The sequence below is a fragment of the Dasypus novemcinctus genome, chromosome 9 (assembly GCF_030445035.2).
Source record: "Dasypus novemcinctus isolate mDasNov1 chromosome 9, mDasNov1.1.hap2, whole genome shotgun sequence".
In the NCBI taxonomy this organism is placed as follows: Eukaryota; Metazoa; Chordata; class Mammalia; order Cingulata; family Dasypodidae; genus Dasypus; species Dasypus novemcinctus.
The window spans coordinates 94729783-94873961 of record NC_080681.1 but is presented as its reverse complement, the minus strand read 5'-3'; the positions used below and the strand labels follow the sequence as shown (position 1 = coordinate 94873961).

Here is a 144179-nt window from a genome sequence, read left to right as displayed (position 1 = left end):
TCCGTCTACCACATGGGAGGTCCGCGGTTCAAACCCCGGGCCTCCTTGACCCGTGTGGAGCTGGCCATGTGCAGTGCTGATGTGCGCAAGGAGTGCCCTGCCACGCAGGGGTGTCCCCCGCGTGGGGGAGCCCCACGCGCAAGGAGTGCGCCCGTGAGGAGAGCCACCCAGCGTGAAAAGAAAGAGCAGCCTGCCCAGGAATGGCGCCACCCACACTTCCCGTGCCGCTGACGACAACAGAAGCGGACAAAGAAACAAGACGCAGCAAAAAGACACAGAAAACAGACAACCAGGGGAGGGGAGGGGAATTAAATAAATAAAAATAAATCTTAAAAAAAAAAAAAGAATAACAGCTGAATTCTCATCAGAATCAATGGAGGCCAGAAGACAGTTGTATAACATTTCAAGTCCCAAAACAAAACAAACAAACAAAGCTGTCAACCAAGAACTCTGTATCTGGAAAAATTATTCTTCAAGATGAAGAAGCAGGGAAATGGATGTGGCTCAAGTGATTGGGCTCTCATCTACTATATGAGGGGGGTGTCCAAGGTTTGGTTCCCAGGGCCTCCTGGTGAAGGCAAAGTTGATCTGCACCACGGAGAGTTGGCCCATGCCACTAAATAACACAACAAGATGATGCAGCAAAAAAGACACAGAGGAGAGACAATGAGAGACACAACAAACCAGGGACCTGAGGTGGCTCAAGCAATCGAGTGCCTCTCTCCCACGTCAGAGGTCCCAGGACTGGTTCCCAGTGCCTCCTAAAGAGAAGGCAAGAAGAGAAGACAAGCAGACACAGAAGAATGCACAGCAAATGGACACAGACAGGAGACAGCAAGCTCAAGTGGGGGAAAAAGGAATAAATAAAATAAAATCTTTAAAAAAAAAGAATGAAAAAGCAATTAAAACATTTCCAGATAAACAAAAGCTAAGGTAGTCCATTACCAGTAGACCTTTCCTACAAGAAATACTAAGAAGAGTCCTTCGGGTTGAAATAAAAGGATAATAGAGAGTAACTTGAAGCCATAAGAAGAAATAAATTACATTAGTCAAGGTAACTACATAGATAAATATAAAAGCCAGTATTATTATAATTTTAGGATACAACTTCTTTTTGTTCAATATGGTTTAAAACGCAAATACATAAAATAATTAAAAATCTATGTTAATGGATTCATAATATAATCTGAGACAATAACATCATAAAGGGAGAGGGATGGAGATGAATAGAAGCAGAACATTTATACGTTATTGAAACAGTCGATAGTAGTCAAACTGGATTGTTACAAGTTTAAGATGTTAACTATAATTAACAAGATAATCATTAAGAAAACAACTAAGAAATAAACAGATATTTCTACCTAATATGAATGAACACTCACTAAAGAAGACACACACAGAGGAGAGAACCTTGTCATTTTTGATCCTGCCATGTGACAAAAAGGAGAAGGCTCAAACAGCTAAAACCCCAGGGAGAGATGGACTGTTAGCCTGACAGCTTACAGCTGACCTTGGGAAGAGAGCCGAGATTGATATAGGAAGTCCTGAGAGACGAGCTCTATGCCAGCCTGCAGCTGAGATAAGGAAGAAGCTGGGCCCACGGACCCTCGAAAGGAAGCCGAAGCCCAGAGGGAAGGCTGAAGCCCCAGGGATCACCCACCGTCTTGCTTCAGCATGTGGCAGCTGACTTTGGTAAGAAAGTATCTCCCATGATACCTTGAGTTGGACTCTCCAAAGCCCTGGAACTATAATCTTTTCCCCAAAATAAATACTTTTTATAAAAGCCAACAGATTTCTGGTACTTTGCATAAGCACCCCTTTGGCAAACTAACACAGTCCCTAAACTATTCCTTTCAACCACAATCCCATTTATAAACCAACTGTGTTACTTATATTCACTATAATGTGCTACCGTCAACTTTATCCATTTCCACACTTGTATAGTGAAGCTGATTAAAAATTTTACATACATTAAGCATCAGTACCCCTTCTTGGTCCTCTACCTATCTCCTAGTAACTTATACTCTATGTTTTAACTCCATGTGTTTATTCTTCATATTTAGTTCATATTAGTGAGGCTACACAATATTTGTCCTTTTATGTCTGGCTTATTTCACTCAGCATAATGTCCTCGAGGTTCATCCATGTTATCACATGTCCCAATTTCATTTCTTCTTACAGCAGCATAGTAGTCCATCATATATATATACACAATATTTTGTTTATCCATTCATCAGTTGATGGACACTTGGGTTATTTCTATCTTTTGGCAATTGTGAATAATGCTGCTATGAACATCAGTGTGTAAATGTCTGTTCATGTCACTGTTTTCAGTTCTTCTGGATATATTCCTAGCAGAGGGATTGATGGATCATATAGTAGTTCTATATTTAGATTCCTGAGAAGCCACCAAACTGTCTACCACAGAGGCTGCACCATTCTGCATTCCCACCAACAGTGAGGGAGTGTTCCTATTTCTCCACATCCTCTCCAGCACTTTTTGTTTTCTGTTTTTTTAATAAAATGGCTATAGAAGTTTGATTTGGTTATGAATTCCAAAAATAGTTATTAGATTATGTTTGTAATCTGGTCTGTACCTGGGCATGATTAAGTTATGATTAGGGCTTTGATTGGGCCACATCATTAGGGCAGTGAGTCCCCACCCCTTGGGGGGTAGGACTCAGATAAAAGGCATGGCAGAGGACAGAGTTGAAGGTTTTTGATGTTGGAGTTTGAGGCTGAAGTCTTAAGCTGGAGCCCCAGGAAGTAAGCATGCATAGGAAAGAAAAGCAAGTCCCGGGAAGAAAGGACCTGAGCCAGAAGAAGAATACAGAGGAATAGAGATGGCTCCTTAGACACAGCAGAAATCCCAGGGAGAGAGACAGAGCCATTCACCTATCAGGTGACCTCATGGAGAGAGGCAAAATCTAGAGAGGCTCATAGTCTAGAGTTGGTCTTGTGGAGAAAACAGAGGCACTGTGCCCAGAGGAACCTAGGAAGCCTGAGCACAAACATACATTGGCAGCCTTCTTGCTCCTACATGTGGAAATAGACTTTGGTGAGGGAAGTAACTTATGCTTTATGGCCTGGTAACTGTAAGCTCCTATCCCAAATAAATACAGATTTCTGGTATTTTGCATCAGCACCCCTTTGGCTGACTAATACAATGGCCATTCTATGAGGCATGAGATAATATCTCATTGTAGTTTTTATTTGCATTTCCCTAAAAGCTAGTGATGTTGAACATTTTTTTCACATCCTTTTTTGCCATTTATATTCCCTCCTTGGAGAAATGTCTATTTAAGTCCTTTGTCCATTTTTTAATTGAATTGTGTGGCAGTTTGGTATTTTTATGAATTCCAAAAATAGATACTGGATTTTGTTTGTAAACTGATCTGTTCCTCTAGGCGTTTGAGATTGTATCAGAGTTTTCACTTTTACTTTATTAAATCAAGATTATGACTTTAACTTGGTCACATTATTAGGGTGACTCAGTTTGAGTCCCTGCCACCCCACACAAGTTTGTGGGCTATATAAACGGATGCTCCATCAAAGACAGGGAAGAAAATACAAGGAGAAGGAGAACACAGAGAGTTTACTTTTGATGCTAGAGGCCTGGGGAGATTGCTGAGCCATTCACCTGATAGTTTACAGCTGACCTTGTGGAGAGAGCAGAGTAGCTAAGCCTGGAAAGAGACAAGCCCTGGGAAGAGAGATGAGCCTTATGCCAGACTACAGCTGAGATCAGAAGGAGCTGGGACTGTGGAGCCTTAAGAGAAAGAGAAAGGCTGAACCCTCACAGAAACCAGCAGCCATCTTACTCCAACACGTGGTGACAGACTTTGGTGAGGGATGTAACTTACTCTTTATGGTCTTGTGACTGTAAGCTTCTACCTCAAATAAATACCATTTATAAAAGCCAACAGATTTCTGGTATTGTGCATCATCACCCCTTTGGCTCACTAATACAGATTACTTGCCCTTTTATTATTGAGTTGTATGATCTCTTTATATAGCATGGAAATCAAACCCTTATGGGATATGAGATTTCCGTATTTTTCTCCCATTGAGTGGGCTGCCTTTTCACCTTCTTGACAAAATCCTTTGAATCATGAAAGTATTTAAGTTTGAGGAAGTTCCATTTATCCATTTTTTCTTTCATTCTCATGCTTTTGGTGTAGGGTTTAAGAAACCACCACCTACCACCAAGTCTTGAAGGTGTATTCCTGTATTTTCTTCTAGAAGTTTTATGGTTCGAGCTTTTTTTTTTTTTTAAGATTTATTTATTTGACTTACTTTCCCCCACTCCCCTCCTCCTGCCCTGCTATTTTTGGTGTCTGTGTTGTCTTCTCATTTTCTCTCCTCTAGGATTCACCGGGATTTGATCCTGGAGACCTCTGATGTGGAGAGAGGTTCCCTGTCAATTGCGCCACCTCAGTTCCTGGTTTCTGCTGTACTTCACCTTGACTGTCCCCTTGTCTCTCTCTTTTTTAAATTTATTTTTTCTTCTTTATTTTTTTTTAACTGTTACATTAAAAAAATATGAGGTCCTCATATACCACCCACCCCACCCACCCCACCCCTCCCACATCGACAACCTCTTCCATCATCGCGGCACATCCACGGCACCTGGCAAATACATTCTGGAGCACCGCTGCACCACTTGGACAGTAGTCCACATTGTAGTCCATACTCTCCCCCAGTCCACCCAGTGGGCCATGACAGAACACACAACGTCCAGCATCTGTCCCTGCAGCACCACCAGGACAACTCCAAATCCTGAAAATGCCCCCACACCATAGCACTTCTGTCTCCCTACCATCAGCAACCACTGTGGCCACCCTCTCTACATCACTATTACAACTTCTTCCCTTACTAATCACAATATTTCCCCTGCAGAACACCAGTAAGTCCACTCTAATCCATACCCTATTCCTCCATCCTGTGGACCCTGGGATGGTTATGTCTTATAGCTGCAAGCAGGAGAATTGCATCCATCATCCATGTGGAATCTAAGGCCCCTCTTGATGTAGAGGGAGACTGGACATAACCCTTGTCTCTCTTTTTGTTGCATCTTCATCTTGCTGTGTGACTCACTTGCACAGGGCACTAGCTCATCATGTGGGTACTCATGCAGGCACTCTTGCAGGCACTGGCTAACCATGTGGGCACACTTTCTCTTCTTCTTTTTTACCAGGAGGCCCCAGGGATCAAACCCAGGTCCTCCCATATGGTAAGCAGAAGCTCTATCACTTGAGCCACATTTCCTTCCCTGGTTCTAGCTTTTATATTTAGGTCTTTGATCTATTTTGAGTTCATTCTTCTATAAGGTGGGAGATAGGGGTCCTCTTTCTTTCTTTTGGATATGGATATCCAGTCCTCCCATTATCATTTTTTGAATAGACTGTTCTGTCCCAGCTGGATGGACTTGAAAGTCTTGTCAAAAATCACTTGACCATAGATGTGAAGGTCTGTTTTTGAACCATCAGTTTGGTTGCATTGGTCTATATGTCTAACTTCATGCCAGTACCATGCTATTTTTACCACTGTAGTTAGGTTATTTGATTTAAAGTCTGGAAGGGAGAGTCCTCCAACTGTATTCTTCCTTTTTAAGATGTTTCTGGCTATTTGGGGGCCCTTACCTTTCCAAATAAATCTGATCATTGTGTTTTCCATTTCTTGAAAAAAGGCAGTTGGAATTTTTATCAGGATTGCTTTGACTTTGTATACCAATTTGGGTAGAAGTGACATCTTAACAATATTTAATCTTCCAACCCGTGAACATGGAATGTTCTTCCATTTATTTAGGTCTTCTTTGATCTCTTTTAGCAATGAATTGTAGTTTTCTGAATACAAGTGCTTTATGTCCTTGGTTAAGTTTATTCCTAAATATTTCATTCTTTTATTCACTATGATAAATGGATTCTTTTCCGACTTCCTCCTCACATTGCTCATTACTAGTATATAGAAACACTGCTGATTTTTGCATATTAATCTTGTATCCTACCACTCTGTTGAACTCATTTATTAGCTCCATTAACTTTGTTGTGATTTTTCAGGGCTTTCTAGGTATAGGATCATAAAAGTTTTACTCCTTCCTTTCTAATTTGGATGGCTTTTATTTATTTTTCTTGACTGATTGGTCTAGCTAGAACCTCCAGCACTGTATTGAACAACAGTGCTGACAGTGGGGGACCTTGTCTTGTCCCCTATCTCAATAGGAAAGCTTTCAGTCTTTCACAATTGAGTAAATGTTAGTTGTGGGTTTTTCATATATGTCCTTTATCATGTTGAGAACATTTCCTTCAAATCCTATTTTTTGGAATACTCTTTATTAAGAAAGGATGCTGTATTTTTCAAATACCTTTTCTGTGTCAATCAAAATGATCATTTGATTTTTCTTCTTTGATTTGTTAGCGAGTTATATTATGCTCATTGATTTTCTTGTGTTGAACTATCCTTCTGTGCCTGGTATAAAACCCACTTGATCATGATTAATAATTCTCCTCCCCCAAATGGCTCCCTTGTATTGTTTGCTTGTTGTTTTCCTCATTGTCTGCTCATTGTTTTTGTTTTTGTTTTCGCTCATTGTCTTCTCATTGTCTGCTCATTTGTTTCTTCTTTAGGAGCCACTGGAAACCAAACCCAGGAACTCTCATGTGGGAGGCAGGTGCCCAACTACTCAAGCCACATCCACTCCCTGCTCGTTTTTTGTTTTGGCTCGCTGTCTGCTCATTGTTTGCTAGTTGTCTTCCTCGTTGTTTTTGTTCATTGTCTGCTCATTGTTTTTTCTCATTGTCTGTTCACCATTGTGGGTTTTTGCTGGTATTCTGCTTATTGTCTTTTGGGGGCTTTTTTTGCTCAGTTGTCTTCTTGTTGTTTGTTTGTCTTCTTTAGGAGGTACTGGGAACTGAACTAGGACTTCCCATGTAGGAGGTGGGCGCCCAACTGCCTGAGCCACATCCACTCCCAAATAATTCTTTTTTTTTATCCCCCCTCCCCCTTTGCAGCTTTTTTTTTTTGCTCGTTGTCTACTTCTGGGGCCATTTGCTGTGCATTCTTCTGTCTGTATTTATTTTTATTTATTCCCCCCTCTTGCAGCTTGCTTGCTGCTGCTCTCTGTGTCCATTCGCTTTGCATTCTTCTGCATTTTTGCTTGTCTCCCTTTTTTGTTGCATCGCCTTGCTGAGTTGGCTCTCCGTGGCACTTGTAGGCCAGTGGCACTCCGCAGCACCCAGGCCAGTGGCTCTCCTCAGTGGATGGGCAAGCCTGCCTTCACAAGGAGGCCCTGGGACATGAACCCAGGGCCTCCTATATCGTAGACAGGAGCCCAACTGATTGAGCCACAGCTGCTTCCCCCAAATAATTCTTTTAATGTGTTGTTGGATTTGATTAGTGAGTATTTTGTTGAGGATTTTTGCATCTATATTCATTAGGGAAATGGGTCTGTAATTTTTTGCAATGTCTTTATCTGGCTTTGGTAAAGGGTGATACTGGCCTCATAAAATGAGTTGGTAGCATTCCTTCCTGTTCAATTTTTTGGAAGAGTTTGAGTAAGGTTGGTATTAAATCTTTTTTGAATGCTTGGTAGAATTCACCTGTGGAGCCATCTGGTCCAGGGCTTTTAATTTTGGGGAGTTGTTTGATGACTGTTTCAATCTTTTTACTTGTGATTTGTTTGCTGAGGTCTTTTTCTTTTAGGTTCAGTGTAGGTGGTTCATATGTTCCTAGGAATCTTTCCATTTCCACTACATTGTCTACTTTGTTGGCTACAGTTGTTTATAGTATCTGCTTATAGTGTCTTTTATTTCTCTGGGGTCAGTAGTAATGCCCCTGTTTCCATTTCTGATTTTATTTATTTGCATCTTCTCTTTTTTTCTTTGTCAGTCTAGCTAAGGGATTGTCAATGTTGTTGATCTTCTCAAAGAACCAACTTTTGGTTTTGTTAATTGTCTCCACTGTTGTTGTTTTTTAAAGATTTATTTTTTATTTATTTATTTTCCCCTTCCCCTCTTCCTGCCCTGATGCTTTTGCTGTCTGTGTTGTCTTCTCTTCTCATTTTCTCTCCTCTAGGATTCATCAGGATTCGATCCAGGAGACCCTTGATGGGGAGAGAGTTTCCCTGTCAATTGTGCCACCTCATTTTCTGGTTTCTGTTGCACTTCACCTTGACTGTCCCTTTGTCTCTCTTTTGATGTGTCGTCATCTTGCTGCGTGACTCACTCACTTGAGCACTGGCTCGCTGTACAGTCAAGCTTTCTCTTCTTCTTTTTCACCAGGAGGCCCCAGAGATTGAACCCAGTTCCTCTGATATGGTAGGCAGAAGCTCTATTACTTGAGCCACATCCACTTCCCTCTCCATTGTTTGTTTGTTTTTTATGTCAATTTCATTTATTTCTGCTCTGATCTTTGTTATTTCATTCCTTCTGCTTGCTTTGGGAATAACTTACTGATCTTTTTCTAATTACTCTAGCCAAATAGTAGATCATTGATTTTAGCTCTTTCTTCTCTTTAAAGTAAGCATTGAAGGCCATAAATTTCCCTCTCAGCACTGCCTAGTCCCTGTAGGCCAAAAGGGACTACAATTGCCTGGGAGGCTGGTGAAGGTCCCTCAGCGTCCCCCCTGCCAGAGGCAGGGCTGGTGCCCAGGCTAGGGAAGCAAACCGAGCTGGGTGGAAAGAAGCTGGTCCCTACCATCACTGATTTTCAATCAGCCCTACTTCCCCTCATGTGGGAGTGAGTCAAAATGGAGGCTACTGGCCTTTTTCCGACTTGGACAGGTTCAAACTTTAGCTGTTCTTAGGATTGGACTTTAGTCAGCCAAATTTGCTAATTAGTAGCTGAACTCAGTGTTTGACTGTCTCTTCCTCCCATGTTTTTGGGAAATGGAGCTTCCCTCTCCAGCCAGGGAATATCTCCCAAGGCAGCTTGCATGACCAACAGGGAATGGGCACTGGCCTCTGGGCATGGAGTGCTCTACTCACGAGCTCCTCCTTCCTTCTTCCAAGGATGTTGCAGGATGCTCTTCTGGTCACCTGGGACCCCCAAACAGGTAATTTAGATAGCTCTGCCTGATTACTAACTGCACTATAGGACGAACTGACTCTTGGAGCATCCTACCCTGCTGCCATCTTTTACTGATGTTTGACAAATGTGCCAAATCTTTTTAATAAATGGTGCTGGGAAGCTGGATATCCACCATCAAAAGAATGCAGTTGGAGGCCACTGCAGTAACAGGCGACGGGGTAGCAATGGTCATAGCAATGGGGTGCAGCCAGAGGAGAAAGCTGTTTAGAAGGCTGAATCCACAGGGCTTGGTGACAGCACCAGAGGCAGTGGGTGGCGTCAACCAGGTGTCCCCATGTCAGTCTTGCTCTGAGTTTCTCCATCTCCTCCTCCCCACTCCACCCCTTTACTGTCCTCTGTACCACTGGGCAGCCCCTCTGCACTCTCCTTTGAGCTGCCACCACATCATTTATGGCTTCACATCTAGCCCCTACTTCTCAGGGTGCTTCTTGTGCAATGCTGGGCTCCCAGCTACAGTAAGCAGCCAGTGCTGGGGTTGATTCTTGCAACTGCAAAAGTAATTCAATTCAATTTAGGGTAGGGGTTCTTAACTAGGCGTCGGGTGAGCTTGAATTGAAATTTTTTTAAAATTATTCTTGTGGGGATGTTTTGATGTAGGTGTGATTTATTAAATCATACACAGTATACAGTAGACTTAATAAGGGGTCCGTGGAACAAAAAAGGTTAAGAGCCCTTGTTCTAGGGTGAGTGGAGATAGCTGTTCCTAAACAATGGAACTCTCATTTTCATGAAACTGAAGAGGGTTTTAGCCATTCCATAGGGCAACACAATTCAATTCAGCCACAACCACACTGGCTGCTCTGCGCTGTGCCCCAAGCTGGAGTGAAGTCCCTGTTCCTGAGCAGCAACCACCTAACAGGGGAGACAGGGGAACAGTCATTTCAGAAGGCAGAACGAAAGCTCTGCTCTGACAGAGGGATCAGCAAAGGGCTGGAAGGGCAGAGGAAGGCGGAGGCAGGATCCGGGGTGGGCGACATGTGAATGGAATCCTGGGTCCTCAGAACAGGAAGAAACTGAAGTAGGGAAGGCTTCCCAGAGAAAGAAGCATCTCGACAAGGGCTTTCCCCAGTCACCTGACAACTCTGTGGCCCTGGGCATGTTACTTAGCCTTTCTCAGGCTGTTTCTCATCTACAAGATGGGGTCCACAATCCTAAGAGTGTGGTAGATTTGAGATGATGATGCATACAGAACATAGCACAAGGCCTAGCACAAAGGAAGTACTCAATAAATGTCAATTGTTTTTTATTGCTTTTAACTGTTATTACAACATTCAAAAGCACTAAAAAGAAATACTTTTCCAAGTTATAATAGTAACTTCTTTAATGTAGAAATTTTGAAAATATAAAAGTAGAAAGAACAAAAACCACACAAACCCACATGCCAGATACAACCACTGGTAATATGTGTAAGATGTCCTACACACATCTATCTTTCTATCTATCTATCTTCTATCTATCTATCTATCTATCTATCTATCTATCTATCATCTATCTATCTTTTTAAAATTTGGTACCTATTCAATCATGGCTCCCACTGCACTTTGATATTATTTCCATGACGTAGAGTAACTAAATTCCCAGATGTCCAATGTCTTCATCTATATATATATATTTGGCTTTCCCCCCCATTATTAGGGAAATTGTGGGTTTACAGAAGAGTCATGCATAAAATACAGGAATCCCATATACCACCCCACCACCAACACCCTGTATTGGTATGGGACATTTGTTACAATTGATGATAGCGCATTTTTATAATTGTACTATTAACTAAAAATCCATGGTTTAACTTAGGGTTCACTGTTTGAGTAGTGTAGAGGGGGAGGGGGAATAAATAAATAAATAAATCCTTAAAAAATTCATTTTGTGTTGCAAATGAGAGATACCAATGGATGAAAGGACAGAGGAATGTGAGGTGGGAAAATGGGACCTCTCAAAGTGAAGTTTACTCATTGCCAAATCTCGGAGTGTAACCAATTTTGGTAAATTCTTTGTGACTAATGCAGAACCCCAGAAACAGTTTGTTTAAACACACAGCAAGGAGCTGCCTCTGACAAGCAGAGACACAGGCTCTGTCAGGCTTGCTTCCTCCCCCAGGTGGTAAACACACAGCGGAAGGCACATGTAGGTAGAGGACCCAACGACTTTACCCTCCCTGTGGCCCAGCTCTTGCCCCTCATCTTATGGGCATCCATGAGGTTCATGACAAGGTCAAGGTCCCCATGCACGGGCTGGTCCTCAGCCAGCTGTGGCTCCACTTTGTACAACCAGACGACCAAGCCCTGCAAAACATCCATGAACTGACCGGAAAACAGCAAGGCTTCCTCCAATTTGTGCTGCCTGAGAAAAACACATAAACCCCAGCACGTTTAGGGAGCCCTTATGAAAGGCCCAGGTAAAGCAGAACATTGCCTGAACTCTACGTAGGGAGGGATCTTCATGTTGGAAAAGTTATAAATACCTTACGAGTAACTAAGAGAGGTGCCCATTCACTTGATCTCAAACCACTCTCGAGTAGATTAAGTGTAGTGTCAGGTCAGGGTCAGAGCCCTTCTGGAATCTTACAGTCCAATGGCTATACACATAGACACACCCAAACCAGGTCTGCACTGGTTACTTTAGATGGCTGCTGCAGTTGAGAGAGATGACTGAGAGCACAGTTGAGAGCAACAGCTGGCTCTGGAGTTGGGCGCATAGTAGTTCTTAGAGAGCTCCATGCCAGCTGCATGACTGTGATGCTTTGAACTGTGTGTACCCCAGGAAGATGTGTTCTTAAATTTAATCTATTCCTGTGGGTGTGGACCAGTGTAACCAGGATCTTTTGATGAGACGACTTCAGTTAAGGTGTGACCCACTTCAATCGGGATGGGTCTTAATCCTCTTACTGGGGTCTGTTATAAGTGGAATGAAATCCAGACAGAGAAAAAAAGATGCAGAAGCAAGAAGTTGAAATCACTGAAACTCGGAAGAGAAGGGGGAGCCCAGCAGATGCCACCATGTGTCTTGCCAAGTGATAGAGCAGCCATGGGCCATCGGCAGGTGGTCTTCAGGAAGAAACCATTGCCTTGACGATGCCTGGATTTGGACATTTTTCCAGTCTCAAAACTGTGAGTGGATAAATTCCCATCTTTAACCCAACCCATTTCAAGGTATTTACTTTTAGCAGCCTAGGAAACAAAAACAATACTTAACCTCTCTCAACCTCTGACTCATTCACGTAAAATGGGATCACAGTTGTAGTGCCAACCCACAGAGCTGTGCTGACAGTATTACAGCTGCCCCTCACTCTCCTCCGGGCAGAGGCTGTGGCACTCTGACCACTACAGGGCAGGCTCAGTGCACGCCCTGCACAAATACCTGTTGTCCAAAGGAAGAGTCTGTCCTGACGCAGGCGTGGATGCCATGGCCTGGAGTTCAAGGACCTCCATCCCTACTACTCGCTGGCCATGAAACTCTCCGGTTTTTGTTTTGTTTTGTTTTTAGGAGGTACTGGGGATCAAACCCAGGACCTCATACATGGGAAGCAGGCATTCAACCAGTTGAGCTATATCCACTCCCTGTGGAACTCTCTGAAGTTCACTTCCTCTTCTGTAAAACAGGCATACCCAGCAACTGCCTCGCTTGGTATTTTTAAGAAAAATAGCAGCAGCAACAACAATATAGCTACTCCTTATTGAGAACTTCCTCCGTGTTATGAGCTTTGCATTAATCTTCACAATATGGGAAGTGGACTTGGCCCAGTGGTTAGGGCGTCCACCTACCACATGGGAGGTCCAAGGTTCAAACCCCGGGCCTCCTTGACCCGTGTGGAGCTGGCCCATACGCAGTGCTGATGCGCGCAAGGAGTGCCGTGCCACGCAGGGGTGTCCCCCGTGTAGGGGAGCCCCACATGCAAGGAGTGTGCCCCATAAGGAGAGCTGCCCAGCGCAAAAAAAGTGCAGACTGCCCAAGAATGGCGCCGCACACATGGAGAGCTGGTGCAGCAAGATGACACAACAAAACGAGACACAGATTCCGGGTGCCGCTAACAAGAATACAAGCGGGCACAGAATAACACAGAGCAAATGGACACAGAGAGCAGACAACTGCGGGAGGGGAGGGGAGGGGGAGGGGGGAGGGGGGAGGGGGAGGGGGAGGGGGAGGGGAGGGGGCGGGGCTGGCAGGGAAGGGGAGAAAAATTTTTTAAAAATAATAAATAAATCTTTTTTTAAAATCCTCACAATATTCCTATGAGGGAGATACTGTCCCCATTTTACAAACCACTTGGTAATAATAAGCTTGCTCAGGAAATGACAACTGTATCCTTTTTTTTTTTATCCCCCCCCCCTTTGTGGCTATTTGCATGCTGTCTGCTCTCTGTGTCCATTCACTGTGCATTCTTCTGTGTCTGTATTTATTTATTTTATTTATTTTTTATTTCCACTCCCCCCTTGCAGCTTGCTTGCTGTCTGCTCTCAGTGTCCATTCATTGTGTGCTCTGTGTTTTTGCTTGTCTTCCTTTTTTTGTTGCGTCACCTTGCTGAGTCAGTGTTCCGCGGTGTCTGCGGCTCGGGCGGCGCTCTGCGGCATCTGTGGGCTGGGTGGCTCTCCGCAGGCGTGCAGGCGAGCCTGCCTTCACAAGGATGCCCCAGGACGGGGACCCAGGGCCTCCCATATGGTAGACCGGAGCCCAGCTGATTGAGCCACAGCCGCTTCCCAACTGTATACTTTTTGAATGAGATTCCAGCTCAAGCATTTGCACCCTGGGTGACTTTTGGGGAGTGAGGCATACGGAGTATGGGGTTGTGGGGACCTATGGTGCTTACTCTCTGGGTCCAGAGCCCCAGTCAAGGTCGTGATCTTAACAGCACCTACCTCGCCCTCCCCAGGTGCTGAAGATAACCCAAGACCAAGCCTGGGGTCAGAGTTGCTGGAAAGTTGGAGTCCTGGGCTCTGGCCCCAGTTCTGCCCTTGATCTGCTCTGCTCCCTAGGTTGATCACTGTTACCCTCTGGTAAAGTGAGAAATAGGGCCGGATCCCTAGCTCGCCAAGATCTCTTGCCACAGAGTGAGGCTAAGGGAAGTTCAGGAAACCTGCAGTGTCTGAATTTCTGGCTTCTCTCTGCCCCCTGGTGGACACCAGCAGCCTAGCACCCAGAGAGAGAGCGGGTGGAGGGAGGGTCTCCCAGGGACTAGGAGACTCAATCTGTGACCTCTGCTAACGCAACCATCCCTCTGAGCCCCAGCACCTGCTGTCTGTTAAATAGTATAATAATGATACCTATCTTTCTAGCTTGTTGTGAAGCTGCAAGGAGATCATACCTGTGACGTGCTTGGACACAGGTAGGTACAGGGTGGCCAGTCAACAGAAGCCAGGTCCTCCCACTGGGATGGTGAGGTCTGCCATCAGTCCGATGGCTATGCAAATGCACACACCCTGATGATTTGTAACGACGACAGGCTTATGAGATAAGTTTGTTATTGGAAACTAACATCGCTTGCATAAGTTGTAAATGGAATTCTGGTCCCCATGATAACCACCTCTGGGTAAATAAATTCACCAGCCTTACGTATTTTATTAATTTTTTTCCCCCCAAAACCCAAGTTAAAAAACATGTTTGATTGTTTTGTTGGTTCTCTTTCCTTGATTTCTAAACTTTTCTTTATTATTTTTTCCTTCTATTTTTAGGAGTTTGTTTTATTGTACTGTTTTCACTGCCTTGAATTGAATGTTTGACTTTTTTTTAACAGTTTTACTAAGGTATAATTAAATTTTTATTTTTATTTTTAAATTAAAATTTTAATTAAAAATTAGATTATATAAATGTTACATTAAAAATATAGGGGATTCCTCCTCCCACACTGTCCCACATTAACAACCTTCACCAGGGTGGTAAATTTGCTAAAACTGGTGACCACATATCAAAGCATTGCTACTAACCAAGGACTATAGTTTACATTATAGTTTACACTCTGTCCCACACAATTCTTTAGGTTATGACAAAATAAATAATGGGCTGCACCTGTCATTGCAATGTCATGCAGGACAATTCCAATGTCCTGAAAATGCCTCCATATTACACCTATTCTTCCCTCTCCCTTCCTCAGAACCTCTGGTGACCACTGCCTTTATATCAATGATGAAAGTTCTTCCATTGTCAGAATAACAGTAAGTCTATAGTAGAATACCAGTAAGTCTACTCTAGTCCATTGTTCATTCTCCAATCCTGAGGATTTGGGGATGGTGATGCCCACTCTGTTTCTCATTGAAAGGGGCCTAGGTTGCATGGGGCAGATGGCTGGATCTGTCTTGCTTGCAGTTGCAGACACTCTCTGTTCCTTGGGATGGGCATTGTCCATCATCTCCTTGTTAGTTGTCCTGTGTCAGTTCAATGAACAGGAAAGTAGATGTTCCAACTCTGCTAAGATTCAGGAGTCAACTGGCACATGAATGGACCAAAGATTTAAGTCTCTGGGACATATGTTTAACAGGTATAGTTCTAACTATAGGTTCAAATTAAAGGAGCAGAAGAGTCATGTGTAGGGAAACTATAAATGAGTCTAAGTCTGTTACACTGGGGAGCATAAATTCCAGAGTAAGGCCCACTGACAAGGTGCTGAATTCCTAAGCTTGTCTGTCTTGTTTATAGTGTCTGGATATCTCTCAGACCCTCAGGAGCTCCCGTTTGAGGCACTTTTTACTGTGGCAATCAATGAGAACCTGCTGAGACATGCATAAGCGTAACCTCTGGAATGAGCTCTGGACTCACTTTAAAATCTCTTAGACATAAAAACTTATTTGTATTTAATATTTCCCCCTTTAGTTAAAGGTCTTTTTTCCAGATTCATTGCTAACTGGTGCTTGGTAATAGTCCCTTGGTGTCAGGAAGGCTCATCCCTGGGAGTCATGTTACCCACAGGGGGAAGGTAGTGCATTTATATGCTGAGTTTGGCTTGAGAGAGGTAACTCGTAGGCAATATATAATACTAGACTAAGTTTCAATTTCACAAGAAAAGCTTTATAAGTACAATCATCAATATCAAGGGTCTAGCATAATGGTCTGTCTTCCTTCACTAAACACTGCCCATGTACTCGGGGGGATTCTTGCCATTCTATTATAGAATGCAGCAGGACTCCCCAGGATGGGAATTCAATCCTCTTTTGGTTATTGTGTGGGTCTCCACTCACTAAGACTATGCCCTATGAACACCTGAACATATTCTTATGCCTTAGAGACATGCCCCAGCTTCCCCCGCCATTACTGACACCCCACACAGTGATCCTTCCCTGCCACAGTTGTGACCCTTCTGTGATCCAAAACAAAGTCAACAAAATAACCAAGTAAAATTAATAAGAAAATGAAATAATAATAGTTTAAAAAATAACAAATAAAACATGAAAAGAATTTTTAAAAATTGAAATAATGTTTAAAAATTTTAGACATTGAGTCTTTCATCACTCTAAAAACTGTTGTCTTATATGTACAGTAATAATTTCTTCCATATGTTCCCCCAGTGTCTTATTTTTTCCATTTTTATCTTCAAAGAAGCTTTAGGTTACAGAAAAGTCACATAGAAAATATAGGGGATTTCCAAATATCCCACACCCCCCTTTTATTCCACTCTCCCCTAAGGTATGATTTACATACCATAAAATTCACCTGTTTCAAGTGTACAATACAATGATTATTTGGTGGCTGGTTTACTTAGTGTAATGTTTTTGAGGTTCATCCATGGTTTTTCTTATATCAGTGCCTCTTTTTTTTTTAATTGCCAAATAGTATTCCATTGTATAGATATATCACATTTTGTTTATTAATTCATCAGTTGATGGATATTTGTATTGTTTCTACTTTTTGGCTATTATAAAAATGTTGCTATGAACATTCACTTACAAATCTTTCTGTGAATGTATATTTTCATTTTTCTTAGGGGCTTATTTATTTTTAGACATGCTTTGTTTCCTGATAAAATATATTTAAAGGTATAAATTTGTCTCTAAGTACAACTTTAGCTGTGTTCCACAAACTTTGATATGTAGTTTTGTCATTATTATTCAGAGCTAAATATTTCTTAAATTTCTTTATTACCAAAAATTTTTTACCAAAAATTTTAAACAATATGATTGTTTCCAAACTTAAATTATTTTTTTTAAGATTTATTTATTTATTTATTTCTCTCCCCCTCCTCCCCCAGTTGTCTGTTCTCTGTGTCTATTTGCTGCGTGTTCTTCTTTGTCCGCTTCCATTGTTATCAGTGGCACAGCAATCTGTGTTTCTTTTGTTGTGTCATCTTGTTGTCAGCTCTCCGTGTGTGTGGCGCCATTCCTGGGCAGGCTGCACTTTCTTTCACGCTGGGCGACTCTCCTTACGGGGTGCACTCTTTGTGCGTGGGGCTCCCCTATGCGGGGGACACCCCTGCGTGGCATGGCACTCCTTGCGTGCATCAGCACTGCGCTTGGGCAGCTGCACACGGGTCAAGGAGGCCCGGGGTTTGAACCACGGACCTCCCATGTGGTAGACGGACGCCCTAACCATTGGGCCAAGTCCGCTTCCTTTAAATTTTTTTTAAACCATCATTTTATTGTTATAATTTTAAATTTTCCTGAATCATGGTTGGAGAAAACTTCCTGTACAATATTAACCTTTAGAATTTGTTAAGCCTTTCTTTAAGACCTTAAAACATATGTTCTATTTTTGTAAGTGTGTTCCTTGGGAATTGCTTAAAATAAAAAATGTCTCTAGAACAGGGGTTCTTAACCTTTTTTGTTCCAAGGACCCCTTTGCCAGCCAGGTGAAAACCACAGACCCCTTCTCAGAATGTAGTGGCTGATAGTTTTATGACACTCACCTAGCATCGGGTCTAACAACTACTGTAATTTTGAAGTATGGGTGAGCATAAGTGATTTTTCTATATATGCAACAACTGTAATGTGATATGAAATGAATACTATTGTAATTTTTTGCATGCATTCATAAGTAAAGGAAATGCTAGATTTCAGCTCGAGGTCAGAGAAAATAAAGATAGTAAGTTGATTTTTCTCAATTCAAGCTCACTGCACCCCTGAAATCTTTCCATGGCCCCCTTGGGGTCATGGACCCCTGGTTAAGAACTGCTCTGGAAAATTCTAAGCTAAACACAGTGTGAAACCTTGTTCTTCCACATACTCCTCACACAAGTCCCGCCAAGATCCTCTGAAAAGTTTCATCCTGCAAAGGCTCAGGACCACCCTCTCCCACTCTGCCCTCCCTGGCTTCTCAGTGTATCTGCTCACAGCCAATGACCTGCTTGACAAATCCTCTGTACCTTGCAAAATCCCAGGACTGCTGGAGGCCCACAGACTCCTCTCTTTCCAGCTTGCTTGCTGGACCTCATCAAGACCGCCCATTCACTGGACCCTCCAAATTCTCCCTGTCCATCGGACCTCTTCTGCCGTCATTTTCCTCTGAAACAGCTTAAATTTCATGTTCCATTATTTTAATCACTTTCTTGCAAACATCCCGAACTCCTTTACCCTTCCTTACCCCCTCAGCACCTACTTTTCAAAATGTCAAATTCTAGACAAACTAAAGTAGCCTTCTCTTTTGTACCTGCCTCCGTGCTGGTAAGTATCACTGAAGAACATTGGGCATTTGAGTGCCACTATAAATTCACACTCACCGACCTCAAAGCTGACAAACAATTCTGTGTTTTCTTGTTTGAATACACCATCCTCAGACTTCTAACTTCCCTTCTACCTTTCTCACCCTTAGCAGATGACTAATGCTCTACTTATCAGAGAAAATAGAAGGAATCATGCAGCTGCTCTAGCTTCCCCCTTCCCTCCTGCCCAAGGACACTCCCTCCTCCTGGCTCAGAATTCCCTCCCTGCCATCCTCTCAGGAGCTTTGCACTATTTATTGGAGGGAAGAGAGATCGTGTGGTGGAAGCAGGAGTTAGGCGGCAGTTCCTGAGGTGCTGGTTTTAAAATGCAAATCGGGTTATGTTTCTCCCCAAGAGGAACTCTGAAGATTAAAAAAAAAAAAAAAAAAATCCTTGACAAGGTCTTCAACAATAGAAATAACATTTAAGTATATTGAAATACGTTCAACCTCAGTCATAATAAGAGAATGCGAATTAAATTACACTGAGCTAAAAATTTTACCTGTCAAAAGAGCAAAAATCCAAAAGTTAGACAGCATAATCTAATGGTACAACCTCTATGGAAGCCAATTTGGCAATATCTAGCCAAATTTTTAAAAAAGCATTTACACTTTGACCCAGCAATCTCTTTTCTGAGAACTTAAGATATATCTCTGCACTAAGAAATTATATATTTACAAGGATGGCTTCAAAATATCTAAGTGGGGAAACGGACTTTGGCCCAGTGGTTAGGGCGTCCGTCTACCATATGGGAGGTCCGCGGTTCAAACCCCAGGCCTCCTTGACCCGTGTGGAACTGGCCATGCGCAGCGCTGATGCGCGCAAGGAGTGCCCTGCCACACAAGGGTGTCCCCCGCGTGGGGGAGCCCCACGCGCAAGGAGTGCGCCCGTGAGGAGAGCCGCCCAGCGTGAAAAGAAAGTGCAGCCTGCCCAGGAATGGCGCCGCCCACACTTCCCGCGCCGCTGACGACAACAGAAGCGGACAAAGAAACAAGACGCAGCAAATAGACACAGAGAACAGACAACCAGGGGCGGGGGGGGAAATTAAGTAAATAAATAAATCTTTTAAAAAAAAAAAAAATCTAAGTGGATGTTAGAATAAGAATGTGTATATATAGTAATAATATATACTTTAAAAGATATTCATTTTTATTCTCTAACTTATCTAAACTATATATTATATGGTTGCTTAACAAGTGATACAATTTGTAGGTGCTGATCTATTCATAAAAGTATTCTCTTGATTTCCAAATCATGAGTTGGGTTTTAGAAATTGTCAGCATATTGTTTGTACAAGGCAGTTGTCACTATTAAGTGATACCATTGTCTGAGTGTGATTTGACATCATACTCTTTCAATGTCTTCTGCATTAAGTTAATAGTCATTAGGTGACTTGTACACTAAATAAGTTGAGAATTGTTCTTAAAAGCAGTTTGATATCGTTCATGGTGCTGAAACTTCCCTCAGTTTCTGCTTAACTAACAACAATTATGTTCAAAGTTTTTCTAAACACTTTAATATGTGAGGTTTTTTGTATGTATACTATTTCTATTATAAACCAAATTATGAATCATTAATTGGAATATCATATTTAATTAGTTGGCTTAATTTTATTTTATTCATCCTTTTCATCTTCAATACATAAAACTTTGCGTCATTTGTCCAAGTTTCAGGATTCAATAATAAATTGGAAGAATTAAAAAGGTCATTATATGTTTCACTTCTGTTATCAAATAATCTTATTTTTCATCAAATTTATTAGACAATTTTTTTTCAGATTTAATACTCCCTGATATTCTCTGTTTTCTCCTCCAGATCCATTATTTCTTCCTCTCCCCCCACTTTATTTTTCAGAAAACCAACTCCTATGGACTGCAGAAACTGGATTTCCCTGCCTTCTGGCTTCTGATTGGGTTGTTTTTGTTTTTTTTTCTCTCTCTTTAGTTTATTTTTTTAATTTTTAATTTTGAAATACTTTAAAACTTATAGGACAGTTACAAATATAAAACAACCCCAAACAGAGAACTCTCTACATTCTCTCCCTGATACACAGATCCACCAACTTTATCATTTTGCCACATTTGTCATATCATTTTATGTATCTATCTATAAATATAGATATCTGTCTATCAATTTATCAATTCATTTTCTGAACTCTTGAGTGTAGGTTGTACACATCATGCTCCTTGAACGCTTAATACTGCCATGTATATTTCCTAAGAAAAAGGATATTCACTTAGGTATCCACCTTAAGTGCAGTTCTCAAGTTTAAAAAAATTAATATTGTTATAAAATTTACAGACTACATTCCAATTTTTCATATGTCCCAATAATGTATGTACCTATAAGCCTTTTCTCTTCCCTTGTTAGATCCCATCCAGGATCATGTATTGCATTTAATTGTCATCGTTTCTTTTTTTTTTTTTTTTTAAAGATTTATTTATTTAATTTCCCCCTCTCCCCTGGTTGTCTGTTCTTGGTGTCTATTTGCTGCGTCTTGTTTCTTTGTCCGCTTCTGTTGTCGTCAGCGGCACGGGAAGTGTGGGCGGCGCCATTCCTGGGCAGGCTGCTCTTTCTTTTCACGCTGGGCGGCTTTCCTCACGGGCGCACTCCTTGCGTGTGGGGCTCCCCCACGCGGGGGACACCCTTGCGTGGCACGGCACTCCTTGCGCGCATCAGCACTGCGCATGGGCCAGCTCCACACGGGTCAAGGAGGCCCGGGGTTTGAACCGCGGACCTCCCATATGGTAGACGGACGCCCTAACCACTGGGCCAAAGTCCGTTTCCCTGTCATCGTTTCTTTAGTTGCCCTTTTTTTTTTTAATTGTGGGAACATGTATGCAACATAAACTTCCCCATCTCCACCACTCCCAAGAATACGACTCAGTGGCATTAATCACATTCACAAGGTTGTGCTACCTCACCACTTTCTATTAGTCAAACTTTCCCAGTACCCGAACAGAAACCCTATACCCATTATGCATTAAATACCCGTTTATTTGGCCCTCATCACTGGTAGCCTATATTTTAATTTCTCTCTCTATGAGCTTGCATATTCTCTGGTATTTTCTTGGTAGTTACCATAAGGCTTAAATTTAACATCCTAAATATGTAATTATCTTGTTTGCTTTGATACCACCTTATCTTCACTAGTCCACACAAACTATGTTCCTCTGCTCCTCCATTCTCCCACCTTTATGTAGTTTTTTTCACAACTACATGTTTATACATTATGAGTCCAAAACTGCTGATTTATCCTTACACTTTATGAATTTTAGTAAGTAAAAAAATGGAATTACAAACCCAAAACGCAATAATGCTGGCATTTTGTTTACCTATGCCATTATCCTTACTGGAGATATTTATTTCTTCTTGGGGCTTTGGTCTATTCTGGGTTTTTTTGTTTGTTTTTTCATCTTTTTATTATCTTTTTTTAAAAAGATACATAGGTCACACAAAATGTTACATTAAAAAATATAAGAGGGGAGAACCAGTAAGATAGCAGTGGAGAAAGGAGCTTCTAGAGTCAGCTCCTGCTACAGGGCAGTTAGCAAACACCCAGAGCTCTCTGGAGCTAGCTGAAGCACCTGTTTAGGGGCTCGAGAACAGAAGAGCAAACTGCAATGTCCTTGAGGGAGTGGAAGGAAGAGACTGCCCATCTGCAGAGAAGACTCGTAAGTAGAGCGCTCCACACCACGGAGGCCGGTGCCCATCCTCCACTGGAGGCACAAGCAGCCTCAGGAGCTGTTCCGCTTCTGGAATTGAAAGCTCCACTTCCCCAAAACAAGAGAGGAAGAGACGGTTGGGCACCAATTTCAGCTATGATGAGGAAATTCAGTGGGCTGCGTATAATCCTGAGAACAGCTAAGGTTTGAGCCTCTCCAAGTCAGAAAGAGGCTGGGAGCCGCCATCTTAACTCCGCACCTGGCACGAGGGGAAGCAGGGAGTAATGAAAATCCCAGTGCTGATGGGGACTGGCTTCTTCCCTTCCAGATCATATTTCAGGTCTAGCCTAGGCCCCAGTGCCACCTCCAGCAGGGAGGAAGCTGCGGGGACCTGCGCCAGCCTCGCCGGGAAATTACGGGCCAAGCCACAGAGGCTGGGGACTATCCTACTCTGGCGGCATGAGCCACCCCAGGGGCTATTCTGTGGCTGGAGTTGGAGGCTCCATTTCCCAGAAACAGGGGAGAAGGAGTGGGTTGGCTGCCAATTTCAGCTACTGATTGGTAGACTTGGCTGGCTAAGATATAACACTGGTAAAAGATGGGCCAGTAGCCACCATTCTGACTCCACCCCCAGCCTGAGGGGAAGACGGGCTGACTGAACCTCTCAGTTCAGCAGGAACCAGGTTCTTTCACGCAGATCTGCCTGCAGCCTGCCTAGGCTTCAGACCCACCTTTGGTGGGGACCAGCCTGAGGAGCCCTGCACTAGCCTCTACAGGTAACTGTAGGTAACTTTGGCTGGAATAGACTGAAAATAAGAGGTCTACGAGGGCATCTGCGGTCTCTTGAACCTGCACTGCATAGATGGCTGCCCACTCCTGCAGCTGCATCCCCACCCCAGGCAGGGGAGAAAGGGATGTGAAGCTTCATCAGTCTCTCTGGGCAACTACAGTCTAGGCCTGCATGTGGATTATTCCACATAGCTGTGACTCTGTCCCTACCCCTGCCAAAGGAGAAAGTTGGAAGAATCTCCATTGGTCCCTGGCACAATGAGGGCAGCTTGAGCCTCCACGGCTTACAGCATCAACTACATGCTTGGCTCCTGCTGCACAACCAGCAAGGGAGAAAGGATAGGAAGCCCTAAACTAAAGAGAAAAACTACAGCCAGAATAAATACTCTAGTGAGCCAGATGCCAAGACACCAACAAAAAATTACAATCCACACCAAGAAACAGGAAGCTATGGCCCATTCAAAGGAACAAGCTAAGCCTCCAGATGACATAAAGGAGTTGAGACAACTAATCATAGATGTTCAAACAAGTCTCCTTAATAAATTCAATGAGATGGCTAAAGAGATTAAGGATATTAAGAAGACATTGGGGGAAGTGGACTTGGCCCAATGGATAGGGCGTCTGCCTACCACATGGGAGGTCTGCGGTTCAAACCCCGGGCCTCCTTGACCCATGTGGAGCTGGCCCATGCACAGGGCTGATATGCACAAGGAGTGCCGTGCCACACAGGGGTGTCGCCAGCGTAGGGAAGCCCCACGTGCAAGGAGCACGCCCCATAAGGAGAGATGCTCTGCACGAAAGAAAGTACAGACTGCCCAAGAATGGCACCACACACACAGAGAGCTGACACAACAAGATGACACAACAAAAAGAAACACAAATTCCTGGTTCCACTGATAAGGATAGAGTGGTCACAAAAGAACACACAGCAAATGGACATAGAAAGCAGACAACTGGGGGGAGGAGGGGAAGGGGAGAGAAATAAATAAATCTTTAAAAAAAAAATCAGGTGAGCACAAAGAATTTGAAAGCATACATAGAAAAATAGCAGATCTTATGGGAATGAAAGGTGCAATCAATGAAATTTAAAAAACATTGTAATCATATAATAGCAGATTTGAGGAGGCAGAAGAAAGGATTGGTGAGCTTGAAGAATGGCCTGTGAAAGAGAACATACAAAAGAACAGATGAAGAAAAGAATGGAAAAAATTGAATTGTTTGTGGGGGAGGGGATTTTCAGTTCCCTTTCTGTCACCAGCACTCAGGAACTGGACCCCACAGTGTCCTGCTGCAAGAGTGGGGGGTGGGCACTGGTAGCCACTGCATGGAAAGAGCAATTTGTAGTTCTTTACCTTAATTTATTAGACTTTTCCTCCTGCTCTTCCCAGGATGCTGTATGGTGTTCTTCTGGCCTCTGGAGTTTCAAAATAGTTGTTTCAGACAGTTTCTGCCTGTTTCATAGTTGTTTTGGTGGAAGGACTGAATCCTAGAGCTTCCTACTCTACCATCTTTCCTGGAAGTTACCTGGACATTTTCTTTTACCTGTGTTACAGTTCACTAATTCTCAGCTGTTAAGCCCATCCTTGAGTCCTTACTTTTAGTTATTGTATCTTACATTTCTATATTTTCCTTTTGGTTCTTTTTTATAGTCTCCAGTTCTCTGGTGAAATTCAAACTTGCCTTTTATCTCTTTGAATGTAGCAAGTTATTTAGAGGTCTGTGTCTATCTACTCCAAAATCTGAAGCCTCTGAGGATCTGTTTTTATTGTCAATTGTTTCTACTGGTTTTGTTTGTTCATGTCAACATGTATCCTCATGTTCTTGTGTGTGTGTGTGTGTTTGGGTCTCTCTACTGGGCACTGTATCTGCAAAATACATGTGAGGCCTGGGATGATGCTATCTTCCTCCAGGGAGTAAGTCCAGAGAGCACTTACTTTTTTTTTTAATGTAATCAAATTCAAAATGTTTATTGATATAGTTTTAGATTCCCTGTTGCAAATAGCCTTTAGGAAACCAATGATAGTTGAGTTTTGGTACCATGTCAAAGAGAAATAGCCACAGTTGTCCATAAAGACCATTAAAATGCTCCTCCTTTTTCTAGCTGTATGCCTATACAAGATCAGCTTTTTAAATATGCTTCAACGAAAACAACACACTGTAACAGATTTATGTTTTTAATTTTTTAATTTTTAAAAAAATACTTAGATTACATAAATGCTACATAAAAAATATAGGGATTCCCATATGCTCCTCTCCCCATACCTCCCACATTTTCCCACATAAACAACATCCTTCATTAGTGTGCTACATTCATGGCAATTGATAAACACATTTTGGGGCATTGCCACTGAGCATGGATTACAGTTTACATTGTAGTTTACACTCTCTCCCACACAATTCTGTAGGTTATGGGAAGATATATAATGGCCATTGCAATGTTATTCAGGACAATTCCCTAGTCCTGAAAATGCCGCCGTATTATACCTGTTTTTCCCTCTCCTTGCCCTCAGAACCTCCAGTGGCTACTGCCTCCACATCAATGTTGTAATTTCTTCCATCACTAGAATCACAATAAGTCTATAGTAGAATACCAGTAAGTCCACACTAGTTCATGGTTCATACCCCAATCCTGAGGATTCTGGGATGATGATGTCCACTCCATCTTTAATTGAGAGGGGGCTTTGATCCCATACAGCTGATGGATGGGACTCTCTTGCTTGCAGTTGTAGATTCTCTCATTTCCTTGGAATGGGTTGATTGTCCATCCTCACTCCCTTGTTAGTTGTCCTGGGTGAGTCCAATGAACTGGACAGTAGATGCTGCAACTCCACTGAGGCTCAGGGTCCAGCTGGCATATAGACAGCCCAAAGATTTAAGTCTCTTGGACATATACCTACCAACTCCAGCACCAACTAAAAGGTTCAAAATGAAGGGACAGATGAACCATGTGTAGGGAAGCCATAACTGAGTCCAACTCTGTTACTCTCAGGAACACAAACACCATAGTAGGGCCACTGGCAAGGCACCAAACTCTGGAGCTATCTGCCCTAACCATAGGACCTGGGTGTCTCCAGAGACCTCCGGAGCCCCACTATTTTGGGTAGTATCTACTTGGCAGTCTATGAGATTCTGCTGAGATGTGCATAGCCATTACCTCTGGGGTGACCTCCTGACTCACTTTGAAGTCTCTTAGCCATATAAACTCATTTGTTTTTACCTTCTCCTCCTTTCATTCAAGGTCTTTTTCCAGTTGCATTGCTAGTTGGTGCTTAGTAGTAATCCCTCAGTGCCAGGGAGTTTCATCCACAGGAGTCATGTCCCACAATGGGGTGAAAAGCACTTACTTTTTTTCTACCAAGCACCTGGAGTGACTTGCAATCAGGGATCACCTTAATACAATTTCAAGGATAGAAATGATATGAAGCTGAGATGCACTCTTTTTGAGAATCTAATTCCCATTCATTCTTACATACTCCCAGAGTATAGACTTTCAGGGTCCCAACCCAAAGTGAGGGAGATTCACTAAGAAACACTCCTTTCTGGTCCCTGACTCCAAACCCTGTCCTGCAAATTTATGAAACATACCACTCAGCCTCTAAGCTATCTCCTCAGGAACTGCCCTCAGATCAAAAGCAGCTCTAAACATCAGGTCCACTGCTTTGAGCCTCTACATTCTCCAGGCCTTGGCCAACTTGATAATTCTTCACTAATTCATCAGCATTCTAATGCCTTTGTGATAGCTATCAATTACTTAAGACAACAAACCTTTATTATCTTACACAGTTACTGAGGGTCAGGATCTAAGAGTGGCTTAGCTGGGTGGTCCTGACTCAGAGTGTCTCATGTGGTTGTAGCCCTGTCAGCAGGGGCTGCACTCATCTGAAGTCTGAAGGCTTGGCTGGGACTGGAAGATCAGCTTCCGAAGAGATTCATGCCCGCCTGGCACAGTGCTGGCTGTTGATAAGAGCCCTCAGTTCCTCACTTTGTGGATCTTCCTGCTTGTGTGTCCTTGTAACATGGTAACTGGCTTCTTCCAAAGCCAGGATCCAGGAAAGAGAGTAAGGAGGAGCCCACCAGGCTTTTAAGGACCAAGTTGCACTCCATCACTTTCACTTTATCCTATTCATCAGAAGCGAGTCGTGAAGTCCAGCTCACACTGAGAATTAAGCTCCACCTCTTAAGGGAGGTATGTTAAGCCAGCACAGCTGTGAGGTAGGCTGATTTTTCAGATATTTTGTCTAAATTTTCTAGTTGTCCTCAGGAAGAAGATTGACCAGCCCCTCATTACCTAAAGGAGATGTCTATACATTAGTTTCTTATTCCAGAATCATAAATTCTTTGTTTATTTTGTACTGATTCTTGTACACTATCAAAAACATTCCAGGCTCTTCAGATGTTGACACAGTGTCGAAAGATATGCAGACTGCAGCTCATTATTCTTATTTCTCCTTCTCTCCTCCCAGAAACAAAAGATTCGTATCTAAGGTATTTAGAAGAAACATGAAGAATTATCCAACATTTCTTGTCTTTTAGTTTTGGTGTTTGTTTTAAATGATTTATTATTAATCTTTAATTTATAAATATCAAAATACTGCACTCATCCCACTTAACAAGAAAAAAAATGAACAAAAAAACTTCAGTAAACACTAAACTAGTTACAAGCAATCCAACTCAGAAATTTGAGGAAAATGATAAACAGGTGAAACTTCTGAAATAAAGACTTCTTTATAAAGTACAGTCATACTGCTCATCCTAGCCTAGGCTGAAGTCCTAGATAGTACCACCATAGTGAGTTTCTCAGATGCCTGTATGACAGGAGGCCCATTGAATAAGTTCTGACATCCTATAACCATGGCTTAAATTAAAGAGTTTATAATAGAATTCATATTTTTAATTAAGTTTATCAATTGTTACTGTTGCAGTGATACTATTTGACAACCACTATGTATTTCAATATTGCAACAACTGATACAGCTGTGCCCTTGATAATTTTTGTTGCATTATCAGCCTTGACTACATAAGGCTATTCATTGCAGTATTGTTTGGGAACAACTCAAGTGTCCATTAATAAGGAAGGGGCTGGTTAAATAAACTATGGTACATTCTCATAATGAAAAACTATGCAGTTGAAAATAAGAACAAGAAAGCTCTCTATGGACTGATATAAGCTACAAAATACATTGTTAAGTGAAAATAACAAGAGGCAGACACTAGCATACTATCTTTGAGTAAAAGGGGGGTGGAATAATAACATATTCATATTTGCTTGCATTTGTTTACATGAAAAGGACACATAAGAAACCAATAAAATTGATTACTTATAAGGAATGGATGAGATGGACAATGGAAAAAAGGTAGAGATAGCAGGGAGAGTTCTGTATCATTCTATATATGGTTTCTTAAATGATGCAAATATATTACAATACTTAGCCAAACATTAAATAGAATTTTTAAATGTGTTGAATTAATGAATGCCCTATGTAACCTTAAGTAAGTTATTTTCCCTCAGCCCAACCTCAGCTTCCCCCAACGGACTGGAACACCACCAAGGGCCTCTCTCTCACTGGCTTCCCTACTTTCTGGCCCAGCCCTGACAGAAGATTGGAAGGGATCTGACTCATTTCAGGTGCCTCCCTCCTCTTAGCGGATGCTTCCGGTCCCAAAGTCATGGCTGTCAGCAGGTCCAGGGCTGCCGTGGGGCCACTGAGCCAGAGGGACTCCTCCCCACCTGTCCTGCAGCTCCAAGGGGGAGCATGAGAACCAGCTGTGAAGTGGCCAGCTGCGCTCAGCGTTCTACCCAGAGGCCACGTCTATATGCTCTGTTCAAGTCTGAGTCTGTGGTGGGAGCCCCCTCACATCCCACGCCCCTCTGAACAAGACTGCAACTCCTCACTGCCCTCCGATGACAGAAACCTCTGTCGCCGCTGTAGGCACTGGGCTCCTGTCTAATGGCTACTCTGGGCCATGACTTCCGTATATGATCTCTTTCATCCTTGCAGTAGTCCAGATTGGCAGATAAGGAAACTGAGTCCTGGGGAGGGATTCAGGTATAGAGGGAAGCAGAGACCTTTCAATGAACCTCCCAGGGAGGCAGGACCCCTGGGCCTGAGCAGAGCTGGGTGTGGTCAGAACACAGGAGCAGAAAGGCTCAGGGTCACAGAGGCTGCGGAGGGGGCTGGGGTCCCCGGCAGCCGGGCTAGGGGCTCTCGGAGATGGAGCATTTGTGGGTCTGGTTGGCTCACTGAGTGGAGGTGCCTGAGAGCCCGAAGGATGGGGGAGGAGGTGTGAAGCTGTTGGAAGAGTCCAGGGGAGAGATGGTGAGGCCTGATCTAGGGCATGGAGGGGATGAGAGAGGAACGAGCATCAGCAGGGCTTGGAGACTTGACACGGAGGTTAAGGAGAGGGAGAAGTCAAAGTTTAAAGGGATAGATGATGATGATGATGAGCGTTTCTTGAGCTCTTGCTACGTGTGTGGCTCAGTGGCACGTGTTTCACGTTTGCCATTCCATTTAGTCCTTACAGCATCCTGATGAGGTTCATTATTATCCCCCATTTAAAAGTTGGGGGTGGCGGACTTGGCCCAGTAGTTGGGGCGTCCGTCTGCCAAATGGGGGGTCCGCGGTTCAAACCCCGGGCCTCCTTGACCCGTGTGGAGCTGGCCCATGCGCAGTGCTGATGCGCGCGAGGAGTGCCGTGCCACGCAGGGGTGTCCCCCGTGTAGCGGAGCCCCACGCGCAAGGAGTGCGCCCCGTAAGGTGAGCCGCCCAGCACGAAAGAAAGTGCAGCCTGCCCAGGAATGGCGCTGCACACACGGAGAGCTGACACAGCAAGATGACGCAACAAAAAGAAACACAGATTCCCGTGCCGCTGACAACAGAAGCGGACAAAGAATACGCAGCAAATAGACACAGAGAACAGACAACTGGGGTGGGGGCGGAAGGGGAGAGAAATAAATAAATAAATATTTTTAAAATATTTTAAAAATTAAAAAGAAAAAAAAAGTTGGGAACTGGGGTAAGAGTTGTGAGTCTTTTCAGAGGTCACCAAGTGAGTCCCCAAGTCCCAGGGACTATCTCCCTCTGGGTGCGTGGCTGCAGGTGTCCACCAGGGGGCAGAGAGAAGCCAGAAATTCAGGCACTCTGGGTTCTCTTGAACTTCCCTTAGCCTCTCTTTGTGGCTCGAGATATTGGTGATCAAGGGGTTTGATCCCTATTTCTCACTTTACCAGAGGGCCACTGCCATGCCTGGGGTCAGAATGTGAACCCTACAAGTCCCCACAACTCCATCCTCCCCATTCCCTAAAGTCATACAGTTTGGTATTTCACTAAAAAGGGATAGAGTTACCATTTCCTGAGCAAGGCTCATTATTTCCAAGTTATTTGTAAAGTGGGGACAGTGCCTCCATCAAAAGAATATAGTGAGGATTAATGCAAAGCCCTTAACACATAAGAAGTGCTAAATAAGGAGTAGCTATATTTTTCTGCTGCTGTTTTTCTTATTAATACCAAGCGAGGCCGTTGCCCGTTATGCCTGTTTTACAGAAGAGGAAGTGAGCTTCAGAGAGTTGCACAGCCAGCGAGCGGTGGGGATGGAGGGCCTTGGATTCCAGAACATGACGCCCACGCCAGCCTCAGGACGGACTCTTCCTTTGGACGATTATTTTATTCTTTTAATGGACAAGTAGTTGTGCAGGGAGTGCTCCGAGCCTGACCCTGTGTGGTCACAGGATGCCTTATTACCTGAATAAGGGCAGCAGAACAATCTGGTCCACTGAGACAGGCCAAGCAGGCCTGGAACCTGTGGGTTCCCAGGTCTGGGCGCTGAGCAGTGAGTCCTGGGTGCAGATGTGCAGGTCTGAGTGGTGCAGGTTCGGTGTCACCTCTGCCTGACCAGGACTTGCTTCTCTTTCATAAAGAATCACATCTCGGTGGTCGGCGTACCCCCTGGACAGCACCTGCCTCCAGGGCAGCCTTGGGAGTGCCCGCAGGGATGGGAGCCCCCTCATCAGGGAGCTACTCTAGTGCAGAGGGCTTTGCCTGGGAAGAAGCTCCCAACAGTGCCTCTGGAGGCCCCTTCCTGAGTCCTGGCTGCCATAAGGTTGTTTTGGGCCGATGTGAAGGGACCACCTCTGAATGGCTCTTTTCTCCAGCCTGGGGCATATCCCGGTCAAGGGGGCAGGGTTTGGCCAGAGGATCAGGGGCCCTGGGCCATGGTTTTGAGATTATGCTGACAGGCATTGCTCCTGCCTAAGAGAGCACAGGTTGGGTCTGTATAAGTGCAGTGGGGGTTGAAGTCCAGCTCCAAGGCCCTGCTCCACTTGGCACCGCTGGGGCACTGAGAAGGCTGCATCCACCTAGAAGGAAGAGTTCTTTTTCTGAATCATCGTAGGCACCATACAGGCTGATGGTGGCCCTGATAACAGTGATCGCTAGAGCAGAGAGTTGGGGTAAGGCTTGATGCTGGCACCCAGACCAGTCCCTGTGTGAACGAAAGAGCTGTAGCTCACTGGTCTCTTGTCCAGATCTGTGTTCCTAGGGTCCTGCTCAGGAGGGGGGGGGGGGGGATATAGAAGGAATTGATCATAAGCTGGGCCCTCAGGAGCTCTGGGAGCTTCTAGTGCTCTGCTGAAGGTATGTTCACCGAGACCTACCCCACACCCTTGGAGTCCCGGAGTCTTTCCTTTTCAATCTCCCAGACCCCAGTCTAGATTTACTCTCCCAAGTGCCTGCCATTGCTGTAAAAATTTCCTTGCAGTGCCATTTCTTGTTTATCATAGGCGCACATCTGTCCAGTCAGCACCTCTGACAAACCATCACGATGGGATGAACTTCCTGGCAGGGGGGTCCCAGGCCCTCGAGCTGGGAAGCTTCCTCCCTGGACACAGGATGCCCTGGACACCATGGGGAAGGGTGGCATGATCAGAAGTTCAAGAAGCCCATCAGAGCCCCCGGGTGGAACTCCATCTAGAGTCCATGCAGCATCTAGGAGGCCCAGTGCAGCCAGGAAGGAGACCCAGGCTGTGCATAGGGGTCTCTCTGCTGCCTCCTGAGGCCGTGTGAGGACCCGACCTGGCCTGGCCTGGAGGTCAGATTCCTCAGCCGAGGAGCTTTAGAGACAGGGAGACGTGGCCAGCCGTGGCGGGAGGTCTCCTTTGTTTCAGGTATTTTCTCAACAGTGGAGCTGGGCTGCCTGCCAGGTGCCTGGGTGCGGCTCTGGCCTCCCGCCGCAGAAGCAACTTTGCCGCCAAACCCTTTACCTGGCCCAGCAGCTCCTTCCCGCGCTTCCTCTGCCAGGCCCGGTAACGTGAGAGGCAGGACCTGTGGGGCAATCAGAGCGGGCCGGGCTACCACCCACCCAACCAGCTCCTCAGCGCTCTGACAGGACCCTGAGCCCAGACAGGAGACGGCACTGACTCAGTGCTCCCCACGGTGCTTTGCATTTAAAACTGCATTCATCCAGGAGAATGGGCTAAAAAGTACAAAAATATTATGCTTTGCTCAACAAAATATGATAAAACTGTAATGCTAGGAATGGACTCTGTCTACGTTTGAAGCCCAGCTCCATTACTTACTAGGCATATGACCATGGGCAAGTTCCTTAACCTCTCTGTGCCTCAGTTTTTCCATCTGAAAAATGGGGACAATAGATGTATCCACCTTTTAGGACTGTGGAGAGGATTTAATGGGTTAGTATATGTAAAGCTGTCAGGACAAAGTCTGGGGCATTGTAAGAGCTAAATGTTTACTGTGGTCATGATGGTGACATCCAGAAGGATTGTTAGTCAAGACTCTTGGTTGCACAGAACAGAAACCTCCTTGGCAAGCTTAAGCAAAAGGGGGGATTTAATGCAAGCCTTCAGAGGGATCACACGGAACTCAAAGGCAGGGGAAGGCCAAGCCTCAAGAGGAAACCAGGATCATAAAAGCCATTGAGAGGGAAACGGACTTTGGCCCGTGGTTAGGGCGTCCGTCTACCACATGGGAGGCCCGCGGTTCAAGCCCCGGGCCTCCTTGACCCGTGTGGAGCTGGCCATGCGCAGTGCTGATGCGCGCAAGGAGTGCCGCGCCACGCAAGGTGTCCCCCGCGTAGGGGAGCCCCACGCGCAAGGAGTGCACCCATAAGGAGAGCCGCCCAGCGCGAAGGAGGGAGCAGCCTGCCCAGGAATGGCGCCGCCCACACTTCCCGTGCCGCTGCCGACAACAGAAGTGGACAAAGAAACAAGAAACAAGACGCAGCAAAAAGACACAGAAAACAGACAACCGGGGGAGGGGAGGGGAAATAAATAAATAAAAATAAATCTTTAAAAAAAAAAAAAAAAAAAAAAGCCATTGAGCAACCAAGCAGCATCTCTCACTTTCTGGACCTCAGCATCTCCTACTCATTTTTTGTCCACCCCCTACATTCTTGTCCATTTACTTCCTCCCCTGCTCTGAACATATAGATAATTATGACCAGCACTAAGTCCTCAGGTCAGGTGACAAGTGGAAATGGACTGGTATTCCTGAATCCCAATAGCAAAATCATGGCAGAGAGAACCCATTGGCCAGTTTGGGTTATGTGTTAAGAACCCATCACCTGTGGCTTAGCGAAATGTCAAGGACCCAGCCCTGTGGGTGATCTAGTGCCCAGAGAGAACAGGACACTGAGCTGGGCAGTCATCCCCAAGACGATCTATGCCAATGCAGCTCTGGAGTGGGAGTCACGCAACTTGTGTGCTAGTCCTGTGCTAGTCCTGTGTTGCCGAAAGAAATCCCTTTGTCCTCTTCTGTTCACTCACTGCTTTCAGCAGTTTTTTATCATAGCACTTAGGTTGTATTATATTTGTTTATGTAACTGTCTTCGCCACTAACCTGTGAATTTCTTCATTCTTCCAATATAATAGTCATCTACTGAGCACCAGCCACATGTTAGGAACACAGAGCTGAATTCAACACAATTCTTGCTGCCCATCCAGAGGCTTGGTCCAGCTTGGTGTGTAGTCATGTGAAAAGGGTCAGCACCACTACCGGTCAGTTCCTTTCAAGTTCAGGTACTGGGGACTTTCTTTTCCATACCATCATCACTGAATGCCAAGATCACACATTTTGTTCTACAAGGCTTACAAGGGTCCTGAGGGGAGTAGGTATAGCTCAGTGGTTGAATGCCTGCTTCCCATGTGTGAGGTCCCAAGTTCAATCCCTGGTACCTCCTAGAAACAAAAAAAACAAAACAATAACAAAAAACACAGCAACAACAAGGGTTGACTTCACAACCCAACTATTCTCCATTTTGAAGAATTGCAAGTAGCTTTGTAGTAGCTGGTGGGAAATTAGACTGAGAAAGTAAGCAAGGAAAAACCCACAGAAAGCCCTGCATGCTATCTAAGGAGCTTAGACTTTATCCTGAAAATAATGGGGAGTCAGTAAAAACTTTTAATTGAGAGAGACAGAGAAGATACAATGAGAAAGACAATGGATTGGAGGTGGCAGAACCAGAGGCAGAGACCAATTATGAGGCTGTTTTAACAGGCTAGATGAGAGATGATGTGGCCTGAAGGGAGTGGCAGTTGGGAAAAATGGGTTCAAGTAATGTTAAGTAGTTAGGATACTGTGGTAGGCTGAATAATGGTACCCCACGGATGTCCACATCCTCATCCTTGAACCTGTGCATATCATCTTATATGGCAAAAGAGACTTTGCAGGTGTGATTAAATTGAGACTCTTGAGATGGAGATTGTTTTGGATTATCCAGGTGGGCCTGATATAATCACAAGGCTCCTTATAAGAGGGAGGCAGGAGATTAGCATGAATAGGAGGAAAGCAATGCAATAGAGAAAGAAGATTGGAGTGATGTGGCCACAAGCCAAAGGATGCAGATGGCTTCTAGAAGCTGAAAGAGACAAGAAATGGATTCTCCTCTGGAGCTCTGGGAGGAACCAGCCCTGACAACACCTTGATTTTAGTCCCTTAATACTTAGTTTTGACTTCTGACTTCTAGAAATATGAGAATAAATTTGAGTTGTTTTAAGCCATAAATTTATGGTAGTTTGTTACAGCAGGAATAGGAAGCTAATATAGCCAGTTAAAACCTGGTGACCAGGTAGATACCATAGAAGGAAAGGAAAGGGTCAAGATGATGGCCAGGATTTTGGCTTGGATGAAGGGGGTCGGTAGAGACTATTATAATAAGGATTGGGAATAGTGAAGAGGGGTAGTTTGGGGAATGATGGGAGGACAGTGTGTTCAGACTTGGACATATTGAGCTTGAAGTTCCCATGGGACACTCAAAATATCTAGGAGGAATGTCTGGAACATGATGGCGCTTGGGAGCCATCTATGTGCAGGTTCCAGTCTGCAAGTTGTTGAGTGATGCTCATGACCAGGGACATGAGTCTCCCTTTCTAGCTCATACTCCATGATGCGGGGTCACGCTCTCCTAAATGCAGCTGTTGAATGCTTAAGTCCCATTCCTAGCATCCTCCACATAGTAGTCTTTGGACTGGGTGATGGACCTATTCTAGATGGTAGAAACCAAACTGAATCTTCCAGGCCAGTACCCAGTTTATCATCTCTGGAGTTACAGGGAGCCTCCCATCTGCCAGTGCCTTGCAGGGCAGCCCACAAGCCAAAGTAGATCTATTTTGCCAAGTTGCTCCTGAGTGAGCTCTATTTGCTCCTGAAGGGCCTCCCTTTCCCATTGGTCCATTTGAAGATTGCTTTGAGTGTACAAGCTAATAGAATTCAAGTGACAAAAATGTCAGTGAAGATTCCCATGGGGCAAGCTGAATATTCAAACACTAGTGACAAAGTGTATAGGGTAAATATCACATATGAAAAAAAAAAGCCTGCTCATCCTGCAAAACAGGTGGGAGCTAAGAGGGGAGGAGGGCCAGGAACACTGACTTCTACCTATAGGCTGAGCACAGGAAGAGAAAGTGGAACCCTGACATACTCACCTTTGTATCCTCAATGCTCAAACACAGTAGAAACTCAAAGAATGTTTGATGAATGAACTAATCTATATTTTATCTTCTGTGGAATATAAAAAGGAAAGAAAAATAATGTGTGCCAATGAAACAAACCACAAAAAAAAAAAAAAAACACACACACAGAAAATAGATACATGTTTATTATCCGAATAACTAACTTAAGTATGTAAATGTGAAACCGGATTCTACTCAAAAAGAGATTAAAATTTAAACAATATGGAAAGTTAGCAAAACAATTGCCTTAGCAGAAAATAAAATAAATGCAAATGTAGTCACCTTAACATTATAGGCCCTTAAAACTTGAAAAAATGTTTTCAAAAGGCATCAAAACCCTAAATTGGTGAGGTTGCAGAAAACAAGACACCATCAGCCACAAATGAGAGCATCACACCCTGTAGTGGGTGACCTTAGGTTGAATAAAAAAAAGTCCAGGGAAGCAGATTTGGCTCAACTGATAGAGCATCTGCCTATCACATGGGAGGTCCAGGGTTCAAACCCAGGGCCTCTTGACCCATGTGGTGAGCTGGCCCACGCACAGTGCTGATGTGTGCAAGGAATGCTGTGCCACACAGGGGTGTCCCCCACATAGGGGAGCCCCACGTGCAAGGAGTGCACCCCATAAGGAGAGTTGCCCAGTGTGAAAAAAGTGCAGCCTGCCCAGGATTGGTGGGCGCTGCACACATGGAGAGCTGACACAGCAAGATGACACAACAAAAAGAGACAGATTCCCTATGCCGCTGACAAGAATACAAGCAGACATAAAACATGCAGCGAATGGATACAGACAGCAGACAACTGGGGGAAGGGAAAAGAAATAAATAAAAAATAAATCTTTAAAAAAAAAAAGTCCACTTAAGCAAGAATCAGGGTGTTTTATAAGAAAACGGAGGTATCTCAGGGAACAAAGGAAACAGAACTGGGCCTCAGGATGGTCCAGAAGCCAGAACGGGGGAGTTGACAGGAACCTCTCTCTCTTCCTTGCCTGGGCTTCCCTCCCACTTCCTCTTCATGTTTCTTTCTCTGCAGAACGGTTTTCTCTCATCTGAGGTTTATCTATTTATACAACAAAAATTGCTATAGGCCCAAACACAGCTGTTATAGTTCAAGGTGCCCAGCGAAGACTGAATTGTGATTTGAAATTCCAGGGCGAGAGTATAATTGGCCCAGCTGGGGTCTGGTCCTCCATGGGTCTAAGAAGCTAGGACCACATGGGGAGTCACATCACACAAACCCGGTTGCCATGACCTAATCCTGTGGGGAGGGCTGTTCTCAGGGAGTGTATGGAGTACCATCCTATCTGCATGGTAATGGTAGCAGGGAATTCCAGGTAGAGAATTCTAGAAGTCATGCTCATGTTGCATGACCTGTCATCTCCCTCCACCCCCCACCACCATAGCTGACTGGGTCAGAAGTTGGAACCTGACCCAAACTGCCAAATGAGCCTCTTTCCCTGGGAATTTGACTAACTAGACATGTTCACCTCTAAGGGTATCTCTGAAGCATTTTTTAGTAGTAGTATCTTTCATCTCTATGTAAATTAGTGAACATGATTAGATAAACTGGGAAAGAGGTCTCCCAAGGCTAACATTAACCCACCTAGAACTTATGAGCTCCAGGCCTGAGTTCCAGCCAGATGTCCAGCTAAATATTTTCCTGCTTCCACATTCCATATCCTTAGGCCTTATTTTCCATCTAGCAACCATATCTTTTAACAAAAAAAGCACATCATATTCTTCCCCTCTTAAAACTTTTTCAACTCCTTCCTGTTACATTTAGAATAAAATCCAAAACCTTGCTTAGGCCTATCAGGTCCTACCTGAACTAGCCTAGCTACTTCTCCAACTCTTTCACAAGTCTCTGCCTTATTCACTTTGTCATAACCATGCTGTCCTTCCTTCAAGTCCTCAAATATACCGAGTTCATTCCCACCTTGGGGCCTTTGCACTTGCTGTTCCCACTGCCCAGATTTTTGCATGGTTGACTCCACATCATTCTGGATTCAGATGTCATTTCCTCAGAGAGGTTCTGCCTGACCACCCCATCTAAAGTAGTAATCCCACCGGCCCACCGCTGCCACATGTACTAGTGGCTCTCTACTCTGTTTTTTGCCCTTTTCTTCATAACACTTAACACTTGCTAAAAGTCTGTTTACTTTTATACTTTCTTCCTCTCCCTGTTGGAATGTAAGTTCCATTTGAGCAGAGACCTAGTGTATCTCACTCCTTAATATTTTTCCAGCAGCAGAACTGAGGCAGTCACACAGTGAGCACAAAAGCCTCTAGAAGGAATGCCTGAGCAACGCTGACAAAGTTCTACCGCCAGGCAGAGGAGCACAGCACACGAGTGAAAGCCTTGGAGCCAGACCACCTGGGCTCACCAGCCCCTCTACTTCCTCCTACCTGCGTAAACTTGGAGTTATGTGACTTCTCTGGGCTTCAGTCTCCCCATATGCAAAATGGAGAGGATAACAGTACCCATCCCATGATATTATTATGAGGCTTATATATGAGTTTACACTTGCAAAAGGCTTTTTACAAAAGGCTTGCCAGAGTAAGCACTCAACATGGTTTTGGTTTTGTTCTTACTCATTATTAATCACGAGTCTATTCATTTTTAAATTTTTAATATTCATCTTTCATTGTTCTGCCCTCAGTATCTTTTACCTTATTTTCATATCTTTATCATTCCTCTGAGTCACCATCTGAAGTTTATTTCCTTTATTAAATTGACCTAGTATATTCAACCTGGTATTTGTTGCTTTCATGGCAGCTTTCATAGCGGCCACATTTTAAATCTCCTTCTAATTCTTTCTCATCTGAGATTATTCCATTTGCAGAAGAGCTTGTTCTAATTTAATTATGTACCATCATTTGGAATCCTTTTGAATTATCAATTAGGTATCACCTATGTTTTCTTCTGTTCCTTTCTCTTTCTGAGAAAGGCATCTCTAAATCTTCAGAAAAATGATAAATCTTCTCTTCAATTTCAAAGTAATTCTTACTTATCCTTACAGAGGGGAGTCTACACCTCGAGTGATCAACCATTCCAGGTTGCACAGGACTAAGGGATGTTCCAGAACAAGGGACTTTCAGTGCTAAAACCAGAAAAGTGTCAAAGTGGGAACTAGTTGGTCACTCTAATTCTCCAGTAGACTTAGGGTCAAGGAGGAGTCCTAGAAGCACAGATGCTCCCTCAAATCTTTTCACAAAAGAAAACCATATTGGACTTACCCCGCTCAGCTAACATGGAGTTGAAGAAGGTCAACCACCACACCATGGAGCCTAGAGTGTCTACAACTGAAAGCAGGAGGAGTGCATCCAGTATCCATGTGGAATCTAAGCCCCCACTTGACATAGATGTGCAATGGACACAACCAGTCCAATGTCCACAGAGAAAATGTGGCATGGGTGTGGGAAGGGTGGCCATGGTGGCTGCTGGGTGCAGGGAATAGGAGAAAGAGATGAGACGGGGAGGCGTTTTCGGGACGTGAAGTTGTCCTGGATGGTGCTTCACGGTCAATTACGGGACATTGTAGATTCCCCCAGGGCCCACTGGATGGAACGTGGGAGAGTGTGGGCTATGATGTGGACCATTGACTATGGGGTGCAGTGATGCTCAGAGATGTACTTACCAGGTGCAATGGATGTGTCATGATGATGAGAGAGAGTGTTGCTGTGGGGGGAGTGGGGGGTGGGGGCGGTGGGGTTGAATGGGACCTCATATTTTTTGAATGTAATATTTTAAAAAATAAAAAAAATAAAAAAATAAAAAACAAAAGAAGAAAACCATTTTCTAGTAGTCAGAACTACTGATCCTTTCCAAATAACATCAAACATGTCAAAGTCTCTCTGAAATAAAGTGGAAAAACGTCCTTCAACCCCAGTCCTCCTTCTAGCAACCACCCTCTTTCCTTTCATAACTTAAGAGTAGAGCGCAATAACTGTCACTTCTTTCTCTCCCATTCATTCCTCAAACCACTGAAATGTGACTTCCATTTTTTACCCCTCAATTGAATCTTCTCTTACCACAGTTACCACTGATTTCCTCATGACTAAAATCCAATGGATCTTCTCATTCTTTATTGTACACAGCCTCTCTATACATTCTCCATTGCTGGTTACTCCAGTCTTAAAGCTCTTTCTACTCAGCTTCCATGACCCTGGCCTTCTGGTGTCTCCTTCCCTCTGTCTCACTACTCCTCAGCTCCTGATATGCAAGCTCCACTTCTACAAATGTCATCTTTCCTTAAGGCTCTGTTCTAGACCTTTTCTCTTAACACTACACCCTCTGCCTGGGTGACTTCATCTTCCACAGCTTCAAATACCATTTATTTGAAATGATGGTTTAGAGATCCCTCTCTGAGCTCAACCTGAATTTCCTGTTCCTTACCTGTACTTTCCATTAGGATTCTTCGCAGACACCTCAATTTCAAAAAGTTCCAAACTGCATTCATCCTGCATTCCCAGCCCAAACCTTCTCTTCCTCCAGTGTTCTCCATCTTGGCCAAAGGAGCTACCATCCCATAAACAAACACGCAAACAAAACATATGTTTATGTAAAAACTTAAAAAGACAAAAGAAAACAAAGGAACTACCATCCAATCAACTACTCAATTCAGAAACTTGAGCCTCATTCTTGACCCCCTTCTTCTCCATCACTACCAACATTTAATCAGTCATCAAGCTCTGTAAATTCTACCTGCTAAATATTTCCCCTGTCCTGCCTCCAGGTTGTTCCTAGCCATTCCATTCTCTGCATTGCACCAGTGATCTCTCCAGTAAAACATCTGAAGTTGTAATCACAGAATGGACGGTGAAATCCTTTAATGGTTTACAGAGCCCTATATAACCTGGTTCCTTGCAGACTCCTCTAGCCTTGTCTCCTGCCACTCCCCTAACCTGGCTCATTCCCATTAATCTTGTTTTCTTAGACGCCATTCCTTGGGAAGCCTTGCCAGACTGCTCTGGACTGTGTCAGGTACTGTGGCAATTTGACATTATTTTATGAATTAAAAAAAAAAACACACACACAAAAAAAACCCAAAGGTTGTTTTTAAACTAATCTATTCCTGTGGGTGTGATATCATTTGATTGTATTAAATTCAGTAGAGTGGCCTCTAATTAGTCTAAGATCACCATTGGGCTTTTGATTGGACTAAGTCAGTGGGGCATGATTCCTGTTGAGTCTCAGCCCTCTTGCTGGGTCTGATAAAAACGAAGACACACAGAGAGACACATACACAGAGAAAAAGGAACCCACCGTATTTGATCCAGCCATGTGAGAGGACTAGAGGATCAATTAAGCATGAAGCCCCCAAGCATGAAGCTCCATGAAGCCCATGGAGCAGCTCAAGAAGAAACAAGTCCTATGCCTGATAGCAGACATCTCAGCTCTGGGAGCTGGGCTCCAAGAGATGGTAGATTCTGGAGGGGAAGGCAGAGTCTTCAGCATAGATTGACAGCCTTCTTTGCCACGTGGCAGCTGACTTTGGTGAGAAAGCACCTATGATGGTGCCTCAGTTTCCTTTCACAGCCTTGGAATTGCAAGATTTTACCCCAAATAAATCCCCTTCATAAAAGCCAACCCTTATCTAGTACTTTGCATCAGCAGCCCTTTGGCAAACAAATAGGTATCATCGTGTGTGTTCCCATACACCTCTATTATAGCACTTATTACATATATTGAATTAGCCTGAAACACTTGAACTCTGGAGACAGGAATTGTTTTGTCCACTGATAGACCTCTAGCACCTAGAAAAGTGATAGCCTGTTGAAAAAATTAACAGCTACCCCTAATTACAAAGTTCTTACCTATTAGATTAGGCTTCCAAAGCCCTCAAGTTGCCTTCAGGTTAGTCAAATTCAAGTTATTAGGTATATAATGAAAAAGAAAGCTACTTTGGTGGAGTACTCATTCAAAATAGCTAGGAGAAGTAGCAAGATACAGTAGAGAGTACTAGTCCTGAGTCAGGAAGCCAGGGTTCCAGCTGCAGGTCTGCAGTTTGTGCTGCTATGGGTGACCCATTTAACCTTCCTGGGCCGCAATTTCTCCATCTGCCAAATAAAGTAGCTAATATAAATAGGTGATTTTCAAAGTGTGTTCCACAGAGGAGATCAAATCAGAGGGACCAGAGGACTGTGAGCCCCACCCAGACCCCAAGCTTCTTTGCTTTTATCTATATTACATATTGGAGTTCATGTACTATTTTATTTGAGGGGAGGGCCCCACAGCTAAAACAAGTTTGAAACATCTCAACTAGTTGATCACTAAATTTTCTCCACCCTTTACATTCTGATATTTAAAACCATTCTTGAGGATCAACATTAAGAAGGTAGTTTCTGCAAAGTGCAACTCAGTGCTTGAGCACCTACTACATATGTACGAAGTTTTTCATAGTTCAATTCCCAGTATCTTCTTAAAAAACAAAAAAAAAAGTAGTTTCTGAACAGCAAAAATGTGTCTACTATGTGACAGCCATTGTTACTTAAGCTCTCTGAATGTTTGCTATTTATAAAATGGGGAAAATAACATACCTTGAATGCTTGTTTAAAGAATCATCATAAAGTATGCATGTGTTTAACATGCAATGCCTGATGCATAGCCAAGAGTAGTCAAGCTTACACTTAAGACATGAAGACTTGCCTTTTCAATAATCAGGCTCAGTACCTACTGGATGCCCACTATCTGTTCCATAAAATCTTAAAATAGGATTCACGTCTTGGCAGATTTACTGTCCAAAGGAGCCAGGATACAGCTGCAGGTGATACAAGTGGTATGGCAGAGTAATGAGGTTAAAAAAAAAAAAAAAAAGTATATATATATGTTGGAAAAGAACAGGGATTTGAAACTACCTACCTGGTTTCAAATCCCAGCTTGCCCTTGGGAAAATTACTTAACTGCTTTACTTGGTTTACTCAACTGTCAAATAGAGCTAATAATAACAATGACGATACTACCTCAAAGGGCTACTGCGAGGATTAAATGAGTTAATAGACCTAAGTACTTAGAACAGTACCTGGTACAAAGTGCTATATAAGTATTTTCTAATATTAACATTATTATGTATAAACTGCTGAGGAACACACAGGAAGAAGCTTTCTCCAAGATGGGATATCAGATCTGGACCTTGAAGGATGTGTAGGATTTCACTAGGTGAAAAGTAGGGTAAAGTGCATTTCAGGCAAAGAAAACAATTGGAGCAAATGAGCTGACACCTGAAAGAAATTATATGCATTTCTAACAACAAGAATAAAAACTAATAACTGAAGTTTAGTTGGGTGGTAGATGAAGTGTACAGCACCATTTTTACCCATTAGCACATAATAATTTTACTGTTTGAGACCAAATGATCAGCTAACTCATCTGTGGTCCACCTAGTCAGTTTTAAGTCAGATCTTGCCAAGATAACTTTAAAGAACTGACACAATTCCATAAACCAACATTTTAGTTACCACTAACAATTTTTCCTCAATGAAACATATAAAAGCAATTTATACTTGTTTACCAGGCACTGAGTGCCAAATGATCCTTCCTGTAAAGGAGGTAACAACTCCATTTTATGTAAGAGGAAAGTCAAGCTGCCTAAGCAATCTTCCCAGGACCGCCTAGCTAGTTTACCTTTCAGATAGGAAAGTATTCAGCTGCAGGTACAAATAGAGTGAGGAAAGCCGCCCAGCGTGAAAAGAAAGAGCAGCCTGCCCAGGAATGGCGCCGCCCACACTTCCCGTGCCGCTGACGACAACAGAAGCGGACAAAGAAACAAGACGCAGCAAATAGACACCAAGAACAGACAACCAGGGGAGGGGGGGGAATTAAATAAATAAATAAATCTTTAAAAAAAAAAAAAGAAAAGAAGTCTGGAGGTTAGATAGCCATTAGTTCAGTTATTCAATAGTGCCACCAAAAAACGTCTTCTATCTTCGCTCCCTGCCATCCTTAAGAGTGTTAGCCACTGGCCTTCATGCTGTCTCATGTTCCCTATGATGCTTTTATATTTTACTCTTAAAGTCCCACCAGTCAAGACTTTGTCAAGCTTTATTTTGCAAAAATATTTCAGAGGCCAATGCATACAACTAATTTCACAGGTAGGGAAATGGAAAGGTTTGCCCCTAGCAAACTAACAGAAGTGATTAAACAAGCCTGGACTAGCACCCAGGTCTTGATTCCAATTCAATACTTTTTTGACACCAATTTAGTGGAGACTGCAAGTTGTCCCCCAAAGTCTACTATCCCATTCTTTCTTAGCATATGGTTTGACTACATATCTCAGCCTCCTTGCAGGTCGTTGCAGCTGTATGACTAAATTCTTACCAATGAAAAGTGTGGAGAAGTATGCGTTCCACTGCAAGGTCCAGGCCTTTAGGCAACGAGTGTGCTGCTTCTGTGTTCTTTCCTCCCTTCTCATTGGATGGAATGAGGGATGACCCAGCTTCAACCATGCAGAGGATGACAGTGCCCCAGAGGATGGAGATGAAACATGATACAAGCAACCTGTGTCCCTGAATGACCGCTTGGAGAAGAGCTGCCCCATTGACCTGGCCTGCTCGCTTCAGAAATGTTAAATCACCTCAGAGACATTAGACGAGAAAGAAATTTTTGCGCTTTTACCCTAATGCAACCAGGCAGCCTCCTTTGTACATACTCAGAATAGCTTTACAAATGAGAAGTTAGCCATTTTTTAGAAAACAGTCCTAACTGCCTGTATTAGGGTTCTCCAGAGAAACAGTACTGACAGGAAACTTCATACATATGCAAATACTGAGATTATAGGAATTGGCTCACATGACGTTTGGGTTTGGCAAGTCTGAATTCTGTGGGGAAGGCCACAAGTTGGGAACTCTGATGATAGATTCAATGAATTATCCAGAAGCTGGCTAGCTGAAGTAGAAAAAGAAATTCTCTGATGAGATCATCAGTTCTCCCTTTAAGTCCTTCAACTGTTGGGATGAGACTTCTCTCATTGGTGAAGGCCATCTCTTTTGTTGATTGTAGATGTAATCAGTCATGAATACAATCAACTGACTGAAGATTTAAATCCACAAAATACCCTCACAATAACAACTGGGCCAGTGCTTCCTGAATCAAACAATGGATACCAGAACCTAGCCAAGTTGACACAGGAACTTAACCATCACATTGCCCAAGTAAGCAATAATCAAATAATGAAATCCCATCTTATGGCTACTTCTCCAAGATTACAACTTGGTTAAAGAGTATTTAATGGGCTCCCAAGCTCACACCGGTGCTTGCTTGCACGCACATGCGCAATCCTGCCTTCTCTTTCATGCCTGGATTCTGTATCACACAATCACTGCCCTGGCTTCTTCATCCCATTTTCATGAGGCCCTATGCACCTTATTAACATTTCTGAAAGATTAGAAGTCATTAATAAAGGGCTGAAATTGAATCAGATTTTTAAAAGCCAGGAGTTTGTGTTACTTGCGAAAATAGCTGATCTTAAAATAGGTTAGAATTTTATTCAATCATCATCCTATTATATTTCAAACTCCACATGTAAGGATTATTGAAAGTCTTTAAAACTTATACCAGTTTTTTGTTTTTAAATCTTTTTAGAATAAAACAGCCAATTCTTTACAAAACTCTTAAAAGTTTAAATTATTTCATGTAACTTTTAAAGTTTTATTGGTTTTCTAATTACAAAAGTAAAATAAATTATTCCAAAAGTAAACTGCAAAAATCAGTACTTAAGTCAAAAGTAAGTTTCCAGAAATCTCCACTGTGCCAAGCAACCAGCAAGTCTGGCTTCTAGTCTCCCAACTATTCTTCTCATACATATACTGTGTTTTCCTTTCTTTTTCCCTTTGGAAATATATCTTGTCTCTTCAGAATAGTATCTAAATTCTTTCATTTACATACAAAAGAAACAAGTTTAGCAGATAGGCTATAAAGAGATTACCAATTAGCAGTAAACTGTAGGGATATTTAGTGATCTTTGCCACTTTGGCCAGGCTGTCCCCAACTAGCTATAGAAAGTTGTTGGAAAATAGCTTTAGTTAAAATAAAGGTAATAACCCAAATTTAAAACACCATACCAAAAAAAAAAAAAAAAAAGAGGATTTAATGATTGACATAGATTACTCACATAGAAACCCTCTAAGATTTTTTTTAAAGGAGGTACTGGAGCACGAACCAGGGACCTTGCACATGGAAAGCAGGCACTCAACCACTTGAGTTATATCCGCACCCCCCCCCACCTCCCCACCTCCAGCTTTTATTCATTCATTCAACAGATATTTATTTCTAGGTACTAGAGAGACAGATTACTTCATATCATAAAAGCCTCCTAGTGTTTGGTTATTTATTATTTTTCCAACGTTGTGTTAAGGAAAAAATTCCTCTGTAGAATATGGAACTGACACTAAGAATAGTTACTGAGAGTTAACAAAAGTATCAAACCATATACCTCCTCTATAGATGAGCTGTTCTCTTAGCCCTCAAATTTAAGCAAAATATTTTAAAGGTATTTTCAGGTCTCTTTCCAGAGTCAGGGTATTTCCTTCCCACTTGATATTCACTGACAGAGGAAGATAAACCTAACAGCTTACTGAGTGTTGAAATTAATTACCAAAGCCATTTCAATAGTACAGTTGGTGTGACGGACTAGAGACTACGGGTACCTGGATTGAAGAGCTATGCCTGTCAGAGAATTAGCCAAGGCCAGATGGTACAAAATAACATTCCAAAGCTGGTCTCCATGGCCCTCCCCAGCTCTCCAGTGAGATCTGATATGAGATTTAGTAGTCAAGTAAGACAGTAGACCTGCCACAACTTACAGTGACTATGGAACTGCCCTATTTTGAGTCAGTTTCCCCGTCAGTACATAAATGAGATAAGGATCCTTCCAGCTCTACATTTATGACCACTAGGCAGAACTTCCCTTCTGTGTCCTCAACAGCAATGTTATTTGGAGGGCAGCAGAGGGGAAATCTCAGGACAATGCCTTAGACCAGGGAACCAAGCAGACTTAGAGTGTTCTGCCCTCCCCAGGATCTCTGCTGCTGGTGAAGGAATCCCATCATGCTGAATTTGAAGTTTTTAAGAATGGGGCAGTGGGCACAATCACAATGCCTTAAACTTAGTAGGTTCATCATGAATATGAGGCACTTTGATTTTTTTTTTTTTTTTTTTTGGTAAAGAATTCCTCATTTCCAATTACCATGGAGATAGCAATGAGTTCAATGAGAAGTTGCTGCTGCAGGTATTTCAGATGGAAGGATTAAAGGCTTTTAGAGGTAGGATTATTCAAACTAGTTTTTCCTGCTCGTCCATTGAAACTTTAAGCTTTAAAACATATTTAGCAACTTGAGTGAAGAGCACTTCAGAGAGACTTAACGTTCCTCCCCAAAAATTAGCCAGTAATTTTATAGGACAGTGTTACCAGCCAGAGCTCCAAAATCTGACCTCACCTCAATTCCAGCTCTGCCACTTACTAGCAGTTCCCCGACTAGTTAACAGGGATAGAAACAATGTCTTCCTACCAGGCCTGCGTGAGAAGATAATAATGCATATAAAGCGCTTAGCACTGCTCAGCTTACAAAAAGTACTTATCTCCAGTCCCAGCGGGGAGAGATGACTTCCCACTTAGTTTGAACTTAATAAACTGATTTGGAAAACTATGCCATGTTTAATGTACGGAGTAGATAAAATAATACTCTATTTGACTACAGAATCTATTCTTGAGATTCAAATCAGTTAAAGATGGGTGAGGCTCAGGAATTCAGCAGTTTAAAAAGGTCAGGCAATTTATTTACTTTACCCTCTTTTCTATAGACTTGTAAGCGTAGGTAACAATATATTTATCAGGAACTGCTTTATAAGGTCCAGCAGAAATGATCCTTCTTCCATGGTCCTTTCCTCTACCCTCCAAACTTAAATTCTATATAACTTTTACAGTCTTTGATACTTACTTACCTGGATTGGTTGTTCATATATACACACAACATTTACAATCTCCCTGAAGGCAAGAACCACATCTCATCCACCTCTGTGAATGATTTCACCTCTAGCCTAGTCCGGAGTCACACATAAAGCAGATTCTGAACAAATAAAAATATATTTAACACTGTTGGCAGCTCAGGTCACTTCAGAAAGAGGGCTTCAACTGGATATAACTTAATCAAATCTCTAATAAAATATGCTTTCCAGGTATCTTCTAGGAATATAACAGGTGCTTAACAAACACCCCCTAAATAAATGAATAGATAGCATGATAATATGAAGAATGTCAGGGAAGCAGATGTGGCTCAAGTGACTGGGCTCCCATCTACCATATAGGAGGTCCAGGGTTCGAGTCCCGGGGCCTCCTGGCGAAGGCAAGCTAGCCCACATGGAGTGCTGACCCGCGAAGCATGCTGGCCCGTGCAGGAGTGCTGGCCTGCAGAGAGAGCTGGCACAGCAAGACGATGCAACAGAAAGAGACAAAGAGGAGAGACAGTAAGAGACACAGTAGACCAGGGATCTGAGGTGGTGCAAGAGACTGAGTCTCTCTCTCCCATTCCAGAAGGTCCCAGGATCAGTTCCTGGTGCCACCTAAAGAGAAGACAAGCAAACATGGAAGAACACGGTGAATGGACAAAGAAAGCAGACAGCAAGTACAAAATGATGGGGGGGAGGCGGAACATAAATATTTTTTAAAAAAAGGTCAAATTTGAGAAAAGGCTATCATGTTGATAACAGACCACATTGTTGTGTATGAACTAGATATGGAAATATGTATATTTTTAAGAATCAAAGAAACTCTTGTAAATTTTTTATTTAACTTTCAATAAAAATATAGATTCCAAACCAGTAATCATCAGACAGGAATAGCTCAACAAATTTTCAGTTTTATTCTTCAAGTCCCATATTCACAGCCACCTCAGTCTGATTCCCTAATTCTCTGTGGAAATATCAAGTGCTGGTTTGATTCATTTGATCACCTCAAGGGGCCATTCCTTTCCTGCCACTCAATGGAATCCAGAACTCATGATGCCATCTACAAAACTGTCTGGAAATTAGACATTTTCAGCCAGAGTCAGAGACATAAAACTTCTTTCAAGGGATGCAGTGAATCCTTGTATTTAACACAGAAAAGATCCTCAAGTGTAAAAAAGTACAATCTGTGCCTCTTTTAAAATAGAACCTTTAAGGTTAAAAGGAAAAAAAAACCAGCCCCTTCCTGAAAAGCATCGTCACCAGACACATTAGCTACATGCAGAGCTGAGAAGGCCTGCTGTTTCCATGACACACAACATGAGATTTTAAAACCAGACCATCTGAATGAAAGAAAATGGGAGGAGTTTACTGCACGGCACTCCTCAGCCCAAACTGGGACACAGACATATCCCTTCCTCCTGTCTCTTAAATGTTGGATTTCAGCTCTTGATCATTCTGCCCTGGGGATCCCTTTTCTTTAAGCTCTTTGTCAGGCTCTGGAGAAATACCCTGACTTTCTATGGTGGTGAAAGCATCTGAGTCCAATTTTCTTCTTTTCTTCAGTTGGTGCAAGTGGGATTTGGATTTTATATGTGCTGATAAGAAAAAAACAAAAGAAAACAAAAAATTTCATTAGGATTTTCAAGATTAATCCTAGAAGCAAATAAAATTAACTATACAATCTTTTCCTTTAACAGTAACAGGATCAACACATGTACAAGTATAGCTGCTACCATTTTTAAGAGAAGAATAATTTATAGGAACAGCTAGCTAGCAAATTAACTAGAGTGATCTAACTTGTACTGAGTGTCTGTCATTAATCCCACGACAATCTTGCACAACAGTACTAGTCTGCTCATTTTACACATGGGGAACTGAGGTCAAAGAGGTCTTATATTTTGTCCAAAGCTGCGCAACAGGTAAGTTTAAGCTCTTCTCTTTACCAGTGGCTCCAAAAAGAGACCCTGCCTTCCCAAATCAAGGCTCTACAGTAAAAGGGTCTCCTGACAGATGCATTTCAACTTGCAAGTCTAAAAAATTACAAATTCAGATTCTCATCTGTATTGAAGAAATGTGTTAGAGGACTATGGATGTCCTGTCCTGCCTGCAGCATTCCCCCTACAGAGATGTGAGGAACAGAGCTGCCTTCCCCAACTTCTTCCCTGCTCTCAAGTTGTCCTTCCTGATCTGACAGCCCCATGCCTGAGTTAGATAAATCGCCTAAATGACTAACTCACAAGGCTCACATGCGCGAAGCACACAATGCTCCAAAAAGATAACAAGGAACATTCTTCTCTGCCGATCTTTCTGATGGTCCACAGGGGGAATAAAACTGAAAGGCTTCTGATGTCTGATATCAGTTTCTAACCTCTTAACCCCTAAGACAGCTCCCACCTTCGGACTAACTCATAGTCTCATTTTTATTATCCTGTTCTTTTTCAATGAACATTTGGGAACACCTATGAGATTATGCTCTCTTTTATACAAATTAAAAACAGATCATTTTTAAAAGTTTAGAAGCAAGAATAAGTAAGGAAGAGTTTAGAAATCAAAGGAAAGTTTACTTGAGAAAAAAGTCAGCTTTGTTCTCCAGCTAGAGCCTTAGGCAAAAAAACAGCCTTTGGACCAGCTCTCCATGGCAGCAGGAGATGGGAACAAGGACTTGACAGATGGCACTATAGAAGGGCTTACACAAACTAAGCTCACAAAGGCTCACAAATGTTACTTCTCTAAGGCTATCCCTGAAGGACATTCTACAAATCGAACCACTAAATTTCCTTTAGAAAAAAAAAACAACCAGACACTCTCCTTCTCTTTCCCTTTCATCATTATAAGCCAATGACAATTGAGGTTTCTTCTGCTGCTTGGGCAATCACAGCCATTCCCAGTTTCTGACAAAGGAGTTCATTTTGCCAGTTACCAGTTAACAGAACTAATCATTCTATTGGTTGGGGTGGGGAAAAAAATCTACTTCTATGATGATCCCATGCAATGCAAATACTCTAAACAGAAGGATTCCAGATGCTGAGTAAACTGTAAGTCTCACTATGCCTAAAAGGAGTAAGCCTTAAATGTGTTTCTAAGTAAGTTGTAAATTCAAGGCTTGGGGACTAAGGCTGTTTGGGCTTTGACTAGATAACTGTGGTGGTTTGAAGCTGTCTGTACCCCATAAAAACATGTTCTTAAATCTAATCCATTCCTTTAGGTGTGAACCCATTGTAATTAGAATCCTTTGATGAGGATACTTCCGCTATGGTGCGTCCCACCTCAGTAAGAATGGGTCTTAATCCTGTTACTGGAATTCTTTATAGGAGAATGAAATTTAGAGAGAGAGAAAGTCACAGGAAGCAGGCAGAAGCTGAAATTAAAGGAACCAGAAGAAAAGGGAGAGACAAGGAGATGTCACCATGTGCCTCATCATATGACAGAGGAGCCAAGGATTGCCGGCAGCCAGCCCCAGAATGCAGTTTTCAGAAAGAAAGCACTGCCTTGATGACATCTTCACTGGGACTTTTTCCCAGCCTCAAACCGTAAATGAATACATTCCCATTATTTAAGCCGACCTATTTCATGGTATTTGCCTAAGCAGTCTAGGAAACCAAACCAATGGCTAAAGAAATCCAAATAGGGCAGAGGCAGATCCAGGCTCTAAAATGAGGGAGATGGAGCCTGAGATCCAGGCTGATCCCCTTGATTGGCAGGGGAGTATCTTGCAAAGAAGCTACTACCCTTTGCCTTTTTATACATGTCTGACAGTCTTGCTTTCCTATAGCTTCCCATAACATCTTTTCATTGCAGTTTTGCAACCACCACTATTTCAACATAGTATTGCCAAAATTACTTTTAAAGAATGTACTCAGGGGGAGTAACTGCACTTCATACTCCTCCCACTTATGCTTCTGCTTCTTCTGTCTCTTAGATGAGTTGTCTGGCTTCCCTTACAATTCTACCTCACCCCCACTGAAAGGCAAGAAACTCCTACAGGGTAGGACCCTCATCTATTTCAGCTGAAACTAGTAGGCATAAGGTCTTCCTCTGAAAGTCATAATACTGAGATAGCTCCCCAATTTGGGAATGCCTCCATGGAATTTGAGCACAGGCTTTTAGAAGAATCCCACCATTCCTTTGCAAATAAGGAGACTTCATCATTCAATTTACCAAAGATCTTCAGTTTCACGAAGTCAACATGACTTCACCCTTACAGATTTCTCTGGGCCCTTCAGATTCTACCTGCCCATTCACGGTCCCCAATGATGATTCGATCACAGAAGTCACACATGTGATAACTTCTCTTGTTCTCGGCTTCATTGTACAACATCGTTATTGGGGTGGCTGCAGGCTTATGGCCCTGAAAGAACAAGGAGGGAAAAGAATTTGATTCAAAGAGATTTGGGTATCATTCTCTGATATTAAGAGGAGTAGGATTTTCCCAAGACTCCTTTTTCTCATCCCAAAGAACAGTTGGGCTGTGAACAGATTTCATCAACAACCTTTCTAAATGTGAAAGCAGAAACACAACCTCCAGGAATGTAAAAGCAGCCAGCCCTTCTGCTTTATTTCATGGAAAAGGCTGGGTTCCCTGACACAACAACAAAGGTGCCAGCTAAGGAAAGCTTTCTGAAAACCAGACAATAGACTGTACAATAATCTATTAATAATCACCTGGATGAAACATTGGATGATTTCAAGAGCAGGTTTGAGAACAGACTCCTCCCACTTTGAGACATCAGATACCTCTAAGCCATACACCAGGGGAACACTGGGACCAGGTCCTAATGATGACAAAGAAATGCTGTGAGTGGTCAGCCTCCAAGGCCCTATCTATCCTGCTCCTAGGACACTAAAATCATCAAGGGAAACATCCAGGGTCAAGGGAACAAACATTCTAATCATGCTATTAATTCTAACCACACAGCTAAATACAATCCAAGAAAGATCTAAAGCAGTCACTGTTCTGTAGCCAGTAAGTCTGGCTGTATAATCCAGAGACTCAGGTATAGGATCTTCCAGATCGGTCAGGAATACTGAATAGAGTAACAGCTCTAGTGGCCACTACGTACTTTGTGGTGGTAGTGTTCACAGCTTTCTTTAGGAGCAGATATTAGACTCAGGTTTGAATGTCCCTTCAGCAGTGTGGCATTCATGGAATTCCTTGATACCATACTGATAATCATGTGCTAGGAAAAGTTCAGTGTCAGCAAATGAACCGCTGAATCCAAGAATTAGAAAGGAGCCTTGGAATTAATCTAGAGGAGTACTTTCTTTTGAAAAACTCATCAAGGAGTATTCAAGAAACAGCTTCTGGTGAATACTTCTGAATGGAGATGAGACTGGAGGTAGCAAAGAGGCTACAGGCCTTTCACCCATCTGAACACCACCACATTATAAGAATTTAGTCTCTGCTGGTAACTTCCCCTGTCTAGGGACACACTAAATTGCCTTCCACAGCCAGGTTAAGTTAGTTGCCTAAAGGCAACGAGCATTGCCCCATGGACAAAAATATCAAAGGGCTCAGGATGCACCAACGGCTGGCAGGTGCTGGCCTTTTGATTGTGCTAACCACAAATAAGATTCTTCATAAACTGGACTGGGCTGCACCTGCCACCACACGGAAAGGTGAGACCGGGAGGGTGCAGGCAGCATCCACAGCACACCTGGCCTTGGCTAAGCTCTGCACCTGTTTCCAGGCCACTCTACATTTTCCTTTCTCCTCCAAGTCCTTTGTTGGGCTTCTGTGCTCTGTCTAAGCACCTTTCAACAAGTTCTCGGCTCCCAGCTGCTGTTTCTGGCTTGGGTCCAAGCTGGGGTGGAGAATTCCCTCTGGATTCTTGCCAGAACAATATCCCAGCAGACCAGCCTTGGCCAATCACATGCAGCTTCTGATTTTTACAGGGCAGCTGTGCCTTTCACTCTAGCACTAGGGCTGTGCCGGCATACACACAAATGTGGAACAGGCACATGATGTGCTGTGCCATCAAGCCCTCCTGTCTCAGAGATGGGGGAGTTATTGTGGCTTTACCAAAGGAGTTAAGTTCCAAAACATTACAAAAAATGTCTTTTGTTACAGACTAATTATCAGCCTTGGGGAGAAAAAGAAGTTGCATAAGAAATTTGTAGTACTGAACTTCAATTTCAGCTGACACCAAAACTTCTCCTATCTAATGAGACATACAGGGGAAGCAGGTTAAGTAGAAGAAAGTCTCTTGGCACCAGAACCACACTGGAGAGTTTTAGCAGAGAGGGAGAGCTAGGAGACAGAACTTGAGCAATCCAGTGGTCAACAACATGGGTCAAGATATATATGTTCAGAGGCATCAGGGAGCAGGAGTGGAGGCCTCAGTGTCCTTATCTGTAACTGAAAACAGTAGTCTAATGAAAAAGTAAAGATGGGACAGATTCAGAAGCATATTTAAAAAGGACCCACAGAGTAAAACTGGAGTTCCACTTATGCTTAAATTAATCATTTAGCTTATAATTATATAACTTTTCACTGGAGGCCCAATACGAATGCTATCTATCTAGCTAAAGTCAGGAAGGAAACAAGAATGTTACAAAGTAAACTGTGGATTTTGGAGTCAGGCCTGCCTAAGGCAGTCACCTCACTGGAAAGACCTGAGACATTACAAGAAAATATCCCTGGACAATAATTTATGCAGTAAACCTTCCCCCAGGTCAGGTCCCAAATCTTAGAGCAGGTCCAGAAACTACAGTTCATTTTCAGGGTGAACTGAGGACATCTATATTCCTATTAAAAACAAACCTAAGGAATAAGGAAAAATATGAGACTTACTACTCAAGAAACGGTTTTTAACCCATCGATTTTGCTTCCGGGCATATCTCTTAGTCACTTGCTTCAGAACCTCAATACCTGAAAGATAAAGTAGATTTAAAAACATCTACCTAAGTATTTCTTACCTTGCCCAAAGGCAGTCCCTCTCAGCCCAGCAGAAGAAGAAATCAGCCTAAAGCAGCACACTGTTGGATTTCGTAGACAAAAATCTCAATTCCGAATGGAAAGCCATTTGGGACTCTCCTAGCCTCAGCCCTTTTACAGACCATACCAGAGGGTATTCTGCCACCCAAGGATGTCCAAGGCTAAAGTTAGATGCAAGAATTCACACCTTTCTTTAGGAGCTGGTTACTAGTCTCTGGTGTGCATTTTCCTTCGGTGGTCAGATACTCATGAAATTCCTTGAAGCCAATTGACTGGAAGATACCACGTTGATATTCCTGGCTGGGAAAAGGAAAGCATCAACAGATGAGCTTTGCATCTGAGAGCTGAAAGGGGCCTTGGAGATGAACTAGTTGAGCAATTTCATTTTATAGATGAGGAAACTGAGATCCTAAGCAGTTACTGCCTCTCTGAAATCCTCGCCTCTACACCCACATCAGCTCCCAGGTTACTTTCCTTGAAAATTAGTTCCCAGGAATGTCTGATAGATTAGAAAATTACAAATGTAACAAGTAAAACAACAGGCCTTATCAATGCCAAGGACAAAAGCTAATAAACAAGTAGATCCAAAGCCAGTATTATGTCTATGGTCTTTTTTTAAAATTTTTATTTAACATGTTGATTTTATTGATCTTTTCAAAGAACCAGCTGTTTCTCTTCTTGATATTTTTAATTCTCTTATTTCATTTATCTCCTCTCTAATCTTCTGCTCACTTTGGTTTTAATTTGCTCTTTTTCTACATTTGTAAGGTTAGGTATCTGATTTTAGATCCCTTTTTTTTTTCAAAGGAAGTACTGGGGATAGAACCCAGGACCTCGTACATGGGAAGCAGGCGCTCAGCCACTGAGCTACACCCACTCCCCAATCTAAAAATATCAGCTTAAAATATCAGCAAGGGATGGATTAGGTAAGTCAAAGCAAGAGGCAAACCCTCACCTATTTTCGGCAACTTTCTTCTGATTATAGCGTCTGTGAAAATCTCTCAGCTCCTCCAAGAGCCCAGCGGCAAGCATGTCATCCACCCTCTTATCCAAGCGCTCATCTAGAACTTGAATCAAATTAGCCCATCAACCAGCAAGCATGTTCTTGGTGCCTACTATACATTCACATGGTGAATGGACAGGCTGCCACAAAGAAGGGAATTTGTTCAAATGGGGGAAAGGACGCAGATCCCACAAATTATAATAATTTATATTGAATTTGGTCACACCTAAGACTTGGCAACTCAAAAAAAGCAACAACAAAAAAAACCCAACCAACCAGAATGAAGCATATGCCTTGTTCTTATGTAAAAAGAAAGCATACATTTACAGTATTTTATGAACAAGAAATATTTTCTTTTTTATATGAAATTTATATCCATGCTTTTTATGGGTTTTTGTTGTTGTTGTTGTTGTTGTTGTATTGTTTTGTTTTAGTTAGGCCAGTAAGAAGAATTTATTTAGAAAATGAGGAAAAGAATAGTGCTTGCTGAGAAATGGCACAGAAAGATGGAAATACACACCAAGATTTGGTGCAGGCCCCTCTAGGCAGAGAGAGCTATCAACTGTTTTTGATAGGCACCTCAGGGCCCCTGGTTTACCCTTTTTACACCTTTCATTTTATTTGTTAATCTCTCAGATGACACTTCAGAGAGGAAAGAATTTTAACCCAAAGCCATCCTAGGTATATCTTGAACTACTGAGCCAGACAAAGAAACGAAGAGTGAAAGGTTCCTAACTTTTCAGGTGTAGTGGACAAACACAACTTTATAATCAATCAGATATCATTGTTTGATGCTTAATTTTTATTTACAAATATTTCACTATTTTAAAATTACCTCTTTTATAAACTTATAACTGAGATTAAATTAACAATTTTTCATCTCTTCAGTCATGCTCTTCTACACTTCTGCCATTGCTATTTTTCAGCCTGCAGTGATAGTAATCTTTTTTCCTACTTCCCTAAAGTTTGCATTTATTGAGAGCTCACCATGTGTTCTAAGCATTTTGTATGTCTTAATTCATCCAATCCTCAATGAAGCTATAAGATGTGTACTACTATTATTATTTCCACTTTATAGAAGAGGAAATTGGGGCACAGAGAGTTAAATTAACTTGTCTTACACTTCACATAACTAGAAGATGATGGAGTAAGAATTTGCACAGACTGTCTGGCTCAAAGCCCACACTCTTTAATTGCTACACTATACTGCTTGTCCACATAATGGCCTCATCCTTCCAGAACTAGTTCATAGGTGGTCATCATTCCTAGTCTGTGTCTCCACTGCACTCTGACTGTATCCCTAGCCCAGCACTTATCACACTCTTATCTCCTTGTTTGTTTGTTGATCCTTCACCCCAGACTGTGAGCTCCTTAAGCGCAGGTACTGCCTTTTATTCATATCTGAAACCCAAGTACCAAACAGAATACTTAGCACTTCACTGAATGCTCACTGAATATTTGGATGAATAAGTTACTCCTGTCTCAGTGCATTATTATACTTTATTTTTATTTATTTATTTTTTTAAAGATTTTTATTTATTTAATTTCCCCCCCTCCCCTGGTTGTCTGTTCTTGGTGTCTATTTGCTGCGTCTTGTTTCTTTGTCCGCTTCTGTTGTCGTCAGCGGCACGGGAAGTGTGGGCGGCGCCATTCCTGGGCAGGCTGCTCTTTCTTTTTCACGCTGGGCGGCTTTCCTCACGGGCGCACTCCTTGCGTGTGGAGCTCCCCCACGCGGGGGACGCCGTTGCATGGCACGGCACTCCTTGCGTGCATCAGCACTGCACATGGCCAGCTCCACACGGGTCAAGGAGGCCCGGGGTTTGAACCGTGGACCTCCCATATGGTAGACGGATGCCCTAACCACTGGGCCAAAGTCCGTTTCCCTACATTATTATACTTTAACAACAAAAATATCACCAATCCAGCTAGTTAACCATCATACTCATTTTTTAGGCCTACTGCTTCTAGTATAATCCATGATCCAGCCTCTTGCCATCCCAGAGGCTCAGACTTCCTTTGACACAAGTCTTCACTCTCTTTCTCCTTTGGACCTTTCCTGGAAGACAGTCTCTTTCCCATTTCACAGAACCCATTCCACTCCTGGTACCTCATCCTAGTGCAGGGCTGCCCTTCTGCCCTTTCTAGACAAGTTCCAGGGATGGCACTGTATCTTATTAAGTCAATAAATAATGATAATAAAATTAAAGCTAACTTAGTGTTATTATGAGTCACACATTATTCTTAGCATTAAATATATATATATAAATAAACTTAATTACTATAAGCTCTACCACTAGATGGACTCCAGGACATCAGAGGGTTTTTACCTGCCTGGTCAGCATAAAGCCAGAGGATGCAGGGGTTAGGGAACTTCAGAGGGCCTCCAAGGTGACTACCACCTTCCTCTGCATGTTGACGATGAAGAAATTCACTATGAGAGATTCCCGTTTCTTCAAATACTTGCAAGCTCCTAAGTCATTTTAAAAAGAGAACATATCCATAAAACCATTAAGAAATATTCGTTCTTAAGTGATACAAGGAAAAAGCTATTTATCTAGAAAGCCTCATTTTCCCATTCTCATTGCATAAGTCCTTGAAGACATGAAAGTAAGACATAAAGTAAGAAATATTATTCTTCTAAACATACATAAGTTTTTGTGAAATTAAGTTCAGAAACAACAGTTTTTAAAAAATATACACAAATAGAATCGGACTCAACTCACTTTCAAGTAAACAGTAAAAGAGCTTGTTTGGTACACTTTATTAGAAGCCAACAAGTCTAGTCTTGCTGGAGTGTCTTTCCCACAGTACAAAAGCATGTTGTATATCCAGCTCATCAACTTTCTTTTTAAATATGTCTAAAATTAATGAAGAATGTTCCTGGCTAATTCAGTATTCTACTAGCACAAAGATCAATGAAGAAATAATTCACATGCTTACTCTTAAACCACCATCTACCTTGGTCTGTACCTAGTATGCTATGCAGCACCAGGTAATTTAACTCCCAAATCTCTATACTCTACCACTCTGGGTGATTGCAGCAACTTATCAGCTTGAAAGTGATCTTTTCCTTCCTGACCCAATTCCACTTCCACACAAGAGTACAGACCCTTTGTTCTTCTGTATCAGTGATCAAACAGGACCTATGTTAAAAAAAAAAATGTAGTAATATATATCTCACTTCTCTGGAGCTTCCAACCAAAAGGAAGATAAAAAATGTCTTCCAATCTTCTCTAAAGGAGAGACCCCTGAGCTGTTGCTGGGGGACCTATAATTTTTTTTTTTTTTATGAGGTACCAGGGCCAGGGATTGAATCCTGAACCTCATATGTGGGAAGCCAGCACTCTATCATTGAGTTACATCAACTCCCCTGAGTTGATTTTTTCATTTGTTTGCTTGTTGTTTGTTTTTGTTTTTTCAGGAGGCACTGGGAACTGAACCCAGAACTTTCCATGTCAGAAGCAGGTGCTCAACTGCTTGAGCCACATCCACTTCCCGAACCTACAGACTCTTACTAAGACAATTCTCAAACCTACTACTAGAATAGAAGTAGCAAAATGAGGAAGGGTGATAAGGAAGAAATGATTAAAGGACAGAATAACAGAGACTAAGTTCCAAAGCTATGTCATGAAACAATATAAAAATGAATGTTCATCATAATGTTTGAGTTTACAAAAATTTGTTTAAAAAGGTTTTTATCAAAATGTTTAAGATAAAATGTTTAGATACTTGAAAATTATACAATTCACTTCTCCAGAAAATGCACTGTCACTGAGGTGATACTGCCTACAAGGGAATGAAAATACCTAGATATTATAATAGTTTTGTGGCCCTCCAAAGCACAACCCTACTGGAAAGAAAATATTATTCCTTAGTATTCCATTTCATGGGAAGAAGGAACACAATTAGGAAACAAACTTTCTAAAAAGGCTGCCTGGAGGGCAGTACTTTATGAAAAAGGAGTAAAAAGCACTGATCAAGAAAACTTGGGGAAGCGGACTTGGCCCAGTGGTTAGGGCGTCCACCTACTACATGGGAGGTCCGTGGTTCAAACCCCAGGCCTCCTTGACCCGTGTGGAGCTGGCCCATGTGCAGTGCTGATGCGCGCAAGGAGTGCCCTGCCACACAGGGGTGCCCGCTGCATAGGGGAGACCCCCACACAAGGAGTGCGCCCTGTAAGGAGAGCCGCCCAGCGCGAAAGAAAGTTCAGACTGGCCAGGAATGATACCACACACACGGAGAGCTGACACACAAGATGACACAACAAAAAGAAAATACAGATTCCCATGCTGCTGACAACAACAAGGGGACAAAGTAGAACACACAGCAAAGTGACACAGAGAACAGACAACTGGGGCGGCAGCAGGGTGGGGCGGGGAGAAATAAATAAATAAATCTTTGGGGAAAAAAAAAGAAAACTTGTTTGAGGGGGATACTTCATAACCCCTATCAATACCAAATGTTTCTAAAATATTTTATCCATATAACCATATATATTGGGTCCTTCATTAGGTCCTTAATATGCCAGATGTGATAAACGAATCTAACACATGAGGCTGCAATTTCAAACAATCTAAAGGAACATCACCTTACGAATTCATCACCTCTCTTACCTACAACTAAGTTTCCACGTGCAAAGGTGAACAGATCTATGAAATAGTTTGTAAAAGCCACCTTCTACTGGCAAAGTTGCTGGGGCAGAATTCAGCATTGAACAATGAGTTATGAAACCTAAATGGCCATGTAAATGTAGTACATATCAGAAAAATGTATATGAACACTGTACACAAGCAAAATCAAACAGAAAATGAAGCAAGATTACATAGACCCTAGGGAAAGACTATATTGTATTAGGTATTTTTAAATGAAACAACAAAATAAGGTGCAACTATTTATTGAAGGAGTTGGACTGAGGCAATAACTCTGGTCCTCCCATCTGCTGAGCTGGAACAAGTCAATCTTTACTAGCTACTGTTACCAAACTTCTACGCCACTTAGACAAACTGAAAACTCATTTCCTCCCAATTCTAAAGGGATATGGGGTAAGCAGGTCCAGGCTTTCTTACCTGGCCACTTTACGTTTGTCATGTGGGTGCAGTTTGGCAGCCATTTCTGGGTCCACCTGGCTTAGGCGTTTGTGAAGTACATGACTATCCTCCTTTTCAAGTTCTAGTTTCCGGTCAATCACTTTCGCGGTACCTGTTTCCTGGGGCTATTAAATGAAGGTTTAGAAGTACATTTAATTCAACAATTCAACAAACATTAATTGAGACAGTATATGTACTAGGCACTTTGCTCAGTGTTATCAGAAAATCTTGCCACATAGGGAGACACAGGTCATAAACAGAGGATTACAATACACTGTAGTAAGTTCGGTGAGGCCATAGCAAGCAAAGAGGAAGAGGACTTACTGCCTAGAGGAAGACTCAGGTACCCTGCTTTCTGGTCAGAAGTACAAACAGGAACCTGGGTTACCACATTTTACTTAACATATCCAGGAATCTAGTCTCAGCAAGGATGACCAAAGAGTGGACCAGAATGAACATCACACTATAAAGGTTGCAAAGTTCCACACAATGCAATAACACCTCTGTAAGAAAGATTGGTGTGGAACATCTCCCTGATATACAGATTCTGCTGCCAGCCAGGAAATGCTGAGTCAGACTAGTATACTGTTAACTGGCATGGAGATGCTAATTAATTCACAGAAGAGCATTTTTCCTTACAGAGTCCTGACCCTTAGGCCAGCCTGGAGGAGCACACTTCACATATAGAGGTGACATCTGCTTCAGAATATTAATCAGGAAAACTATACTTGCTAAGTATAAGAAATAAACAAGAGTCAACCTTCTTCACACTAAAATTTGCTGGCAAGAAAGGTGAACCCATTTCCCCAGTAGGTAATAAGTGAACTAAACATACCTTGGTATCAACGAGAACTTTCCAGAGCAGAGACTCAATGTAATAATTGGTTCCTCCCACGACAATAGGAATTTTGTCTCGGGCAAATATATCTTCAATGTGAACATTAAGAAAAATATCACAATGTTTTACATCAAGAGATTCTGACGTACTTGGGAAAGAGTATTAGAAGAAACCACATGTCTATAGGGCAGAAGAGAAAAGGAGGAAACCAAGATGACAGGATACCAGTCCTTACTATTTCCCATGACCTCTCAGAATCATTTCTAATCAGTTCTGGAGAGACCTGCATAAACCAGAGAAAAATGCACAATGGTAATTCCTTCCAGTTCTATAACATCCTAGGTCTTGTTGCCACAATTCAAAGTTTTATTGATATTCCAAATCAATAAATTGAGTACAGTCCAAGGACTTTCATGGAATCAAGTGTCAACTGCACAGGATGCCACCAAAGTGATATCCATTGTGAGGCTTTGCCTCACAAACTCTCCTCTTATGTCATGGTTCTTAGATTCAGTCTCCACCATTATGTGGCAAGTACATATTTTAGCCACTTGAGACCTCACCAGACAAACTATGAAGCAAAGGCTCTAGAGACAGACTTCAGTTACCAGCTCTTGGGCCAGATATGCAACCTGTCTGAGCTTCAATATTCTCTCCTATAAAATCTTCATGAGTTCTTGTGAGCATTACACGTGACAATGCAAATAAATCTGCTACCACAATGCCTGGGAAATAGTAAACATTCCACTTACTTTAGCCACTATTGTATTTATATCCCTGATAGTTCGAATTCTTCTCTTTTGAATCGTTGTTGAACAGATAATTATCTGCTTTAAGACAAGCTTTCCTTCTGAGGATAACTTATGAAAAGACTTTCAGTACTCAGATAAAGATTCGTTTACAAGCTTCCTCCTCTTACCAGCCAATCTGTGGGCATAGGGATAACCACCTCTCTTCTCCAGAAGCCTACTAATTTAAGGAGGTTGGGATGTGGCAACAAGAAAGATATTATCAAGCAAGGATCATAAAGAAGAAACATTGTTTGTCTGTTTTTAATTTAAAAAGAGAAAGAAAAATTCTCTAGTCCCTCTTTAAGTATTACAGAATAAAACAAAACTTCAAATGTGTAATATGATTAACAAGAGGAAAGGGAGCAAGTAAAAGAAAAGACAATTGGTGAGGTACCAGAAGGGGAGCAAGTAGGGGAGAAAAGGGAGAGATATGAGATATTGGGTAGTATAATGCTTTGGCTAATGTGTCAACTCTGCCCAGTAATTGCACCCAGTTGTTTGGTCAAGCAAGCACTGGGCTAATACACGGACATTTATGGACTTTAGTCACTAGTGAGTTTACTGCATAGATAGCTGATTATAACTACATCAACCAGGGAGATTGATGCCAGCAATGAGTGAGGCTTTATCCAATCAGTTGAATGCCTTAAAAGGGAAAGTGATTTCAGCATTCAGAGAGAATTTCCCAGCTCATCTTTGGACAGCCAATGGAAACTCATCAAGGACCTTCACTGGACTTTCATCAGAGCCCCTGGTTTGCAGCCTCCCTGCAGAACCAGGACTTGTGCATCCCCACTGTCATGTGAGAGAATCTTATAAATCTCATACTATTTACAGATATCTCTTGTTGATTCTGTTTCCCAAAAGAACCCTGATTAATACAGATGGGAAAAGGTTTAACTTGTTTGCCCAAAGCCATGAAACTGACTTCTCTCAGGGCCTTAGTACGTAGTACCTTCATCTGTCAAATCAAGAAGATTGACTGGTACTTCTTCAGGTACTTTCAGTACTGGCATTCTGATTCTACACTCTTCTCTAACTTCACAAACCTCCAAGCCTATAACTGATCTGATTAAGTCATCCCCACATTGTTGCTGCCCGCTAAAACCCTTAATTAGCTCTCCACTTTATCAATTCTACAGCAACAATTTATATTTGGTGATATATTTTAATTTGCCAAGAGCTTTCACATATATCATTCATCTGATACTACAGTCTTGTAAAACAAGTAGAGTAGGAATTATCATCTGCATTTTAATCTCTGCCATTTAATAGGGGAAAAAAATACCATCTCATTATTTTGATTTGCATGTCCCTGATTAACAGTAAGGGTAAACCTTTTCCCATGTTTACCATCATTTTATTTCTTCTTCTCTGAATTACTGCTCATGCCCTTTAAGTAGCTTTCTTACTAATTCCTAAGAGTTCTTCAAATATAAGAATATTAACCAGTTGCCCTTCATATGTTACAAGTATTTTTTCCCCTGGTTTGTACTCTGGCTTTTAATTTTCTTCATAGTGGACTATTTTCCTTCCTTTTTTAAAATTATAAAATACAAAAGAATATATGTAGCAAATGTAAGTTAGGAAGCCTATAATAAATACTCAAAAACCCAATGAAATAATCAGAATATTCTGATTGAAGCCTCCTGTGCATTCCTTCCCATTTCAATCTCCTACTTCCCCTTTCAAAGGGAATCACTACCCTGAATTCTGCCCTGATTTTTATCATTCCCCTGCTTTTCTTATATCATTATAATATATATGTACCTGAAAATAATAAATTGGTTTAGCTTTTTTTTTTGAGGTGCTGGTGCCAGGGATTGAACCCAGGTCCTTGTATGTGGGAAGCTGGTATTCAACCACTAAGCCATATCAGCTCCATTTTTTTGTTTGTTTTTTGTTTTTAGGAGGCACCAGGAATGGAACCCGGGATCTTCCATATGGTAAGCAGGCTTTCAACTGCTTGCACCACATCCACTCCCAGTTTTGCTAATTTTTCAATCTTTATAATAATTGTTATCAACATATATGTATCTTTCTATATTCTTCTCACCCATAATATTGTTTCTAATATTCTACCATATTGATTGATACATGTAGCTGCAATTTATTCATTTCCACTGCTGTAAAGTACTTAACTATATAAGAAATTGTATACATTTTCCTGTAAGTGGGAATTTGGATGTTTATATATTTTTGCTATTAAGAGCAAATGTTGTCATGAACAAGAAATACTACCTATCTCCAAGCATAGCTCTGGAGTATACATCTAGGTGTTCTTGTTGATATCCATTCTCACCAATATAAACTCTTAATTTTACAGATTCAAATATATTTTCTTATATTTTTTAAAAATTACATTTACAAAGCCCTTCCTTACTCTGAAGATCATGTAACTATTCAATCAAGTGTATATTCTCCCATTTGTTTTAAAATTAAAACATTAAATTTCTTCCAATTTAATTTAAATTAAATTTCATTTAAAAAATATGTATTTAACTCTAAAATCCACCTGGAATTTATTATTGTGTCATATATATTATTATGTCATATATAACGAGAAACTGATTTTATTTTCTTCCAAAATCATTAACTGTCCCAGGAACAATTATTAACTACTTTCATCATTTCACCATTTTTTGAAATGCCACCTTGATCATAAGCTAAATATACACATACATTTAAGTTTGTATCTGGGCTTTCTGTTCTGTGCCATAAATTTAATAGGACATAGAGTTCCATGATATTTTAATTATGACTTTTCAACAGATTTTAATATCTAGCAGTGCAAATGCTACTCAAATTATTTTCTCTGAAAAATGTCTTAGCCTCACCCAGAGACTTTTTTTTCAGCAGTTCTTCCCTACCCAGCAATCCCTTTGAAATTCTAATTACAAATCCATCATATTTATAAGTTCATCTGGCACCCCCAATTAAAGGGTAGGAAACTGAAGCTAAAGGGGGTTAATTAAATGCTTTACCCAATAAAATTCACATAGTAAAAAGCAGCAGCCCTAGGACTAGATCACAGATCTGATTCCTAAATTAATGATTCCACTAAACCAGTGCTTCCAAAATTTTACTGTGCATAATGAATAACCTGGGACTCTTGTAAGAATGCAGATTCTGATTCAGTAGGTCTGGTATGGGGCCCAAGATTTAGCATTTCTAACAAGCTATGAGGGGCTATATTACTGAAGTCTAAGGACCACCCTTTAAGTAGCAAGGCACTGTAGTTTTCAAGCTATATAGTTCTGACGGGGATGCTATCTCTGGTAATTAGGATTCGCGTGCCCCTGCTTACAGGAAATTATCACTAGAAAGAAAAAACTTCTTTCTTGGCTTGAGCTGCCTTGAACCCACCCAAGCCTAGTTGCTCACTTTCCTAAGGATATGAGAGCAGTTGCCTTGTTCCTGAAGTCCACCACCGTGTAATCTGTCACAAGAGGATCCACAAAGCTGATCATGTGGTGCTGGCAGAGTCTCTGTTCTTGTGCAGAAACCTTGTTGGTGATTATGTCTAGGCCTTCATAGACCTAGAGAAAAGAAAATTAATATGAGAAAGTCATCTGCCTCCATAAAATGCCAACTTGCGGTAAAAATGGTGATCTGTTCCTCCCTCCACCCATACAGGTGACTGACCCAAAGCACCAAGGTAGATGTGTTCTAACACAGTTGCTGACAGTACTATCAGATCCACAAGACCCAAGAAGACAGGAAGCAGAAGAAAACAGAATATTGGCTTTCTTATCAAACAGTGGCTATTAATTCTGACTTAAAAGATAAGTAGGGTACATAAATCCATAAGAACTAATTCTGCAAGATTAAAAGAAGTTCCTTAGGCTTGAACTTTAAGCATTTAAAAATGGGCAGGCTGCTTTATTCTTATCACAATGCTCCAGCAAGGTAACATTTTGCACTGCTACTTCAAAATGCTTAGATATTTCTCAGATTTAAAGAGCTCTAAAAGGCTTTTAGGGGAGCAGGTGTAGCTCAGTGGTTGAGTGCCTGCTTCATATGTATGAGGTCCCAGATTCAATGCCCTGTACCTCCAAATAAATAAATAGATTTTATAATTTGTATAAGATTGGCTCCATTTGTGGAGAAGTGGCCTACCTGCAAAAATATACATAAAATACACAAATATATACTTTGAAGCCAGAACTTCTCTCCTAATACTATTGTACTTTGATGGAAACACTGTGATCTATCCAAATTACTGCTTTGAGGGCCAGCACACACAGTCTAAATATTCATATGCAATATCCAGTTCTATAAGCTCTTGATTCAACTGCCAATTCAACTAAAAAGTTCAAGTGTACTCTTTCTAAATGCAGGGTCTCTAATGGAGTGCACATCTAAAAATACTAGTTTGAAAATAGGGATGAATGCTTTTAGATCAAATGTTCTCACTGATTCTACAGAAAGCACTGACAAATAATAAGTTCCATAGAGCCCACAAAGATGTTAAAAGCATTTTTATCTCATGCTTCCCTTTACTTATATGAGTGTCAAATAAGTACAGTGCAGTATAATGGTTAAGAGGAAGGACCCTGGCGCCAAGCTGCCTCAAATCACTTCCTAGCTCTGCCACTTATCTCGACTTGGGAGTAGTTACTTAACCTCTCTTTGCCTCAATTTCTCATCAGTAAAATGGGGAAATAATAATCTCTCTCATAGGGTTGCTGTGAAGATTAAATGAGTTAATACATGTAAAGCAGTTAGTTTTTTTGCCTAGCACATTGTGTTATCTAACCACAACACAAGCAGAAAAGGAAGTTATTTTAGGGTCACTATTCATCACTCTAAAGTCCCTGGGCTCTTAGCTACTGAGGTTATTTACCCAGCAAGGATAAAACTATCTTTAAGCAAAATGAAATTGTTAAAAAGTAAAACACTGCACAGAAAAAAACAGTAATATAAGTAGAAAACAGGAAAAGAACCAGCCCCGCCTTTAACTCATTTAACCTGTGCCTGACAGTTGACTTGCTTTAGTATACCCGAATACTGATGGAATCTTTTTTCTTAAGATTTATTTATTTATTTGTTTGTTTGTTTTATTCCCCACCCCCACCCCAGTTGTCTGTTCTCTGTGTCTATTTGCTGCATGTTCTTCTTTGTCCACTTCTGTTGTTGTCAGCAGCCCAGGAACCTGTATTTTCTTTTTGTTGCATCATCTTGGTGTCAGCTCTCCATGTGTGCGGCTCCATTCCTGGGCAGGCTTAACTTTCTTTCGCGCTGGGCAGCTCTCCTTACGGGGCGCACTCCTAGCACATGGGGCTCCCCTACACGGGGGACACCCCTGCGTGGCATGGCACTCCTTGTGCACATCAGGACTGCGCATGGGCCAGCTCCACACGGGTCAAGGAGGCCCCGGGTTTGAACCGCAGACCTCCCATGTGGTAGACGGACGTCCTAACCACTGGGCCAAGTCCGCTTCCCCTGATGGAATCTTAAATCACTGTTTTTTTTCTGTGTACTGTAAATAAGACTTCCTTCTGCCAATATACAATGCTGTAGGGTATTCCACATACTGGTGTCTTCTACTGTGCAAATTAAGAAAACTAGAGAAGGGAAAGGCTGATAATTACATATTTTTTTTCTCTCCCTCTTTTCCCACAGCCTTTAGTTGGCTCTGCTTTAACCTTAGAACTCCGAATGACCCAATATTAAAGAATTTACATAGAAACAACTTGATTTTATCAGGCAAGGATTTTGAACTCTAAAAAGAAGATTCTCATTTTCAACTGGGATTAATGTAAAGAAAATGTTACATTAATGTTAAGAAAATGCATAGCTATAAATGTACAACAATTTTTTTTAAAGCCAAAATTTAAACATCTCTATCAGCATGTTCTACCAGAGACCAAAGAAGGCTATATAAACTTTTATCCTGTTAACTGCCTTTAGGTGTATCTTCTAGCTACCCCTAAAATAGAAGAGTTAAAACACACACACACACACACAGAAATCAAACAGGAGGTAACCCCAGAACTATTCTCACTTTATTAAAGTGACCTATTGTCAGAGTATTATGGTACATACGAATTTCAACAAATACTTGAAGAGTGTTAGTGGTTTATTAAAAAAAGCATAACTCTTATTCATAAACTAAAAACTGTATGTAACTCATAACAGTACTAAATCTTGGTTATCAGTGTAAATTCTCATATTTGAGTGATTCTTTAACCTTTTATACCATTAAATTAAAACAAACTGGGCATTAAGATATGGGTGAATATTGACTAGATATTCGATGATAGAAGAATTATTGTTAATTTTTATGTGTAAAGTGTGTAAAACATAAAGGTATGTTTTTTTAAAAAAAGAATTCTTAATATTTGAGGTATATACTGAAGTACATACAAACGAAAGTTTATGATGACTGGGATTGACCAAGTGCTCATAACTATTGAAATAAGGTGATAAATATATGGGAGTTCAACTGATTATCTGCTCTATTTTTTAATATGTTGCAGGTTCTCCATAACAAAAGTCTTTAAAAAGATTTAGATGATAGCTTTTAGGCACAATGAGAAACCAATGAATATTAGCTGTGAAATAAATTTTAAAAATTAAGAGGGCTGGGAAGCAGATTTGGCTCAACTGATAGAGCGTCTGCCTACCACATGGGAGGTCCAGGGTTCGATCCCCAGGGCCTCCTGACCCATGTGGTGAGCTGGCCCACGCACAGTGCTGATGCGCACAAGGAGTGCCGTGCCACGCAGGGGTGTCCCCCATGTAGGGGAGCCCGACGCGAAAGGAATATGACCTGTAAGGAGAGCTGCCCTGCGCAAAAAAAGTGCAGGCTGCCCGGGAGTAGTGCCACATACACACACAGAGCTGATGCAGCAAGATGACACAACAAAAAAGAGACGAAGATTCCCAGTGCCACTGACATGAACACAAGCGGACACAGAAGAACACACAGCTAATGGACACAGAAAGCAGACAACTGGAGAGAAATAAACAAAAATAAATAAATCCTTAGAACAAAAAAAATTAAGAGGGCTGGTAATATTCTTTTCATTGAACAAGTGGTGGCTACATGGGTATTTTCACTTTTTTGATACTGAGCTGTACAGATATGAATTGTGCTTCTGATGTATGTACACTCGTCAAGTCATTAAAAAAAAATTATATCCCACAGCTAAAAGGCAAAAAACACAGCAACATTTTATAATTTATACTAAGGATAAATACTTAATCCTAAAAAGCAATAAATTTTATAAATGTCTTATTTGGTCCAGGTTTAGTTGACAATCATGTTGCAAATGCCACAATCAGACTTATAATTTTATTGGCTGCTTAGAAAACATCATTCCACTAGACGAAGTTAGGTTTGTAGCTCAATGCCTTATATTTCTCCTATTTTCCAGCCTCATTTATAATTTCGGTGCAACTCTACCTATAGAGTCTGGCACAGAACAGTCAGCCCTGAGTGCTGAGAACAGAGCTGGAAGGATCTGTGCCGTCTTTGAAAGACAACAGGCCACCCTGTTCCATTTCCCATTCTCACAGAGAATACCTGCAATATGCATACATAGAAATGATTTTGAATAAAATGCTTCTCTCTGTACAAATGAGATTTTGAGAATACTAAAAGAACTCTATCCTCTTTATAAAGCCTGATGACTGAGATAGTCTTTGAAAAATTATAGGTTTAACCCGACTTAGCCAATTATCTAACAAAATGGACTTATTTAAAAAAAAAAACAAAACATTTATGGAAAGCCTTATATGTGCCAAGTCCTCTGCAAGACATCACAGTCATTAAAATTAAGAAAGGATTCCTGTCCTTAAGGAGTTCAGGCTGGGAGGAGATACAGGAACAAATAAATGTAATATAAGGAGACAAGTGATATAAACGTTTATGAATACTGAAAGCCACTGATTATTCACTTTGGATAGATCATATGGTATATGAATATAACTCAATAAAACTGCTTAATAAATAAATAATTGTGCAAGAATAGCCTGAAATTGCAGCTATGTATAGCAGGGGAAGCAGAAAGATCAAGAGATCAAGACTTTTCTTGTTAATTTTTATATATTATTATTGAAATAATGAAAATGCTCTAACAATGATTGAGGTGATGATTGCACAACTATGTGATTATACCAAATACCACTGACTATATGCTTTGGATGAACTGTATGCTTTATTAATATGTATCAATAAAACTGATTTGTTAAATTATGAGAGGTATTAAAGTTTGTGCAATCTTCTTAAATATCATAATCATTAAGCATTTAATGTTCTAAACATTGAACTGGGTACTAAAGGGAAATGTACCTTTGCCTCACCTCTGTTAAGGGTTTATTTCCAGAATGAAAATATTGGGGGTAAAGACCACAAAGCTGAAATAATCTGAACTCCTGAAATCAAAAGAGCTGAAATGCCCAAAGGAACTGGTAAAGACAAGGGAAATCTGCCACAGGCATCTAAAGAAACCCAGCAAAATCTAGAGCAGTGCTTCACAACTGGAAGTAATTCTGCCCACCAGGGGGCATTTGGCAATGGAAAATGTCTGGAAACATTTTTAACCAAAATGGAGGGGAATGATGGGGGCTGCTACTGGCATCTGGATATAGAAAGGCCAAGGGTGCTGCCATCCTACATTCCCCACCCCAAGAATAAAGTATTTTCCAGTCCCATAATGTCAATAGTCTCGAGGTTGAGAAACCTGGATCTAAGGAATTTCACCTTGGGAAGCAAATTTGGCTCAACGGATAGAGCGTCCACCTACCACATGGGAGGTCCAGGGTTCAAACCCAGGGCCTCCTGACCCGTGTGATGAGCTGGCCCACAAACAGTGCTGATGCGCACAAGGAGTGCCCTGCCACGCAGCGTTGTCCCCTGCATAGGGGAGACCCACGTGCAAGGAGTGCGCCCCGAAAGGAGAGCCGCCCAGCGGGAAAAAAGTGTAGCTGCCCCGGAATAGCACTGCACACACAGAGAGCTGATGCAGCAAGATGACGCAACAAAAAGAGACACAGATTCCTGGTGCCACTGACAAGAATATAAGCAGACACAGAAGAACACACAGTGAATGGACACAGAGAGCAGACAACTGGGGGGGAGGGGAGGGGGGAGGGGAGGGGGAAGGGGGGCAGGGAAGGGGAGAGAAATAAATGAAAAAGAAATCTTAAAAAAAAAAAAAAAAAAAGGAATTTCACCTTGGGGAAACCCCCCAAAATCTTTAGGTGAACAGCAAGGATCCAGCTCATTAAAGGGTCCAGCCCTTTGTTCCTAATGTGTGTGCTAATCAGAAAGTCCTAGGCACTCTGCAGGCCTCAGAGCTCTGTGGTGTGCTGCATACCAGTTGGCTGCAATGCTCCAGTTCAACACAGTAATCTACCAGCAAGAGGAAAATTTGGCCCCTAGCTCAGGTTCCTCACCCCAACTTACCTTCCTCCTCTCTACTTCATTTCCTTCCTAATCCAAATTACAACCTGAGGTCCTCCAATCTCTTTCTTGCCTCCTTGGATTACATTCGCCCTAAAAACCTCAACCTAGAAAAGCGGATTTGGCTCAATTGATAGAGCGTCCATCCACCTACCACATGGGAGGTCCAGGGTTCAAACCCTGGACCTCCTGAACTGTGTGGTGAGCTGGCCCACACGCAGTGCTGATGTGCACAAGGAGTGCCATGCCATGCAGGGGTGTCCCCCGCATTGGGGAGACCCACATGAAAGGAGTGTGTCCCGCAAAGAGAGCCACCCCATGTGAAAAAAAGCGCAGCCTGCCCGGGAGTGGTGCCACACACACGGCAAGCTGATGCAGCAAGACGACACAACAAAAAAGAGACACAGATTCCCAGTGATGCTGACAAGAATACAAGCAGACACAGAAGAACACACAGCGAATGGACACAGAGAGCAGACAACAGCAGCGGTGGGGGGGCGGGGAGGGGAGAGAGAGAAATAAATAAATCTTTAATTTAAAAAAAAAAAACAAAACCTCAACCTTAGATTAATATAACCACCCACCTTCTCTTACGGCCGCCTTCCACTGCTCCACAGATATCATACTCACTGAGACCACTAATTAACTGGACTGCCAGATACAACCCTTTTCTATTTGAGCTCTTAGAGCAAGTAATGGAAAAAGCAACAATCTAATACTATTGAGCACTCTCTCCTTCATAAACCCCTCTCCTTGAGGCTTCAATGGTACCATTCTGTCTTGGTTTTCTTCCTCTCTCACTGACCCTTCCTCAGACTCCTTTACTGAGGCCACGCACCAATCTATTAGCAGTGTCTGCCAAGGGAACAATATTGAGAAATGGCAGTCTCTATGCCAGCCACCTGTCATTTCTGTACTATAAACTTTCTCTGGGTGACAAATACAGCTTCTACATCCATTTTTGTAACTCTCAAAATCCATATCTGCAGTCTACTTCACTCTCCTGGGTGCCAGACCTGAACATTCAACTACCTATTAGACAGCTGCATCATCACTGAGAGGCAGTATAGTGAAGGAGTTAACAGGAAGAACTCTGGAACTAGATTGCCAGGATTTAAATCCTGGTCACACCACCACTTACTAGCTATATAACCTTGGGCAAGTTATTTAACTTTTCTGTGCTTCAAACTCCTCATTTATAAAGTGGAGATAATCTTAAATCCAACCTCAAAGGTTTATTGTATTAAATGATTAATACACACAAAGCATGTGTAATAGGCTTGCCATATAGGAAGCAATCAATAAATGTAAGCTATCAATCATCATCATCATCACCATCAACCCAAACAGACATCTGAAAAGTGACATGACCAAAACTGAACTGATTATCTTCACAGGCACACCTGAGTGAACCATCTACATTATCAAACCAAAAACCTTGAAGTGGCCCTGATGCCATTCTCCCTCTCTCCTCCTTCTCACCTTTCCAATCTGTCCCAAGTTCTGTCCATACTAGTTAACTAAAATGATCTCAAAGCTCATTGCCTTCCCCCCATTTCCCACTACCATTATATCAATTGAAGTCCTCATAATTTCTCAATTAGAATATTCCAACAGGTTCCTCACTGATCTTCCTTCAGTGTTTAACACCTACAATTTATTTTCACACTGTAACCAGTGATCTTTCTAAAACTAAAATCTGATTTCATCTAGCCCCAAACTCATTAGTATTACTTCCCCATGAAAGCCCCCTCCCCCACTCATTCCCCATCCATGCTTGACCTCTGTGCTTCCATAGCACCCTGTACTTACCTCTATCACAGCACTTACTGTACGTCTTTAAGATAGTCTATCTTCCACAACTGAGTATGAGTTCTGAGGAAAGAAACTGTGTATTTTATCTCTAGCTCTAGCAGCTAATACATGAAAAACAGTCAATGAATACTCTCTAAATGGGGTACAGACTCTGTGCTAAGGGTTTTATATCATCTGAAATTATTTTGCCCTCCTTTTACCAATGATGAAACCAAAACTCAGATTCATTAGATGACCTGCCCAAAGTCACACAGTTAGTTTGAACCAGAGGCTAACTTTGAATCCATGTCTTCTGACTGTACTACCTGTGTTCTTTTCCAATTACACAGCTAATCCCTATTCTGTACAAATCAGCTTTGTGATCATGGGAAGTCATTTTCAATCCTGGTACCTCAAGTTCCTCATACCTAACATCCCTTCCAGTTCTAACAGGCTAAGCTTCAAAAAAAGAAAATTTTACATAGGAGGGTAGAAAAACAGTTTTTTTTCTTTTAGGAGGTACTGGGGACTGAACCTGGGGCTTCATATATGGGAAGTAGGCACTCAACCACTGAGCAACACCAGCTCCCGAGAAGAAATTACTTTTTAAAGTATGCATTGGCACTCACCCGATAATTTATTTTCCTTTAATCAAAATTCAACTGAAGAGGGAAGGAGATTTGGCTCAATAGATAGAGCATCTGCCTACCACATGGGAAGTCCAAGATTCAAACCCAGGGCCTCCTGACCCATGTGGAGCTGGCCCACGTGCAGTGCTGATGCACACAAGGAGTGTCGTACCACACAGGGATGCCCCCGTGTAGGGGAGCCCCACGCACAAGGAGTGCGCCTGCAAGAAGAGCTGCCCCACGCTACAAAAGTGCAGCCTGCCCAGGAGTGGGGCCGCACACATGGAGAGCTGACGCAGCAAGGTGACGCAACAAAAAGATAGATTCCTGGTGCCGCTGACAAGAATACAAGCAGACATAGAAGAACACACAGCGAATGGACACAGTGAGCAGACAACTGGGGGGGAAGGGGAGAGAAATAAATTAAAAAAAAAATCTTAAAAAAAAAATTCAACTGATGGGAAAGCAGATGTGGCTAAAGCAGTTGGGCACCTGCCTCCCACATGGGAGGTCCCAGGTTCAGTTTCCAGTGCCTCCTAACGAACACAAGCAGACAATGAGCAGAGACAATGAGCAGACAGACAAATGAGTCATCTTGGGGGGGGCGGGAATTTAACTGAAGAGGAGTGGGTATGGTTCACATGGGAGGTCCCATGTTTGGTTTCTGGTGCCTCCTAAAAAAAAAAACACACAACAGGAAGCAAAACAAAAAAAACACAAACGAAAAAAACAACTCAGGGGAGCCGAAGCTGGTGCTCAGTGGTTGAGCACCAGCTTTCCACATATGAGGTCCTGGGTTCAATCCCCAGCCTCCAGTACTTCAAAAAAAAAATTTGACTGATGAGATACGAAAACATAGAAAAATGATCAGACTTGGCTAACTTGTCTCAATAAAAGGATGTCTTTTTTTCTTTCTTAACTTACACTTTACTAGGTTAGAAAGAATGAATTGGCTGTACCCAGCAACATCATGGCTGGCAATTACTCCTTTTATCTTTGTTCATCAGAAATTCAACTGTACACATGCTAAATAAATTGGACAGATTAAGATGCTCTGAAAGTAGAAGAACCTGTATCTGACCTGTTCAGTCAGTCTGGTGAAAGGAGTGGTTTGGAATTTACAGTGCAGATCATGGCTTTTATTCTTCCTTGGCTATTTCTAAGGAATAAAGGATTGTACATATAAGGCCAGGCTTCTCAAATTGAGAGGTCCATAATGGATATATGATGCATTCTTTGGGAGCATCAAATCTTAACAAGTGGTTTAAAAAGGGGAAAACAGTGCTTGCTTCGGCAGCACACATACTAAAACTGGAACGATACAGAGAAGATTAGCATGGCACCTGTGCAAGGATGATACGCAAATTTGTGAAGTGTTCCATATTTAAAAAAAAAAAAAGGTGAAAACATTTTTACATTTAAATATAGACAGATTAGGAAAGAGAATGCAAAATTGGCACATACTTTCAAATTAAAACATGAAAACTTTGCAATGCAGAGTCTTTGCAGTAGCTGCTTGGAAGCCCGCCTGCAAACAATGAAGCATCCATCCAGTCCAATCCCTGGAATTTTACACTTGAGAATTCTGAGGATGACAGAGCTCCATGGCCATATAATTAATTGGCTGGTAGTAAAGATAGGACTAAAGCCTGGATGCTTTGCCTATAACTCAAGCGGTTTCTGCTGCCTCTTAGCCATAGAATTTTTATTCCCATTTGACTCTGGTCTGTTTGCTTGCTTGAAGTACTGGATTCCTACTGAGATTAAATTAAATTCCAGAAGCTCAGGAGAAGACAGCTACCAAACCCTGAATTCCTTCAAGGTTCTAAAGTTTAAACCTGATAGAAAGCAAGAAACATACACACAGACAATGTTGTAACTATAATGTTGGGATAGAAATAAAAGGGCTTGTTTAAGAGAGAAAATAAAGTTAAGAATAAAGTTTCCATTTTGTGGTCATCTTTACAGACTCAAGATTGGTCTACCATTGATGTGATAGAGTGTGATACCTGAGGTACTCTATCATTGCAGGTGGATGTCCAAGTTAGGAAGAGGCAGTATAGAGTAACAGAGCCGGACTGCCTGGGTGCACATTCTGCCTCTACTACCCGCTATAATCTTCATTTTGCAAGTTATCTAAATTATCTAATTCTTCTTTGCCTCAGTTTCCTCAACTGTAAAATGAAGATAATAATAGCACCTATACCCTTCATTGGATTATTCTGAAGATTAGAGTTAATATATGGAAAGTATCTGGAATAATGCCAAGCAGATGATAAGTACTTTTATAAGTGCCTGACATTATCTATATTTAATTGTACTGGTTAAACAAGACTTTCCTTAGTTCTTTTAGTTGAGACCCCTGGCAAAAGTTTGAAAGGAGAAAATCAGAAAATACCAGAGCTGAAAGAGGTTTTAGACACAACAAGAGACCATACAGGGAAGCAGACGTGGCTCAACTGATAAAGCGTCTACCTATCCTATGGAGGGTCTAGAGATCGATACCCAGGGCCTCCTTGACCCGTGTGGAGCTGGCCCATGCGCAGTGCTGCTGTACGCAAGGAGTGCTGTGCCACGCAGGGATGCCCCCGCGTAGTGGTGCGCCCCACTAGGAGAGCTGCCCCATATGAAAAAAGCGCAGCCTACCCAAGAGTGGCACCGCACACACAGAGAGCTGATGCAGCAAGATAACACAGCAAAAAAGAGATGCAGTTTCCCAGTGCCGCCTGATAATGCAAGCGGACGCAGAAGAACACACAGCAAATGGACACAGAGAGCAGACAACGGGGCAGGGGGAAGGGGAGAGAAATAAATTAAAATCTTAAAAAAAAAAATAAAGAGAGACCATATAGTCCACAAAGCCTAAAATATTTACTATCTGGCCCTTCACAAAAAGTTTTCTGACCTCTGATCTAATCCAATCAGCTTCTCCTGCCCAATATATCCAAAGAAGAAACTAAGACCCATAGAGGGACAGCAACTTGCCCAAAGTTATACCACAGTGAGTGAGTTGCAAAGCTAAGACTAAAACCTCAGGTTTTCCCAGTGAATAAAACTTTCCACCAGGCTAATCAGTCTAAATGAGAACCCTGAACTAAAGATTGACTATAGATTAAGAGAGAACACCAGCAATTTAAGAGTTCAGCAAATCATCTACTTCTAACTGGTAGATATTTACTGAATATTCTAAGCCTAGGTATTAGGGATTTTTAAAAACAAATCAATTTTAGTAATATATATTAATAAAGCATACAATCTACCCAAACATTAGTGATACTTAACACTCTCCAGGTAATTCTAAAGTGCAGCCGGGGGTTGAGAACCACTGTTACAAAGTATTGTGCTAGACAGTGATATGTCAACCAAAAAATAAAAAGAGGGAGAGAGAGAGCACAAACCAAAGGTGCTAAGTAAGCCTGGACAACGCAGGACCCCGTATTAAATCTGTAATTACCTACATGTAAGTAGAGGGGCCTCCAAGGGAAAAGCACAGGGGAGCAGGGATGACAAGAAGGCCCTAGATATAGCACCATTTATATCAGAGAGTTAATTACATTTTTTATTCCAATTTTTAAGTTTCAACAGTTCAAGGATTATAATTTTCATGGGAAACGGACTTGGCCCAGTGGTTAGGGAGTCGGTCTACCACATGGGAGGTCCGCAGTTCAAACCCCGGGCCTCCTTGACCCGTATGGAGCTGGCCCATGCGCAGTGCTGATGCGCGCAAGGAGTGCCACGCCATGCAGAGGTGTCCCCCGCGTAGGGGAGCCCCACGCGCAAGGAGTGCACCCATAGGGAGAGCCGCCCAGAGCGAAAGAAAGAGCAGCCTGCCCAGGAATGGCGCCGCCCACACTTCCCGGGCTGCTGACAACAACAGAAGCGGACAAAGAAACAAGATGCAGCAAATAGACACAGAGAACAGACAACCGGTGGGGGCGGATTAAATAAATAAATCTTTAAAAAAAAAAAGGATTATAATTTTCAGATGTGACCTCTTTCTAAAAAAATGTTACAAGTAATCTGTAGGGAGCGGTTGTAGCTCAGTGGTTGAATCCCTGTACCCCAGGTTCAATTCCTGGTACCTCCTAAAAAAAAAAAAAAGTAATTTGTACCCTAAAAAGAGAGAGAATATGCAAATTAAAACAAAAGACAAATGACCAAGTGAAAAAGTACTTCCAACATATGAGACTGTACAAAGGGTTTCTGTGTATTTTCCATACACAAAAAGCTCTTACCAACCAATAAACATAAAAATGAAAAACACTATATAGAACAGAAAATTCAAAACAGAAAAAGAGAGGGACAATATACTCTTGAAAAGACAATTAACCTCACTAAGAAATGAAATCCAATCTAGCTTACCAGATGTGGCAGGGGGTGGGGAGGGGTTATATGGGAACTTCTTATGTTTGTTTTTTTTATGTTTTTTAATGTAATATTCCTTGTGAAGAAAGACTGTGGAGTTTGCTTTAGGGGTAATGAAAATGTTTTGAAAAACTAGACAGAGGTGGTGGTTGTACAACAGTGTGAATATACTAAGTGTCACTGAACTGTTCACTTTAAAAAGGCTAATTTTATGTTATGTGAATTTCACCTTAATAAAAAAAAATTAAATATATATCATCTACTAATGCTTTTGCAGAGGGGTGGGGGATAGGTAATGTGCACATCTTCTCATCCAGCAATCCTATTCTAGGAATTTATCCTGAAGAGAGAACTGCATGACGGCAAAAAGATGCATGTACAAATATATTCATCTCAGCATTATTTATAATACAAAAAACTCAACATCCTAAATGTCCTACAGTAGAAACCTATAAGTAAATGATATGCCTATAAAATAGAATATTATACAAGGATTAAAAGTAACAATCAGAAAGTTGGAAAATTCACACTACCCAATTTCAAGACTTACCATAAAGATACAGTAAATCAAGACAGTGTGATATTGGTATGAGAATAGACACATAGATCAACGGAACAGAATAGAGATCCAAGAACTAGATCTACACAAATGCAATCAAATGATTTTGACAATAGTGGAAGGCAATTCAAAAGAGAAAAGATAATCTTCCAAAAATGGTGTTGGCTGGGGAAGGGGTGGGTAACTCGGTGGTTAGGCATCTGCTTCCCATCTACAAGGTCCTGGGTTCAACCCCGGTACCTCCTAAAAACAAACAACAAAACAACAAAAATGGTGCTGGCACAAATGGACGTCCATATGTAACTAACATACCCCTTACAAAAAAATTAACTCAAAATAGATCATAGACTTCAATGTAAAATGCAAAACTATAAAAATCACAAATAAATAAATAAAATATGTGTGGCCTTGAGTTTGGCAATGAGTTTTTAAGATATAATACCAAAGATAAAAATTCATAAAATAAAAATTTTAAAAATCAATAAATTGGACCTTGTGAAAATGTAAAACTTTTGTTCTATGAAAGACATTATTAAGAGAATGAAAAGACAAGTTACACACTGGGAGAAAATATTTGCAAATAACACATCTAATAAAGAATTTGTACCCCTATATAAAGAACTCTTAAAACTCAACAGTAACAAATACCACACCTGCAAAATACAGGCAAAATATATGAACAGATGATTCACCAAAGATAATAAAAGGCATACGAGCACATGAAATGATGCTCAACATCATTAGTCATTAGGGAAATACAAATTAAAACCCCAATGAAATTGATCCCACTATATACCCATCAGAATTGCTAAAAACAATAACAACAAAACCTGACAATACCAAACATTGAAGAGAATAGAAATGAACAGAAATTTTTATTGCTGGTAGGAATGCAAAATGATATAAACATTTTGGAAACGGTTTCGTTGTTTCCTACAAACACAAACATATACTAACCATATAACCCAGCAACCCCACTACTAGGTATTTACCCACAGGAAATTGAAAATTAAGTTCACACAAAAACTTGTACATGAATGTTTTTAATAGCTTTCTTTATAATAGCCCAAAACCAGAAACAACCCAGATATCCTTTAACAAGTTAATCAACAATTGTATATCACACATCCATACAATGGAATACTACTCAGCAATAAAAGAATAATGGATGCATAACATGGAAGAATTCTGAATATATTTTGATAAGTGAAAAAGCCACAAGCCAAAGATTACATATTGCATGATTTCATTTATACTATGTTCTGGAAAAGACTAAACTAAAGGTATAGAAAAAAAGATCAGTGGTGGCTCAAGATTAGGGAAAGCTGAAGGATTAACTTACAAAGGGACCACACAAGGTAATTTTTAGGGTGTTAGAATAGTCCACTATGGTACTACAGTGTGGCTGACTGATTACATGCATTTGAGAAAATCCATAGAACTGTATCCCACAAAAGGTGCACTTTACTCTCTGGGAAATACAGGATAGAATGCAGACTGTAACAAATGAATCTACTTACTGTATTACAAATATATGACATAGTCTCACTGAGGCTAACAAACAAGAAACTATACACAAACACTTTCAGTAAATTTCTCACAGAAGCAACTACTGAAACTACTTTATAGATTGAACAAATAAGTAAATACTGTATAGATGAGAGGTAGATTTATCACTCTTAGAGAAAGCAGTTACAAATAAACAAGGGGAGAAGACTAGAATGAACCCTATAGTGCTGAATTCGAGTTAGAGATATCAATATAAACTCATGTTTATTTTAATATATATGCAGATACAGAAAAATATATATGTGTGTATACACTGATGAGTGTACATGTATATATTTTCTAACCCTGTCCAACAAGAGGGACAAGAAGCAACAATATCCCAGAGGAAACAAGCACACCTAGCACCCAGATCTTGGTTTCTAAATACCATCCAATCCAATAAAAGGAACCAGGGCTCCTTGGAGAAATGGCTGATTCTAAGGTTAACACAAGGCAAATATAAGATACATCTAAAACATCTTGTGGTGCCAGAAAGGAAGGAAGGAAGTGAGGAAGGAAAGGAGAGAAGGAAGGAGAGAGGGATGGCAGCATGCCAAAAGAAAACAGGCACCAACGTGAAAGAGCACACAATAACCAATGCTGGAGAAATCTGAGCAACAAAATAATGTAATACTGACAAACCAAAGAATAAAAAAAAAATCTGTAATGTAATGCTGTAAGTAAATGATATAAGTAAATGGGTAAGAAAGAACAAATCTTCTTTACAGAAGAAGTTCAATTAATAAATGTGGAAGAAATGAGGGAAATTACCACAGTAATTGCAGCAGGAAAGATCTACTAATGAATGCTAACATTAGTAGATAAAACTTTAAGGAAAAACATGGTATCTGCATAGCCTCAAAACATCTCCCCTAGGGAAGCAGACTTGGCTCAACTGTTAGAGCGTTGCTTACCACATGGGAGGTCCACAGTTCAAACCCAGGGCCTCCTTGACCCGTGTGGAGCTGGCCGACATGCAGTGCTGATGCGTGCAAGGAGTGCCGTGCCACGCAGGGGTGTCCCCCCTGTGTAGGGGAGCTCCATGCACAAGGAGGACACCCTCTAAGGAGAGCTGCCCAGTGCAAAAGAAAGTTCAGCCTGCCCAGGAGTGGCGCTGCACACACAGAAAGCTGACGCAGCAAGATGACTCAAAAAAAAAAAAAAAAACAAGACACACATTCCTGGTACTGCTGACAAGAATAGAAGCAGACACAAAAGAACACACAGCAAATGGACAGAGAGAGCAGACAACCATATGGGAGGCCCTGGGTTCACGTCCAAGGACCTCCTTGAGAAGGCAGGCTCATCCTCACACTGCGGAGTGCCACCTGGCCTGCAAGCACCACAGAGAGCCAACTCAGCAAGGTGACACAACAAAAAAGGGAGACAAGCAAAAACAAAGAAGAGCACATATCAAATGGATACAGAGAGCAGACAGCAAGCAAGCCACAAGGGGGGAGGGGAAATAAAATAAAATAAATACAGACACAGAAGAACATACAGCAAATGGACACAGAGCACAGACAGCACGCAAAAAGCCAAGGGGGGAGGGATAAAAAATAAAATAAAATTTTAATTTAAAATTTTTTAAAAAGCTGGTCCATTGGTGTGTGAACCTATTGTGAGTGGGGCCTTTTGATCAGTTTACTTCAGTTAAGGGTCTTTTGATTAGATTACTCCAGTAAGACCTAGTGGCCCCAGTCCTCCTACTGAAGTCTTTTATGAACAGGATGAATTCAGAGGAAGACAGAAAAAGCCAGAAGCAAGAAGCTGAAACAAAGAAACTCAGAGAGAAGGAAGAACCCAGCAGATGCCACCATTTGCCTTGTCACATAACAGAGGAGTCCAGGATCACCGGCAACCAGTCTTTGGGTAGAAAGCATCACTTGAAGTTGCCTCGATTTAAACATTTTCATCGCCTCAGAACTGAAAGCTTGCAAGCAAATAAACCCTCATGTAAAAGCTAACTCTTCTCTTGTATACTGCATTTTGGCAGCCTAGCAAACTAAAAAAGACCTCTACTATTTGTTCTCAGGGTCTATATTTTAAGTTTTACCTCCAACCACTGTCCCCCAAGTATCCTCTATGCCAGACAGTTGTTGGTTATGCCTTAAAAACATACCACGCACTTTTACTCGTCTTTGACTTTGCTCACGCTGTTATTTTGTCAGGAATATTCTCCTTTCCTCTTCTCTGCCTGATAAAATGCATACCATGGTATAGAGGAAAAGAACAGGATGGAGGATGAATGAATACACAAACAGTAGGAGCTGAGGGGAGAACATGGAATAAGGAGATGAGGGTTCAAGAAAGTAATTTTTGGTAGGAATGAGATAATAAGTGTCTACCTCATAAAGTTGTGGTAAGGACATTAAATGAGAAAGAACAGTATCGGTTTTTAAAATACTGTTATAATTATTCTCAGTATTATGCTTATTATTCATGGCACAGTGGTGAGGACTGGAACTCTGGCTGCCACAAACAGCATGCAGCAGTGGGGAGGTACCAGCTCAGAAGGTGACTGCCAAAGAGGCAATCAGGCATCTCGTCTGATGGAAATTTATCTAAAGAATTCAACAAACAAGAAACAGAAACCAATCCAGTTAAGTCACACTAGAGCACCTAAGCAAACTGCCATGCCCATCAAATAACTTCGACCCCTCAAATGCACATTTCTTTTTGCAGTGAGCTGCTTCAACACCCTGCCACAGGCACCGAGGCATCAGGGCAGCATCTCGTCCTCAAGAGTCTGAATTTGCAAGCACCATCTGTGCTCTCCCATAGTCCCCATTTGGCCAGTTATCACTTCCCCTTCCTGATACAACCCAGGTTTGACTCCAAAGCTTCTCTGTAGCTGCAAAAAAGTCACCATGTTCGCAAAACCAACCTAATGCAACACTGTAGCCAAAGGAAATGAACTCACAATGAAAGTGAACCAAGAACTAGAAACTCATCATTGTGTATTAGACATGTCAAAATATCTGAGATTTCCTTCTTACCTTCTTGTCATGCTCAGATCTTTTGAAAGATTACCTCTGCCAGTTGTAAAAGCAGTTTAAGGACAGCCCCCACCTACCCTGGTTAATAGATCATTGTGCCTTTTATTTCATGTCCTATTAAGCCACTGCAATTCCCTATCTCATCTCTCCCTGCATCCCAGATCTCCCTTGAGCACTATCAGACAGACAGTGCTTTGGTACAAAATGCTGCTCCTAAATTATGTCCCAAAGCAGACAAAAAGAACACAGAACTCCACATCTATTAGATGACACATGGCTTGTTTACTAGCCAGACTGCCAAAAATCATTTGCTTCTTCTCTTGTAGGTTTGTGCAAACACAAAGGGAACTGTGCGCCTAAGCAAGACTTCTGCTTCTCCATGGAACTTGAAGAACTAACACATTAGAGATTCTTCCTCTCCAAAAACGCAAAAAGAACACTATGTTTATTTTCTCTTAGCATATAGTTGGTAGTCTGTATTTTCAGAGACTCATTGTACATCTTTTGGCAAGGGCCTTCAAGTTTCTCAGTACAATGTTTCATCCAGTCACTGAAGGCGATGCATTGTACCTTGAATTTAAGTGCCAAGAAAGAGACACTGAAAAGAAGACCTTCAGTATCATCTTCCTGAAATATATCAGACACCGCAAACGAGTTAGAAGACCCAGATCCAGTTCCCAGGTGTACAAGTGTCTGGCAGTGTGATCTCTGGTCTGCTTAATCTTTCTGTACTTCAGTTTTTCCATCCTGGAAAACAGAGATTGTATTACCCATCCCTCCTTGAATTCACTCTTACTGCTGAACAGGAATACTTATGTTTCTATAATTTGTGAAGCAACTGGGTGTTGGAAAACCTAGAAAATTAAGCACAAATGTTGTTTCTCATTTTTGTCAGATCTGCCAAGCAGAAATCCACAGACTTAGACAAGTAATCCCTCCAAGAGTAGTTTTGTCTGCCCTCTCAACAAAGCATAGTATAGAAGAATAATGGGACTCACTGTTGAACCCTCACTCCCTCCTGGTCCCCGCCGCTGTACCTGGGAGACTGTCGCTGCTCCCCTAGGGACCACGACAGAGCACCACTGGCCAGGAACCCAGTACCCCCCCTGCTGTGGTTTTTAATTGTTGCCACTATGAGTATATCCAATCATTACCATGCACCCTGGACATATGTTCTGTACAGCTCCCTGTCAGCCATATATCACCTGTCACTGGTATCCCATACCAGTATCCCTCCATTGCCGTTGTTGAAACACTCTGTGATCCAGAACTCCCCGAAATTTGAAGCCCAATATAATGTCATGGTCCCTTACTAGGGAATGGCATATAGCGATGGGTTTAAAGGATAGATAAAGAACTTGGATAAAGTTAGATAAAGAACTTAGATAAAGAATGTTGACTTGAAAAAATTCCACATCCTATCTTTTTCTTCCCCCCCCCCCCCTAATTATTCAGCTTTTCTTCACAGGAGTCCTAGACCACATCAATGCATATATATAATATACAGCACTCCCACACATCCACCAGAAAACCTTTTCCCTTCCACAGTGATACTCTTACACCCTATTCATATCATATTTACTTAAAGTGATGTACAGAGTCTGAGACATTATGGTCATGGCCGATGGGGTTAACTACCAGGGCAGATGGCCCCTCTTTGGAAATGGTGTTTATGTGTGATGAATCTGGACTCAGATGGGATCTCCCTTCATAAGACTTTCATGCTAATGTGCTGGAGGTGCAGTTAATGTTGGGGTTTAAGATATATTTAGGGGATTTGAATCTCTGGACTGACAATGTGATAGCCAGGTCCTGAGCCTCAACAGACTCCAGCACCTACAACCTGATTTATTGGACTTACCACACTCAGCTAAGATGGAGTTGAAGAAGGACAACCACCACACCATGGAGCCTAGAGTGATTACAACTGAAAATGGGAGGATTGCATCCAGCATCCATGTGGAATCTGAGCCTCCTCTTGACATAGAGGTGCAATGGACACAACCAATCCAATGTCCACATAGAAGAGGTGGCATTGGATTGGGAAAAGTGGACATGGTGGACAATGGGTATGGGGAAAGGCAGGAAGAGATGAGAGGTGGAGGCGTCTTTGGGACATGGAGCTGCCCTGGATGGTGCTTCAGAGGCAATCACCGGACATTGTAAATCCTCACAGGGCCCACTGGATGGAATGGAGGAGAGTATGGGCCATGATGTGGACCATTGTCTATGAGGTGCAGAGGTGCCCAAAGATGTACTTACCAAATCCAATGGATGTGTCATGATGATGGGAACGAGTGTTGTTGGGGGGAGGAGAGGAGGAGAGGGGGGGTGGGGTTGAATGGGACCTCACATATATATTTTTAATGTAATATTATTACAAAGTCAATAAAAAAATAAATAAAAAGGGCAAAATACAAAATGTAAAAAAAAAAAGAAGAATGGGAAACAAGAGGCCAGGCAGGACCTTCAGATGCTAGGTGGCCTGAAGCAAGTCATTGTATATCAGGCTCCAACACCATATTATTACCACCCTAAGCACATAACCCTTAACACCCCATTGTGATTTTACCTCAAAGAAGCTACCTCAGAACTTAAAGCACTTACTTTCTCAATGTTTACAAAACAAGTACTTTCCCTGGATGAGATATGCCCTCCTAGGGTTTGCTTTGGGATGACCTACAGTGAAGGAAGGATAAAGGGGTGACAACATAAGTACGAGGTGTAAGACAATTTTAAGATTTAAGACAATGTTTTATAATCCTTTTTTAGTTATTGACACATTTTTGAATACAGAATTCTATGAAGCACACCAAAAGAGTTTATTAAAATGCAAATATTGTTTTTTAAAAAGCTCAATTTGGAATCTTGAAAAAGCTTTCTAATTATCACACTTTCCACTTGGTCACCCCTTGGTCTGTGCGGCTGTTTTTACAACAGAGAAGTTTAAAGCTCTGTCTAGACTCTCCACAAGGCCAAGTTTCCCCGTTTCAGTAAATATGCTCTCTTTGGTACCAACTTGACATTAAATTCTACCTCTTATCATTGAATTGTATTTTTGAAAGTGATTAAAATGGGAAATGTTATGTTGTATATGTATTACCACAAAAAAATTAAAAAAAAAAAATTCTACAGCAAGTTTGATCCCCTCAAACAATGCATCCTGTGACCACTTGCTACAACAGTCCACTGACAGACATCAATATAAAAGCAATCCTAAAATACATTTTACATCCTGATGAAAATATAGCACACTTCTGGAAGGATAAGTGGCATAAGAGTTAATAACCGCTTTCTAATGATTTAATCCCACAGCTTCTGCCTCATCTAAAGGCAATAGCTTTGTGTGGTGGATAAGCCACTGGGCATGGAAAGTCAAGACCTATATTCAGTACAGGACTTCTACTTACTGTGACCTTGGGCCTCAGTTTCCTTATCTGTGAAATGATAATAACTACCTTATGAGGTTACTATGAGGATTATATATACATATAAGCATTTTATAATTCATTAATGATGAATGGATAAACAAAATGTGATGACATATAATGGAATGTTATCAGCTGTAAAAAGGAATGAAGTTCTAATGCACACTTCAACATGGATGAAGGTTGAAGACATCATGTTGTGTGAAATAAGCCAAACACAAAAGGACAAATATCGTATGATCTCACTTATATGAAATAATAAGAATATGTAAACCAATAGAGACAGAAAGTAGATTAGATGGTACCAGGAGCAAGGGTGCGGGTAGAGAATAGGGAGTCAACGCTTAATTGGCATAGAGTTTCTGTTGGGATTGATGGAAAGTTTGATAATGGATAGTGGTGATGGTAGCACAACATTGTAAATGAAATTAACACCACTGAATTGTATACTTGGAAGCAGTTAAAATGGGAAATTTTATGTTGTATATATGTTACCACAATTAAAAATTCTTTTTTTTTTTTTAGGAGGCACCAAGTATTGAATCTAGGACTCTGTACATGGGAAGCAGGCACTCAACCAACCGAGTTATACCCGCTCCCCTCAAAATTCTTAAAAAACCCATAGAACTACACAACACAGAGTGAATCCTAATGTAAACTATGGACTTTAGTTAATAATAGAATTATAATAATAAAGGTTCATCAACTGTAACAAATACATCACACTAATGCAAAATGTTTAGAATAGGGAAAAGAGTGTGTGTGAAAAGATTGTATAGGGGAACTTTGTATTTTCTCTTCAGATTTTTCTAAAAATAATTAATTAAATAATTATTAATTCATTAAAACAAAGCAAGCAGAGCAGCACTGCCTAGGCAGGACAGTAAGCAAAGGCAGAAATGAAGAATCGTGTATACCTACAGTGAATGGGGCAAGGATGCTTTCTTTCAGTATTTAGTCTGAAAAGTAAAATCAAAGGCCAGTTTTCCAATGGGGACCATGAGGAAATGTTATGAATATTCGAGGTATAATAAAAATTAAACAGGAGGAATAGATGTGGCTCAAGTAGTTAGGTGCCCACCTCCCATAAGGGAGGTCCCGGGTTCAGTTCCCAGTGCCTCCTAAAGACAAGGAGCAGACAATGGGCAGACAGATGAGGGAGCCATCTTGAGGGATCAAGGGGGATGAATAAATTTTTTAAAATTAAACACAGCATATAATCATTTCAGAAAGTTCCATAACTTTCAAAGTGTTTTCCTTACCTTAATTAATCCCCATTAATTTCATTCCAAAGATGAAAGAAATTTAATCCTTATGTTCTAGTTAGTTACAACCACGGGAAGAATCTGAATGGATTGAGATGTGCCATTTTAGTAAGGAAGGTCAACAAATATATCATCAAATACAAAGGACCTACATCTCATCAGCATGACACAAGTACAAAGTGTGCCAATGACATGCAGTCAGCAAAACCTCTAGCAACCTCAACTTTATGGTACACAGCTATGAGTCCAAAAATAAATATTTCTGAGATATGGATAAGAGCTATTATAGAGTTATACCCAGCCCTCACTACCAGAACCCATTAACTTACTTAAAAATAGATGTAAATTAAAATGATTTATTGAGAATATTTGGCAAGAACTAAGTGTGGGGTAGGGGTGAAGGGGTAAGGGGGTGATGGAGTATTATTTTAAATAGGGCAGTGAGAGAAAGCTTCAATAAAGTGGCATCCTAGTAAAGACGTGATTAAAGAGAGGGAATGAGTCACATATAATCACATAGAGGAAGAGAGTTCTTCCAAGCACAGGGATCAAGTGTGAAGCCTGCTGCATTCTCCACACTGCTACTAGAATTCCCCTTGGATGGCCTGCTGCTACTGAGTCCCAGATAGATCTCCCTGACTTCCAGGTTTACCATACCTTCCCAAGCACACAAACCTGAATCCCAAATCACCTTGTGTACATTGTCCCCTGCTTTCCCCATTCAGTGATCAACTCATAATTTAACATGACATTGCATTCAAAATTTTACATCATTCTCTTCCCCTCCATTCCTACTACCATCAAACCAACCCAGAATTATAGAAATTATAGAGCATTAAAAGTGGAATGAAAAAAAAAAAAATGAAATGAGGAGGAGTAGGTATAGCCCAATGGCTGAGAACCTGCTTCCCATGTACGAGGTCCTGGTTCAATTACCAGTACCTCCTTAAAAAAAAAAAAACAAAACAAAACGGACTGGACCTTCAGTATCATCAGTGTAAGTCCATCTACTGAAACCCATATACCTCAAGTTTCTGAATGATTAGAGTATCAGGGTAAAGATCTATTATTACACCATATTTGGGTTTTCTGCCCCTCCCACCCCATCCACTAATTCTTCAGGCATACTCCTTAAAAATGAGGGCTCCTTACACACTGTCTTCATCATACTCATCCCCCAATCCAAAATACCTCTTTTTTGAACAGTCTTTTCCACTATCCTACACACATACTAAGCCCATTTCACCCTCTAAATCTTCACTCATTAAAATAATCCCTTTTCATCTTTATTATCTATCCAAACTTCATTTATTTTTTCAAGCCCTTTTTCAGAGTTTTCCATGACTCCATCAGGCTCCAGTGATACTTCCTCCTCAGAATTTCTATGACATTTCATAGTGTATCATAAAATCTAGCACTTGTAGTTTCTCTCCTCCCCAGCCCCTCCACCTTACAAAGCACTATTAATATTTCAGTTCAAACACTTTTTAACTCTGTCTTGCCTCATGGTTAGCTGGACTGAAACTCCTTGAGGATAGGGATTATGGCTTTGTCTCTCCCACAGGGCCCTGCAGAAAATAATAGCTACCATATTTTTAGCACTTACTATGTGCCACATATTGTATTAAGTGCTTTATTTAATCTCATTTAATCATCACAATAAAACTGTCACCGATATTATTCTCCCTATTTTACTGAAGAAGAAACAAAGGCACAAAAATTTTAAGCTGAAATCATATATCTTGGAAAAGGCAGGGATGGAATTTGAGCCAAAGACTTTCCCAAAGCTGGCACAAAGGAGGCTCCCAAAATATTGTTGAATTAACCTAATCATTTCATGTATACTGATGATCTTGTCACCCCAAATTAACTAATAGGAGCAGAAATCATGCCTGGAGGCTTATGGAGTGGAGTGGAGGCAAGGACTGTCCCTCCTTGCTTAGTACCTGTACCCATCAGGTGCTAGGTGCACTGCCAGGTATTTCACTTTCAGCAGTCTTATTTTCTCTGTGAATGCTAACTGCAAACTCTCTTCAACAAGCAGCTGTTGTAAACCCACCATCAGTGATTTACCCAAAATGACACCCACTCTCAATTAAGGTGTGATAGGTCTGGCCCTCCCTCTGGCTCAAGAAAGAGAACAAAGACCCCACAACTCCAATCGGCCAGAAGAGTTAAACGTCATCTTCAAGAAGTATTTGCCAAATTGCCTGGCCTTCTCTAGCTCCTCCCTCTAACACTCATAATCTCAGTTAAGCATTACAGCCCTGAAAGGTGAGTGACATTTTCTCCACTTTACAGGTAATGAAAACAACGTCCAAATAAATGAAGGTCACGTGGCAATAGCAGATTCCGGGCTAGAAAGAATTCAGGTCTTTCTGAAATATCCTATTTCACTCCCCAGCAGACACTCATAAATACTAACCTATTCATCCTCGCCTCCTTCGGTCACCCTAAATAGCAGAAGCGCTGGAATAATTTTCATTCAAAAGATATTTCTTGCACGCCTCTCGGCCAGCCTTCTATTAGGCTTCAGGTAAACCCAGATTTAAATATCGTCTCCACCACTTACTCGCTATGTGACACGGAGATAATGGTTTCACCTCCCTAGGCTCGTCGGTAAATGAAGATAATAATAGTACCTACCACGCAATAATGTGAGAAGTAAATGAGATGATGAAAGTGAAACAGCTAGGGCTGTCTGGCACATGGTGGGCGCCCAGTAATTACGGGTTCCCTTCACCTGCTCCTTTCATCCCCACAAGCCTTGGGATTCATTCATCACCACCACGATACAGGGTATCGACCTGGCCAGAGGCCTGCACGCGGCCTCCGGAGTTCACAAGGCTGGGTCCTGCCGCACTGCCATACCTGCATTGAGTCAGCGCTGACGATCTCGCCACCGAGCCGCTGGCCTAGCTGCAATGCCAAGGTGGATTTGCCAGTGCCGGTGGCCCCAAGAATCACTACAAGAGGAAGTGTCCGTTGCAGGCCGCGGAGGCCAGGGCCCACAGGAACTGCTCTCGCAGCCACCGCCGCCGCCATCTTGAAGACGACTGCGCTTGCGCCGGAGCAACTGGCCCCAAGGCAATTGTCAGTGCGCCTGCGTGGACCTCGGGCTCAGGTGGGAGGATACAAAAGGATTGGTTGCTGTGCAACTTAGCTTCCCCGAATTTGAGAGACCTTCGAGGTGACTGTCAGCCTCTAGCTAGTGCGAAACTTTAACTGCTTCATCTTTTAAGTGGGGGGAAAGGGGAGCAGCCCTATCTAAAATAGATCGGTTCCTCTTACCCTTTCTTTCACAGCACCCAGTTATTTTTCTTCATAGCACCGATAACAATACCAACATATATTGGCCACTTGTCTGTTGTCTGACTTCTGCGCAGGCAAGGGACAATTTATACCTAGGTCATTACTGTATCTCCAGTGCCGGCACCCAGTAATTATTAAATGGAGAGAATCTAGTGCTGAAGTGAGCTGAAAGGTGGGGCGTTCTTCAGGATCAGGTCAGCCTAGTTCCCAGGCAAGGGCGGCTACCCTAATATTTTCTCAAAATGCAAACTCAGAAGCAATCAGAAGGCAAGACAAGCCTTTCCATCTCCTTGGTCAAGAGATGGGGTGAGAACAGAGGAAAAAAAACCACCACCATCACCCACAAAGCATGAATAGGAAAAGGAAGGAAAGCAGAAGGGATAAAGTAAGAGCAATCCTTAGATTAAAGTAGGAACAGGGAAGATTAGGAATAGAGAGGACCAAAACTCAGGGGATTCCGCAACCTTTAAGAAAGGCCTCTGAAATCATATGGACCTGGGTTCAAATCCCAGGTTTGCTACTTATCAGCTGTGGGACCTCTCTCAAGTACTTCACCTCTTAGCCTCAGGTTTCTTATCTTTAAATACTTCTCAAGATTGCCATGAGGAGAAGATGAAGTAATGTCTCAAATGTGCATGCTGCAATGCCCTGGCACATAACAACCACCATTTGTTGAACACTTTGTATTATTATAATAGTAACACCCCATCTGCCTCACTCAAGACCTAAAAACAGCAGCCTAAGGGCAGATACATTTTCAGTAATATGTAAAAGCACCCATTAGCTATTTTGCTAACCCCTTGTTAGCCAAGCTAAGAGTTCTAATTGTTTTGCCCTCAGATTATCTGGGTCTGTCTACCTCTCAGGTCATTTCTCCAGGATCTCTTAAAAGGCTAGAGAAGTTGCCACTGTTGGAAGTTTAGAGTATATGAAAGGCCTGCCTGGAATGACTGCCAATACATTTCTCAGTCACTTGGATTATTGTTGGAATAATAGCCACTCCTGCAGAACCTGTGTAAACCTTGAAGTCACATATATTTTTTCAGAAACACCAATTCCCAGTTCTAGATTCCCTGTAAGTCCTTCCTCAGTCTAGCCTGTATTGATCAAAAGCCCTGTTCTCTCCAATTTGTGGTACCCACCTGAGGCTGCGTTTAAAATGGAGATGTGTGGCCACACATTGGCAGACACTCTCTCACATGCTGGTTGTTAACTGTAGAGCCTTTGCTTGGAGACTTTCAGAGGGTACGGTTACCATGACAACCACCAGAAAGATGGCAGGCCAGAGAAATGAAGCAAATAAAGGAAAAGGGAGGCTAATTTCATGATGACAATCTGACCATGACAGAGTACGCTCACTCACAGATGGAAAAGCATCATCCAAGCTACGAGCAGGTGACTGTTATGGGGGGGGAGAAGGGAGGGAGTCGGGTGGAATTTACCAACAAGAGACCAGAAGAGGGAGAGGCTGGTTACCAAGGCAACTGGGGAGAAAGGAATGAAAAAATGGGACTTTATCACAGCAGCAGAAAATTGCTTCTAGCCAAGTAACACAGAACTGTTGCTATAGAAACAAGGAGAACAGGGATCCTGCAGACCATGGGAGAATTATCACTGAAATGCTGAGCAGGAGAAATTCCTAAATCAGAATGGAGCCTTGTGGTCCAAAACAAATGAGGAGAAGTGAGAAAAACATAGTGCCATTTCCATTCATTGTAATTCTACTGGTCCTACCAAAAGGGAGTGGGAACATTTTTTAAGCACCTTTAGGCTATTTTAGTTATACCTCTGTTTGTCTCTCTCTCTGATGATCCTCTGAATGCTATACCACAAATAATTCCTAAAAGATAATCTGTGACTTGAAATCCTAATTGGAGACATTACACTCAAGGGAAAATTGGGAGATTGAAGTCTTTGACCAAGGAGTAATAAGTATTTCTAAACAAACAACAATAAAACAGTCTAATAGGAAGCTTTGCAGAGTAATAAGGAGACAAAAGAAGTCAAAAGGGAGTCAGGAAAGCTGTTTTGTAGTCATTTCCAGATATTAGCTCTGACTCCCTCCCATTCTATGAAGAGATTGGAAAGTAGTTCAGTCTATTCTGAAAAGGAGGCTCAAGAGGAAAGGGAGGGGAAGCGGATTTGGCCCAACGGATAGGGCATCAGCCTACCACATGGGAGGTCCAAGGTTCAAACCCCAGGCCTCCTGACCCGTGTGATGAGCTGGCCCACGCACAGTGCTGATGCATGCAAGGAGTGCCGTGTACCCGTGTAGGGGAGCCCCATGCACAAGAAGCGTGCCCCATAAGGAGAGCCGCCCAGTGTGAAAAAAGTGCAGCCTGCCCAGGAATGGCACCACACACTTGGAGAGCTGACGCAGCAAGATTCTGGGTGCCACTGACAAGAGTACAAGCGGACACAGAAGAACGCACAGCAAATGGACACAGAGAGCAGACAATGGCGGGGGGGGGGGGGGGGGAGGAAGAGAAATAAAAATAAATAATTAATCTTAAAGGGGGGCAGGGAAGGGGAGAGAAATTAAAAATAAAAATAAAAATCTTTTAAAAAATCTTTAAAAAAAAAAAGAGGAAAGGAAGTCTCTCACTTAAAGAAAGTGTGTGTGTATATTCAGAAGTGAAGGGTTACAGAGACCATCTCGAAAATATTCCTTTCATTACAGATTATTTTGGACAAAGAAATTCTAGTACTAAAGGCAATAACACCAAGATAGGTTCAGCCTATAAGCAAATCATATCTAATGTGCAGGAGTGGGAAACAGATGCCGCTCAAACGATTGAGCTCCCACTTACCACATAGGAGGTCCAGGTTCAGTTCCTGGTGCTTCCTGAAGTAGATAAACAAGAGAGCAAGATGACACTACAAAACAAGAGACACATGGAGGAAAACATAATGAGAAACACAACAAAGCAGGGAAGGGAGCTGGCTCAAGTGATTAGGTGCCTCCCTCCCACGTGGGAGGTCCAGGTTTGGTTCCTAGTGCCTCCTGAAAAAAAGAAGACCAGCACACAACAGACACAGCAAATGCAAACAATGAGGGGGTAGGGAGAAGTAAATAAACAAATAAATAGAGATAGATAGATAGATAGATAGATAGATAGATAGATAGATAGATAGATAAAGTACAGGAGTGAGGTGCTAGGGATACTCAAATTATTTGAAGGATCATAATTCCTTGCCTATCCTTCTGAATGTCTGCAGTCAAACGGCGAATTCTCACCCTTAGTGTATGTGTGTTGAACCCTAGGGTTAGGTGTATAGTCAGGCTGGGCTCCTCTGAACCTACTTACTTTCTTTAGGAAACAGAGCAGAACATGGAAAGGCACTGGAAGATAACAGAGAAGGAGAAAAGGAGGGGTGCAGAAAGGTAGGAGGAAAAGCTGGGCAATGACCCATGAGTGCTTGTATGTTTGAAATAGTTCACAATTTTTAAAAATTAGGAAAAAGATCATAGGGAAAAGTTGAAAGGTGAAGCCATTAGAGTAAAAGGGCTATCTAAAGCATTGAGAAGGATCAAATGTCTAAGAAGGAATTCTAGAGGATGCTGTGACATTCAGGGTAGAAGGAAGAACAAGCAAGCTGTGGAAGACCTAAAGCAGCTGTCTCCAAGGTCAAAGAAAGAAGTTGAGTCAAAGACAAACTCTAACTTTTGGTACAACCCTTTGTAGCCCAACCCTCATGCTAATTAGGTACCCCAAATAAAAATATTTCCTGTGGGAAATAGTTCATGGTATCTATTAGTAACCACAACACCTTACATTGGTTGGGTTGTTTACATTAGTGCTCCCATTAGTGACTGGCCAAGTCAAATTTGGGAGGATTAAAATTGCTCAAAACAAGAGAAGGAAAGCAGAGAAGAGAGCACACCATGTTGTAAAGTTTGTGTTACAACTAAAGCTGAGATACTGGGTTTGTTCCAGAGCATACCTGAATCTTATCAAAGGGAGCTTACTTCCTCCTGCTCAGCCCTCTAAGAGATCCCTCCTACCCACAGGGGACCCCTGAAGGCTGCAAAGGGGAAGGTGTTAACGGGGAGTCAGGTCCAGTAGAGATCCTTTCCAGTTCTAATCCTGTGGCTTTTTCAAGCCCTCTTCTCTACTTCTCTGTCCCTTTCTTTTCTCATTGCTTGGCATTCTGGGCCTTCATCACCTTCATATCCCAATGAGTCTCAAACCTGTATCTTCCATTCAAATCGCTTTCTAAAATTTCAGAATCACATTTCCACCTTCCTGTTGGGTGACCCCATCACTCAATGTTATTATATCTAAAACCACAATCAATTTCTTCCCCTGACTTCCCTATTTCAAAGAGTCACAGAGGATGTTTGCCATTGAAGGGATCCCCTTAGAAATCCAGTACACTCTCCCACCCACCCACATTGTTTTGTAAGAATGAGACTAACCAGACAGCAAATTGGCCAGTTTCCCTTTCCCAGACACAACTTTCCCAACCCCGTTTTCTAAAGCCTAGAATACCCTCCTCCTCTTCTCTTGGCCATATATTCCTTAGAGTGTCCATTAAAGTCACAATAGCTCCATCAAGAAAAGTTTTCTCTTCCCCTTCTAAGACTTGTAGCCCTTGTCTAGACACATACTGCCTTATTTTGTGATGATGTTTGCACATTGCTCTTACTATATGGCAGGCACAGTTCTAAGGGTTTTATGTAACAACTCATTTTCACCTTCACAACAGTCCTGTGAGGGAGGTATCACTATTTTCTCCATTTTACAGAAGGAGACTTCCAAGACCCAAAGAAGTTCGGCGATTTGCCCAAGTCTCTATTTTTTTTTCCAAATTCTACTCAATTTCCAAGTCTCTATTCTTAACCACATACTATATCACCTTTTTTGAATACTTTTGGATGGGAGGACCTGGCTCCAACACCATACACTAATGTTTTTCTATGTATGGTCTCAGGATTCCATATTCCTGCAGAACTTGTTAGCAATGCAGACTCCCTGGTCCTGAGAGTGAGGGAATGTAGGGGGGAGGAGGGAGGGGTGTACATGGAGAGGTGGGGAAAGATGTTATATTACTGAGACACACTCAGGTTTGAGAATCATTGTCCTAACAAAATAGGCTTTAGAGTATTTAGTGACTGAGTGGAATTGCTTAGTTGACTCCAGTTCAGTATGAAGGCACCACAGTACCCAAAGAGAACAAATGGTGGTCCATATGTACAACATTGCAGATGTACAGCCCCAGCCCACCATGGGATGCTGGCAGCCAGTCAAAGGTTCCTGACTTTATTCTCCCTTCCTCCTCTGCCCAGCTTAATCTTTCAAATCCCTGGCTACTACTTCCCTGATGATTTATTGCATCTTGAGACCTTAATGTGTGCACTCCAGAATACCTTAAGTGCTCCTTCTGGGAAGTATTTCTTACTTTACCCAATTGCTTGTGTCCTCCACCTTTCAAATATGACTGTTGAATCTGTACTCTAGGTGTGGCTCGTTAACATGTACTGAGCAGTCACTATTTCTCACCACCCTTCAATAAGGCAGGCACTATTATTTATATCAATTTTATAGATGAGGAAATGGGCTGGGAGAGGTTTATAACTTGCCCGAGGTCACACAACTGGAAAATGCAGAGACAAGCTTTGGAACTGAAATCTGTTGGGCATGGGCGACCACTTAGGCACACTGCCTGCCAGTGTTTACAGGCAATCCAACATTGACTGGGCACCTACTGGACCCCTGGCACTGAGCCTAATCATTTAATAACACACCCGATTAAGGACTTTAGAACATATTTACATTTCCTCACCAAGAAAAGAGTAACATTAAAACAGTTGACCTCTTTAACTGGAGCAGTTCTAAATAAACAGACATTAACAAAAACTACCCATTGGCTTTAAAGTAGCAATTTACACACAACAATAGGCTGATTGGAACTTCAGCTGACACTATTAGACACTCCCCCTCCCCACTTCCATTGTCACCGGTCATCCATCAGAGATCATCTACCAACTGGTTACCTCATCCTTGGAAAGGAACCTTTCTCTCACTCCCTCCTATGACCTTCCAGATCAACAAAGGTGTCCCTTTGTCCCCTTCTCTTCCTTCTAAAGTGAATATTCTAGAATATCCTGACCCTAGGGGCACTCCAGACAAATTCAGCACATTTACAATCGTTCAACCTGTCTCATTCCCCTAAAATAGCTACCAACAGGGTCAGGTGTCAAGCACATGCTTTAGCCATTTTTTGTCTAATAGAAAGGAATGGCCTTTATTTCTGAGTGCCTCTTCTTGACCTCCTGTTATTGTCTACCTTCCTGAATTGGGTGTGCGGTCCCTTAGGTATACTATTCAGAGGCAAACCTAATTCGTAGAAATTGTTCTCTGAAATCCAGGAATAAACTCCTGGCTATTTTCAGACAAAGATAGAGGTAGGAGTTTTTAGAAACGAGTTAGGAAGGAGCTTAAAATACTTCACATTCCAGAAACACCCTCCCTTCCCCCTAGAAGATGGCTTTTCTCCCACTCCTTTCTCAGCAGTGTCAACTCAAAAGAGCTGAAGCTTGGAGCCTGGCAGCTGGTACTAGCTGACTGCGCTGAGACAAATGACTTAAATGTTTCTGAGCTCCAGCTTGTACGTCTGTGATATGGGGCTAACACCACCCTGCCTTTTAGGTTATTGTGATAATTAAGATATGTAAAACAGCTAGCATTAGTGCTTGCCCCCAGGAGTCACTATCATTTTCTTGAGTGCCCACAAATTCTTTTAAGGTCCAGTTATGGAATGAAGTCCTACAATTTGTGTCTCTTGACAAATGACCTCAAAAAAGGGGGATAAGACCCCTACCTCACACAATATGCAAAAATTAACTCAAAATGGATCATTGACCTAAATCTATAATAGCTAAAATGATAAAACTTTTAGAAGAAAACAGGAGAAAATCTTCAGGATCTTGTATTAGGCAATGGAGTCTCAGATATGACACTGTAGCACTTTAATATTAATGATGAATTCTGGAAAGAAATGTCTGTAAACTGATCTTTTCCTCTGGGCATATTAGATTATATTGGATTCATAGGTTTACTTGATTAAGTAATTATGTAAACCTCGTGCCAGTAGTGTTGAGTTCCCGCCCCTTGGTGGGTGTGGACTCACAGATAAAAGGCACAGCAAAGGACAGAGTTAAGGGTTTTTGATGTTGGAGTTTTGATGTTGGAGTTTGATGTTGAAGCCTTAAGCTGGAGCCCCGGGAAATAAGCTCAGAGAGGAAAGAGAAGCCAGCCCCAGGAAGAGAGTGACCCAGGAAGCCTGAACCCTCGCAGACGTCAGCAGCCATCTTGCTTCAACACATGAAAATAGACTTTGGTGAGGGAAGTAACTTATGCTTTATGGGCTGGTATCTGTAAGCTCCTATGCCAAATAAATACCCTTTATAAAAACCAAACAACTTCCGGTATTTTGCATCAGTACCCCTTTGGCTGACTAATACAGACACCAAAAGCATGAGAAAAAAAGAAAAAAGAAATTGGACTTTACCAAAATTTAAAACTCGTATGCAGGGGAAACGGGCTTGGCCCGTGGTTAGGGCGTCCGTCTACCACATGGGAGGTCCGCAGTTCAAACCCCGGGCCTCCTTGACCCGTGTGGAGCTGGCCCACGTGCAGTGCTGATGCGCGCAAGGAGTGCCATGCCACGCAGGAGTGTCCCCCGCGTACGGCAGCCCCATGCGCAAGGAGTGCGCCCCGTAAGGAGAGCCGCCCAGCGCGAAAGACAGTGCAGCCTGCCCAGGAATGGCGCCGCCCACACTTCCTGTGCCGCTGAAGACAACAGAAGAGGACAAAGAAACAAGATGCAGCAAAAAGACACAGAGAACAGACAACCGGGGGAGGGGAGGGGAATTAAATAAATAAAAATAAATCTTAAAAAAAAAAACAACTCTTATGCAGCAAAGGGCAATATGAAAAAAGTGGAAAAACAGCCTCTAAAGGGAGAAAATATTTGGAAACCATTTATCTGATAAGGGATTAATATGCAGAATATATAAAGGGAAACGGACTTTGGCCCAGTGGTTAGGGCGTCCGTCTACCATATGGGAGGTCCGCGGTTCAAACCCCGGGCCTCCTCGACCCGTGTGGAGCTGGCCGTGCGCAGTGCTGATGCGCGCAAGGAGTGCCGTGCCACGCAAGGGTGTCCCCCGCGTGGGGGAGCCCCACGCGCAAGGAGTGCGCCCGTGAGGAAAGCCGCCCGGCGTGAAAAGAAAGAGCAGCCTGCCCAGGAATGGCGCTGCCCACACTTCCTGTGCCGCTGACGACAACAGAAGCGGACAAAGAAACAAAAGCAGACAAAGAAACAAGACGCAACAAATAGACACCAAGAACAGACAACCAGGGGAGGGGGGGAAATTAAATAAATAAATAAATCTTTAAAAAAAAAAAAAAAAAAAGAACTCGTATAACTCAACAACAAAAAGATAAACAACCTAATTTTAAAAATGGGTAAAATGTCCTTAAGTTTGAAAATTTTTCAAAATAAAGTTTAAAAAAATGATTAACACTAACGAATTATAACCTTTGAAGAATATAAAAACTCACAAGTCCATGCCGTTATTAAATAAATAAAAGAAGGAAAAATTTGCCCTTATAGTAAAATATCAGCTAATAAATGTAGATGGGATGTAGAAAAACATCATTCAGCAAAATTATAATAATTGATTCAGAAAAGAATTACCAACTGATGCTAAATTTGTGGGGGGATAGTTTTTTTTAGGTGGTACAAGGGAAGCAGGTGCTCAATCCACTGAGCTAACATCCACTTTCTGTGGGCAAATTTTGATCAGGAAAAGTGGCTATACATAAGACTTAAAGTATCCCCCACAAAATTCTTGTTATTTACAAAAGGAAAATTGTAAAGAGGTCAGAGGTCATGATTATCAAATGCTTGAATGCAATATATAATTCTAGACTGGAAAAAGTGTTATAAAGAACATTATTAGGGAAGTGGATGTGGCTCAACTGATAGAGCGTCCGCCTACCATATAGCAGGTCCAGGGTTCGGTACCCAGGGCCTCCTGGCCTGTGTGGTGAGCTGGCTCACGCGTAGTGCTGCCGTGTGCAAGGAGTGCTGTGCCGTGTAGGGGTGCCCCCGTGCAAGGAGTGCACCTGCAGCTGCCCCACATGAAAGAAAAGCGCAGCCCACCCAGGAGTGGCACCGCACACACGGAGAGCTGATGCAGCAAGATGATGCAACAAAAAGAGACACAGATTCCCGGCACCGCCTTACAAGAATGCAAGCAGACACAGAACACACAGCGAATGGACACAGAGAGCAGACAGGGGGGAAGAGATATAAATTAAAAATATGAATTAAAAAAACATTACTAGGACTGTTGAAAAAACTGGAATATGACTGTAGGTTAGATAATAGTATATATCAATGTAAACCTTCCTGTACTTTTTAAAGCACTATGATTAAGTAGAAACATGCCTTTGTTTGTAGATGAAGGCTTAAGCAATTAAGTATAAGGAAGCATGGATGTATGCAACTTGTTGTCAAATGGATCAGATAAGAAATCATATACATATATACATATAAATAAATACACATATTGATAGTCAAATGATGGGTAGATAGCTAAAACAGACATGTAATAGTGAACATTTGGTGAGTGTGTGTAAATGGTTAATGGGAGTTCTTTGCACAATTAACTTTTCTGTAAGTTTGAAATTATTTCCAAATAAAAGATTTAAGAAGAAAAATCAAGGACTTGAATAGACATTTCTCCAAAGAAGATATACAAATGGTCAGTAAGAACTTGAAAAGATGGTTAACATCATAAGCTATTAGGGAAATGTAAATCAAAACCAAAATGAGATACAACTTCACACCCGTGAGGATGACTACTATTAAAAACATGGAAAACAACAAGTTTTGGCAAGGATGTAGAGAAATTGGAATGTTGTGGGAAGTTATGGGAATGTAAAACGGTGCAATCCCTATGGAAAACAGTTTGGAGGTTTTCCTCAAAAAGTTAAACATAGAATTACCATATGACCCAGCAATTCCATTCCTAGGTATATACCCAAAAGAACTGAACATAGGGACTTGAACAGTTATTTTAACACCAATATTCAGAGCAACATTATTCACAATAGTCGAAAACTGCAACCCAGATGTCTATCAACAGATGAATAGACAGACTGGTATATACATACAATGGATTATTATTTGGCCATAAAAAGAAATGGATAAACCTTCATGACATCATGTTAAGTGAAATAAACCAGACATGAAAGGACAGATACTGTATAATTTCATTTCAATGAAATAGCTATAATATGCAAATTCATAAAGACAAAGTAGATTACAGGTTAAGGCAGGGGAGAGAAGGGGTTGGAGGCATGGGGTAAGGAGTTAATGCTTATTGGGTTGCAGAGTTTCTGTTTGGGGTATTGAAAAGGTTTTGGTAATGGATGGTGGTGATGGTGGTACAATATTGTGAATGTAATTAATACCATTTAGTCATATATTTGAAAGTGGGGAAAATGAAAAAAAAATTTTTTTTACAGCAGGGGAAATGAACATATTGGGAACAGAGTAACTATAACTAAAAGAGGTCAAGCGAGTCTTAAGAAAAGGTCCCAGGAACCTATGAACTGGGTTTGGTGACCCAGGGTCAATGAGGATTTAGTAGAAGTTCACTTGACAAGAGACTAGGTTCAGAAGCCTGATCTCTCCTTGCTATATGACCCTGAGCTAGAAACAACCTCTCTGGGCTTCTTACCATATGGCTGACACTGTTTACTTACCAGGTTGTGGCAAGGGTCACAAGATGGTCACTTGTAAAGGTGAGGAATTAATACTAGCTTGTTGACCCTTCTCAGGCTCAGTGGTAGTGGAGGCTGACAGCACCAACCATGGCCCCAGCTGGAAGGCAGGATTAATGGAGGCAAAGCAGCCTTCTCTCAGCACAGTACTTCTGAACAGCCACTGTTTTCGTCTCACCGTCCCAGAGGGGATCCTTTGGGGACAATATTATCCTACCCAGCTGACAAATACTGCAGAGAGACTGGCATGGAACATTTGCTCTATCTCATCCCAACGAGCACAAAGGCCCTGAAGAGGGGTAATTTCAGTGTGCAATTGGGTGATACAGAGTTGCATGTTTACCTCCTCCACACACCCCATGCTAACAAGCAAACTGAGCATTAGAAGTAATGGTTAGGACCTCTGGCTCTAGAGGTAGGAAGAGCTGGTTTCAGTCTAACTTATTTCTTACTAGCTGTGTGACCTCAGGTGGTTTTGTTTCACTCTTAGATCCTCAGTTTCATTATCTGTAACCCTGGCATGTGGTTGGTGTGGCATATATGAAGGAAAAAGGACTGTGCTTAGCGTCAGGAACAGCTAGTACCGACTTCTTTCCTCTTGCATTTACGGCAGTTTTTATGAGAACCATGGGAGGGAAAAGGAGCCTGAAGCTTCTTTCATAACTGGATGGAGGGGAAAAAAAGAAAGCAAAAGAAACCTACCACTCAGTTAGAAAAATCATATGTATCACAAATTCTCAGAGAATTTTAAAAAAGACATCCTGCAAAGGGTCATCATACCACAAAGGTAAGGAGAGCACCACACTACAGAATATAAGGCTTTATAGTTTAGAAAGCAGTTTAAAGTCTATAACTTGGTTTAATACCTGCAAAAACCCTGTGAAGTAGCATTTATCCCCATTTTACAGATAGGAAACTAGGGCTCAGAAACGTAAAGGTAAAAGGCCGTAAAACAAGTTAAGTGGTAGAGCCGGGATTTCAAGCCTTGTAAAGTACAAATTCAGCACTCTTTGCAATTCACAAGAGAATTTCATGCTCACCAAGTACTGAGCCTACATTGTTTAGACATGTCTGAAATGGCATTTCAGGAACCCAAAGTGGAACGACCAGGTTAGCAACATGGTTGAAGAAATGTAGGCCTGTAGACTGATTACTTGTGGCTACACTGAAATAGTAGTCCTTGGTTCAGGGGACTTGGATGGCATAAGCTGCTCCAACTCTGACATATGTGAGAATCCTTTTATTAGAAGATGTCCTAGAAGGCAACATTTTAAAATCAGGCCATCAATAATCAGAACTAAATACAAAATTTCTGGTAAGTCTGCCTTTCAAAATAAATCAGACCCGTGCAACAGAATTGCCCCAATGTTTTTTATCCTCATACAAAAACAACACCACTTTGCAAAAGGCATACAAAAATACAGTATTAAAAAAAAAAAAAAAGCCTGCCCCAGCATAATACCCACCAGCAGCTTATAAAACACAAGCTTTTCAGGTTGAGACATCAGTAGCCTACATCCTGCTTGTCCTCCAAAGATAGCTCCAGAAATCAGTTGGTTCCAGAAAACTATGCTCCAGAAGGTAGAGCAGCTTTTTCCAAATTTCTACTGGGGTTCTCTGAGGCCACGAAGCAACCTCAGAAACAGACTATCATGGAAAATCGGTTTGGAAGTAGCAACTGGTTTTTTCATATAGAGCTCTGTCCCCTACCCCCTCCACTTCCAAACCCACAACCTGAAGGCACTCTGGGCAGAGTTCCAGAGGGACTGTCCTTCTTCAGGGCAAGGCCTAGGGGCTCCGAGGTTGCCCAAATGACACCTGTTGGTTGGGTGCCTTTCCCAGACTGGAGGTTGTACCTGGATTCCACTTGGAGCTGCAGAGACCAGCTGGGGCAAAATCCATCATGGTTGGCTAAGCAGAGCTCCTGCTTCCCACCAGGAAGCAAGTCCACCCTCCAGAGCCCACCAGGTGAGTCCCAGTGGCTCGCCCCAGAACTTCAGTAAGGCCCAGGTTCTGGGAAAGAAAGCTGACTCATGGCAGGCTGGCCAGAGCCCAAGGGTGGCTGCAGAGTCAGCTTCTTGGAATTGCAAGAGGTCAGATTCTCATGGTTCCAAGTAGAACTTCAAACTTAGCAGTCAGGGCATTGAGACGAGAGGGCGGTGGGAAGAGGAAATGGTGCAGGCTTCCCTTTTGAGGTTCCTTACACCTTCCTTGAGAAAAGATTCCAAGATGGGCCTCAAGTGCCCCTCAGCAAAACGTGGACAGGAAACAAGCTCGCAGGCCAGGACTTCAAACCTTCCCCCAGCCCCAGGTGAGGAGCAATTTCCCTGTGTCTTGGGGAAATATTTCTGACCTGAGGGAAAGGGATGCCACAGAGTCCATTGCATAATGAAGTAGAATGAAACAAAAAAGTTCCTTGTGAGGACAGAATGATCCCTGTCTCAGAGGAAAGCGCCCAGAGGACTCAGAGACAAAGACTGTAGAGGCCATGCTCTTTCAATGTTCCCAAGGCCGCAGCATTGTGCGAGGGAGGAGTGTAGCTTAACATTTTTAGCATTATAATATATATATATAAAAGGTTTCCAACTCCTCGGTTGCTATAAAGTGTCTGACAGTGAGGTAATGATCCGTGTCGATCAAGTCTGCAAGTCTGTCTCCACCCAAGACGGCTCGTGTGTCCCCTGGAAAAGGAGCCTCAGGAGGAGCATCCAGGCCCAGCTGTCCCAGCATCATCCTAGAAACACCACTGGGAGCCTCCTTACCCAGCCTAAAGCTCATCCGGAGTGTGAGATTTCATGCAGGCTGGAGGCCCCCCTCTCCCCCCCCCCCAACGTCCACCACCTGTTGCATAGCATCTGTCAGGCTTTTCTTCCGAGCTCGTGAGCTAGGCAGACCCCAGGGCTCCTCAGTCAGCTGCCTGCCTGCGAAGTCCACTGGGTCAGGGAAGAGGCAGAGCCGGGTTTCAAGGTTTCCAAGAATGCAAGCCCTTATTGTGCGTGCGCCGGCTGCAATGCATTCTGGGATCTTATGTCCAGACTGTCCCACCGTAACCAAACTGTGCAAATTACTAAGGGGGAGGGGGAGGGATAAAAAATAAACTTGTGTTTCTGTAAGACAGAGCAGTCACACTTTTTGGTCAGTTAGTAGCCACTGAGGTACGCGATCCTTTTCTGCAGTTGCTGCTGCCGGCATCGGAGCTGCCTTTTCTCCATAGCCATCCTCTTCTCTGCACCCACCAGGGCTTGCAAATATTCCAGGGCCTTGCTTAGGATCACTACTTTGGGGGCCTTGGAGCAGCTGGCCAGGGTGGGTACTTGGTCCCTCAGGGCCAGGAATCGCGAACGGAGGTCATTCCGCCTTTTGCGTTCCAGGAAGTTGTGGTTCTTCCTCTTGGTCACGTCCTCAGTGTCAGAACTGACGGGCTTGGGGTGGAAGACCTGGGGTGCCTCGCTTTCAACAGGCGGCGAGCTCGCTATCTCTTCCCCCTCCTCACCTTCCTTTTCCTCCGAAGCCTCTCTCTCCAGAGCCTCTTCCTGGGGCCCTGTCTCTGGAGCCCCTTCTTGGGGGCAGTTTTCTGGAGGGAAGCGTGCGGCGTAGTTGTGCTGTTGCTGATGGATGGAGATGTGGAAGTGTTTCATGCAGGGGTCCAGGGGGTCTGCTCGCACTGTGATGGTGACCGGCTTCCGGACACCCAGAGACTGTCTCTTCTCCACTGTCACAACGTCGATTTCCTCGCCCTCTGTCCAAAAGGAGATCAAGAGAAGGAACATATCCCATGAGGAACACATACACAGACCCCACAGCTTTAGCTTTCTACGCTGGGGCTGGGAAGGTAGGTGACGTTCTCCCCATTTAGATATAAACAAATGGAAGCGCAGAGAAAGGCAGTGGATTCACCGTAATGGGGTAAGGGCAGCGTGAAGGAAAGGAGGGAAATAAGCAAGAAGGAAAATATTCTCCAATTTCCTTTCGCACAGCAAGGCTGAGATAAGAACAAAAGGCAGACCCAAGCCAATAGCCCCCAGTCTGCACAGGCTCTCCCCTCCCCCACGGAGGAGACGGAGAGAAAGAGCTACTGGCCTGGGACAAAGTTTAGCTGTAAAGATCTTCCTGGTCGGGCTCTTTCATGCCCTATCAGAATTGTAAATGAGGGGTCTGTGGGCAGAGCTGCCCTTTGTTCCTGCCCAGCACAGCCTGCACTTGGGGAATTGTTACTTTTCACAAGTTATAAATCCTATTATTCCCCCACCTCTCTATTCTACCATCCCTTTCAGTTGAAGATTCAGGGAAGGGAGGGCTACAACCCATCTCTTCTCACCCTCAGAGGGGAGGGAAAGGGTTTCCCTTAGGAGCATTTTGCTCCCGGGTTCAATGGGGTTTCTAAAGCCATCCATCATTTATAGGTCGCCTGCCCCACCCGCTTCCCTGGACCAGAAGAGGATTGGATTCGTAATCACAGGTCAGTGAAAGCTGCAGGAACTTCACAAAGGTGTAAGTGATGGTTTCCAAGCTACCCGTGCCAGAGGCAGAGACTGAGCAGCTAAATGTCCCCACGAGGGCCAAAACATCAAGAACCTGGAAACCCCTGGAGCTGTCCCCATCATTCCCTGGCCAAGGGTCTCTTAGGCTACCCCAACCTGGAGAGGGCAATTGGGGGGAAACTCCCCTATTCTACACAGCATTTTGGAGACTCCCACAGCGAAGGCCACTTTAATGCATTTCGGCTGGACAACAGAAGAGCTCAGTTCTCGGTCTCTTTTGCATATCGGGATGCTTGAGCCCCTTTGTTAGGAAGGCTTCCATTGTGTGGACAATCGCATTATTTCTCCATTAATAAATCCTGACCATTCAGCCCTCCTAGCCCCCAAGCCGTGATTGGCTAGCTAAGCTGTGTTTGGAATGCTGTTTTAACCAGTCCCTACCTCCTATTGGCTGAACTCTGCCGTCAGTCACTCTCCCCACCCCCCTCATTGTTTGCAATCTGTTGCATTTTGTTTCCAGGCCATGTGGCCTGTGAGTGAACCAGGAGCCCGGAAACAGGTTCAGGTTAAAGGACAGGTCAGAAAATGATTTGGGAGGCTTCCCCACATCCAAAACCTTTAATATTTCAGTGTTACAACTTATGGCTGAGGAAGCCTCTGTCTGGAAAAGAAATAATTTAAGATACCTTTCTCCTTTTCAGAGAGTAGTGTCTAACTCCACCCAGCCAAGGAAATGTCCACAGCAGGGCAACTGAGTCCACCCCCCTCATGTACAAGAGGGGAGACTGAGACCCCGAGAAAGCCCGAGTCCACACAATACCTCAGTAATGTTCGGGATCTCAAACTAAGATCTCCGAACTCCCAAAACAATGGTCTTTCCACTCGACCACTCCACAAGCCTTTGTAGAGATACATCTTTATTGGTTTCTTGCTCTCAAGGATTCCCATTTGAGCCATTAAACAAACACAAGCTTTTGTTGTCAAAAGCAATCAGATTAAAAACAACCTTAACACAGTCTCTCCCCCAAATTGAACTTTAATTTTTCTGCTATCTTTATTTTTCCCCTTTAAGTGTATGACAACTTTCATACCCTGTTCCCTGGTTCCCTCTCAAATGGTCATTTTAAAGTTATTCCTAAAAGCTATAGTGAATTTTTTCTGTCCCAGTTTCCCTGATACCAGCCTCAGTGGGCACCGACAAAAGCAACTTCTCTGGTCGTTATGGGTATGGAGATCTAAGAACAGCATAGTCTGGTGGCACAGAAGGCTGCACAGTCTGCATTCAGAGAAGTTTGCACTTGCATCAAGGACAGGAGGCTGGAGTTCCAATCCACGCCCCCAGCACCCAGTTCAGAGCCTGGCACAAAGTAGGAGACAGTGAACATTTGTTGACTGCAAGGGGACAGCTGAAACACTCACATGAGTGGGGAGGGAGCTAGAAGGACCCCTTGCCATCTCACACGAGAGCAGCAAGACAAGGTTCAGCCTTTCAGGTAAGCTAGTGAAGACCCTCTAAATACCAAGGAAAAGGTGTCTAGCTGGGATGGAGGCATGAGCAAAGGAGGCTGGCTAAATGACAGGAAGCTGGAGCTCCTTTCTGGTGATTCCTGTCCCGAAGCCTCAGTTTTCCCATCTGCTAATGCGAGAGTATTCACCCCTTCCCTACCTGTCTCATGGCTAGGGGTGAGGATGCACAAGTGATGGGGTAGAAGGTGCAAGGGCAGGCAGTTAACTAGCGTTTTAAAGTGAAGCAGGCTGAAAATCTGTTTGTTTGTTTCTTTGTTTGTTTAAAAGGATGAAGGCTTTGGCTTTACACAAAAGGCTCCCCAGCCTCTTTCTAGGGGAGTGCAAGTTTCTCAGGGAAAGATGTGGTAACAAAAAAAACTTCACGCCTCTACTGACCCTTAAGGGACCCCTTCCAGCCTCCTGAGGATAGAAATCCCCTACAGTCCAACCGCAGTACTGTCCTCTTCATGGGCAAACCCTCACCCTCTTTCCCTGGTCCCCTGGGGCTCCAATCATCATCAAAAAGACGCTGGCTCCCACACCACTTCTCCAAACTGTTTACCAACACACCCACGTGCCAGACAGACACTGCCGGGGGTTACACCGACAGCTTCGGCCAGAGAACAGGGGAGGTGGGTGAAGAACTTGCGAAGATGACCTCAGACAGCGGCAGAGCTTTGGCCACCCATGGGGTGCCCCCCTCTTTGATGGCCCGGGGCGGTCCTTACCCGAGTCGCTAGGGCTCTCGGACCCCGAGCAGGCCTGGGTCTTGGGCTCGCCCAGCGGACAGGGGGCGGCGGGCGCCGGGTTGCCGGCTTCGAGGCTGGGGGCGCAGTCCAGGGCGGCGGGTGTTTTGGGCGGGTTTGCCCGGGCCGCGCCAGCGGCGAGCCGGTCGCTCACCGCTCTCTCCAGCCGTTCCCGGGCAGAGAAGCCGCTCCACATGCAGTCACGGCGGATGATGGAGGCGTAGTTCCTGCCCCAGGCTTTCGAGTGGCCCCGGGATTCTGCCTCGTCCCCGGCACCCCCTCCGGGCCACGGCTCCGGGGCACCAATCCCAGCGGTGGGGTCCCCGGCGCCGAGACCCAAGCCCCAGGGCGGCGACGTGGGGGGCGACGGCACCAGCTCGAATTTCTTCCAGATGTCCTCGCTGGGCGCCGTTGAGCGGTAGAAATCCTCCCCGCAGTCATCGTCGTAGAAATAGTGCTGGTACGAATCGAAGTCCATGTCCGCTCCCTGCGGGAGGGAAGGGGGGACGTGCTGTCTAGGGTGCCGGCCCGGGGAGGGAGGCGCCCCCGGTCACCCAGCACAGCTGGGCGCCGGGCTCCCGTCCCTCCCCAACCCCGTCGGCCAGCAGCCCGCGCCCTGCCCTGGCGTCCCGAGAAGCCGGGCCGTGGGTCAGCGCGCCCGGGGAAGCCGCTCACAGCGCACGGACCAGGCTGCGGGGAGCGAGTTCAAAGCAAACTTTGCCAGCACCGCCCGGAGCGCAGCTCCCAGGGCCCGGCCGGCCGGGCGGGGGCGCGCAGTGCCCAGAAGGCAGCCCGCAGCCTGCCCCCTGGGACCCGCGCCGGTGGCCCGGCGGCCCGCAGCCTCACCTCGCTCCGGCCAGCCACCTGGCGCGGACCGGCTCGCCGCCGGCTGCGGGTAGCCCGGCAGCCCGCAGACATACACATGCGCGCCACTGAGCGCGCGGCCCGCACTCAAGAGCGCGCCTCGAGAGCGCGCGCGCTCACCCTCGCTCGCGCACGGCAGCCCGTGCGCTCCCGTGATCTGCGCGGGAGCGCGAGCTGCCGGAGCATTGTTTCCCCGCTGCCTTATATCTCTCCTCGCGCTCCAGACTCCGGGACCGCGGGGCGGGCCCTATGGGACTAACCCCGCCCCCTGGCCCGTCCCCTCCCCGCTGCAGACAGGTAGGGGCGGTGGAGCGGCAGCCCCGCCCCGCCTGGCAACGCTCGCCCACTCTGCCCCAATCCCAAACTCCCCACCCCACCCCCAAAGAAATAACGCGCTGGGGCGCGCAGAGCCGGCGGCAGTTTGGTGAAGCCCGGCGGTCACTGGGTGGAGGCATGATTCTTAAGCGATGCCCCTGCGGTCCCCAGAATGCCAAACAAGCCGCGCCCTGGCCCATGCTGGGCTGGGGACTAGGGCTACTCCCGGTCCCGCTCCCAGAGCCTGCTTTTTCCCGCGCCTCGAGCTCGGTTCAGGTGCGTCTGGCCCGCGGGGAGCGGCCGCACCTCCGGGGCGCCACCTGGCGGCTCGTATCCCTGAACTCCGGCTGGCCTCCGGCATCAGCTTCATCACCCCCTGCATGGTTCCTTAGCGCCATGGCCCAAATCTGGACCGCAGTGAAGTGAAGTGGTGAGGAACCCGAGCTTTGGAGCCTGCGGCTTAATTCTTATGAGGCTCAGTCAGTTTCATCTATAAAATGAAGGGATGCTACTATTTCACAGGGTTGTTGTGAGGATTTGAGAAGATAGTGCCTCTAGAGAAGGGAGCAAAGCCAGGAGGAGAGGCAAGCAGAACAGGTGGGGTCCACGAGGCCGTTGCTTTTTCCAGGCCAGGAATGGAGACATCCAACCCCCTCTCCCCCTCAAAACTTTATAGGAGCTGCCCTAGTAGAAGAAAGAGAATGGGGATTGGGGGTCTGGAAACTTCATTCAAGTCCTTGCTCTGTCACTTACTAGCTGTGGGGCCAAGTTATTTGAAGCCTCTGTTTGCTGGTATGTAAAATGGGAACAACCTGGCCGAAATGATGGACGTAGATGGAAATCCTTTATGTCCTCATCTATGCAGATTACTTTGGGTGAAAGAAGAAAAGCTAAACAGTAGGGCCAGTCTGAGATTTAGGCCCAAGAAAGGTAACTTGGATAGCAGCCAACCCTCCGCCTGTCATTGAAGGTCTGGTCCCTGTCTAGCCTGGCATGAGTCCCTGCTGCTTCTCTCTTTCCCTCCCACCCCTGTGGTTTAAGAATTCCAAACTACTCACTCTTGGCATTCCAGCAGAGGAAGTGAGAAGTGGTAGGAGTTCAGCGTGACTGGAGCATGGGGCACCAGTGAGAGTTTATATATGGGTTAGGAGAGAAGGCAGGGGAGATGACCCCCTTGGTTTTGGACATGTGGGATCTAAGGTGCCTGTGGGACATCCTTGAAGGCAGGAACTAGCTCTTACTTGCTTTCTAACCTCTACACCTTGAACAGCTTCTGGAAGATATTTGTTAACTGACTTACTGAGTGACTTAGCCAGCAAGATTTTATTGAGATAACCTGTGTGCTTTGTTCTGTGCAGGTCAGAGGCACGGGTCAGAAGGGTTCCAGGTTTGGTCCCAACCCTAAGGTAGAGGAGTAGAAATTGCCTTTTGGTAGTTTATTCTCTGCTCCACAGATGTGTGAGATGGTTGCTTGCCAGGGCTATGAATAACAGAAACCAACTCTAGATAAATTTGAGCAGAATATGCCCTTACTGGAATAATTTTGGAGGCTGGGAGTGTGTGCTTGGAAAATAGGGTTGTGTCCTGAGAGTTAGTCTGCTCCTTCACTTTGCACATTTTTAATTATTTAAAATACTTTATTTAATATCTGTCTTTCATACCAGATTGTAAGCTTTATGAGGGCAGGAACAAATATCAGTCTTGTTCGCTGCTGTGACCCCAGGGCTTAGAATATAGTCTGGTACATCATGGGTGCTTAGTAAATGTGTTGCCTGTCTGACTACACACAATGCTTTAAAGTTGAGATGTGCCAACCTACCTGATGGAGGCAGAGCAAGTCTAAGGCCCAAACTGAACCACAACCTGATTAAAGTATTAAGGCCGCTAAGAAAGAAGATTATGGTCAGAAGGGGTCTGGGCAGCCAAGGAAACAGAGACTAAGGAGAGTTGCCAAGGCAATCAGTCACCAGCAATATCCATCCTAGCACTGTCTGGAGACAAAAATGCTGGTCCAGGAATACAGGAGATAGAGGCATCATTCATTGGAACCACCCAACTCACTCCCCACCTCGCCCATGCTCTAGATCACCAAGCAACCTGCTGAAAACCATTCTGTTCCCCACGTAGATCTGCCCATAGGGAGAGAATTCACTCATCAGTGAGCTGGAAGATCCAGTCTGCTTCAGTCCCTGTTTCCCCTTATAAATTAATGAATTGGCATCTGATTTGAAATATGAGTCTCCTAAGCCTGGTTAATGTGTGCTATTTAATAGAAATGCTGCTTCTTTTAGGGCTAATAACTGTGGTTTCTGAGCTGATGTTGGGATGGTGATGAATTTGCTAAGGCAACAAATGCTACCCTAGGGACACTCCATTTTTCTGTACTTTTTAATTTCCTTTCTTTTTCATTAAACATTTTAAAATCACCTATGCATATAACAAAGTGAAAAAAAAGGCAGTATTCTGCCCTGCCCTCACCACCCTGATTGCCCACTCCCCAAAAGCAACTACTCCTTTAGCTTTTTTTTACTAATATTTATTTCCATATTTTGACCAACATGTACAATCTATTTTTTCCTGATTTTTAGATTTCTTTTGACACCCCATAATAGAAGATATAGCTCTTATATCCCCCTTCCAACCCCAACATACTTCCAAATCCAATACACCTTTTCCAACCTCAATATACCCTTCATCCCCCCAGTAGAATTAGTCCAATTTAAAAATAAATAGACAATTAATATTTACAGCTTTTTTACTATATGAGTGTGCTGATTTGGAGATATGTACTCCCAGAAAAAACATGTTCTTAAACGTAATCCTTCCCTGTGGGTGTGAACCCATTGTAAGTAGGAACTTTTGATGAAGTTTCTTCAGTTCAAGTGTGTCCCAACTCAGTCAGGATGGGTCTTAATCCTATTACTGGAGTCCTTTATAAGAAGAATGAAATTCAGACAGAGAGAGAAAGCCACAGGAAGCAAGAAGCTGAAATTCAACAGAACCCAGGAGAGAAGTGTGTTAGTCAGGGTTCTCTAGGGAAACAGAATCAACAAGAGATACCTGTCAATAGTATGTGGTTTTATAAGAGTCTCTCACATAACTGTGGGGAGGCACAAGTCCAGGTTCCACAGGCAGGCTGCAACCAGGGGCTCTGATGAATGTCCAGTGAAGGTTCTTGACAAGTTCTGGGAGACGTTGGCTGTCCAAAGACCAGCTGGGAAATTCTCACTCAATGCTAGAATCACTTCCCCTTTTAAGGAATTCAACTGATTGGATAATGCATCACTCGTTGCTGATGGCTATCTCCCTGATTGAGGTAATTGTAATCAGTTATCTATGATTTACCACCTCAGTAAAGTCAATGATGACTAACGTCCATAAATGACCTTGTATTACAATTAGCCCAGTGCTTGCTTGACTAAACAACTGGGCCCAATTACCTGGCTGAGTTGACACATTAGTCTAACCATCACAGTCCACCCCTTGTCAACTTGGCAACCATACACATTACCTTAAACCATACTTGGTCTCTAAGTAAAAACAATAACAAACATGTATATATATATATATATATATATATATATATATATATATATATATATATATTTCCACCTAACAATGTTCAACTCTCTTGCATACAACCGGAAATGCATTAATTCCATACAGAAGAGGGTGCAAGTTCTTGGGTAATATTCACTCTTAAACTTGACATCTTCAAATATTATGCCATAAAACTGATACAACTTGTTATATGATAAGGGAAAAGTTTGGGGAAGAAGACAAAAAAATTCGTTTTGTGTACATATACAATCATCATCATAATGAAACAAGGAAGAAAGATTCTTGACCATTACAATCCTCATTTCTGTAACTGGTCTCATGGTCAAAGTTCACATTTATTACTACCTTCTTCCATTGCCCATTGTGTAGATACAGTCCTATTTCCCCTTGATAGTCAGGATCAATCACTCCAGCCAGTACAGTAATTCCCTTCTTTGACTGTTGATTCAGAGGTAAGAGGAGCCCAAAGTGGCCAGGTTGCAGTTTTAACTTCCAGTTCATTGGAATTGTTGTGTTCCCTGGTGACAGCACTCCTCCTTTTAGGACTAAAACCTGAAGACCAGCAGAGTTTGAGGTTGCAGGGACAGGAAGCAAAAATTTTCCTAGTGGGTCACTAGGGATAATAGTGAGTGATGCCGCTCCCATTTCCACCCCTTGATTCCTGGACCAATGGATCCTAGTTATGGGAGAAACAGCATCATAGAGTGCATGCTGTAATAGAGCATACACAGCCTCCTGGAGAACATTGCCCCAGCCCTGTAAAGTATCACCACCTGGTTGGTGCCATAATTGAGTCTTCAAAAGGCCATTCCACCGTTCTATCAATCCAACTGCTTCAGGGTGATGGGGAACATGATAAGACCAGTGAATTCCATGGGCATGTGCCCATTCCTCCACATCATTTGCTGTGAAATGGGTTCCTTGATTGGAAGCAATGCTGTGTGGAATGCCAAGGCAATAGATAAGGCATTCGGTAAGTCCATGGATGGAAGTTTTGGAAGAAACATTGAATGCAAATGGGAAATGCAAACCCATATCCAGAGTATGTGTCTATTCCAGTTAAAATAAATTGCTGCCCCTTCTATGGTGGAAGTGGTCTAATGTGGTCAACTTGCCACCAGGTAGCAGGCTGGTTACCTTGAGGAATGGTGCCGTAACAGGGGCTGAGTGTGGGTCTCTGCTGCTGGCAGATTGAACATTCAGCAGTGACTGTAGCCAAGTAAGCCTTGGTAAGGCAAAGTCCGTGTTGCTGAGCCCATGCATAACCTCCATCCCTACTTCCATGGCTACATGTTCATGAGCCCATGGGGCAATGACAGGAGTGGCTGGGGAGAGATTGAGCATTAGCCACAGAGCTTATTCACTTGATTATTAAAATCTTCCTCTGCTGAAGTCACCCTCTGGTGAGCACTCATGTGGGACACAAATATTTTCATGTTTTTTGCCCACTCAAAAAGGTCTATTCACATATCTCTTCCCCAGAGCTCTTTGTCACCAATTTTTCCAGTCATGTTCCTTCCAAGTCCCTGACCATCCTGCCAAACCATTGGCAGCAGCCCATGAATCAGTGCACAAATGCACCGCTGGCCATTTCTTCTTCCAAGTAAAATGAGCAACCAGGTGCATTGCTTGAAGTTCTGCCCACTGGGAGGATTTGCACTCACCACTATCCTTCAGGAATGTCCCAGGAAGGGGCTGCAGTGCTGCAGCTGTCCACTTTCAGGTACCTGCATCTGTAAACCAGGCCCAAATTTTCTCTTCCTCAGTCAACTGATTATAAGGGACTCCCCAAGAGGCCAAAGCTATGGACCGGGAAAGAGAAGGTAATGTGGCAGGAGTGGTGACCATGAGCATTTGGGCTACTTCCTCATGTAACTTACTTGTGCCTTCAGGACCCGCTCAAGCCCTATCTGAGATATATCACTTCCACTTTATTATGAAGTGCTGCTGTGCGTGCCCAATTTTATGGTTTGGTGGGTCAGACAATACCCAGCTCATGATAGGCAACTCAGGTCTCGTGGTAACTTGAAGGTCCGTGGTTAAGTGTTCAGTCTCCACTAAGGACCAGTAGCAGGTTAAAAGCTGTTTCTCAAAAGGGGAGTAGTTATCTGCAGAGGATGGCAGGGCTTTGCTCCAAAATCCGAAGTGTCTGCATTGTGATTCTCCTATAGGGGCCTGCCAAAGCCTCCAGATAGCATCTCTATTTGCCACTGAAACTTCCAGCACCATTGGATCTGCTGATTATATGGCCCAAGTGGTAGTGCAGCTTGCATAGCAGCCTGGACCTGACACAGAGCCTCTTCTTGTTCCAGTCCCCAATCAAAACTAGGAGCTTTTCTGGTCACCCGAACAAACTGTTAGAGCCCTTTCTAACCCCTTGAGCTACAGCATTGAATTGAGAATTTCTGCTTTGTGGGCCCATATCAATAAATTAAGCCTATCCAACTTTATATTCCTTCCACCATTATCCCATACCCTTAGTATCCATTCCCACACATAGTCCCCTGATTTATGTCTATATAAGTTGGAAAACTCTTGCAGTTCTTTCTGAGTTTACCTTACTTCCTAATGGGTCACACTTTGTATTTCACCTTTGGGGGCTTGTTGTGATTTTAGTTTAGTAATAGGTCTTGAAGATGAGAGGTGGTGGGGGTGGGTAAGAAGGATTAGAAATGCCTTGCAAGCTACTGACCTCAGGACATTCCCTTGTATTTTCTTCTGGCGAGACAGGATTAATTTCTTCAGGAAGGGTTGGAAGGCAGTTTCCTCAGGGCAGACTAGAGGTTCAGCAGTGTATGCTGGAGTTTGGCAGATAGTGTCTTAGGGCTGGGAGGAGGTCCAGACTCCCTGGGGCAGGCTGGAGGCTGGGAAGGGCAGGCTTCAGTTTGGCTGGTACCCACCTCAGGGCTGGAAGTTGTTTCAGACTTCTTGGGGCAGGCTGGAGGCTGGATGATACAAGGCTGACAAGGTATAGTCTGTAAAGGACAGGCCACCACAGGCTTATTTGGTAAAGTCTCAGGAGAATTCAGGGTTCCAATGTCTCCACCAATATCATCATCATCCCATATGTCTCCATCCCAATTCTCTGGATTCCACTCTTTTCCAATCGATGCCTTCACTAACTGCAGAAACCCTGCAGGGTTGAGATTTTAGTTTCCTTTGTAACTGCACTACTCGTACAATGAGAGTCTGAGTTTGGTTCTCAGATATTTTGAGCCTTCAGCTACAGAAGACAAGATTTTCTTTCAGAGCACACATAGAAAGTTTCCCATCATTCATGCAGCATCTAAGTTTCAAATTTGAAGCCTTTAACTCATCTCTTTCTTTTGTAACAGTATCCAGAGTATCTAGGAGGAGCCAACCAACATCATTATACCATTTGATTCCACAAAACTCTGTTAAGGTTTTGAAGTACTCACTCAGATCCTCGCTTCTTATCAGCAAGGAAGTAGGGGAATCCAGTGATGATATTTTGCGTATCTCAATTGCCAACTCATACCATGGACTGTTAGCAGCTTCTTCGTTATTGGAAAGGCAATTGTCAGTACACTTGAGTCCAATTTGAGTAGAGAGCCAATTGCAAAAATTCCCAGAACCACCTCAGACACCCCATGTTTAAGCCTCTGTTCCTTAAGAACCACTCCCAGTACTAAGCTGTATTAGTCAGGATTCTCTGGTCATTGAGCACATCCAGGTAAACAAAGCCCCCAAGATGTGATACCATACTTACAGAGCTCATGGTTGGATTAACCCATCCATGAGTTCCCCCGTGACATTGAGATAACCCTTACTGAAAAAGAACAAATTGTTCCTAAACCATAACAGGAGGTTGCACAGAAGCAAGAGATATAACAGAAAAAACTGAAGAAATAAAGTGTTATGGCTCAGGAATAAATTCAGCATACAATAAATGTAAATAAAAGTTAAATATATAAAAATATTTTTAATAATTTTTAATCAATAGAAGGATTGGAAATTGCAAAAATCTTCCAGAAAGTTGAACAAAACACAGAGATAAGGAAAAACTAACAGGAGTACCAGAAAGAGAGAAGAGAGAAAATGGAAGCAATTTTTTTCAAAGTAATAATTACAGGAAAATTTCACAGAAGAGTAAAAGGCTCAGGCTAATGAATGGAAAATGACCCACACTGAGGCATATTCAGTGAAAAAATTCAGAATGCTAGGAGCAAAGAGTACACCGTAAAACCTTCCTAGAAAGAGAAATAGGTCTCAACAAAGGTTTGTATATCAGATTACATCAGTTTTCTCAACCACAATACTGCTCACTAAGAAACAGGAAAGCAATACCTGTATAATTCTGAGGAAAAATTATTTTTACTCCTGTTTTCTATACCTAGCTAAACTATCAACCAAATGTGAGGATACAATAAAGACAACTAGAAATTCAAGGTCTCAAAAATTTTATTCCCCAAGTACTCTCTCAGGCAGCTGATGGAAGATGTGCTTCACCAAAATGAGGAAGTAAATCAAGAAAGAGGAAAAATTGAGCTCAGAATACAGGGGGTCCACCACAAGAAAGAGACAAAAGAAATTTCCAGGATAATTGTGACGAAAAGTCACAGTATGACAATTGTGCAGCAGGCATAAAGACCAACTAGTTCATATTGGAGCAGGAAGACTAAAGGACTCCAAGGGGGATATTTCCAAGGAAAAAAATGGAATGGATATACAACTCTGAAAAAAAATTGTATAAGATAGGAAATGTAGTCATAGTAGACCATACTCATTGTTTTAGTTTCTTTGGCTGTTCAAGCAAACACCATGCAATGGGTTGGCTTAAACAATGGGAGTTTATTAGCTTACAGTTTTGAGGCTAGAAGAAATCCAAAATCAAGACATCATCAAGGCAATGTTTTCTCCCAGAAGACTGGCATTTCTGGGACTGACTGCTGGTGATTCTTGGTCCTTGGCTCCTCTGTCACATAGTAATGTATATGGTGGCCTCTCTTGGCCTCTCACTTTTTTTGATGTTTAGACTAATGTGTCAACTCGGCCAGGTAATTATGCCCAGTTGTTTGGTCAAGCAAGCACTGGACTAATTTTAATACAAGGGCATTTATGGACTTTAGTCACCATTGACTTTACTGCCTTGTGACAGTCTAGAGATATGGCACCTCACTCTGCAGGCAACCTGAAGAGGCTAGGAGCTGCTTTCAAACACAAAGAGAAGTGAGTTGAAGAGGAAAGTTCTCTGTTTGCAAGCTGTGTCTAAATAAGCCTCCCTGATCCTCAGTGCCCTTGTCTGTAAAATGGTTATTCCTAATAGCATCCTTGGAGAATTAAATAAGATACTGTTTGTAAGATGCTTGTAAGATTCAAAAAATGTCAGTTTTCTTCTCTTTCCTTATTTGGAGATTTAAGGTAAACAATCTGGTTGAGGTCCCAATGGAGGTCTTGAATGCCTGGCTAAGGAATTCCAATTGGAATCTGAATGCAACAGAGAATTGTAAGAGGTTTATGAATGGAGGAGTGAAACAGTCATGTCTGCATTTGAAAGACCACTTCTAGAAGATGAGAGTCCCAGTGTAATGCAGGAGAGGAAGCCCTGAGCCCCAGACTTGCATCTAATTGCCTTTGTTTTCTCATATGTGCCCAAAATGTAGGAATGGGGCCTCTCAATGTTTCCCCATTGGGTTATGAGTTGTGTGAGAGCTTACCTCCTAACACTCATTGCTTCTTTCCATTTGCCTTCTTAGAGACAGCCATGATTGGGAGGGGGCTTCCCCACACCCAAAGCCTAAGGGCTGATGGAGCCAGCCTGAGTTGCCACATAGGAGACAAAGATGGAATTTCTGAGAAGCTCTGGAGATTTGATAATGGCTGAAGCTCAGGACTGGGTATCTGCACTGGGGCCTCCAGAGGACCTCCTGGAACTGCCCCTCAGAGAGGCAGGGTACCAAGTGCCTGGTGTCTGAGGTCAATTGTGAAACTGTATGGACCCTCCTTAAGAAACTCTTATCATGAGGGTTGACAAACCATCCACACTTTCCTCAGTTCTGAGCTCTGGACACAGGTAGAGTAAGAGCATCACCTGGAAATGACTCTTCTGTCCACTAGAGGGAAACCTAGGCCAGAGTGACAGGGAACCCTGTGCTTAGTAGACCCAAGGCTGGAGGAAGTGAAAAGAGCTAACAGGCCCAGGACCTGAGAGCACACGGTTTTGTATTTTCAGGAATTGAGAGATCTGGTTGTTCAACACAGTCATTCAAAATTAAATTACATAAATGTATACTTAAGTAAATTATATTAACAACAAAGGTAGTAAATATTCCAAGCTCATCACTCTCTAATTATTTTACCATATTTTACTATTATCTATGTATCTGTTAGGGTGGAAATACTATACATTGGTGTTCCATTATGCATCTCCAACTTTGGTAGCTCAAAAATTGGACATGGAATAATTACTACATGGAAATTGGCAAATGCTACAAAACAGATAGACAACCCCCTCATCCCCCACCCCATACCAGTGAAACAGTTATCTTAGGCGTTTATATTTATCCCAGGCCTTTCCCACATTAGGTTTTTTTTGTTGTTTTTTTAAATAATTTATTGAAGTGTATCACTCATACATAACATACATAAACAATAAGTGTATAATAATAGTTATGAACTTACAAAATAAACATATATAACATCATACAGGACTCTCATAACTCACCCTACCACCAATAACTTGCATTGTTGTTTTTTTTTTAAAGATTTATTTATTTATTTCTCTCCCCTCCCCCCCCCAACCCGGTAGTCTGTTCTCTGTGTCTATTTGCTGTGTCTTCTTTGTCCACTTCTGTTGTTGTCAGTGACACGGTAATCTGTGTTTCTTTTTGTTGCATCATCTTGTTGTGTCAGCTCTCCATGTGTGCGGTGTCATTCCTGGGCAGGCTGCACTTTCTTTCGTGCTGGGTGGCTTTCCTTATGGGGCGCACTCCTTCATGCCCGTGGGGCTCCCCTATGCAGGGGACACCCCTTCAAGGCACGGCACTCCTTGCGCACGCATCAGCGCTGCACGTGGGCCAGCTCCACACGGGTCAAGGAGGCCCAGGGTTTGAACCATGGACCTCCCATGTGGTAGATGGATGCCCTAACCACTGGGCCAAGTCCGTCACCAACTTGCATTGTTGTTAAACCTTTTTAACTAACAATTAAAGAGCATTGTAAAAATATTACTTTTTAAAAAAGATTTATTTATTTTTCTCCCTTTCCTCCCTCAACCCCCCCCCCATCTGCTCTCTGTGTCCACTCACTGCGAGTTCTTCTTTGTCTGCCTCTGTTGTTGTCAGCGGCATGGGAATCTGTGTTTCTTTTCATTGCGTCATCTTGTTGTGTTAGCTCTGTGTGTGTGTGGCGCCATTCCTGGGCAGGCTGCACTTTGTTTCGCGCTGGACGGCTCTCCTTACGGGGCGCGCTCCTTGTGCGTGGGGCTCCCCTATGCGGGGACACCCCTGCGTGGCAGGGCACTCCTTGCACACATCAGCGCTGCGCGTGGGCCAGCTCCACATGGGTCAAGGAGGCTTGGGGTTTGAACCGAGGACCTCCCATATGGTAGGCTGATGCCCTAACCACTGGGCCAAGTCCACTTCCCAAAATATTACTGCTAACCCAAGTATTTTGCCCCAACCAATCCTATTATTATCTTTATATCATTTATATATGAACATACATAAACAATTAAGTGTATAGTAAAAGTTGTGAACATACAAAGCAAACATGCATAACATCACACAGGACTCCCATACATCAACCCTCCACCAACACCTTGCATTGTCAGGAGACATTTGTTACAAGTTATGGAAGAATATTATCAAAATCTTACTAGTAGTACTACTAATAGTCCTTATCTTACATTTGGTGTTACTCACTATGTGTTACCATCCATTCTATACATTTCCACACTTTTACAGTAAAGCTAATTAAAACTTCTACATACATTAACATCAGTAGTCCATCTCAGTTCTCCTCTTATCTCCTTTAAGAATTCACCACCTACAACAAGGTCTTGAAGAAATTTTCCTACAATTTCTCCTAGAAGTTTTATGGTTCTTATTTTACTTTTAGGTTTTTGATCCATTTTGAGTTAATTTTTGGATAAGGCCTGTATTATTCAGGGTTCTCTAGAGAAACAGAATCAACAAGAAGTATCTGTCAATAGTATGTGATTCTATAAGAGTCTCTCACGCAGCCATGGGGATGCACAAGTCCAGGTTCTGCAGGCAGGCCACAACCAGGGGCTGCATGAAAGTCCAGTGAAGGTTCTTGACAAGTTCTGGGAGATGTCGACTGTCCAAAGATAAGCTGGGAAAATCTCTCTCAGTGCTAGAATCACTTCCCCTTTTAAGGGATTCAACTGATTGGGTTAAGCATCATTCATTATTGATGGCAATCTCCCTGATTGATGTAATTATAACCAGCTATCTATGATTTACCACTGCAGTAAAGTCAATGGTGACTAAAGCCCATAAATGCTCTTGTAGTACAGTTAGCCCAGGGTTTGCTTGACTAAACAACTGGGCACAATGACCTGGCTGTGTTGACACAATAGCCTAACAACCATCACAAGGTGTGAAATAGGGATCCTCTTTCCTTCTTTCAGCTACGGCTATCCAATTCTCTCAGCAGCATTTGTTGAATGGACTGTTCTGCCTGAGCTGTGCGGGTTTGACAGGCTAGCCAAAAATCACTTGACCATACATGTGAGGGTCTGTTTCTGAACTATCAGTTTTGTTCTATTGGTCTATGTGTTTGTCTTTATGCCAGTACCATACTGGGTTTTTTTTTTTTTTTAAAGATTTTATTTTTTATTTATTTTTCTCCCCTCCTTTGCCCCCCCCCCAGTTGTCTGCTCTCTGTGTCCATTTGTTATGTGTTCTTCTGTGCCCACCTGCATTCTTGTCAGTGACACCGGGAATCTGTGTCTCTTTTTTGTTGTGTCATCTTGCTACGTCAGCTCTCCATGTGTGCGGTGCCACTCCTGGGCAGGCTGCACTTTTCTCACATGGGGCAACTCTCCTTGAGGGGCTCACTCCTTGTGCGTGGGGCTCCCCTACATGGGGGACACCCCTGCATGGCGCAGCACTCCTTGTGTGTGTCAGCACTGTGTGTGGGCCAGCTCACCACATGGGTCAGGAGGCCCTGGGTTTGAACCCTGGACCTCCTATGTGGAAGGAGGACCCTCTATCAGTTGAGCCAAATCCACTTCCCAGTACCGTGCTGTTTTTACCACTATAGCTAGGTAATATGAGTTAAAGTGTGGAGGTGAGGGTTCACTTTTTCCTTTTTTTTTTTTTTTTTGTGATATTTTTGGCTATTCAGGACTCCTGACCCTTTCAAATAAACTTGATGATTGTGTTCACAATTTTTAAAAAATGCTGGTGGAATTTTTATCAGGATTGCATTGAATCTGTACATAAATTTGAGTAGAACTGACATCGTAATGATATGTAGTCTTCCAATCCATTAGCAAGAAATGTTCTTCCAGTTATTTAGGACTTCTTTGATTTCTTTTAACATTGAGTTGCAGTTTTCTGAATATAAGTGCTTTACACTGTTGGTTAAGTTTATTCCTATTTGAGTTTTATCTTTATATTTTATTTTCCCACTCCTTTGACACTTTTGGTTACTTTCATTGATATAATCTTCAATTCTAGACTCTCTTCCAGGCCTCTCTCTCCTGTCTTTTCTTTTCAGGCTCTAGCACACCCTTTAGTATTTCCTGAAAATCTGTTCTCTTGCTTAGAAATTCTCTCAGTTTCTGTTTATCTGTGAATATTCTAATCTCACCCTCATTTTTGAAAGAAAGTCTTGCCGGATATAAGATTCTTGGCTGGAAGTTTTATTCTTGTAGTATCTTAAATATTTCAGACCACTGTCTTCTTGCTTCCATGGTTTCTGGTAAGAAATCAGCTCTTACTCTTATTGGGTATCCCTTATATGTTATGCATTGTTTTTCTCTTACTGTTCTCAGAATTCTCTGTCTTTGGCATTTAACATTCTGATGAGTATGTGTCTCGAAGTTGGTCTAGTTGAATTTTTTTCAGATGGGGGTACACTGTGCTTCTTGGACATGTATATCTATGTTCTTCAATAGGGTTTGGGAATTTTCTACCATTATTTCTTCAAATATTCCTTCTGTCCCTTTTGCCTTGTCTTCTTCTTCTGGGACACCCATGACATGTATGTTTGCAGGTCTTTTGCTGTCATTTAGTTCCCTGAGACCTTGTTCAATTTTTTCCATTCTTTTCATCTCTTCTTTTGTATGTTCACTTTCAGAGGTCATTTCTTCAAGCTCACCAATCCTTCCTTCTGCCTCCTCAAATCTGCTATTATATGATTCCAATGTTTTTAAAATTTCATTTATTGCGCATTTCATTCCCATAAGATCTGCCATTTTTCTACATATGCTTTTGAATTCTTCTTTGTGCTTATCCAGTGTCTTCTTAATATCCTTAATCTCTTAGCCACCTCATTGAATTTATTAAGATTTGTTTGAACATCTATGATTGTCTCAACTCCTTTATGTCATCTGGAGGCTTATCTTGCTCCTTTAACTGGGCCATAGCTTCCTGTTTCTTGGTGTGGATTGTAATTTTTTGTTGGTGTCTTGGCATCTGGATTACTAGAGTATTTATTCTGGGTAGTTTTTCTCTTTAGTTTAGTGCTTCCTGCCCTTTCTCCCTTGCTGGTTATGCAGTAGGAGCCAAAGTTGTAATTGGTGCTATAAGCTGTGTATGCTCAAGCTGCCCTCATTGTGCCAGGGACCAATGAAGCTTCTCCCAACTTTCTCCTTTGCCCAGGGTAGGGACAGAGTCACAGCTGTGTGAAATAACCCAAGTTGTGCAGACCTAGACTGTAGTTACCCAGAGAGACTGATGAAGCTTCATGCCCCTTTCTCCTCTGCTTGGGGCAGGGATGGACCTGCAGGTGTGGGCAGCAGTCTATGCAGTGAGGGCCCAAGATGACCGCAGTTGCCCTGGTAGAATTCCAATTTTCAGTTTGTGCCAGCCAAATGTACCTGCAGTTACCTGGATAGGCTTGGGCAGGGCCTGCCAGCCTCCTCCCTGCCAGAGCTGGGGCTGAAGCCTAGGCTAGAGCTGCAGACTGATCTGGGTAAAAGAAACCGGTTCCTATCTTCACTGTGATTTTTGATCAGCCCAGCTTCCCCTCATGCTGAGGGTGGAGTAAAAATTGTGGCCACTGGCCTTTTTCCAACTTGGGCAGATTCACTACCCAGGTGTTTCCAGGGTTATATCTTAGCCAGCCAAGTCTACCAATCAGTAGCCAAAATCTGCAGCCAACCATCTCCTCCTCCTGTTTGGGAAATGGAGCTTCCAATTCCAGCCACCGAATAGCTCCTGGGGCAGCTTGTGCTGCCAGAGTAGGATAATCACCGGCCTCCATTGCTTGGCAGGTAATTTCCCAGAGAGGCTGGTACAGGTCCCCGCAGCTTCCTCCCTGCTAAAGATGGCACTGGGGCCTAGGCTAGAGGTGCAAGCTGATCTGAATGGAAAGAAGCCGGTCCCCACCAGCACTGGGATTTTCAGTCTGCCCGGTTTCCCCTCGTGCCAGGCGCAGAGTTAACACGGCGGCTCCCAGCCTCTCTCTGACTTGCACAGGCTTAAACTTTAGCTGTTCTCAGGATTATACTTTAGCCCGCTGAATTTATTCATCAGTAACTGAAGTTGGTGTCCAACCATCTCTTCCTCTGCTATTTTTGGGAAGTGGAGCTTTCAATTCCAGCCATGGAACAGCTTCCAAGGCAGCCTGTGCTTCCAGTGGCGGATGGGCACTGGCCTCCATGGTGTGAAGTGCTCTACTTAGGAATCTTCTCTGCAGACGGGCAGTCTCCTCCTTCCATTTCCTCAAGGATGTGGCATGATGTTCTTCTGGCCTCCTGGAGCCTCCAAACAGGTGCTTTAGCTAGCTCCAGATAGCTCTGGGTGTTTACTACCTGCCTTGTAGCAGGAGCTGACTAGGAGTTCCTTACTCCACCGCCATCTTGTTGGCTGTCCTTAGGTTTTGTTTTTGTATTTTTGCTTTTAACTTTTTATTTTGAAATACTTTCAAACTTACAGACTTACAGGACAGTTATAAAAAATAATACAAACCCCATACAGAGAACTCCAACAAACCCCAGATCCACCAATTTTAACATTTGGCTACATTGCCTAACCATTCTCTCTCTCCATCTATCAATCCATCTATCTATCTATCTATCTATTATCAATCCATTTTCTGAACACTTGAGTGCAGGTCATATACATCATGCTCCTTGAATACCTAATACTGCCATGTACACTTCCTAAGAACAAGGATATTCACTTATGTTGTACAGATATCAAATTCATGAAATTTAACATTGATATATAAAACTTACAGTCTATATCTCCATTTTTTCTAATGTCCCAATAATGTCCTTTTTAGCTTCTGCTCCCCTCTTAGAACCTGTCCAGGATCACTGGTTCTATTTAATGATCATTATCTCTTCTGTTACTCCTTTTTTTTTTTTTTTAACGTGTATAACATTAACTTTCCCATCTCAACCACTCCCAAGCATACCATTCAGTAGGATTAATCACATTCACAATGTTGCAGTACTCTCAACCCCTTCCATTACTAAAACTTTCCCTTCTCCCCAAACAGAAGCCCTATACCTCTTATGAATTAATGCCCCAGTCCCCCTGCTCCCCGTCCTGGTAACCTGTACTCTAACTTCTGTCACTATTAACTTGCATATTTTCCTTGTAGTTAACATGGAGCTTACATTTAACACCTTAGGTCTCCAACAATCTTGTTTGCTTTGATACCAACTTAACTTCGATAGGATCCACAATCTATGTTCCTATAGCTATGTTCCCCTCACCTTTATGTGGTTCTTGTCACAAATTACACGTTCATACATTACGAAGCTCAAAACCACTGATACATCATTACATTTTAGGCATTTGCCTTTTAGATTCTTCCTTCCACACTGCCCCCCTCCCACTCCCCTGCCCTGAGATGGCTCCCTCGTCTGTCCGCTCTTTGTCTGCTCATCTTCTTTAGGAGGCATCAGAACCGAACCCAGGACCTCTCATGTGGGAGGCAGGCACACAACTGCTTGAGTCACATCGGCTCCCCTAGATTCTGTAAGAAGTAAAAAGTGGAGGTAAAAACCAAAAATACCATAGTAGTGGCATTTATATTTACCCACATTGTTACCCTTACCGGAGATTTTTACTTCCTCACAAGGTTTGATCTACTGTCCTTTCCTTCCAATTTGCAGAACTCTCTTGAGCATCTCTTTTACGGCCAGTAATGGTGACAAAGTACCTCAGCTTTTGTTTATCTGAGAATGTATTAATCTCGCCCTCATTTTTTTTTTTTTTTAATTTTTTTATTTTTTATTGACTTTGTAATAATATTACATTAAAAATATATATGTGAGGTCCCATTCAACCCCGCCCCCCCACCCCCCCTCTCCCCCCCCCCCAACAACACTCGTTCCCATCATCATGACACATCCATTGGATTTGGTAAGTACATCTTTGTCGCCCTCATTTTTAAAAGACAGTTTTGCCAGTTTTAGAATTCTTGGTTGGCAATTTTTTGCTTTCAGCACTTTAAAAACACCCTCCGACTGCCTTCTTACCTCCATGGTTTCTGATGTGAAATTGGCACTTATCTTATTGAAGTTCCCTTGTACCTGACACATTGCTTCCCTCTTACAGCTTTCAATATTCTTTATCTTTGGTACTTGAGAGCAATTATAATATGCTGCAGCATCAGTCTATCTAAGTTTATCCTGTTTGGGGTTTATTGAGCCTCTTGGCTGTGTATAATCATGTCTTTCATTAAATTTGAAATGTTTTCAGTCATTATTTCTTTGCATATTCTCTCTGCCCCATTCTTTCTTCTTCTTCTGGGACTCCCACAGTGCATATATTGATACAATTGATAGTATCCCACAGGTTCCGCAGACTCTGTTCACTTTTCTTCATTCTTTCCTCTTTCTGCTCCTCAGACTGGTGATTCCAATTGTCAACTTCACTTACTCTTTTTTCTGACAGCTCATATCTGCTGTTGAAATCCTCTAGGAAATTTTAAATTTCTGTTCCTGTGGTCTTCAGGTCTGTTTGATTCCTTTTCATAATTTCCATCTCTCTATTGATTTTCTCTAAATTTCCTTTAGGTCTCCTTTAGCTATTAGACCATATTTAGGACCATTTTTTAAAAGTCCCTGTCTGAAATGTCCCAGGTCTGTCCTCTTCACTAATGGTTTCTAACGCTTTAGTCTTCTTTGCCTAGGCCACTGTTTCCTGTTTCTCTTTTTTTTAAGATTTTATTTATTTATTTCTCTCCCCTCCCCCCCCACCCCAGTTATCTGTTTTCTGTGTCTATTTGTTGCGTCTTGTTTCTTTGTCCGCTTCTGTTGTTGTCAGCAGCACAGGGAATCCGTGTCTCTTTTTGTTGCATCATCTTGTTGTGTCAGCTCTCCATGTGTGCGGCACCATTCCTGGGCAGGCTGCACTTTCTTTCGTGCTGGGCGGCTCTCCTTACGGGGTGCACTCCTTGCGCAGGGGGCTCCCCTACACGGGGGACACCCCTGCGTGGCACGGCACTCCTTGCGCGCATCAGCACTGTGCATGGGCCAGCTCCACACGGGTCAAGGAGGCCCCGGGTTTGAACTGCGGACCTCCCATGTGGTAGACGGACGCCCTAACCACTGGGCCAAGTCCATTTCCCTCCTGTTTCTTTTTATGTTTTGTAGCATTTTGTTGAAATCTGAGCATTTTGATATTGTAATGTATCACTGGAATTTAGACTCTGAGGCTTCTGTTCCTTAAACTTGTATCTAGCTAGTGTTATGACCAAACTTTCCTTGAATGCCAAGAACTAAAATAGAGTCAGAAAGACTATATTTTAAAATAGCTTATGTGTGGGGCTACCCTATGCTGGGGACACCCCTGCATGGCAGGGCACTCCTTGCACACATCAGCACTGTGTGTGGGCCAGCTCATTACATGGGTGAGGAAGCCCTGGGTTTGAACCCTGGACCTCCCATATGGTAGGCAGACACTCTTTCAGTTGATCCAAATCTGCTTCCCTAGGAGCACATTTAAGTTGCCTTTCTCTTGATTACTGCAAACTGTTAACTGTTTTCTGGAGCTTTGAAAAGATGTTTCTACCAGTTCTTGCAGGTTGTTCAAAGTTTCTGCCACTATCTCAGGTTTTGTGGGTAGAAGATGGGCTTTTTCAGAAGTTTGCCAACACAGACACACTCACAGGTGTCCGTGTGATCAGCAGGCAGAGGCTGTTGGACATATAGTGGAGAGACGCATTTGCATTGTTGCAGGTATTGGCCTAAATGTCCTTCCCAGACTCAGGCTTTTGTTCAAGCTGTCTCCTACTCTAAAATCTGTTAGTGCTTGAGAGCTCAGTTACACCCCCTCTATGCCTAGCAGTGAAGTGAGTTTCTATATCCTACAGTGCTACAAAGTGTTCCCCCACCAGAAAAGAGGTTCCCTGAAGGGCCAAGGAAGCACCCACCTGGGTCTGTATCTCCAGGCCTGGTTCAAGTCCCTGGACCTAAAACCATCAGCCACACAAAACACTATGCAGGAACATGCAAGAAAAACTGGGTCAGACAGATTGGCCTCTGCCACCCCCTAGCTGCCTGGCCTGAGGAAGGCACTTAACCAATCTGGACTTCAGTCTCCTAATCTGTAAACCAGGGCTAATAATATTCATTATACCTGGCTGTTGTGAAGATTAAATTAGATCATCCATGCAAGTTCTCAGCTTGGTGCTCCCATAACTGATCTCTAAGCAATTATTGCTATCATACAGGCACCTCAGAGATACTACGGGTGCAGAGTACTACTGCAATAAAGGAATATCAAATGCTTCGTACGAATTTCTTTTGATTTCCAGTACATAGAGAAGATACATAGTGTAGCTATCTATTACATGTTCAAAAACAACAACAAAAAACAATGTACATGCCTTAATTAAAAGGTGTAGCCACCTTTATCAATGATTTTAGGTAGATCTTCTGGACAACTGCTGCAACTTCTACATCAGCACTTGCTGCTTTGCCTTGCACTTTTAGATTAAGATGGCTTCCTCCTTTACCCTTTTGAACCAAACTTTGCTAGCTTCAAACTTTTCTTCTGCGGCTTCCTCACCTTTCTGAGCCTTCACAGAATTGAAGGGAGTTAGGGCCTTGCTCTGGATTAGGTTTTGGCTTAAGAGAGTGTTGTGGCTGGTTTGATCTATCTAGACCACTACAACTTTCTCCATATCAGCAATAAGGCTGTTTTGCTTTCTTATCATTTGTGTCTTCACTGGAATAGCACTTTTAATTTCCTTCAAGAATTGTTCCTTTGCCTTCACAACCTGGCCAGCTGTTTGGTGCAAGAGGCCTAGATATCTGCCTGTCTTGGCTTTTGACATGCCTTCCTCATAAAGAGCTTTTGATTTAAAGTGAAAAAACTTGCGGCTCTTCCTTTCACTTGAACATTTAGAAGCCACTCAAGGGTTATTTATTGGCCTAAATTTCAGTATTGTTGTGTCTTGGGAAATAGGGAGGCCTAAAGGGTTGGGGGGGGGGTGACAGCTGGCTGCTGGATAGTCAGAACTCACAGCATCTAGTGATGGCATTCACTATCTTATATGGGTGGGGTTCATAGTAGCCCAAAGACAAAGGCAAAATTAGCATCAAAGATCACTGATCACAGATCACCATAAGATATAATAATAATGAAATAGGTTGAAATATTGCAAGAATTACCAAAATGTGACACAGAAATACAAAGCACATGCTATTGGAAAAATGGTGCCGATGGACTTGCTTGAATGCGGGCTTGCCACAAAGCCTTAGTTTTAAAAAAAATTGCATTATCTGCAAAGCGCAATAAAGCAAAGTGCAATAAAATGAGGTATGCCTGTACTTGCGTGGGGTGAGGGTTGCTGAATTTAAATTTCCTCTGAATGCCTGACCACCCTGGCACGTGGCGTGTCAAGGAGGGGGTTGGGAGGACAAGGAGGGACCTCTGCTTGGAGGCTTCCTGAATCGGTTTTTGGCCAGGTTTGGTGGCCTAGACTGCCTGTCAAGAACAAGTCGCCTCCTCCAGGGCAAAATCCTTTTCTTATCTTCTCCCCCAGGGAGGCGGGCATAGAACCAAGTACCCAGGAGCCGAGACAGCCTGCTGCTGTCCTTGGGAGAGGAGAGGCAGAGATTACCTCAGAGTCCCGACTCTGCCGCTGTAGCTGCGCCAGCTTGGACAAGTCACGTTACCAGGCCCCCTGCATTGGTGCTGTTGAAGGCAGAAATCCAAGGGTGGAGGGGCTCAGTGGCAGTGCTCTGGGGCGTCCCCTCTCCCTAGAATGCAGGGAACACACGCGACCAGACCGTAGGGCCTGTTTTCCTTTTGAAGAGGCAAAAGTGTTCCCCTCACAGGACCCAAGCCCCTCCTCCCTTACGCAAACTCAGACTTTTAAGATTGGTGGTGGTGGGGGGTGCTTTCACCGGAGAAGTCAGGTGGGCCTCCGTAGGGGGGCGGAAAGGTTCTAGGCAGGGAGGGAGAGGCCTCCCCTGCACCAGGAAGCAACAAATCCGCGAGAGCGCGGCTGGCAGACGAGCCCCAGGCGCGCAGGCAGGAAATGGACCCGGGGACTAGAATCCAGCCCTCAGGCCAGGGCGCAGCCAAACACTCCGGGCCCTGCGAGGGGGCCTCCTTCGCCCCCAACTTCTACCCTGGCCCGTGACTTTGCGGGTAGGGCGGGCAGCCGGACGTCGCAGGCCCGGGGCTCCGCGCAGGAAGCCGCCGCGGAGACTGTCCTCGAGCCTCAAAGCGGCGGCGGGGACTGTCGCGAGCCTCAAAGCGGCGGAAGGGAGGGAGCAGCCGGCACCTGCATTGTGCGAGCCCCGCTCCCCGCGGGACCCCTGGCGCCCGCTGTTGGTTTCCGCTTCTCGGGCGGGACCCGCAGCTCTCAGGCAGGTAGGAATTGGGCAGAGAAGGCCAGATTTGCACTTTGATCATTTACTCATGCGTGCATTCATTCATGTACCCATCAGTTAGTTACTGAGCTGTGGTAAGGGCTGGTGCACAAAAACATGGATCTTTGTAGCTCTGTGGTCAATTGGCTGGGTGGGAATCCTGACTCCTGGCAGTGTTACTTGAACAAGTTACTTAACCTTTTTGGGCCTCAGCATGTGGAATGTTTGATTGAGTTACATGTGCAGCATTTGGAATTATGTCTTTTACTAGCATGCAGCATGCATTTGCTAGGTGTAAGATTTTGTTTTCTTTTTTATAGTGAAAGACCATTTTAGAAGTGGTATGGAAAACAGACCAGAAGAGCCAAAAGTTGCAAATGGGCCTGCAGAGTGGTTTTAAAGATTTTTTTAAAAATTAATGCCAATGTTTAAAAAGTATGACATTTCATCAATAACTCAGATTTTGGCTTCTTTTAAAAAGATCGAAGATCTGGAAAGCTTATGTTTTATAAGATGCAGTTGGGTATTATGCTACACGCAGTCTATGTAATTGCTTTCAACCTTTTGGCCAAGATCAAGTGTAGTTATCTGTCTATCTATCTATCTATCTATCTATCTATCTATCTATCTATTTTGCCTTTTGCAAAGAGGTGGTAATTGTCCAAGAAAAAATTCTTGTGCAATTCCCTATTGCAAAAGCCTGAAAGGCAAGTTTATTCTGAAGGGCAAGTTTACCTGAAATTTAGTTGACTATTGATTGCCTGATTTTAAAATGTTGCCTTCTGAGACATCATCTAATAAAATTTCTCAAACATGTCTAAATGGGACTGCTTATGCCATCTGAATTGCCTGAACCAAGAAAAACATCTGTAGGCCTTTTGAGTTTTCATAGCTGGCCCAGGGGCAGGAAGGAGTTAGTGATTGGGTGGAAGATGTGACAACCTTCCCCAGGAAGTGCAGTGGAAATGGACAAAAGGGATAGGTAGATTATAGGTATTTAGAAAGTAGAATTGACAGGCAGTATAGCCGGGTCAGAGAAGAGACAGACAAATGTGACTCTTGGGGCGGTGGACTTGGTCCAGTGGTTAGGGCGTCCATCTACCACATGGGAGGTCTACAGTTCAAACCCTGGGCCTCCTTGACCCCTGTGGAGCTGGCCCATGCGCAGTGCTGATGCGCACAAGGAGTGCTGTGCCATGAAGGGGTGTGGGGGAGCCCCATGCGCAAGGAGTGCGCCCCATAAGGAAAGCCGCCTAGTGTGAAAGAGAGTGCAGCCTGCCCAGGAATGGTGCTGCACACACGGAGAGCTGACACAGCAAGATGATGCAACAAAAAGAAAACACAGATTCCTGTGCCGCTGACAACAGAAGCGGTAAAAGAACAAGACGCAGCAAAAACAGACACAGAGAACAGACAACCAGGGTGGGGGGCAGGGGGGAAGGGGAGAGAAATAAATAAATCTTAAAAAAAAAAAAGAGGAAACATTTTAAAAAAGTGTGACTCTTGGGTTTCTGGCTTGGGAGAGTGGGTGGGAGGTGGACCCATTCACTGACCTGGGGGCCCAGAGGAGGAGGAGGAAGAACGGTATTGAGTTGCTTTTAGTCATGTAGGGTTTGAGACTCTGGGGCAGCCATGCAATAATCAGTGGGATGTCAGGGGTCTGGTGCCCGGAGAGAGAGATGGATTTGAGATGGGTCCTTGATGAGTCAGGGGGCTTGGGAAGTGGGTAAAACCACCCCCAGGGGTATAAGGACAAAGCAGGAAGCCTAGGACAGACAGACTCTGGGTATCTGTTTATATTTAAGGGATTAAGGATGTCTAAGGGAGCTGGAAGGATGTTGAAGGGGAAGGAGAAGAGGCTGCAAGGCTTTACAGACCCTAGCTCTCTCTCCAGGTGGTCTTAGCCTCCATCCTGCAGGGCTGGGCCCCTCCCCTGGACTCGCTGCAGAAGTGGACTGAGGACTAGGTGGGGAGAGGAATTCTGACCCAGCCCTCCTGTAGCCAGATGAGGGGTGAGGTGAGGCAAGATCCCAGTCAAGTTTTGGACACATAAGTACCCTTCAGAGGCTCCTTCCTGCCCTTCAGGGCCACTTGGTGAGCCTCTGGGGCACTGCTGGGAAGAAGAATTCAGAGAAAGAGCCCAACGGGGGACCCCTGGCTAGAAAAAGCAAATAGAGTGCCACCCAGAACATTCTGATGAATTGTGGGGAAGTAGAGAGGCAGAGGTATCTAGAACTGCCACACCATCTCTAGCCATTCACCTGTGGGACACCAGGCTGGGTGCAGGTCAGGGCCCCTCCTTGTGATCTCTGCCCCTTGCAGCCAGGAGATATTGCAGTCATCATTGATAGAGGCCAGTGATTTGCCTGGGAGTCCGAGATCTGCACTGGGCCAGGGCTGAGCTTTGAAACATGCATTGATTCCTATGACATGCCAGATGCTATCATACACATTTTGTTTAATCCTCATGACAACCTTATGAAAGAAATATTTTCTCCATTCTACAGAAAAGGAAACTGAGGCTCAGAGAGCATAAGTACCATGCCAAGGTCATGCAGCTAGTAAGAGGCAGAGTTGGGAGGATAAGCCTGGAGCACAGGCTCTGTCCCTTTGGTTTCTTCTAGGATGGCCCCACTTCTGCAAAGGCCTCCCAGGCTCCCTGACTCTTGGGCTCTATGCTGGGTGTCCTCCTCTCTCACTCCAGACCTCCAAATGGCCTCCAAATCCTGTAAAACCTATCCCCTCTGCAGATCTTGCATCTGTCCCCTCACCTCTACTCCTGGGGTCTCTGCCCCAGTTTGAACCTCATGATCTCCTGCCCTGGTTATCTTTCTTGGTCTCCCTGTCTTCCAGTTCTCTCAGCCCACCCCCAGTCCTTCCTCCACATCAGCAGTCAAAGGGCTCACCTAAAACACCGATCTGACCATATCAAAGTCCTTCTTAACACCTGCCAAAGACTTCACGTTGACTTCTGGATAAAGTCCAAATTCCCAGACAGGTCACCGGCCCCTGTAGACTCCAGTTACCAACTTCCATCCTCACTCTCTTTGCTCCCCTAAACAGGATGCTTGCTTAATGTCCTCTGAATAGGCTCTGGGACAGATTTCCTCACCTCTGGGCCTTTTCTCCCATGGCTGACTGCCTACAACATTCTCTCCCATCTCTGCCAACTGGACTTCAAAGCCCAGCTTCATGCAGGGCCCTTTTGCCAAAACCTGTGTGCCTTGTGTCTGTCTTCCCTACTGAACAGAGTAAGCTCCTCAGTGTCCCTCCCTTTGTGCCCAGCATAGTCCCTGGCACACTGGAGATGTTCTGGAAGCAGGGAGTGGGAGCACCCTGGCATCCATCTCCCATCTCCTCCCTCCTGGCCCTGGCTCCAGGCGTGCCCTGGCCTGGATCTGCTACAGCGATTGGAGCAGCTCCAGATTCAGATTCTAGCTCAGCTCTACCCCTTGATCTGACCTGCCTCAAGCTTTACCTCCAACTCCTGACCTGGGTCCACCTTTGGTTCAATATCCAGGCCTAATATGGGCTTAGCTATGGCAGTGGGTCCAAACTTACAACCCACCCAGCCGCTTTCCCTCACCCCTGCTGCCCTAGCTCCACTTTTCTGGGCTGAAGTTTTTCTACCTCAGTACCTCCCTAATTAGAGGCAAGGAGCAGCCCAGGACAGGGCCTGTGCAGGCTGCCCCTCCTGGGGTCATGACCCCTACCCTGAAGCCACCTTGCTGCACCTACTCAGCCTTACCTTAGGCTACTAGCCAGTGCTGAAGGGACAAACAGTGCCAGGAGACTTCAAGCACCTCTTCAGACATCGGTTCTCTTGTCAATAAAATGGGGATAACAGTTGATATGAGAACAAAAGGAGACAATGCTGTGAAATTCTCGGCACAGCACACAGGAGATGTCCATCACTGTGAAGTCCTTTCCTCTTTACCTTTCCCCAGTCCATTAGGCCAGTTCCTGTTGGTGCCTGTGCACATACTTGGTGCCCATTGCATAAGAGCTTCTCCTGCCATCATGACGTTGGTGGTCCGATGCTACCTTGCTTCCAGGTTGCTGGCTAGGACTGTTGTCCCTAGGACATTTTGGGCAGCGGGAACAGAGCCAAGGCATTATAATGGGTCCCCTGCCCAGAACTCCATGTCCCTGATGTCAGGGGCAAATACAAGTTCACAGGGTAGTGGGGAAAAGGCCAGTCTCCCGTCTTTGCTGGGATCTGAGTCTATACATGTGGGTCAGGGAGATAAGGGTACTTCCTTTTCCCTCCAGCTGCCTCACTGAGTCACCATCCTGTCAAAGCGCAGAAGGCAAGGGTTCCTATGGATAAGGGAACTTGGGGACCCTGTCCCCAAAGCACAGGGACCAACATCAGCAGGGGTCTGAGTGTAATGTTTGTGAGGGTGTGGATATTATGCATGTGAGAAATGTGTAAATAAGGCATGGTGTGAGGTGAGGGTGGGTGTGCTTGAAGGTCATGTGTGCAGCATGTATATGTCCATATGCAACATCAGTGTGAGGATGTGTGTGCCAACTGCTGCAGGCACTCGGAGGACAGTGCCTATATGTAGCACACGTGTAGTGTGTGTATGTGGCTTTCTTGCGTGAATAACTGTACATGTGGAGATAGATGTGGGCTGGGTATCTAGTACAAGTACTACGTGTTGGTGTGTCTGTTTGTGATGTGTGCATCTGTATGTGTGTGTGAGGGGTGTGAGCTGGAGAGCTCTGCTAGCTGGGGAGATGTTGGAGCATTTGGGATTTCCCGCCGAACTCTCTGAGGTGGTCCAGGCTAAGGTCCGGTCACTTGCTGCAGTAGCCAAGAGGAGGGGAGGTAGAACCAAGAGGGTTGGGTCTATTCCTCCAGAGAGCCAGATACCCCATGACCCAGGGCTGCCCTGCCTCCATGTCTGCAAATGTCCTAGGGAAATAAACATAACCTTTGGAAGTCCTGGTGATGTGTCTGGGGAGGAGTCTCCAGCTGAAAGCTTACCTGGGCTCAGTCCTACCCTCCTCTTCCTGCCACCACTGTCCTGCCATTGACCGTGGGCAATGCTAGTGGGGCCAATGGCCTTGCTGCCACTAACCAGTCCTAGCTGCTTACCTCAGCACTGCAGCCCAGCTCGAGCCTCCAGGGCCTTCTTGCCAAGGGAAGTCTAGCTGGATTGCAAATCAGTGTCTCCTGGAACTCCACACCTAAAAGGGACAAGCACTTAGGGATTTTAAGGCCAAGTCACACCCCAGGCTGCTCATCTTTGGAGGAATCTAATTTTAACCTAGGCCAGCCCTGTCTTGCTTTACCTCTAGAATGACCCATGCCTCCCCTACTAAGGATGACTCCTTAGGTGATATGATCCTGTCTGTGTCTCCCACCACTCCCAGGTATGCATGCTACACTGGAGATACCCGAAACCACCTGCATTTCCCAGAATGCACCATGAAGTTCCTGCTGCTCAAAACACTCTGGCTAACTTTGATTCATCTCTCAGAACTCAGGTTAAGCATCAGCTCATCAGGATGCTTTTTTAGGCTGAAAACTACTAGTTGTCCCCTAATATCTGTTATTCTGCTTGTCCTGAGTCATAGAATCCCGAGTTTTAGCTAAGCATGTGGTTGTCTTAGAATGAAAACTGTTTCCCAGCATCCCTTGCAGCTAGTTGTGGTCATGTGCTGGCCAAGAGCTTGTAGGCAGACATGTTTTGTGTGACTTCTAGGAACTATTTTTAAAGGGATAGGGCATTATTCCTGCTGCCTGGGATGCAGATGTGATGACTAGAGCTTTTGCAGTCATACTGGACAATGAGGTGGAAGTGTTGTGTTAAAGATGGCAGAGGATGGTGGAGCAACAAAATACAAAACAGAATAATATTGTGAATATAATTAGTACCATCAAATTTGTATACCTGAAAGTGTTTAAAATGGGAAATATTGGAGGCGGACTTGGCCCAGTGGTTAGGGCATCCGTCTACCACATGGGAGGTCCGTGGTTCAAACACCAGGCCTCCTTGACCCATGTGGAGCTGGCCCATGCACAGTGCTGATGCACACAAGGAGCGACCTGCCACACAGGAGTGCCCCTGCGTAGGGGAGCCCCATGCGCAAGGAGTGCACCCTATAAGGAGAGCCACCCAGCGTGAAAGAAAGTGCAGCCTGCCCAGGAATGGTGCTGCACACACGGAGAGCTGACGCGACAAGATGATGCAACAAAAAGAAACACAGACTTCCATGCTGCTGACAACAGAAGCAGACAAATAAGAACACACAGCAAATGGACACAGAGAAGAGACAACTGGGGGGGGGGGGGAGGGGAGAGAAATAAATAAATCTTTAAAAAAAAAAAGGGAAATATTATGTTATATATATCTTACCACAATAAAAATTAAAAACAAAAACAAAAAACCAGAAAGCACTAGGGTCTTGATGATCACAGAGCCACTATACTAGCTCTGAACTAGTTATTTCCAGAGTTCTAATTGGTTGCTAAAATGACTATGGTTTAGGGTTTTCTTTCACTCACAGCCAAATTCAAGCCTAACTGATACTTTCTTGGGTCAGCTGCCCCTTTTCTACCTTCCTCAGTTCTCTCTGCCAACACACTCCATTCTAATTGCATAATTATATATCCCTTTCTCTTCTAACAGAACTGGAGAGCAGGGTCCACGTCATCCTCCAACCACAGTGTGTAACAAACCAAAGAGTGTTTAACTGTATGAACCAATGTGTGAATGCATATTCAGGCATTTAGTGGTGGTGGAGCTATAGATTTGGGAGTTGTTAGAATACATATGGCTGTTGAAGGGGTGGGAGAGGGTAGTGTGAAGAGAAAGAAGGACTAAAGGAAGAAGTCCTCAAAGCACTGGTATTTCAGGTTGGGTTATGAGAAAAAGCCCTAAGATAATGCTGAGAAAAAGCCAGGGGGCTGACTGGGCAAAGGGTTTCCTCCAGCAGCACATAGCAGCCTGGGATCGGAGCAGAGAAAGGACGGGGTTTTGCAGGCCACCGGCAGGGGAAAGTGTTGGCAAGAAAAATGTTAGCCCTGTGGGAGGAAAGAGGAATTGAAACTAGGAAGGGGCTGCTAGGATGGGAGAAGATGAAACAGTGAAGGGATAGGAGGTCCTGATGGGGTGGAGAAACAGGTGAGAAGGGAATGGAAACATGAGACAGCTGAAAAGAAGTTGACATTTTTTAAGGTGAAACCAGACCACACCACACCTGGGATAAAAACAAGGTCATACAAGCAGTCACTAGTGTTTTCCTAGCTCTGCAAGACCCCAGCCTCCCTCATATTGCTCCTGGAGAGTTCTGCTCACATATGCTCAGAGAATTAACCCATGAGGTCCTCTCCCCAGTTTCTTCTTCTTATCAAAATCCCTGTGGCACTGCCCCTTGTCACTGCCAATGCCCTCTGAAGGCACTGCTGCTGGTGAAGCTCAAGAGGGGCCTGACAGGACTCCTGGTGCCTGGCTCAGTCTGTGCTAAGGCCACCACGGACCAAAATCAAGGGAACTTCTGTTGAGGGAAGCAGCAGGTAAGGGCTCAGGGTTCTGGAGTCCAGAAGATCTGTTTCCATCCTGGCTCTGTTGTTCATTAGCTCTGCCATCTTGAGCAAGTTGATTAACTTCTCAAAGCCTCAGTTTCCTCATCTGCAGAATGAAGGCTAATAAAGAACCTACCTTATAAGGTTGTTGTGAAGTTAAAATGAGGAAATGCATATAAACCACTTAGCACAGTGCCTGGCATAGGATGAGACATTAGCAAATGTTGGTGATTATGATCGTGGTAATTATTCTTCTACTGGTGCTCGTTAACTCATTTAATAAACACATTCTAGGCATTCCCCCACATGTGCCCAGTGCTTCAGCCAAAACGCATTTCTTGATATATTTCCCAACACTGAACATGTTCCCTTGCCCCTCTGCAGCTTTGCACATACCGTTCGCGCTGCCAGAATTGCTCTTCACTTTTCATCTCCTTGGCGAATTTGTCCTTGGAGACTCAGCTAATGTCTGATGTCCTTAAGGAACTTCTCTGGACTTCCCAGCCTGGGTCAGATGCCTCCTCTGGGCTCTCATGTGACCAGGGTGGCCTCATTGCCCAACTCTGGGGGCACACTCATACAGACCCCCGGAGGTGTGCAATGTGGCAACCTTGCCCATGTCTTTCCTGTTCCCTCTCACATAGTGTTTATCACACTCTACTGTAATGGTTTATTTACCTTTTGGCCTCTCCTTCTCGACTCTGAATTCCTTGAGGACTCTGCCTGCCACAGTCAGGGCTTGGTAAATGCTCATTTAAATGAAGAGACCTTAGCCAGTCCCTGTGTCCTGGGGCTCCCAGTCTGGCTGGGGAGACAGAATGAATGTTCAGTGAACGAAGTATGTCAAGAACCGAGCATGCCCAGGAGGTACACAACCATGTGTGCTTCAGATGAAGGCGTTTCTAGGACAAAGACAGCTGTAAGGGAAGACACAGTGGTCAGAATAGGGGAAGATAGGTGAAACGTAAAGAATGACCATGGATTTGGAAGACCCAATGTTCCATTCTCCTGGAATGCTATGCTCAGGGGTAGGAAGACTGTCAGACCCTCCATGATTTTCTTCTGGTCCAAAGTGAAGAAAGTAACCATTTCAAAGCTCTTGTAGGGACACCGTGTATTCAAGGGGAACCATGAACTGATGCTCTTTACTGGGCCCACTTTCTATGCATGATAGGCTGGGGCATGGCCCGAAAACAAGAGAATGTTCCCAGGAGATCTGACATTGCTCTGAAAAAATAATTTGAGCATTATCCCCACTATTGACAGGATTCAGATTACAAGGGTTTTAGGAAAGCATTTCTCTTCCTCAATATAGATATAGACTGTATTGTTGCTGAGAAAAAACACTTGTCTTTTGTAGGTGAGCGCGTGTGTGTGTATTTGATCCGCATTTAACCACCCCACTGTCATCCCCACTTGTCCCCAAAAAGCCAAGGCTGAACAATGAGGAGGCATAATCCTTCACTTCTCATTGATAGAAAGACTTTAAAGGGACAGGACCTTAAGGGTCAAAATTGCCAAGCCCACCCTAGGCTGTTTGGCTGAAGCCCATTTTCTGTACCCTTCCTGCCTCCTGCTGTGATATTTATTCTAGACTGAGTAACTCTGACTTTGGAAAATGGTTTTCTAAGTGTTTTTCATCATGTTGATCCTATCCCCATGTGTCTTGGGGGGCTGATATTTCCTGCGTGGAGCTGGGTGGAGATTTTGCCCAGTAGAGGACTGAAGAAGTGGTCTCTTTCTGTGGGCATAGGGAAGGAGGATCTTGAGATAGGAGAATGAAGTTAGGGACTGGGTATACCCATAGGGGGACATCCTGTGAAAAGGTTAACTGCCTTTGGTTACTTTCCTTTTAGACAGTCATGTGACATGTACAATTTAAACTGGTCTCTTCTAGTTGTATTTCCTTACAGCAATTCTGCCCCTTCAATGAAGTCTGTTGAATACATGTGGGTACTTGTGTGGCAGTTGGAGGGGTGAGTTAAAGGGCTTGTAAAGGATGTGTAGCCTGTTCCCTTCTGTGGAGGTCTGTGTTGAGGGGGCAGCATCATGGAGCAGATGGCCAGTAGGGGGGCTGGGAAGAAATTCTGCTGGGAATGGAGCCCCTGTGGGAGAAAGAGGACCTTGAAGGCAAACAAAATGTAGAGCAGTCAATCGTAGGGGAGAAGGCAGAAAGGATAAGGGGCAGGGCAGAAGCCAAGGCTTGGGTGACCCTAGAGAATTACTTCTGGGTACCAACAGCTGACAAGCCCAACTCTTTGCTGAACAGAGGGTAGAGGGAAGTGTAGGAGAAGTGGGAGTGGGGGCTCCTCTGTCTCAGTCCCAGGCCCTGGTTGCTGCTTCCCTCCCATGCTCAGGAAGTCAGGCTGTGCGCTGGGGCTAGGCCTCCTCGCCTGCTCTCTGCTCTTTGGAAAGGTCCTTGATAAAAGCAGGGTGGATTCTGGTCCCCTAAGGATACCTCCACATGCCAAATGCCCTACCCTTCACCTCCTGCTTCTTCCTGGTGGCCAGGGAAGTTTTATTTCAAGGAAGACCACTACCATCCTACTTTGGCCCTTTGGAGGGAGCAAAGCTGAAAGTCTCCAGGAAGTGGAGGGGGATGAGGGAAGAGGCTTAAGAATTTGCTACTCTCTCTTCTGTGACAACCTCTTTCCTCCCAGGCACCCCCAGCAACAGAAACCCAGAGCCTAGAGTTCAGAGGACAGAGACCACAGCCTATGTGGGAAGGTCCAGAGCCCAGCCAAAACCAGAGCTCAGCCCATCCCAACCAAGAGCCCAGCTCAGCCCAGCCCAGAACCCAGACCCAGAACCTAGAGCTCAAACCCATTCAAGTGCTTATAGCACAGCTTAAGTTTCTAGAACAGCTCAAACGAGTCCAACCATGGCCCAAAGTCCATTTCAGAACCTAGAACTAAAGCCCAGAGTCCAGAAACCAGACTGTAGAAATCAGAACACAAATCAGTCCAGGCCCAAAGTGCAGCCAGAGTCAAAGAACTTAGAGCCAATCCCTCCACCAATACCAGACAGTCTCGATTACTACAGGTGTAGAATATGTCTTGAAACTAGGAAAACTGATTCTTCCCACTTTACTATTTTTCAGAATTGTTTTAGCTATTCTAGTCCCATTGTGTTTCCACATAAATTTTAGAATAATCTTACCTATATCTATAAAAATATTGCAGAAATTTTTATAGGAATTGCATTAAATCTGTTTATCAATTTAAGAAGAATCTTTTATTTCTTTCATCAGCATTGTGTAGTTCTAAGTGTACAAGTTCTGTACATGTTCTGTTACATTTACACCTAAAAATTTTTTTTAAGTGATTGTAAATGGTATCATACATGTTTTTAATTTTGGTGTCCAGGTGAATAAAACTACAATTGATTTTTGCATGTTTAACAAAAAAAAAAAAAAAAAAAAAAAAAAGAAGGCCCAAATCCTGGACCTAAAATCTAGTCCTTAGCCTAGAATTCAGAGCCAGAAGGCCCAAAGCTCAGAATCCAGAATTCAGCCTTCCAAAAGTTCCACTCAGCCCTGAAATCAAAGCTAAGTCCAAAGTTTAGAGCCCAGGACAGCCCAGAGTATCCCCAAGAGCCTAAAATCCAACACAGATCCCATTTCAGCTCCAGAATGCAGAGCTTAGCCTAATAGGGGGGCCTAGAACCTCATGCCCAGCTCAGAGGCCTGGGTAACCCTCTTAGGGGCAGCCCCAGAGGAGGGAAAGGCCAAGGCTGCAAGCTGAGGAGAGAAAAGTCCAGACCCTAGCCCTGCTTCGGCACGAGAGGAGGAGGGACTGGTGTGTGTACGGGTGGAGATGGGTTGTTTTGGCCCTCCTACGCCTGGTTCTGCAGGGTCCATCCTGGGGACTCAGAGATCTGCAGATTATTGGAATCCTTTATAAGCAGAATGAATGTCTATTTGTCTCCTTGAATATGCATAACCCCCTTAAAGAATAGATCATCCATGTTGTATTCATCTCTGTGTGTCTGGGTGGGCCCAGAGTAGACTCAATGAGTGCATTGACAAGGCCACCTTTTTTTCCCCAAGATTTATTTTATTTATTTCCCCCACCCACCTCATTGTTTGTGCTCACTGTATGCTCTCTGTATCTACTTTGCTGTGTGCTCTTTTTTTTTTTAAAGATTTAATTAATTAATTAATTTCTCTCCCTCTCCCCTCCGGTTGTCTGTTCTCTGTGTCTGTTTGCTGCGTCTTGTTTCTTTGTCTGCTTCTGTTGTTGTCAGTGGCACGGGAATCTGTGTCTCTTTTCTTGTTGCGTCATCTTGTGTCAGCTCTCCGTGTGGGTGGAGCCATTCTTAGGCAGGCTGCACCTTCTTTCGCG

At 43.3% G+C, this 144179-nt stretch overlaps 2 protein-coding genes and 1 non-coding gene across 7 annotated transcripts; 1 reads left to right on the top strand and 2 right to left on the bottom strand.

Annotated features, from left to right (window-relative positions):
* Nucleotides 1–48885: 48885 nt before the first annotated feature.
* TRIT1 (tRNA isopentenyltransferase 1) lies at nucleotides 48886–104743 on the bottom strand. Of its 5 annotated transcripts, XM_071217531.1 has the most exons (12): nucleotides 88712–88795; nucleotides 86629–86700; nucleotides 66114–66254; nucleotides 61922–62020; nucleotides 61066–61211; nucleotides 58327–58469; nucleotides 55952–56063; nucleotides 55184–55296; nucleotides 54853–54930; nucleotides 52725–52834; nucleotides 52293–52410; nucleotides 48886–49657 (listed from the first exon to the last, which is right to left on the bottom strand). In XM_071217531.1, exons 3-12 carry the CDS (start codon nucleotides 66183–66185, stop codon nucleotides 49488–49490), a joined length of 1161 nt encoding a protein of 386 aa, XP_071073632.1. In that variant the 5' UTR covers nucleotides 66186–66254; nucleotides 86629–86700; nucleotides 88712–88795; the 3' UTR covers nucleotides 48886–49487. The 5 variants fall into 5 exon arrangements, 4 of the variants coding, with proteins under 4 accessions (XP_071073632.1, XP_058159806.1, XP_058159805.1 ...); XR_011649691.1 differs by lacking the exons at nucleotides 86629–86700; nucleotides 88712–88795 and adding an exon at nucleotides 91586–91800 and having other exon boundaries at nucleotides 52221–52410; XM_058303823.2 differs by lacking the exons at nucleotides 86629–86700; nucleotides 88712–88795 and adding an exon at nucleotides 104685–104743 and having other exon boundaries at nucleotides 61922–62021; nucleotides 66115–66254.
* On the top strand, nucleotides 75832–75938 carry LOC111762359 (U6 spliceosomal RNA). Its single transcript, XR_002795485.1, has one exon. It is a non-coding gene; the product is annotated as a U6 spliceosomal RNA (small nuclear RNA).
* An 18-nt stretch (nucleotides 104744–104761) lies between the features above and the next one.
* Nucleotides 104762–110533, bottom strand: MYCL (MYCL proto-oncogene, bHLH transcription factor). The gene is made up of 3 exons (XM_004450622.5): nucleotides 110408–110533; nucleotides 109544–110048; nucleotides 104762–106567 (listed from the first exon to the last, which is right to left on the bottom strand). Exons 1-3 carry the CDS (start codon nucleotides 110483–110485, stop codon nucleotides 105969–105971), a joined length of 1182 nt encoding a protein of 393 aa, XP_004450679.1. The 5' UTR covers nucleotides 110486–110533; the 3' UTR covers nucleotides 104762–105968.
* Nucleotides 110534–144179: the final 33646 nt, after the last annotated feature.

What these genes read in the sequence shown, in the direction of transcription:
- TRIT1 (XM_058303822.2), bottom strand. Translation starts at nt 91,759, where the DNA reads ATGGCGGCGGCGGTGGCTGCGAGAGCAGTTCCTGTGGGCCCTGGCCTC. An exon ending in AGGAACAAGGCAACTGCTCT is followed by an intron (nt 62,022 to 66,114) that starts CATATCCTTAGG and finishes TCTTAATGTTCA; the next exon opens with CATTGAAGATATATTTGCCC. An exon ending in TAACCAGCTCCTAAAGAAAG is followed by an intron (nt 54,931 to 55,183) that starts GTGTGAATTCTT and finishes TTTATCTTTCAG; the next exon opens with GTATTGAGGTTCTGAAGCAA.
- MYCL (XM_004450622.5), bottom strand. Translation starts at nt 110,485, where the DNA reads ATGTGTATGTCTGCGGGCTGCCGGGCTACCCGCAGCCGGCGGCGAGCC. An exon ending in AGGTGGCTGGCCGGAGCGAG is followed by an intron (nt 110,049 to 110,407) that starts GTGAGGCTGCGG and finishes TCCCTCCCGCAG; the next exon opens with GGAGCGGACATGGACTTCGA. An exon ending in CGAGAGCCCTAGCGACTCGG is followed by an intron (nt 106,568 to 109,543) that starts GTAAGGACCGCC and finishes CCTTTTGGACAG; the next exon opens with AGGGCGAGGAAATCGACGTT.